This window comes from Cenococcum geophilum (genome assembly GCF_001692895.1).
Source record: "Cenococcum geophilum 1.58 unplaced genomic scaffold K441scaffold_87, whole genome shotgun sequence".
NCBI lineage: Eukaryota > Fungi > Ascomycota > Dothideomycetes > Gloniales > Gloniaceae > Cenococcum > Cenococcum geophilum.
This window is the reverse complement of record NW_027137645.1, coordinates 93,378-236,308: the sequence shown is the minus strand read 5'-3', so window position 1 is coordinate 236,308 and position 142,931 is coordinate 93,378. Positions and strand designations below refer to the sequence as shown.

Sequence of the window (142,931 nt, the reverse complement as noted above, 5' to 3'; positions counted from 1 at the left end):
AGAACCTACCTAACAATAATACAAAGAACAAACGCGACCCCAATTTATTAAATATTTTAGTAGGCCTAAGGGACTTACTAAGGGTATTTTTGGGCAGGAGAGTAAAAGTCTTACTATAGAACTTAGAGTACAATTATACAATTAATTTAAAAGAAGGTAAACAACCACTAAACCTTCCTATCTATAACCTCTTACGTAAAGAGCTTAAGATCCTACGGGAGTACCTTAATAGGTTACTAGAAAAGGGGTAGATTTGGCCTAATAAGTCGCCGTTAGGCGTACTAATCCTCTTTATCCTAAAACTAGATAGAACTATAAGGCTATATATAGACTATCGCAGTCTTAATAAGATTATAATTAAGAACCGTTACCTACTACTACTAGTTAGTAAAATGCTAGATTAACTATTTAGGGCGAAGATCTTCACAAAGCTAGATCTATAAGACGCCTACTATAGGCTCCATATTAAAGAAGGGGATAAGTAGAAAACCGCTTTTAAGACCTAATATGGCCACTTTAAGTATCTAGTAATGCCTCCCAGGCTAGCCAATGCGCCTATAATATTCTAATTATATATTTACAGAGCCTTAGGGGGACTAGTTAACCGTATATACATTATCTATTTAGATAACATCTTAATCTACTTAGAAGACAAGGATTAATATAAGTAATATATCCGCGAAGTGCTGGAACGTTTAGATAATTAGGGCCTTTATACTAAGGCGTTAAAGTATATCTTTAACACTAAGCAGGTCGAGTTCCTAGGTTATATTATAACGCTTATAGGTGTAGTTATAGACCTAGTACAGGTATAGACGATTTAGGAGTAGCCGGAGCCAAAGAGCTATTAGGATATTTAAGTGTTCCTAGGCTTTGCCAATTTCTATAGGCGCTTTATCTATAACTACTTAGACGTTGCCTAATACCTATTTAACTATATTATAGAAGCTTTTTAAGACCCAACCTAAGGAGCAAAAAGCTTAAAGGTAGTAAGGAAAAAAACTAAAAAGGGACTAATTAAATAGTATAAGCTATAGTTATAGCCCGGAAAGGTTTAGGAGGCCTTTTAGGAACTTTACGTAAAGTTCACGGAAGCTTTATTACTGCGGCATTTTAACCTAGATTAGCCATTAATAATAATTACTAATACATTAAATTTTACCCTTATTAGTATCCTACTATAACCTAATAGGCATCTAGACACTACCTAGCTCCATTAGAGACTAGTAGCATTTTATAATAGAAAATTCTAGGGACCTAAAGTTAGGTATTATACCCACGATAAGAAACTACTAGCTATAGTTAACTACTTTAAATAGTGGCGACACTACCTTAAGCACGCGAGCTATACCACTTATATACTCTTAGATTACTATAATCTATGCTACTTTATAACTATAAAGGAGCTTATACCTTAATAAGCCAAATAGGCAAAGGAGCTCACGCGATTTAATTTTAAGATTAAATATAAGCTAGGGGAAAACAACCCTACTAATAGACCGTTACGACGGCTAGACTATACTAAAGGCTTTAAAATAGGAGAAGGAAAACAGATAATAGATATCTTACTCCCTATATTACAGAACAAGCTCCAAGTATAGGATACTTAAGCACCCACAGCTCTATATACTAAGTCTCAGGCAGTATAAGCCCTATTGGTTTCCATTGACGTTCCGGCTAGTACCCAGTCCGTTGCCGATAAGGGTCCAAATATACCTAAATAGGACGTCCCTAATACATTCTCGGAACCTGGTAATATACTATCCCTAATTACTAAGCTATCCCCTTAAGCTAATAGTAAAGCTATAGAGCAATTGGAACTCGGAGCCCTACAATAACTAAAGAACTTTAACCTCGTAGCGGCCTTCCTAACATACGCGTATTAAAGAGTTATAAAATCTATGGTACTATCTAGTCTTATACTTAGAGTAGTATAAAATAAAATAGCTTTTACCTAGGAACTATCTAAAAGGTTAACGGATCTTATCCGTAAGGTATAACGGAGGGACACTTCCTATACTATCCTTAATGCGGAAGTAGACCGGAAACATAACGGAAAGGAAGCTACTAGGCGCCACTATTGGGAACTAAACCTGATAGGCCTACTACGTAGAGGTGGTAAGGTTTAGGTGCTATAAGAAGCAAATTTACGATAGAAGATTCTTATAAAGAATTACAATAATCCTTTAGGCGGCCACTATAGTTAAGTAAAGATAGTAGAATTACTTTAGCGTAAATACTAGTAGTAGTTCTTTAATTAACGTCTAATACGGATCCTATCTTGGCCCACGCAGACTACTCCGTCATAGGGGGGAAAACTTGTAATTTACATAAAGAAAACCCTGCAGTTAGGGGAGGAAAAACCCTATAAGCAGCCTCAGTAGGATAAAAAACCCCAATTTGCCATGTTTGCACATAGCAGCGGCCCTACGGGCCTACTGCACGTCCTCCTCCTTAGATGTTTTAAACTCCTTAGGAACCACTGCTTCCTTCTCTAGCTTATTAAAGCTAGGGTTCACTACGTCCTAGCTAGGCCTTGCTAATCAATTGCTATATCTTATTGTCTCTTTATGTCCCATATCTTGCCTATCCCCTATATGCTATCTCTTATATAGACCACTGCCATATACGCCTTACCTTCCCCCCCTTAGAGCTATCGAAGGCGTAAGGGGGATTTATCCATTCTAACTACTGTAATACTAATAAGCGAGCGGGATATTATGTATATTTGGGTATCTTTTATGCCTAGGCCCCAGCTAGGCCCTTTCTAAGGGTTACTACTCCGTTAAAAGGAGATAGGGAAAACCATAGGTCGCAATCCAAGCTGCTAGGTAGTATTTAGTAGTTAAAAACGGCGAGTGACCGCATGCTCCGCGGGCGACTGCCCTAGGGGTTAGGAGGGGCCGTATATTTACTCGTTCGTTCATTCGCTTATACGCTCGTTCGTCCATTAATATAAGGTTATTAATGCTTTTCATTGGGGGCTAGGGGATGCTTTTAAAAGCTGTTTATCCACGTTAGATTATATAGGTGCTTAGTAGGAGAACTAGTGGCTGTATTATAAAGGGGTACCGTTAGTAGTGGTTTTCGAGATCTCACCATCCCATGTGAAAACTTTTTACTACGCCCCACGACGCATACAACTACTAGGTCCTACTTGCACGCGCTATATAACGTCTCTGCGTTAGCTCTAGGTCTAAACTTCGAAGACCTAGGTTCGTAGCCGTCACCACATATAGGTGCAGAATCCGTTTTCGACGGCCTCGTAAATACTATTAGCTAAGGCTTAATTAGGAAGTAAAGGAGTATATTAGCCATTATAAGAAGTGTTAAGTATATAAGATCCGTAGGCATAAGCCTTAGGGTCTACTTAAATCAGTTCCCCCCGCTAGTAAGCTATAGCGATATTACGCTATAGACTTTATTACGGATCTCCCGCTATCTAAAGATGGCCAAGGACGAACATATAATTTAGTCCTCGTACTTATTAATAGGTTTTTAAAGCACGTCTAATACCTTCCTGTTAATAAGACGATTAATATATAAGCGCTAGCTAACCTAATTAAGGAAAAATACTTTCTTAAAGTAGATTAGCTATACTCTATTATTACTAATAGGGGCAGCGTCTTTATAAGCTAGTACTAGTTGGACCTATACTTCCATTTAAAGATAGACCACCATTATAGTATAGCTTTCCATTTATAAACGGATGGGTAAATAGAACGCCAGAACTAGGAATTAGAGTCTTACCTACGAATATATTTAAACTACTAGCAAGATAATTAGTATAAGCTACTTCCGTATATAGAGTATGCTTATAATTTAAAGGAATACATATTATATAAGTATGCACCAATCTAGATTGCCTATAGCGTTTAACTATCTAGGTTTAATAGTATACCCGATAATTACTGGCTAAGGCCGTATAATTAGTTATAGGATCCTACTAGGAAGTCTAAGGACATCTACTAAAGAGTATAAGGATACCTCTAGGAATGGGAGGAGTAATAAAAGTATACAAAGTAGAGCCTATAAGATACCTAAGAGCAGTAGAGACTTTAGTATAACCGCAAGCACTAGGACAAGCATTTTAGAGTAGGCAATGAGGTTCTATTACGTTTAACGAATATTAAAACCCGTTAATTATTAAAAAAGCTTAATACAAGATACCTAGGTCCCTTTTAAGTTAAGGAACAAATTAGTAAGCTAGCCTATTGTCTCTAGCTACCCCTATCTATGGCCCGTATATATCTAGTGTTTTATATAAACCTACTAGAGCTATAGCATAGACTACCGCCGGAAAAGAACTTCCGTCTAGGCCCAATTAAACACCCTAAGGTAGTAGGCGAGTGGTATAAGGTTAAAGCTATACTATACTATAAGTCTATTAAGAACAAGCTTCAATTTAAAGTTAAATAGCTAGGCTAGCCTACTAAGAACTCTATATAGGAACTAGAGGATTACCTTAATTATTGTAAAGATATTTTAAAAGAATATTAGGACCAAGATCCACAATCTATAAGTCATAAAAAGCGCTCTAATACTATGGTATCATCGCAACCTATAAAGAAAGCTTATAGTAAGCCGCAAAAGGCCCTAAAGAGTAAATAGGTTAAATTGGATATAGTACGGACAAGCTCCAAAAACTATAGGGATAGGGCTATAGCCCAAGGCAGAACGGGTCCTTAGCCTTTTTTTATATATAGCATAGAGTTAATAGGGCATTTTGCTAGAATTGCATTCCCATTTATTAATCTATATTAGGAATATAGTTTTTAGGGCTTCTAAGCCCTTTCTAAAAGCCTTATAAGGCCTTCCTAAGCACCTAATTAAAGTCCTTAATTACTACTATATATAAGAATAAATCCCAAATACCTAATCTAAAAAGCTACTATACCTTATCCTTAGGAGTAGAATTAGTATCTATTAGCCCTCTAAGGGATAGCTAATAAGAATAAGACCCAAAACCCTTAGTAAGGGTATAGGTAGGTATAAAAACAGGGGTAGGATAATAAGGTATAGCTAGAGCAGAGACTCTTAAACGCTTAATACTAATATTAGGTCCAAACCAATACTAATAAAGCTCTTAGGGAGTAAGCTTATAGTTAATAAAAATACACTTAAGCCCAGAATAAATAGAGACGTTAGCTAGCTAACACAGTCCAGAACTACTGAGACCTTACTATAGCAACTATTAGTTACCTATCTGCTAGGTACCTAAAGGGTAACCTACCTAATACTGTATTATATTATACTCTTTCAAAACTTAACGCGTATACGCGAACTCCTTCCTATAGTAGACGGCAATCTTCTTCTTATTACCCCTATCCTATACTCTATCCTTAGTATACTAACCTTACTCTTACATTAGGCGTTACTAGCTAGCTTACTAAAAATTATAGGCGGTGTAGATAGCTATAGTATAGTCTTAAATACAACCTAAACATTTAGCATTAGCGCTTAAATGGGAGAGAGCCTAGGCGATATAGTAATTAAGGATATTAAAGAAACGTTGCCACTTAGGCCTAGGCTATTAAAGTCAGCAATAGAAATCTATTAAGGATAGAAAAGCTTACCTTAACGCAACTGCTGCTTTTAGTACGCATACATTAATTACAAGAACTAAAGGTATTAGATCTAATGTAGTATATCTTATTATAAGCCTCTAGAATCCTATTATCAGATTTCTAGTCTTTTAAAGACGTATAGGCAAAATTATTTAGGTAGGACCAGCACCAGTTACGGGTTAGTGGGGGTTAGGGTTCTATATATAAAGGTAAGGCTAGAATACGCTATAGAATTTGCTTAAAAGAGTAGTTAGCAGGAGAATAAAGAGGCATATTAAATTGATAATAAAAAAGAAGAAAATCTTAATAATATATTAAAGATACGTCTAAATTAGACGAAGGTTAATAATAGGAAGTAAGGTATTAAGGAAAAGGATTAAGCTTAATAAGCAAAGTATCTTTATACTTTACCGTCCAATACCCTTTTAGTAAATAGCCGCAACCTTACTAATATAACTCCGTTATAATAGCGCTATTTAGAAGGAAGGAAACACGCGTATAATATTAGCGACTTAGTTAATCGAGATATAAGTACGGCAAAATGGTCGCGCAAGCCTATACGATTGGATTGTCTATAAACGAGAATCTAAAGCTAAAGAAAGGAAAGGAGAAGAAGGGGAGCGCCGCTCGAAGCTATATACGATCTTCGCGTCACGTGACCGCAATATACGGTAATCTGTGGCAACTTGCCGGTGTGTAGTTCTGCTAAGTTCTGCTAGTGCCGTAACATTACCCCCCCCTCTAAAAAAGCCTGCCCTTAGGCTTTGCCGCTAAAAGTCTTGGCAAGAGAATCTAACTAATTAGATAACTTTAACCGCCGGTTAAAGTTCCTAGATATTTTAATACCTTACGTAACTAAGAAATTTCTGGGGCGTTTTTGTTCTTATGTTCTTTTAGTAGCTTATTATCTTTATTATACTAGCACTCTATCTACTTATTTAGGTACTTTGGCGGTCCGGGTTTATTAGGGTAACGGCTATAGAACTTTTAAAGCTTATAGGGGCTATCTATAAAGTTCTATATAGGGTACTAAGTAGGGTCTAGGTTATATCCTTTCCAACTAATACGATACTTTAACGTTCCCTTTATAAGTTTATAGGCTAGTATTTCTTTAATTTCCTATTTATTATTATTATTAACTTAAATTAGCAGAGGAGGTTTATTCTTTTATCCGGGCAGTAGGTTATTTATAGCTTTCCGTAGCTTGTCCGGTAAGAAGATAGGGTGGACTTTAATTAAGTTTGGGAGCTTAACTTTGTATAAGTTGCCTACTTTATTAAAAATCTTATATAGTCCTACTATCTTATAGTCTAGCTTACGGCTAGGCCGTTCTATCTTCTAGTTCTTTATTATAACCTAGACTATATCGCCTACAGTAAAGTTAGGCTCGCGCCTATGCTTATTTACCTGCTGTTTTATTAATTTCTAGGCCTTTTCTAGGTTTATATGGGCTACTTTCTAGGCTTCTTCTAAGCGCTTAGCGTATTGCTGGGCTTCCTCATGAGATAGTTTTTCGTGTACGGTCTAGGGCCCTTTTAGTCTTTCCCAGTTAAAGCTTGTGTAGGGTAGGTAACCTATTTCTAGTTAAATAGGGGCAAATCTAGTAGAGTTATGGGGTAGGGTCGCTTAGGCGTAGTCTATTAAGGGTAATAGTTTAGCCTAGTTATCCTAGAAGTAGTTAATAAAAGGCTGGAGCTTCTGGTCTAAGTATTAATTTATAATCTCCGTTTAACCGTTTATCTAAGGGTGATATACTATAGAAAGCTTTAGCTTAATACCTAGGATCCGGGTAAACTTATTTTAAAAGGCTAATATAAACTACGGCCTGCGGTTAGATATAATAGTATCTAGTAGTCCGTAAATTTGGTAGACGTAGTAGATATATAGTTAGGCTACCTCTTTAGCATTAATATTCTTATAACAGGGAATTAAAAATAGGCGCTTGCTAAAGCGGTTAATTAGGATTATAACTATATTATATCTATTACGGTCTAGAGGTAGCTTATAAAAGTCTATAGAGATATATTGCTAGGGGCGGTTAGGTATTAGGAGGGGTTTTAATAATCCTAGGGTCTTATCTCGTAGGATTATAGACCTATAGTAGTCGTTGTAGTTCCGTACATAGCGGTTAATATCTATAACTATTCTGGGCTAGTAGTAGCAGTTATTAATAATCCTACAGGTCTTATTCTTTCTAGGGTAGGCCGTAGAGACCTAGGTATATGCTTTAGCAATAAGCCGAGTTTATAAGTTCTGTTCCTTTACCACTACCAACCGTTCCTAATGCTTAAGTAATCCATTTTTAAGGGACTATGGGCTGGTAACGTTCTTTGCCTTTTTACAGTACTCCTGTAGAGAAGGGGCCGTATAGTTTATCTACAGCAATTTATTAATTAAGTTAAGTCCTAAAGGGTTAATAGGATATATCTTAGCGCCTAAGGGGTCTGTACTTAGTTCTGCCTATATCCAGGGGTTAAGGTGCTCTAGTTATAGTAGCGTCTAGGTCTATAATAAGATCTTCATAGCCGTATAGTTACCTAGGTCTTATTTACGCCTAGTAAGAGCATCCGCACGGTTTGTAGCGCCTGGTTTATATATAATTAAGAAGTTAAACTAAGATAGGACGTCCGCCTAGCGTGCCTACCGGGCCGTAAGGGCCTTAGTTATTATAAAGTATTTTAGGGCCTTATAATCTAATACTACTTTAATAGGTTTAGGGGTCCCCTCTAGCTATATACACTAGTACTAAAAGCTAAAGATAATAGCCAGCATTTCTTTATTATAGATGTGGTAGTTTAGTTTAGCATCTATTATAGTCTTTAAATAGTATACAATAGGGTGCCATTCTCCGTCCGGTTACTTTTAGGAAAAAATACTAGCTATTATATTGTTTAAGGCATTAGTTTCTAGCATTAAGGGCCGTTCTGGGTTAAAGTGGGTAAGTAAGGGGGCCAACACTAGCCGTTTTTTAAGCTTATTAAAGGCCTGTATATATATGGCGTTAAAGTAAAAGGGCTGGTCTTTTCTAGTAAGGCGGTTAAGAGGCTGGGTAATCCTACTGTAGTTCTTAATAAAGCGTTGGTAGAAGTTATAGAAACCTAAAAACGATTACACCCCCTTTACGGTCTAAGGGGGCGTCTACTAGTTAATTGCGGTTGTTTTCTCTAGGTTGGCCTTAATTCTGTCTATGCTAATAATAAAACCTAGGTACTTTATACGCTTAACACTAAATTCCAACTTCTTAATATTGGCCTGGAGGCTAGCTTCGCGGAGCCGTTATAGGACTTTATAGACGTACTCCTTGTATTTTAGTTTATTCTCTAAATAGATTATAATATTATCTAGATAGGCTATATAGAAGTTGTTAAGGTAGTTAAAGAGTATATTGTTTATATACCGCTGGTATATAGCTAGTCTATTAGTTAGTCTAAAAGGAAGTACCTTATATTTATATATCCCGTAACGGGTCCGGAATATAGTAAGATCCTTAGACCTAGGGTCTATCCTAATTTGGTAAAAGGCCTAGCGGATATTAAGCTTTATAAAAACCTTAGCTCTACTTATTTAGGTAAAAGTCTTATTAAGTAAGGGCAGCGGGTAGCGGTCCTTGCGGGTTATATTATTTAGCTTATAGTAGTTAATACAGAAGCGTAGTCCTCTATTTAGCTTTTTAATAAAGAGAATAGGTAAGTTAAAAGGGGCTTAGCTAGGCTTAATAAAGCCCTTATTTAGGTTGTCAATAAGGTACTGCTTTATGGCCTATAATTCGGTAATAGACTATAGGTAGAAAGGGCTAAAGCTAAGGGTGCTTCCCTTGTCTTGCTTAATCTTAATCTTATAGTTATATAGTTAGTAGGGTGAAAGTATATTAGACGCTGCCTTAGAGAATACGTCCTTAAATTTCCGGTATTAATTAGGCAGTTTTTACTCCACTAGTTCTTTATCCATAAGCCCACTTTTCTATCTGCTAAGCTCACTTTCCTTTTCCTTAATTATTTGGTTAATTTTGTATAGGCTAGTTATAAAGGCAACGGTATTAGGCTAAACTAGGTTTTAGTAAAATCCTATAGCGCCAATATAGCAGATATTAACTGGTGGGAGGTTTATAGGTTTCTTTGGCGTCTATTAGGCCGTGGTTTACGGTATAGGGTTTATAGTCTTCCTTAGCTTACGTTTTATTTTCCGTAAGTTATCCTTCCTATCTATTAGTTTAGTGTGGCGTCTAATATCCCTAGCTTTCCTTTATAGCTTTATAGGGTTCTCTATAGGGAACTTAGCTAGGTTACTACTGACTTCCTAGGTCTTTAGTGCGGGTGGCGTAATATAGGTAGTCTAGGGGCGGCGTAGTATACGGATCCGTTATGGGTTAAGCTATACGTCCTTCTTAAAGGCCTAGTCTCTACGTATAGTATTAGCCTAGTAAATGGTATTAATCTGGGGCCGTATAAGGTTTTTTATTATAATGCTGATTTCTTTTATAAAGGAAGGGGTTAGGGGTAGCTAGATAAGCTGTCTACTCCGTACTTTAAGCTATAAGCCTAAATAGGCTAGCTATTTTCTTCCTAAAATCATATTGTGGCTTCCTAAGTCCGTAATAAGAAAGGGGATATTATACTACCTTTATCCGTTAACGCGGAGGTAGATCCGTAAGATAGTTATAATAGGTGGCCCTATCCGTCTATTATAACCGTAAATAGGGATTAGTTTGGGCAGTTCTTTAAGGGGTGCATTTAAAAAGTTAGCTAGTTTTGTAGCGCACTTTATATTAATTAAGGTAAAGGCATTTGCTCCTAAGTTAGCTAAAGTAAAGGTTAAAACTTAATATTTATTGCGAAATAAAGTATAAGGGATAGTATAGCTTCTTCTACTAATTAGCCGACCTAGATTAATATATGACATATTAATCCCTTTTAACCCTAGAGAGGAGTCTTCCTCTAGGGTTCCTCTTTTTCTAGCTCTATACTATCCTCCTAAATTAACAGGACCTTATTTATCCTTACCTTTATTAGATAGTTCCTTATAGGGTAGCCTATTTAACCACATAAGAAGCAAGCTCCTTAATTACTAAGGGCCTATATATAGGGGTCGCTATATATAGGCCGGGTGTATACTAGGCCCGCAGTAGGGGTAGCTGCGCGGCTAGCTGCCGGGTTAGCTATAGGAGTTGCCGATCGTGCTAGGGCACTACGGGCCGTACTTATAGTACTTGCGGCCTAGTTTATAAGGTTTCTAGTTTTTAGCCAGTTGGCGCGTGCCTTAATTTAATAAAGGCCTTGGTTAATAGCTAGGCAATAGTCTATAAGTTCCTTTAACGTTTATACCGTAGTATAAGCTGGCAATATGGCCCGCTGTAGGTCTAGGGTAAGCTTATCGAAGAGGTTTGGCAGTAGGTCTTTCTAGGGGATCTAGGCCTATCCGGCTAGGTGTAGAAAGCGGGTTTAGAAGGCNNAAAAGGTCTCNNTTNTTTTNATGTTTAGGCTTTTATAGCTAAGGCGGGCGTTTTATACTTTAAAAGGGTCCTTATAAATAGAAGACAAGTATTTAATTATTTCTTCTTTAGAGATAAAGGGGTCTGTTAAGTCTTTAGTGTATCGCGGGCGTAAATGCGTCTAGGCGTCTCCGCTAGTACGGCTGAAGACGTAGGCCATTCTGGCTTAGGCGTTAGGGAAGTAGTCTATATTAACTTTAAGCTTGTCCTATAATTGGAGCTTCTAATTATTAAATATAGGGTTAGTTTCGTGTAACGAAGCCTTATAGTAGGGACTACGGTGGACTTGTTAATGGGCTAGGTATATAGGTATTATAAGTAAGTCAACAACGTAATAACAACTGGTGGAGTGGTTGCCTAATAGATTAACTCTAATTGTATTCTAAGAATCACTATAAGAAAGGAACTGCCTAGGTAGGGACTAAGGGTCCTTAAATACACAACCGTACTCCTATAAAATCCTTCTTATACGTAATATACGTCTTATACGTAAGGTATATAAGTTCTCTCCGTTCCTTACATTCCTCTTATAGCACCTTATATAACCTTGGCTACTATTCTTCGTTATATAGTTCCATGGGTTCTATCCTAAACCGTGCTTATATTAACTAACTAGCTTCTTCCAACTCTTCTCTAAGTAGTCGTAATATTGTACTTAAAGCGTCCGTAACACCATCTCCCTCCTCTTTATCTTCGTCCTTAAAGATACCTAGTATCTCTAAGTTGTTTACTAGAGGTATAATATCCGTCTAATTAATTTAGTTAATATCGTTACTTATAATACCTAAAGCTTCTTCTTCTTCACACGCATAACGTCGTACTCGCACTATTGCTATAATATTATTGCTTAGTAAAATAATACCATCTCCGTATTCTTATTGCTTAAAAGAGGGGCTAGTATATATCGCGTTGGCGAGTCCTTTGTCTCGGCAACCCTTCTCTTATTTAGAGTGCACTAAAGCAAACATTTAATCGTCTTGCGATATTCGCTTTACTTCTAACGCTAAGTATACGCGTCCTATAACTCTTAATAGTCTTTAAGTTCCCTAAGTAATTTATTATAGGGTCTCATGTTTAATCTGCTGCTATAAAGCTTAATAGTGACCTGGCGTAGGCCCTTATTAAGCTTAAGTGTTCTTAGGATACGGAACAGAAGGCCCTAGATACTCGCATTGCGGCATTTACCCGTCTACTTTATCTTAAGAAGGTGCGTAAAAAGGTTCGTTTTAAGGAGTAGAAACTTATAGAATAAGGTCTGTAGGAACTTAGTAATAAAAGAACGGATTCTCTTCTAATAGAGAAAGAAACAGCTCTAAGTAGTTTGGTAGTTGCTCTTTTTAGGTCCCCCTTAGGTGGCTTATTCTTTGGTGATTCCTCTTTATTAATATTACCTAACCTTTTCTCTTCTAATACTCCTGTACCTTTTCTATAGCGTTCTTTAGATTCTCTAGTAGCTCCCAGGTAGTCTTATCGTAGCCTATCCACTTTACTTTATACTATATTTTATCGTCTACGTTCTTATAATTAACGATTTTTAAAACTTACTATTTGTCTTCTTCTTGTCCTCTATACGTGTCTACTTTATAAATTAGTAGCTTAATATTTCCGTGTGCTGGCTCTAGCATTATAATATGCTGTATAGGGTAGATCTTTATCCTAGCTAGTAGGTTTAACTTAAATGTAACTAGTGAAATTCTTTATATAATTTTAAAAGGTCCTAGTCTAACATGGTCTAACTTCTTACTTAGTTATTAACTTTTGAAATTTTTATATAGTAGCTATACTTTATCTCCCTCCTTAAGATCTGGTCCCTTAGATCTCTTAGCATTATAGTACCTTTTTATTCTTTGCTATACTGCCTTAGCTGTTTCCGTAAGGTTTATATAAAGATTTATTAAAGTCTCTATTCTTTACTTAGCTTTACTACTTATTTTCTTTACTTAATATAGTAATAATAATATTCTTAGCTTATATCTATAATTCGCCTTAAATAGTAACGTACCTATTCCTTTTATAGTGTTATATTATATACAAATTGTGTAACTGGTAATAGCGATACCTAATTGTTCTATACGTGATTAATATAATGCCTTAGATACTGTTCTAGTGTCTGGTTTAATCTTTCTATTTAACTGTCTATCTGCGGATAATATGCGGTGGAAGTTGCTACTCGAACTCCTTATTCCGCCAAGAATACCTTTTAAAATGCTGCTATGAATCTTAGATCTCTATCCGATATAATTTTGCTTAGTACTCTATGTCTTATAAATACTTCTTTAACATAAATTCTAGCGATATCTTCCGCTAAGATTTCTTCTGTATAGGCTATAAAGTATCCCTACTTTATAAGCTTGTCTACTATTACTAAGATTATATCGTGATCTTGTCCGGTAATAGGATCTCTTAACTTTAGTAACTTAATAATAAAGTCCTATAATATAACCTCCTATAGTCTCTTTGGTATTTTAATAGGTTGTAGCCCTCCATATGGCTTATGCCTTGTTAGTTTATTCCTTTAGTAATCTAAACACTCTTTAGTGACCCTTCTAGCTATCCTTTAGATTCCGTTAATAATATACTCCTCCTAGAGTCTTAATACTAAGCCCGTTGCTTTATTATGTCCTTAAGTTAGTCCCTTATAAAAGTCCTCTATAAACTGCTCTGCTATGCTTCTTAGGATATACTTTGCTTCTTAATTTTCGTATATGTCTAACTATAGGTCTTCTAGTTATATTTCTAGAATCCTTTATGCCTAAAAGCTTTCTAATATCTCGTAGACTTTTTTTTAACTCATTCTCTTATATTGCTGCGATTTTTGGATAATTATACCTAATTAGTCTATCTGTGTCTCTTTATAGTAAAGCCCCTAATGGCTTATTGTTATTTTGTAGTTTAGCTTTTTAACTTAACGCATTAGCTCGCGTGTTATCTGTACCTTTGGTATACTAAATCTCGAAATAGTATTCTGTAAGTATTTCTGCCTATCTAACCTATCTTTAGTTAAGTTCCTTTGTTATTAGGAATCCTATTAGGTTCTTATAATCCATTTTAACTATAAATAGTTTTTCTATACCTTGCAAGAATGCTCTCTATTTCTTTAGTACTATAACTATACCTAATAACTCCTTATTATAGATGTTGTAGTTTAACTCTAATGGTATCATTTTCCGACTATAGTATGCTACTGGATGCTATCTATCTGAATGCTTTTGTATAAAATATGCTCCTAGTGCAAAGTCTAATATATCTATTTCCACAACCGTCTCTAGTCCTAGTTAATAGATTTTAAGAACTAGCTCCCAGGTAAATAACTCTTTAACTTTTTTAAAGAGTTCTTGCTATTCCTCTCCCCATGCCTATAGTTCTTCTTTCTTTATTAATTGTGTAAATGGTTTAATATCCTTTAACTATTGCGCTATAAACCTTCTGTAGTAGTTGCAAAACCCTAGAAACAATCTTAACTACGTAACGTTCTTTAGTTCTTACCAATTTACTATAGCTTTAATCTTCTTTAGATCTATACTAAGTTGGCCTAATTTAATAATAAATCCTACGAAATTGGTCTTCCTGGTAAAGAACTCGCATTTCTTAATTACTACTAGCATTTGCTCTTCCTGTAGTCTCCTTAAGACCTATTTAACGTATTCTCCATGTTCTTCCTTATTTATTAAGTAGATAATAATATCGTTAAGGTATACTATAACAAATTCATCCAAATATTCTCCTAATATATTGTTAATACGCTTCTAGAACGTTGCTAGTACGTTTATAAGCCTAAATTGCATAACTAGTGGTTTGTATAGTCCTTCCTTTAACCTAAAGGCTGCCTTCTATTTATTGCCTTCCTTAATCCTAATCTAATGGTATGCCTATCTTAGATCTATCTTTATAAAGATTTACGCATTACCTATCCTATCTTAGATTTCGCTAATTAAGGGTAAAGGATACCTATCCTTTCTGGTAATACTGTTTAACTATCTATAGTTAATGCACAGCCTTAGTTTGCTATTCTTTTTTAGTATAAACAGTACTGGATAACCCGCTAATAATTACAATGGTCTAATATATTCCTTTTATAAGTTCTCTTAAACAAACTCTTTTAATACTCTACTTTCTTCTTTAGTAAGCTTATAGGTTGGAAAGAACCTTAGACTTATTCCTAGTTCTAATTCTATTTTATAGTCCTATACTGCATACTCTAATAGTTTTTCGCTCTTAGGTGACTATAGTTTCTTGCTATACTTATAGTATCTTTTTGGTATATAGCTTAGCCCTTTTTCCGTTTCTTTATAGGTTGCTCCTACTTAGTACTATACTAACTTGGCTTATTATTGCATCTTACGGCGTCGTATATCTCTAATATCGACCTAACTTATAACCCAATCGATCTTTAGATTATATTCCTATAACTAAGGCATTCCTAATACTGCCTTGTTATTTCCTAATAGTAATATATTAAAAGACATCTCGATTTATCTTCCTTTAATAGTTAACTAAATTGGTCCTGTTTTAAGATTAATAATGCCTCCTCCGTAGGCTATTAGATCCCCTAAAATTATTATTAATAGGTAAAAATATTCCTTCTGCCTATATAGTAACCCTATTTTTTTTACTGCTATTAGCAAGATATAGTTCCTTATTACTCTACTATCTATTAACGCCTTAAACTATTAATTTTACTATTTAACTTGTAAGTTTAGGTATTGTCCTTAAATTCCCTTAAGGGTCTAAGGCTCTACCACTAGCTCCCTCTAGTCCTGTAGGCCTCTACTTTTCCCAACTATTAGCTGCTAGATCCTATTTATACTTAGTCTAACTTAGGCTAATACTTAGTTCGTTTCTTATCTTTAATGTGCTATAGATAGGTATTCTCTAAACATTCCCACCATTATTATCCGTCTAGGCATTCTTCTATAAGGAATCTTCCTGGTTAAAGTATTAAGTCCCCTTATTCTTAAACTTCTACTAGGTGCCAACTATATATATACTTAGCGTTTCGATACTTCGCCTCGTCCATTATCTAATATATCCTTATTAAATACTTCCGATTTTTATTCTTTAGTGTCTTATGCATATTATACGCATCGTCTATATATGCTATCTATAATAGTATATAATATGCTTAGTGTTTTAGGTCAACTCTTGGCTTATCTTTATCCTTAAGTTTAAACCTCTCTTATATTAATCTAAGCGTTATAACTTTATTCGCGGGTATTAAGATTTATCTTTTACTTCTCTAGTTCTCTAATTACTCCTCTAGATCCTTTAATGTTATAATTAAGGCCCCCTTAATATAAGTTATAATCGGGTAGTCTTAGATAACTTTTTCGTCTAACTATATATAGAAATCTTCCTACTCCTTATTATGTCGTTGTCTATACCACTTTTAGTATAGCTGCTTAAGTATATACGGCTTATCCGTAAGGAAATATCTCTTTATTACTACGTTATAACAGCCTTTAGTATATCGTTTTTTAAACCTAGTAGGAATCCCTAGATCCTCTTCTTATTCTAGTTTAGTAAGCCACTTTACTCTTAGTATGCCTATTCTAGGCCTATTAGTAATCCTTTATACTAGCGCTCTATCCCTTATACGTCCTAATATGCTAGATCTCTTATCTAGTTTCTGTTCTTACCATAAGGTAATTCTTGCCCTAAATTCCTCTATGGTTTCTTTTACGTCACGTCTCGCGAGTAGATCCTTAAAGTCTTCGTACTTCTTAATCTTAGTATTAACTATTTAATCTTTAGGCTAAATACTGCGTTCCCCTAGTAAGTCTTCTAGGTTTATATATCTGTCTCCTAGTCTAATTGCTGTTTACGCTGCAGATTCTCTAATTTATAAAGAAGCTCCTTGCCTCTTACTTATGGGTGTTCTAATTCGTGCTCCAAATTCTTAACCCCTTAGATTCTTTAATCCTGAGCTTGCTTCTAACTTAAGCTTGGCTCCAGCCTTAGTTTAACTAGGCTTGCTTAGTGTCCTTATCTCGTCTTAAGAGTCTTAAATCTTACTTATCTTGTCTTAAGAGTCTTGTGCCATTAGGAATTCTTATCCTAAGCTTATTTATATATCTCTAAACTAAGCTACTACTCTACTTTATCGGTTTCTATCTGTTGTGGGTCTTTAAGCTTACCTTATCTTATCTTAAGAATCTTAGTCATTTCTTATCTCTTCTTAAGAATCTTAAGCCTTTGGCCTTTTGCCTTTATCGAGTGGTAAGCTAGCACTAGCAGTTGTTTGCTTGCTTAATCGTCTCTAAATATTACTTCTTCTGTCTTATAAAGTAATGGATGCCGTATCTAATAGTGTTATAATGCCCGTTACTAAACCTTGCTCTATAGCGGTCTTAGTCTCTACTTCTATTGCGTTATTAAGGTTTAGATACCCCTAGTTGGTTCCTTTACTATCCTCGTCGCTGTTAATTAATAAGTACTCTAACTCCATTATTATTATTACTAATCTCTATTTACATATTACTTTAATATCTTAATCTAGCTTATAGAGTTAATCTTATTTTTTGTTTAACTCTTTAGTTCCTCTAAGTCCCTTAGACTCTAGCTCTTATGGCTAATAGCTTACGCCGTACTTAGCGTTTTTATAAATCCGGTATACGTTATTATAACAAAACGCAAAACTTTTAATTAAATACTCTTTTATTCCTTATAGTGCACTATTATCCCTCTGTACGTGTGTGTTATATACTGCTGGTCTAGTTCCCTTTACTATATAATAACTCTAACCACTTCTATAGTCTCTAGCGAAATAACTCTGTTTTCCGTAATTTATGCAAGCTCCTTCTTTAAACTATTGCTTCTGTTATAGAGTCTACTTAAACATCTTTTTCTGCTGAGATCCTTGGTTTGGCCTATGCTCCTTAGTCCTATAATTACTTAATCCTTAACCTCTAGGTTTCTATAGTTTTCTACTCTATCTCTTATAGGTTTCTTTAGTACTACTTAGGTCTATTAGCTCTGCGCTATACTATAGTTTTTAATTTAGCTTTAGTCGTTACGTACTCTACGTCTTATACAACTATAGAACTCTATCCTGGCCTCTCTTAGCCTGTTTCCTTTAGAAGATCCTATTGTTAATCTTAATTACTTAATCTATTAATTCCCTTAGGGTATCCACATCTTCTATTAGAATAATTGCGTTCTAGACTTTAGCCTTAAGTCCCATTTTGTACTATACCATAAGCGCCTTATTATTCCACTTAAGTTATATAGCTAGCGTTTGGAATTATATTGTATACTTAATTGCTAAAGTCCGTTATATTAGGTCCTAAAGCTTTCTTTTTACTGTAGTTATTGCTTCTAGGTCCCCGAATATTTATATAAGTCGCTCTATAAATCTATTCCAGCTTAAAAATATAAACCGTACTTCCTGGTTTGTTATTATTATTCCGTTTACTTATATCTCTATAAGGTAAGGCTTAAACTATTTAAGTGCTCTTCCTAATAAGAATAATCCTGCATATGCTACTTAATCTATAGTTATTGCTAGCTTTACTCCTTCCTACGCAACCTTAAAGTATATTTATGTAAGGAATCCCTTAAGCTTCGATCTTTCTCCTAAGAATCTTTTAATTAATGGTAACTTAACCTTTACTACTTCTATCCCATTAATCCTATTTTTAAGTGCTGCATTATTTCCTGTTAACTAATTAACTATTGTTTATAACTGTCCTACTATCACAGGTTGTTATAAGTTAGTGTCTACTATACTAGTGTCATTACCTAATCCTAACGTAGTTGCCGCCGTTAATGGCGTTGTAGTGGCTGCTTTTAGTGGCATATTGTTCAACTTATTAAAACCGTAACTATGGTAGTAATTATATAACGAAGCCTTATAGTAGGGACTACGGTGGACTTATTAATAGGCTAGGTGTGTAGGTATTACAAGTAAGTTAACAACGTAATAATAACTAGTGGAGTGGTTGCCTAATAGATTAACTCTAATTATATTCTAAGAATTACTACAAGGAAGGAACTGCCTAGGTAGGGACTAAGGGTCCTTAAATACACAACCGTACTCCTATAAAATCCTTTTTGTACGTAATGTACGTCTTATATATAAGGTACGTAAGTTCTCTCCGTTCTTTATATTCCTCTCGTAGCACCTTATATAACCTTAGCTACTATTCTTTGTCATATAGTTCTACGGGTTCTATCCTAGACCGTGCTTATATTAACCAACTAGCTTCTTCCGACTCTTCTCTAAGTAGTCGTAATATTGTACTTAAAGCGTCCGTAACATTTCGTTTGTAAGTAGTGGGGGGTCCGTAACCTTTGCTGACCGCTTTAGTGCTATATAGGCCTTAGTGGATCTACTAAGGCGCTGGGATAGGGCTTAAAGGACTGTAGTAAGTCTTTAGTTGTCTAATAATGACTTATTATTAGATATAGGGGTATCTCTAGCTTTAAGTAGCTCTTGTAATTGTTTAATTTCGGCATTGGTAGCCGCAAGCTCCGCCTAGGGGGTTGAAACGTTAATTATTTCTTTGTCTAAAGTATTTAAGGGTCCTGCAGCTACTTTATCTACTGCTGTAGTTCGTGGCATAGTGGTAGGGGTGTTGGGTAATTTTGGGTAATTTCTTTAGGGGTTCTGGTCTGTGTGTGTCTTATAGGTCCTTTCCTTAGGGTTCTGTTCTTTTCTTTTAGGTCCTGTCCTTGTGGTTCTAGTAATGTCCTTAGGGTCCTATTCTATGTTCTTGTAGATATATTTAAGTTCCTTCTCAAAAAGAAAGAGTAGAGTGAGCTTTAGATAATGTTAGCGACTNANTTAATNNAGACATAAGNACGGNAAAANGGTCGCGCAAGCCTNTACGATTGGATTGTCTATAAACGAGAATCTAAAGCTAAAGAAAGGAAAGGAGAAGAAGGGGAGCGCCGCTCGAAGCTATATACGATCTTCGCGTCACGTGACCGCAATATGCGGCAATCTGTGGCAACTTGCCGGTGCGTAGTTCTGCTAAGTTCTGCCAGTGCCGTAACATATAAGTCATTTAACTATTACTTCCTTATAAAAACTGACTATATAGCTAGGGGAAGGCAATTAAGACGTTAAATTAAAGACGTATATAGGTTAAATTAGACCTAAAACAATACTATAGTATTAAAGAATAACGTTATAGACGTTCTTGACAATTATATAGTAGCTATAATTACTATCGCGAAATGTCCCTGTTTGCTAGGTAGTAGAGCTACACTAAATATATAGTATAGAACTACCAGATTTAAAACCATATGCACCAAATCTTAAAAGATAAGTCTCTTTAATTAACTAATTAATACCTTAACCGTATCTAATAGCCTAAAGGCAAATACGGGAGTAATATATTAGTAACGCAGGGGATTATAAAAAAAGGATTATAAGAAAGGATTATAGACTATATCTTAGCAGTTAAAGATAACGGCAAGCTAAGGCTCTATATATTAAATCCTATACCAAAAGGTTCTACAGAACTATACTAGAACACTAAATTGCCTATAATACTTATAATTGATTATAGACTGGCATAAAGGCTTAGAAGCAGAGTTGTATAAAAATCCCTATATTAGCCCAGGTAGTTACCAGCATACTTTTAATAAACTTCTAATAGGTCTCCTAGCAATCCTTACGTCTTTTCTTTAGTCACATTTTTTCCTTATTAAGGTTTTTTAGGAGTTTAAAGCAGGGGTTAGATAGATAGATAATATACAGCGGCATACCAACACCTCTTTAATATCTCTCCGAACCTCTTCTGGGACAAGCCCTTATAATCTTCCTACTACAAGGTAATAGCAATTAGGGGCTAACCGTAAGAAGGGGGGGGGGTAATATAAGGGATATTATTGCGGACACCTTAGGTTGCCCTTAGGACAACCCCTAAACGCCCCTCAAATAGTCGCCGGGCACGTACTAGAGGCATATACCCGTAGTATATAGTCTCTACAATCCCAAAGGCCTTACCTCCTTAAGGATTCGTCTCTCTTACTAATCTATCCTGTTCCAATTGTGTCCTTATAGCCCCCTATCTACAAGATCCCCTTATAATACCTAAATAACAAGTTTATTTAAGAGACGCTTAAGCTAATATAAGATAGTATTAGACGCTTTAAAAGGATTTCTCTAAGTAAATATAAAGCCTATAGAGACCGCTTATACTACTAAAACCGTCTAGTTATCCCTAATTACAATAAGCTTAAGCTTAAGCTCCTTAAATATATATATAACCTACTAGTAGCTAGTTATCTAGGCTAAAGAAAGACCCTAAAGCTACTCTAATAGGAGTACTATTGGCCGAATATATATAATATAACACGAAGGTATATCTCTAGCTGCTATATCTACTAATAAGCCAAAGCTTTATATAAGACGTATAACGGCCTTTTAAAGCTACTACCTATTCTAGACTAAAGATAGAAGGATATCTTAATTGACTTTATTGTTAATCTCCCTATAAGTAAAGGTTATATAAATATTATAGTAGTTATAGACCAACTATCTAAGATAAGATATTTAATCGCCTGCCCTAATATATTAACACCTACTATCTCCTAACTATTTCTAGATTATATATAAAAACTCTACAGACTCCCTAAAACAATTATCTCCAATAAAGGCAGCTAGTTTATCTCTATATTTTAGAAAGAACTAACTACCTAACTCCATATTAGAGTACTGCTATTTACTATATATTACCTAGAAACGGACGGTTAAGCGGAATGTGTAAATACTATAATAGAATAGTATATTTAGATATATACGTTATATTTATAGAATAACTAAAGTAACTAGCTTATATTTACTAAGTTTACTATAAATAATTCCGTCTTAGAAACTATAAAGGTCTCCCCATTCCTAGCTAACTACGGCTAGTATCTATAAATAGGTTTTAAACCCTTTAGTAGTCCGTCGCCTCCCCTTTGCTCCTCCGTCCGTCGTCGCAAGGGCACCGCAGGTTGTATACCCCCTAAAGACACGTCACCACAACGCTAGCCACCACAACCAGTCTGCCACAGAGTAGACGACCTCCTTCACTACAACCAGTCTGTCGCAGGGCAGACGACCTCCTCCTCTACAACTAGTCTGCTGCAGGGCAGACGACCCCCTCTACAACCAGTCTGCTGCAGGGCAGACGACCCCCTCTACAACCAGTTTACTGCAGGGCAGACAACCCCCTCTACAACCAGTCTGCCGTAGGGCAGACGACGACCTCTTCAACCAGTCTGCTGCAGGGCAGACGACCCCCTCTACAACCAGTCTGCTGCAGGGCAGACGACCCCCTCTACAACCAGTCTGCCGCAGGGCAGACGACAACCTCCTCAACCAGTCTACCGCAGGGCAGACGACGACCTCCTCAACCAGTCTGCCGCAGGGCAGACGACCTCCTCCTTAACCAGTCCGCCGCGGGGCAGACGACCTCCTCCTCAACCAGTCTACCGTAGGGTAGACGACCTCCTCTATAACCAGTCTGCTGTAGAGCAGACGACCTCTACTACAACCGGTCCACGGCTGTCGCGCTACAAGCGGAAGACCGTAGGCGTACCGTAGGCGCACTGCAGGCGCACCGTGGGCGATGCACTGCTAGGGTAGCTGCAGTAGGGGAAGGGGGCTGGCCCGTGTTACCATTAGCACGTTAAATATAAGGTGTATAGGCGAATTGGTGTTTATACCCTATACAGACAACCTTGTGAAAATTTTTCCTACTAGGGTGGGTTTTATATAGCAAGGTTCGCCCTTATAAAATACCATTAGTAGCCTACTTTTGGGGAGAGTAGCTATTAATTACTAATTCCCTACCTATTCTTAAGCAAGGAGAAGAATAGGTTACATCACCGAAAAAAAGTCGTATAGGAATAACTGGTAGTTGTCTCCAAGCTGGCAAACTATATAGAGCCCTTTGTTTTTATATGCAAACGTTACTAAATCTATCTTTTAGAGCGCTTTTTCTACTCTAGGAACGGCAGAATACGGCAGAAATAGATAAAAGAGCCAGGATTTCTTTATTTCCTTGGTGCAAACTAAATATTAGAGAGCAAAATACCAGGATAAAACTCCCCTAGCATTTAAAATGGGCCAGAGTGCCTACTTAGTTACTAGTGCATGTTAAGCTGCCCTAAGGGATTCATGTATATAGGACTATAGCGCCATAGCCTAGAGGCTGCATGCGCAGTATTGTACGTAGTATAATACAATGGACAAAAAGAAAAAAAGAAAAAAAAAACCCCTTTAGTAATATTCCTTACTCCGCTTATTACGCCTTATAAGTTATAAAAATAAATAAATTTATAAAGAAGATAGAGGAACTATAATAGCTCCTTACTAATAAAATAATATAGGCTTAATCTATCTATAAAGCCGTAGCAAATAAGAAATAAACCCTAGCACCGGCCTATTGAGGGCGCGTTCAGTTACAATCTGGAGGCCTTAGAATCAGTTTAAAATGGAGTTAATCTAGAGCTCCAATCTAATTCTAAGGCGACTGTTCGGTTAAATTCCAGTTTAACTTAACTTCAGCCACAAATTTTTGATATTCCTCTAACCGCCCAAAAAACGCGCTAAAAGTTACTAAAAAGTTGGCAACTTTACTGTATACGGCTTCTAAACTAAAGGTCTTAGCGTCAGTTTAATATAGAGGTCTAAGTTCCAGTTTCAATCTAAAGCCTCTAAATTGCATACGCCTGTGCTTTTAACAAAGCCACAAACGCGTACCAAATTAGGAAGGAACGCGTCCTTTTTTACCGGACTTTCAGTTCAGATCTAATCTAAGGTTTTGCAACCAAATACAGCCTAAATTAGTAACTTTATCTAGTTAGATATAAGAAATCTAAATATAAAACAACCTGCTAAGAAACTTAATTAGAAAAACGCTGGCTCGTATAAGATTAAGAAGGTTGTCTTCTCTTACGCCTACTAACTAAAGCTCCCTAATACGGTTAAAATCTACCCCGTATTCTATACGTTAGTCCTCCACCCTACTACCCTAGTATTAGACGCCCTGCCTAGACAGATATAGGACCCTCCCCTACTAGTTAAAGTAGATAGTAAAAACGAGTACTTTATTAAAAGAATTAACGACATTAAGTATAATAAGCGAAAACGCTAATATATATACCTTACAAAATGGAGAGGCTTTATTAAGCCCTTATGGGAACCTATTAACTCTATAGGACTTATATAAGCCGCAGAAAACTTTTATAAACTCTATCTAGAACTACTATAACCCTATCTTGTAGAAGCTTAAGTTTAAAGGGGGGGTACTATTACGGGATACCCTCGTAACACCTTATATACGTCTACCTATTTTTACTAACTTAGCAACTAGAGACTAACTACAAGACGGCAATCTAACAGTAATTCGCGGCAATCTACTATATTTTACTAAGTTCTACTAAATTCTGCCATATTCTACTAAGTTCTACTAAATCCTGCTAAGTTCTGCTAGGACTATAACCTAAATCCTATTCTACTCTGTATATGTATTAACTAAGTAACCACGTCTATAATATATACCCTTTCTTCCTATTTTCCTACCTTCTTTCTTTATATAACGTCTTAACCTCCTTATACAGTTTATATATATAGCTTAATAATATCTACCTTGCTATATATTATCGCCACTTATACTTACTCTATAACACTCTTTACTAGCGCAGAACTTTACTTTATCTTTTATTTCTCTACTCTTCTACCCTAGCTCTTTATAGTACTTTTATAATGGAATTTTAATAATAATAATAGAAATTTAGTAGGATTTACCTTTCTAATTCTGGGAGTTTATTATAAATAGATCTAGAGATTATTTAGTATAACGCATTAACTAACTACTATCCCTATTTATCTGGAATAGGTTTTAATAATAACGTCTTTATTTTAATTTCTTCTTATTTATAAGCCGTTATCTTTTACTCGTCCTTCCATTAATAACACTATTCGTCTCGTCTTTTAACAGACTGTTTTTATTATATCTTAACTTTTAGCTTCTATATCTCTAACCACTTTTTTACTACTACTTTAACATCTTCTTATAACGCGTCTATAAGTAATAAAATCCGTACCTTATCTCTTATAATAATACTAACTTCTTAAAGTATTCTCTTATAATAGCTTATAGTTATTCTACACGTCCCCAAACTAGCGGCAGTATTATTCCTCTTTTAATAGCGCTTTAGACAACTTCTGTTACTCCTATAGTAGTTTCCCTAAAGTACTATTGTTGCTACATCTACGCTCTTATACTAGACCCGTCCCACGCCTATAAGATACCTTACTTTAGCGAAAATAAATATAAGTACTTCTATTACCGCAGCCGGAGAAAGACCTACGTACTAGTATTTCCTATTCTATCCTATTCTAAATTTCGCTAATTATATTAAATCCCTACCGTTTATACGCGTAAGACTTATAAGCTCTAGCGCGCTATCTAGGATTTCCGCCTATATTTAAATAGTAATAGATAGGGATAGAGGGTATTATCCATTGCTTATAAACTCTTTAATTTAATAAGGGTTTCTACTACTATAGAGACGCAACGCTCTTAAATATATAGTATCTAGAAGCGTATATGCGAGCAGCTTACCCTTATAAATAATAATATTCATACTTTTACGCAGGCCTTTCTGGCTAAGTAAGTTTCTCTAGTAATACGTTTAGGAACTATATTAATTTTCTTAGCTAACGGCTTTCTAATCCCTGCTTAGATATTAATTTAGAGCCTAGGGATAATACTAAGGATAGTAATAAAAGTTAAGATAAACGTTCTCCTCGCCAGTCTCCCGCCTGTGCTAGTCCTTCTAGTTCTTTTTACTTTAAAAAGAATATTAGTAGAAGTGCTAATACTTCTAGGGATAGAAGTGCCGATAATACCGCTAATAAAGATATTAAGATAGAGGAGGAGGCTCCCGTTACTATTGCTAGTAGTTAAGTTATTATTTTATTCTTTCCTTCTTTTTATAGAATAGCTTTATATAGTACTTCTTGGGTGCCTCTAGGATGCCCTATTATTAGGAATTAACTTTATACTTTAGGGATATCTTTACTCTAAGCTTTAGTAACAATCTATATAAAGTAGTATACTACTATAATCCCTATATATAATAAACGGGTAGTATTTCTATAGATGCTTTACAATTTCTTAAAATTTCTAATTCTTTATAGGCTGTCTTTTTGCTTCTCTTTATACTATTAACTCTACTATATATCTCTAGTGCTAGACTAGATACTCTTTTTTTATCCCTAAGGGATCTTTTTAAATCCTAAAGGCCTCTTCTTATAGTGCTACTACTTATTCTTAAATAGCGTCTTCTTTAAATAGTGTCGGGAATGAGGCAAGCGGTCGTTACGTGTCGCCGCGGCACTAGCGTGGCGAGGAGTCTTAGGCTCCTCGCCCTTCCTTATTCCAATAAGAAGCATATTAACTAACATTACTATAACCTACTCGAGTAGTCGTTATTGGTAAGTCACCCTATGTAACTAATACTGACTAGTGGTTAAATACACAGTTAACTATAGAGCAGCTAGGTTTTTAAATAGAAGAGATAGTCTCGTATAGGGGTGCCATATACGCTTATATGGAATGGATCCCGGCGATATTATACTACCTTAAACTTACAGAAAACTAGTAATAGAAGTGTTACTAAGTACTAGGAGATACTAAGTTGTGTCTATTATATAGAACAACCACATTTACGAAGATTTGGTTAAGTACTTTAGGTCAGAAGTATTACTAAACCTAGGGTCCTAAGTTAACGTCCGAAACGCGTTAAAATAACCATCTTAATACCTTTGGTGTACCTTCGCAGACTATAGGATTACAATTACTACCTAACTACACGTTAAACAACCTTTATTTCCCTTAAGAATTTTTTATTAAAACGCGTTAAACAACCTTTAATAACAGCTATTATAGCATTAATCTACCTAAAGAAGTATAAGGACGATATTAACCTAGAGACATAGAAAACCAATATAATTAACCTTAAAGATATTAATTAATAAGATTTAAACGGATTCTTATTATATTATATAGCATACTATAAAGACAGCGAATATAACGACACTATGCTATAGTACTATATAAGGGAGGACTTTATTAAATAGATAAAGGGAATATAGACTCCTATAAAGAAGGATATTATATAAGACTTTTATAACTTCTTGTAAGAGTATAAAGTGTTTATACCTATAAACGGGGGTACTATTAGAGATAACATTTAGGAGTAGGTTATTAATATAAAAGAAGAGTATAAATGGACTCTATAAGAGATTAAGCACTAACTACGCACTATAAGGAAGCTTAACTTACGATGGAATCTAAGTAATATACCTTTAGAGACGAATCTACCTCCACCTTTAACTCCTCTATATTTAATTTAACCTATAACTTTAATATTGGATACTATACCCTAATAATAGCAGGCATAGGGTCCCCTTACTTTACGATTTAATAACCTTTAGACTCTACTGACTAGACTTACATCCCTACTGCAGCCTATAATATAACTCTTACCTTCTCTATCTTAATCTTAAATTAGAGGCATTTTAAAATTGCTTATAGAGCTTATAAAGCTCTATTTAGATTAGGAGAAAAAGTTTAGCGGGGAATTATATAATATTCTTAATTTAAAATTGCGTATCTTTTATAACTATTGCTAAAAGGTAGGAATAGAGTCTAATTAATACTATAACGCCTATTCTGTTATACTTAGGAGCTAAGCTAGTACCTTCTATTATAATCATTTAGTAGGAAAAGGATATAACTTTAACCGCATAATATATAAGTTAAGATACCACTTTAAAACAAAAGAGAATAAGTAGTAGTATATATTAGAATGGAGAGAGACTACCTTTCTAAGGATTATTACTATAAACCTAGGTGTTTCTTAGCTTAATTATCTTTAAAAGCTCTTTAACCGACTTTAAATAATTTAGCGTAGTCTATCCAAATTATATTAAGAGAATTTTAGCCTATATAATTAAGTTATTAGTATATACCGAGGTGTTAAAGAATATAACCTTACTCTTTTTAATCCTATAAATACTTATAAAGGTATATATACTTAGTTAAGATCTTCTATTAGCACCGCTCTACGCTTTTAAAAAGTATAGCAATTTAATACCTAACTTTAACCTACTTTAATTAACCCGCCTAACTAATACGATTATAACTAGACTAATTAAATATATAGTGGCCGTGGTAGGTAATACGGTAAAGGGTATAATTAATAACTATAAGGTAAAGGTAGAGGTCCTTATAGAGGTTTATTTTAAAGTAATCGCTAAAAGAAGTGCTATGTTTATAAGAAACCGAATTACTAGTTAACTAGGCATTCTCTTAATAAGCGAAAGGAGGCATATAATAAGTTTTACTAAAGTATAAAAAACGTTGGAAATTATAAGGTTACTACGGCCTACTTTTAAAGCTTTCTGGTTTAATATAAAGGTGTAGAAGATCTTAAGGGTAAGGTTAATAAGGCCGAATAGCTCCTTATGGATATAGAAATTAAGGACTACTTACCTAACTAATATTTCACTAAGTATAATAAGGTAGATGGCATATAAACTGTTGCTATTCTTAATAACTAATTTACGCTCTATTCTATTATAAAGTTAGATATCTTTAACGAGCTAAAGAAGAGCTCTGCGTTCTTTTTTAATAATAGATACTTAGCAAATATCTTCTATAGTATTATACTAGATACTAAAGCCGTAGGAGTATCTATAGTAGGAGAACCTTAAGTTTAAGCTCTTTAATAACTTAATACCTTTATCCATATTAACTAATTAATGGCAGGCCAATATATAATACGTTTTGGCAAGGGTACCGCAATCTCTTTTAGCACAATTAGGGTCTAAACCCCCTTAGGGTGCATCACTTTCTATATTATTTCTATAAATGCTCCGTTTCTATTTTGCATTAGAAATATAAATAAATTAAGCGTTAAGCTTAATAACCTTAAGAATATGCTTATATAGGGAGATAATTGGATACCTATTATACGCAAGTAGGGTCACCCTTAGTTGCTCCTTTATTAACTAGAAAAGAGTATTGCTTAGAGCTACCTAACTAAGTTAGAGTTACGTTAACTACACTGTCGATTTAGCCACCTATCTATTTATTAATTGCTTAGGGTTCTTTAGCGAGTAGGCTATAAAGTTAAGGTTAAGGCAATTAAGCATCTTATAAAGTACTACTATTACTACTAAATAAACTAGAAGTCCCCTAGCCGATTTAAGTTTACCCTTAAAGATAACTATGACTTTAACTTCTATATTATTGTTAACGTTATATATCTTAGCGGCAAGCTAGTACTCTAAGTTATTAACTTCTTAACCTTCTTTTAAGCCGTACGTTTTTTAAAGAATATATTAGCTAGGAATGCATAGGATACCCTTTAATTATACTAAATTAATATCTACTAAGGACCCTCTAACTAAATCGTCTATAACGTAGAAAAGAACTTCTTATCTATAGAGTTTTGATAATAGGTAAAGGCAATAGTAATTAAGGTTAAGGAAGTCCCTATTAAGGCATATAATAGTATTAGAAAAGTGGAGCGATATTATATACTATTACGCCGCGTATATAAAATTATTTCTTTAGAACTAGAGGGTGCTAGCAAAAAGCTTATCTTATAAATAGCTGTTAAGGCTATTAACAATTCTACTAGCCTAAATAGGCTCGTACCTACGTTACTAGTCTTTAGCGCCTACCCTTAAATAACTAATAATTCTCTACTATCTCCCTCCGTTATATAATAAGCTAAGGCTATTTATAAGGCAATAAAGGAGGTGTGACGCCTCTACGCTACGCGCTAGGTTAATAACGTACTAAGAATAAGAAATGGCCTAAATACCTTAACTACGCTTAATCTACTACTCTAATCTAAGGTACGCGTATAGCGTAAAAAGGGAGAATAGTTAGGCCCACATAAACTTATTATAATTAATAGTTAAACTTATACTCTTTAGATGCTTTATAGACCTACTTAATTTTATTTAACTATTATTAAACCTTACTATAAAGATAACAGTTCCGAGCCTTTGCAGGATACCCTAAAAGAGGCCCTAGAGGAGAACCACAATTAATATACTTTAGAAGGCGACTATAATTCTAATATAATTGTAATAGATATGCCGTAACTATAACGCGGTAGAGGTCGCCTAAAGGGATTATAAAATTGCTAGTATCTTATTAATTTTAAAGAGCAATTTATTACTGCCATTAAGAATAGAGTTAAGTTATTAATGGCCTTTATAACAGCCAAGGAAAAGGCTAACTTTAAGCTTGCAAAATAGCTTTAAAAGAAAGGTTATATTGTAACTTTAGGAGCTCTTTTCTAAGTATCTAATAAGCAAGAGATCGATAGTCTTATTATAAGAGAAGTCTTTAAATTTAAGAAGTATAACCCTACTAAGTTTAATAAAGTTCGTATCTTTAAGTTAAGAATAGTTAATAAGATTAAAGGCAAAGCTACTAACGCCCTATTTAAGAAATTAAGGCTTATTATCTAAGGTTANAATAATAANNGNAANNANGTAATNNTTANNNAATCNCCTANAATTTAACGAGCTANTTANNNAGTTATTNTTACGCTAGCTCCCTCCTTAATAAAGAATAGAATGGCGGTTTATTTATAAGATATTACCTAGGCCTACACCCAATTAGAGACGCACCTTTAGCGCTTAATATTAGTATACCTTTTAGAGTAAATTTGCCTCTAATATCCCGAAGATACAATTATGGTTATGCTTAAGCTATTATATAGAATTATAGAGGTAGAAACTTATTAGTAGACTACCTATAGTAGGTATTATAAAGAGAAACTTCTAATAACTACTTCTATATTTAATTTATACTTCCTTATTATAACTATAGGAACCTTATTCGGAATTATTAGTATATAAACTAATAATATAATTATCTTAGAAGACGACTAATTCTTAACTCTTAAAGAAGATAAGCTAGTAAAGGCAAATTGTATAGCAAAGCTAAAGGAAAAGCTTAATTTAATAACACTATTACTTTTTAATAGATATATCCTCTCCCTAAATAAGGATTCTATTGCTTTACGCCAGAAGGGTTAAGGTAAGAAGATTAACGTTATTAACGTTAATTCTCTAAAGTAAGGATATATAGAGTAACGCGCTTATAGAGCTTATATTACTTCTATCTATTAACCTAAGGCTTTATTTAATCTCTTTATTGCCGCCTAATACTAGGAACTAACTAAGGATAACGTTCTTGCCCTAAATAAACGTCTTTCCTAGTAAATAAACTATCTTAATTAGGGACTACTCTATATGCCTATTAATCTTCCTACCGCTAACCTCTTTGTATTTATTAATAGATTATTTATAAATAATAAAGATTTTAGCTCCTAGTTAGGATATAAGATTATTATCGCAAATAAATCTACTAGAGAGAATAACTTTATAATCTACGGCAATTTTATTTATTAGAGCTTAACTAAGAGTAAGTACGTTACTTAAAGTGTTCTAGCGTTAGAGATATATAGAATAGTTAGCGGAGTTAACATAGTAATTATAATTGGAACTACCCTAAAAATAATTATAGATCGACTCGAACTTCTTATTATCCCTATAATTATATATACTGATTTATACTCCTCTATAAGTGTTTAGTTAAGCTTAGTACTATAAAGGAGAAGCGCCTTATAATTAATATTATAGTACTTCAGCAATCCTATAAACAGTAAAAACTCTTTAAGATTTAATAGATTAATGGTTAAGATAACCTAGTAGATATAATAACGAAGGTAAACCTAAATAAGGCTTTAGAAACATTTATTAACACAAATACTCTATATATTTAAGTTAAAGGTTAGGTTAAAAGGGAGTAGGAGTATAATAATCTGCAGACCCTAATTCTAACTAGCCAATTAGGATTTTCTATCCCCGGGATAGAAAATCGCTATTAGCTTGCTTATAACTAGTGCCTTAGCGTCCTAATAGGACGTCTACCTATAACTCCTAAGTAAGAAAGCACTACGTGCTAAGAGGCAAATTTTAGGACAGCGAGACTTATATTATAATGGCAATAGTAAGTAAGGAGGATTTATATTTGTTACGCTAGTCAAGCAGTATTTATATATAGATAGCAGCTATAAAAGAAGAGTTACTAGTGTCGGGAATAAGGCAAGCGGTTGTTACGTATCGCCGCGGCACTAGCGTAGCGAGGAGTCTTAGGCTCCTCGCCCTTCCTTATTCTAATAAGAAGTATATTAACCAACATCACTATAACCTACTCGAGTAGTCGTTATTGGTAAGTCACCCTGTGTGACCAACAGATAGTATCCCTAGTAGTTCTCCTATAGATCCCTATAGGCTTCCTCTTATAGGGTTTTAGGATCCCTATTATAATAGTAAAACATTTCCGTTCTTAATGCCTATACTTAACCTTATAGTTTTAATTTATAGAGTCTTCCCTATTATCTTATTTATGGTATATCTAGAACTATTACTAAATCTTTAATTTTAATCCTTAGGAAGGTTTTGATTACTATGTTATATCCTGGCTAAAGGTACTCTTTAAGTTCCCAACTATTATACGCCTAAGAGTATTCTTCCCAATAAACCAAAAATTCGCGCTTTTTTTTAACGCCATCTTTAGTTTAGAATATATTTTACATTCTATTCTAGTTCCCTATTAATTTTGCTAGGTAGGGGCGGTTCCGCACTATTTCTTCTCTAGTATAGCTTTAGTAAGGAAATATAAAATATAGGATATATTAGATATAATTTTAGCAATTCTAATTTATAGGCTTAATTTACTTTTATTTTCCTAACTATCTTAAAGGGTTCAAGCTATTAGTAATCCAGCTTCTTTTTAATACGTTTTATTCGGATATTTTTTATAAATAGTAAGACTTCGTCTCCTATCTTAAATTCTTTTAGTATATTTTTTTGTTATAGTACCTTTTTTATACGGCCTAGGCGTCTAGTAAGTGCTTTTTAAGTTCTTCTCTATAAATTCTTATTTACTTAATTCTTTTGGACGCCGCCAGTGCCTCCCTTTTAGGAATAATGTCCTTAACGTTCTAGGGGTTATTTACTTTTTCCCTAAACAGTGCTTTATAAGGGGTCATTTTTATACTATTATAGATGCTTATATTATATATATATTGCGCTAGAGCTAACTATAATATCTAATTATCCTATTAATAATTAATATAGCAGCGGAGGTAGTGTTCTAATAACGAATTTAGACGCCCTATTAGCCCGTCTATTTATAGGTAAAAGGTAGTACTTATCCTTCGCCGTATTTTTAATAAGAGGTAGAATAAAAACTAAAATGCACTATTAAATACGGTACCTCTATTAGATATAATTCCCCTAGGCGTACCGAATAAGAGCTACCGTTCCAAAAATAGGTCTACTAATTTTACTACTATAATTATTATTATAACAGCAAAGTACCCTAAAAACTTTATATATCTATTAACGATTACTAGAATAGCGTTAATAACCTCTCTAGTTTTTATTTTAGTAGGGGGTAAGCCTATTATAAAATCTATTATTAATTTTAATATAGGTCCCTACGGAATAGGAAGCACTAATAACTCGCCGTATCGGCGATATCTAAATATCTATACCCTTTAGCACGTATTACATCTTAATATATAGTCCTTAACCTCTTTAGACATTCTATTTTAAAAATATTTTCTTTAAACAGCCTTAAGGGTTCTATTAGCACCGTAGTAACCCCTAAAAGGGTTATTATAAAAGATTTTTAAATTTTTATCTTAAACCGCTTGGTCCTTTAGAATATATACAGCACCCTTAAAGCGCAATAGACCGTTTTAGTCTTACTGCTATAGCTTCTTAGTAACTCTAGCTAAGTCGGTCTCTATTATATCTTTCTACCTCTCCCTAGAAATAAAGGCGTCCCTCTATTATACTTAAAGAAGAAGATCTAGAAACGTTTTATATAGATTACTTACTTCTATTTTACCTACCACTATTATAAATATAAGGCATAGTATAAGACGTTTTAAACTATTAGTGCTAGTAGATTTTTTTTACCGTTATATAGTATGCCACGCTACGGATAGGTATCTTACCTATCCCCTTTAGATCTAGACACTTGCAGCTAATACGCTATTAAGTTAAAGGTGCCGCGATACCCCTAGCACATTCTATAGAATTCTCGCTAATTCTAGGGTACGCTAACTTTATAATATCTGCCTAGTCTATAACCTAGTTTATAACTATATCCTACGGCTTTATTATTATAGTGCTTCGCAGCTATATTGCCAGGACCTTTACCCTACTATAAAATTCGGTAGTTTTAAGGAAAGAGTCTTCTTTCTTTTTAAGCAAATTTTGCAATATAGGGATTATTTCCCCTATACTATCCTGGATCCTCCTAGTTTTATAATTTAAACGTCTTAACAACCTATTAGCGGGATTTATCTTTCCTAGGCGGTACGTAATTTTAAAATTATACTATAATAGTGCCTCTGCCTATCTAGCTTATTAACTATTTAATACCTTTATAGTTATAAAGTATTCTAAGTTATTATAGTTTATAAGGACTTTAATAGGATAATTGCTTCCTATATAATAATGCCGCTAGTACTTTATTACTATAACTATTATAAGTAGTTTCTGGTTATATATTATATAACGCTATTTTATAGGGGTTATTTCCTTTAACTAAAACGCTATAGGATGCTATTCTCCGTCTTTTAATTAAGATATAATTGCCCCTAAGGTAAAGCCAGATATATCTGTTTTAAGGTATATATATAGCTCCTAGTAAAAGTATATTAGGATAGGCGCCGACATAAATAAATCTTTTAACTAGTTTATAGCCTACTTAGCAGCTTCCCTAAATATAAAGGGTCTTATCTTCTTACTATTCTTAGATCCCTTTAGTAGATCAGTAATTAGGAATACTACTCGCATATAGTAAATAATAAACGTTTAGTAGAAGTTTACCGTGCCTAAAAAAACCTACACTTCTCTAAATATTATAGGGTAGGGCTATTCCCTAATAGCGTCTACCCGACTTTTCTCTATTAACACTCTATTAACGCTAACGATAAAGCTTAGAAAATTAATGTTAGTAGTATAGAATGTGTATTTTCTTAGGTTTATATAGAGCTTGTATTCCCACAGTCTTTCTAGTACTATTTATATATAGTACGTATATACTTTATAGTTATTAAAGTAGACTATAATGTTATTAAGGTAGACTATATATATCGTGTTTAATAGGCCCAATGATGCCTTATTAATATAGGCCTGAAATATTACTAGTGCGTTAGCAAGCCTAAATGGTATTACTAGGTACTTAAAGTAGCCGTACTATATTTAGAACGCCATTTTCTACTTATTGCTAGCTTTAATCCGGATTTAATAGTATATATCTTTTAGATCTAATTTTATAAATATCTTTATGCCTAACAGTCTATTAATAAGCTCTCCTATTAAGGGTAGCGGGTAGTAATTCTTTATAGTAATCCTGTTAAGCGCCTAATAGTTAATATAGAGACGTAGGGTCCCATCCTTCTTGGGTATAAATATAATTAGTGCCCCTACCGGGCTTATAGAAGGCCAAATCTATCCTATTTAAAGATTATCTACTATATATTAACGTAATACCGCCAGCTTATTTTCTAATAGGTTATATAGTAGTCTAAAAGGAGGTTACTTGTCCTCTATGTCTATCTTATGCTTAACTAATAGGGGATTAGGTAAGGTTTATGCGGCCTCTTTATTAGAAACATTTTCTAAGTCCATATATTCCTATAGAATCTTTAATTCCTTAACTGCGTATAGCCGGATATCCAAAAATAAATACCCTATATCTCCATTTTTGGTGTTAAGAGTGGTATATATAGTATATGCCTACCGTTCTTCTTATATATAGCTTAAGAAAGTCTTTTAATCTTTAACTATAATACGCGGTTAAGACTTCTGGTATTAATACAAGGCTAAAGGCTAATTAATGTCTGGATTAACTTGTTAAAGCTATAGGTATCCTAAAATAAGGCTATACCCCTTAATTTCTGCGGCGTAGAAGCGCATCTTCTGCGTATTTTATTAACTATTGCGGTTTTAGCTGGCCACGGGGAAAGTCTACTCCCTATAGTACGGAATTTAGTAGCCTCTAATACTTTAAATGGTGCGTACCTACGAGCTGCTAAGGTCCAAATCCAATTCTTTTATTAGTAATTAAGAGATAACCCCTATGGTCGCGCCACTGTCCACAAAACAGTCTTATATTACCTATTTATCGTTAACTTAAAGGAAAATAGGAATAACTATGCGGTAGCTTACTCTGTTACGGACGCTTTAAGTATAATGTTACGACTACTCGGAGAGGAGTCGGAAGAAGCTAGTTGGTTAATAAGAGCACGGTCTAGGATGGAACCGATTGAACTATGTAACGAGGATTAGTAGGCGAGGTTATATAATATGATCTATATAATCTATATAATCTATATAATCTATAATAGAGTAGGCGGAGCAGACAGAGTAGATAGAGTAACAACTTTCTTAGAAGTAAGGATGTGTATTTAAAGGACCATAGTCCCTACCTAGATAGTTCTCTTCTTTGTAGTAATTCTTAGAATATAATTAGAGTTAATCTGTTAGGCAACCACTCCACCAGTTATTATTACTTGTTAACTATTATTTAATATCTATATACCTAGCCTATTAATAAGTCTACCATAGTTCCTACTATAAGGCTTCGTTATATAATTACTACTACGGTTACGGTATTAATAAGGAGTTAATAACATGCCACTAAAAGCAGCCACGACGCCGTTAACGGCAGCAACTATATTGGGATTAGGTAATAACACTAGTATATAAAACACTAACTTGCAACTAGTTACCGTTAGATAGTTATAGGAAATGGTTAATCAATTATAAGATAACAATAGGTTACTTAAGGAAAAGATTAATGGAGTAGGTATAGCTAGAGTTAAGCTACTATCTATAGAGCGATTTATAGGAGAAAGGTTAAAACTTAAAGGATTTCTTATATAGATGCACTTTAAGGTTATATAAAAGGGGGTAAAGTTAACAATACCTATAGACCAAGTGGTATACGCAGGACTGTTCTTATTAGGAAGAGCACTTAAGTAGTTTAAGCCTTACCTTACGGAGATATAGAAATATGGGATAACGACTATAAATTAGGAAGTACGGTTTATGTTTTCTAGTTAGAATGGATTTACGGAACGCTTAATATAGATATTTAGGGACCTAGAGGCGTCCACTATAGTAGAGAAAAAGCTTTAAAACTTAATATAACAGACCTTAGCAATTAAGTACATGATATAGTTTTAAACGCTAGCTATATAAGTTAAATGGAACGATAGGGCGCTTATAGTATAGTATAAATAGGGACTTAAGGCGAAAGTCTAGAACGTAATTATCCTAATAGAAGATGCGGGTACTCTTAGGGAATTAATTAATTAAGTAATTAAGATTAATAATAGGATCTACTAAAGAGAGCAGACTAAGAAGGGTTAGGATAGAGTTCTATAGTTATATAAGGCGCAGAGTATATAATAATAAAGACTAAATTAGAAACTATAGTATAGCGCAGAGCTAATAGACCTAAGTAGTATTAAAGAAAACTATAAGAGATGGAATAAATAACTATAGAAACCTAGAGGACAAGGATTAAGTAATTAAAGGTCTAAGGAGTATAGGCTAAACTAAGGATCTTAGCAGCAGAAGATGTTTAAGCGGACTCTATAGTAAAAGCAATAGTTTAAAGACGGAGCTTGTATAAATTGCGGAAAATAGGGTTATTTTACTAAAGACTATGGAAGTGGTTAAAGTAATTACGCGGTAAAGGGAACTAGACTAGTATATAACATATATATATAGAGGGACGATAGTATACTACAAGAAATAAAAGAGTGTTTAATTAGAAGTTTTGCGTTTTATTATAATAACGTATATTAAATTTATAAAGACGCTAAGTATAGTATAGGCTATTAGCTATAAGAGCTAGAGTTAAGAGAACTTAAAGGAACTAGAGAGTTAGATAAAGAATAAGATTAACTTTATAAGCTAGATTAAGATATTACAGCAATATACAGATAAAGATTAGCAATAATAATAATAGAGTTAGAGTACTTATTAATTAATAGTAATAAGAAAGAAAAAGGAACTAACTAGGGGTATTTAAACCTTAATAATATAATAGAAGTAGAGACCGAAACCGCCATAGAGTAAGGGTTGGTAATGGAAATTATAACACTATTAGATACGGCATCCATCGCTTTATAAGACGAAAGGAGAAATATCTAAGAAAAAGGATTAAGCAAGTAGATAACTACTAGTGCTAACTTACCACTTAATAAAGGCAAAAGGCTAAAGGCTTAAGATTCTTAAAATAAAATAAAGCACGCTTAAGGACCTATAGTAGATAATAACTAATAGAGCAGAGCAGCGGCTTAGTTTAGTAATATATAAATAAGCTTAGGATAAAGTTTTTTAAAGGCATAAGATTTTTAAAGTGAGATAAGTGAGATTTAAGACTTTTAAGACGAGATAAGAACGCCGTAAAAGCCTAGTTAGACTAAGGCAGGAGCTAAGCTTAAGAAAAAAGCAAGCTTAGAATTAAAGATCCTAAAGAACTAAGAATTTGGAGAACGAATAAGGTCTATAGTAATTTTAGGTAAACGTAGTGCTTAGCCTAAAGATTAAAAAATTGGTACTAAGATTAAGAAGTAAGAAAACTTTAAGGATTTAGCTACAAGACGCAGATAATAAGAAAGCATAAATAAATTTAGAGCAAGAATTATTGTATAGTAAAAATAAAAACTAGACTAGAGATCTAGTATACTAGGTTATATAAGGGACAGAGTACCTATATAAAGAATTACTAATAGGCCTAAAGCAGGTATGCTAAAAGCTAAATAGTTTACTAAACTGGAAGATAAAGAGAATCTAGGGATTCTAACTAGGTTTAAAGAACGATATACTAAAGGCTATTATAACGTAGTAATAAGAAGATACTTTCTTATAGATAAGCTGTATATACTCTAATAGCTATACTAAAAGTAATATAAACAACGATATAATGACGAGTAGGAAGATTTCTATATATAGTTAGACGAAAGAGTTATCTAGGACCACCTAATTACGGAAAAAGTAATAAATTATATTAAGGGAGCCTTAATTATAATATTAAAGGATTTAGAGGAACTATTAGAGGACTAGAGGAGCGAGAGATATATTTTAGTACCTACGAATAAAGTTATAATGTTTAGATTAATATAATAGAGGTTTAAACTTAAGGATAAAGATAAACCAAGAGTTAACCCAAAATACCTAGCATATTATATATTAGTATAGATTATATATATAGATAATATATACAGTATCTATAGGACACTAAAAGATAAAAATTAAAAGTATCTAGTAAGAATATATAGGCGCTAGATAAGTAGTAATATAGAAATGCTAAGTATATACACGGCTGGCATCTAGTAGAAGTTTAGGAGTTAGAAGACTTAACACCCTAACTAAGAAGATTCCTTATAGAAGAATGCTTAGACGGATAATAGTGGTGGAAATGCCTAGAGAATATATGTTTATAGTATATTAAGGATAAAAAATAAACTAAGTATTAGCTAAAAGTGAACTAAGTATAAATAGAATCTAGTAGAGGCCTATAGGACTAAAGGGAGCTAGTAGTAGAGCCTTAAACCCTTAAAGGAATTTAAGAACAACACCTAAATTTATAAGTTAATTAGTAAGATTAGCAGTTTAAAGTATTAATAGATAGTAGAGTAACACGGAACCACATCTTACTAGTAGTAGTAAAAAGGATAGGGCTATCGTATGGGTAAAAAGAGCACCCTTATTTACTAGTTATAATTTTAAAAGATCTAATAGCCTACGGAGGAGGTATTATTAATCTTAAAACAGGACCTATTTAGATAACTATTAATAATAATTCATTGCTTAACGTCCGATTTGGATCCCTATTGGGCCCACGCGGACTACTCCTTATATACATATAGGGAGAAAACTCTATTTAAGAAAACCCCGTAATCCATCTCCCCGCCTTTTAGGACTCGCCTATAAAGCGCCTGCGAGGCGCCTACGAGTTACCTATAGTGCTCCTACTACCTTACTTTTTGACCTCCTTAGGAACCACTACTGCCGTACTAAGTCTACGGACGCGCTAGTATTATATACTTTACTCTACCATTATAAAGTTATTAGGGGGCGCCCGTTGCTCGCCCCCCCGCCCTCTATTACTATTTCCCTTACAACCTAGAACTGGTTTAGTACATTTTGGCTAATAAGCTACTGGGTAACCGCCTTAAGGCCTTTTTATATCAAGAGCAGTATATTATAGTTCTCTGTGCTAGCTACTAAGAGCATTACTTCTTAGTTGGTGCGTAAGGGGTATAACAGTATTACGTATTTTGGTGTCTATTTTGGCCAGCTATATTTATATCTTAGGCTACCTACTAGAACACCCACCTAGTAAAGCCAGTCTTTTAGTCCTATTATTTCTGTTCTTAAGAGTGTTGCTATTATATTTTTTGCCTTTATTAGGCCTTCTTAGAGCCCTAAAGTGTTTACCCCCTATGGCGTTAACTATGCTACGGCTTGGGTTCCTCTTGCCTTAGTCAGCCTCTGTACCTTTAACTCCTATATACCTCTCCAGCGTTAGTCTAACCAGTATTATATTGCGGTAGATGGTTTCCTAGCATTCTTTTATGCTCTGCTTTGGCTCCTTTTTTTCTCTTACTATTATCTTTACTGGCCTCTTACGCGTCTCCCTTCCTCCTCTATGTGGGCCTGGGCCCTAAAGTAGCACTATTCTTCTTCTGCTTTCTTTACCTGTTTCTCTAATATATCTTCCCTACTTTGGGGTTATTGGTTTATTCTCCTACGAGGCGCCCTAAGATCCCTCTATAGTTTATTTAGGCGTGTCTTAATATACTTTATAACATTAGAGTTACGTTTATTTTGCGCCCTTTATATTGCAGTGGCTTTAATATATAGTTATAGGGGGGGAATATTAGCTTCCTTCTTAAGCAGTGCTGTGGCCGTTTGCTTATATGCGCCTATTATGCTCTAGAGGCAGGCTATTTAGACCTTTTGGAGTGGTTTAAGGAGCGACTTAGGGGGGCCTTTCTTAGATTCTCTAATGGCCCAAATACTGGACCTATACGTCATAGTTGGCCGGACGACTGCTGTGTATAGTAGGCGTGACCTCTAGAAGCATGGACCCTATGTGAAATTAACAATCCTGGATAATACGATATACTATACTTAGCCCTTACGGGCTGCTTACGCCGCATGTACGCTCCACCGGAGCTTGCTGTCTACCTATACTCCTAATACCCTTAGGCCCTAAACTGGTTGACCCCTAATAGATAACTATTAAAGGGAGACAAATTAAGATGTCTTTTAATATATTACTATTAGGAATGCCTTAGTTATAGGAATATAATCTAAAGATTAATTAGGTTACAGGTTAGGTTAATATAAGAAATACTTAATAATGTAAGATATAATAATAAACTAAAATAGTATAGTATTAAGTCGGAGCGACGTATAAAGAGACTAATTAGGGATTAAGTTACGTACTAAAGAGATACTATAAGTATGGCAAGAAGCTATAGTCGCTAGAAAGTAAAAAGCTGTTAAATTATATAGTATAGGACTATAAAATAGAGTTAGAACTAGAAATAAGTCTAAGGTTCTACCCAACTTATAAGTTAATAGAAAAAGAGTTATAGGCACTTAAAGAGTTTGTCTAGGAAATTTTTTAAAAGGGATATATTAGACTATTATAGTTATTAGCGGGTTATCTAGTACTGTTCGTACTAAAGAAGAATAGAAAATTTAGGCTATATATCGACTATAGATAGTTAAACAGTATTACTAGGAAGAATAGGTATTCTTTACCCTTAATTAGCGAAATCTAAGATAAAATAGGTAATGCGCAAATCTTTACGAAGATAGATCTAAGATAGGCGTACCATTAGATTAGAATTAAGGAAGGCAATAAATAAAAGGCAGCCTTTAGGTTAAAGGAAGGACTATATAAACTATTAGTTATATAATTCGGGCTTATAAACGTATTAGTAATATTTTAAAAGCGTATTAATAACGTATTAAGAGAGCACTTAGATAAGTTTATTATAGTATACCTTAATATTATTATTATCTACTTAATAAACGAGGAAGAATATAGAGAACACATTAAATGGGTTTTAAAGAGACTATAAAAAGAATAGATGCTAGTAGTAATTAAGAAATGCGAGTTCTTTACCAGGAAGACCAATTTTATTGGATTTATCATTAAACTAGGCTAATTTAGTATAGATTTAAAGAAGATCGAGGCTATAGTAAATTAGTAAGAACTAGAAAATATAACGCAGTTAAGATTATTTCTAGGGTTTTGCAATTACTGTAGGAGGTTTATAGCTTAATAGTTAAAGAATATTAAGCTATTTATAAGATTAATAAAGAAAGAAGAACTATGGGTATAGGGAGAGGAACAAAAGAAACTATTTAAAGAAGTTAAGTAGTTATTTACCTAAGAACTAGTTCTTAAGATTTACCAGCTATAGTTAGAGATAGTAGTTAAGACGAATGCATTAGACTATATACTAGAAGCGTACTTTCTATAGAAATATAAAGACGGATAGCACCTAGTGGCATACTATAGTCGGAAGATAATACTACTAGAATTAAACTATAATATCTATAATAAGGAGTTATTAGGTATAGTTATAGTACTTAAAAAATAGAGAGCATTCTTATAAGGTATAGAAAAACTATTTATAGTTAAGATGGATTATAAGAACCTAACGGGGTTTTTAATAATAAAAGAACTTAACCAGAGATAAGTTAGATAGGTAGAAATGCTTATAGAATACTATTTCGAGATTTAGTATACTAAGGGTACTGAAAATGCACGAGTAGATACTCTAAGCAGAAAAACAGAATTACAAAGCAATAAGTAACTATTTGGCGTAATGCTACGTAGAGACGAGGATGGATTTATTAGGTATAATTATCCAAAGTTAGTAGTAACTTAAGAAGAGTTAGAACAAATCTATAAGATATTAGAAAGCTTTTAGGTATAAAGAATTCTAGAAGCATAACTAGAAGATCTATAGATAGATATATATAAAAACCGAGAAGTAAAGTATATCCTAAAAAGCATAGTAGAGCATTTTATAGAAGACTTTTATAAGGGAATGACTTAAGGTTATAATAGAGCTATAGGCTTAGTGTTAAGACTCTAGGAAGAGTATATTATTAATAGAATCTAGGGACTAGCAAGAAAAGTTATAAAGGAATATTTAGATTACTAAAGAAATAAACTAATAAGGTATAAGCTATATAGAGAGCTACAACCTATTAAAATATCAGAGAGACTATAGGAAGTTATATTATAGGACTTTATCATAAAGTTGCTAAAGTTAAGAGATTCTATTACCGGATAAAATTATAATATAATCTTAGTAATAGTAAACAAGCTAATAAAGTGGGGCTAGTTTATAGCATATATGGAAGAAATCTTAGTGGAAGATGTTACTAGAATCTATGTTAAAGAAGTATTTATAAAACATAGAGTATTAAGTAAGATTATATCGGATAGGGATTTAAGATTTATAGTAGTATTTTAGGAAGTATTCTTAGTAGAATAAGGAGTTTAAGTAGTAACTTCTACTATATATTATCTATAGACGGATAGATAAACAAAAAGACTAAACTAGATACTAGAGCAGTATCTAAGGTATTATATTAATTATGTATAGAATAATTAGGTATCGCTATTACTAGTTATATAGTTTATATATAATATAACACTATAAGAAGAAATAGGTACGTTACTATTTAAGGCAAATTATGGATATAAGCTAAGAATATTATTATTGCTATATTAAGTAAAGAAGACAAGTAGTATAGCTAAGTAGAGAATAGAGAAATTAATAAATCTTTATGCAGACCTTATAGAAATAGCTAAAGTAGTATAGCAGAGAATAAAAAAGTACTATAACGCTAAGAGATCTAAGGGACTAGATCTTAAGGAGGGAAATAAAGTATGGCTACTATATAAAAATTTTAAGAGTTAACGACTAAGTAAGAAGTTAGACTATATTAAACTAGGACCTTTTAAAATTACGTAGAAATTTTTATTAGTTATATTTAAGTTAAATCTACTAGCTAAAATAAAGATCTACCTTATATAGTATATCGCAATACTAGAGCTAGTATATAGGAATATTAAGCCACTAGTCTATAAAGCAGATATATATAGAGGATAGGAAGAAGATAAATAGTAAGTTTTAAAAGTTATTAATTATAAGGACGTAGATAATAAAATATAGTATAAGGTAAAGTAGATAGGCTATAATAAGACTACTTAGGAGCTACTAAAGAATCTAAAAAATGCTATAGGAAAGGTATAGGAGTATTAAAAGTGTTGGTTACACAAGGTGATATTATATAGCTACGGTTCGTAGATAGTATAATGATTGTTATTCTTATTTGCTTAATGAGGGAGAGCGAGGAGCTTAAGGCTCCTCGCCACGCTAGTGCCGCGGCGACACGTGACGGCAACTTGCCGCACGTAACGGCAACTTGCTATATGTGACGGCAATATACCTTATATAGTGACTACTTGCCTTTATTCCTAACACTAGCAACCCTTCTTTTATAGTTGCCATCTATATATATATACCGCTTAACTAGTAGAATAAATATTAATCCTCCTTACTTACTATTACTATTATAATATAAGTCTCGCTGTCCTAAAATTTGCCTTTTAGCACGTGGTACTTTCTTGCTTATAAGTTATAGGTAGGTATCTTATTTAGAGGGCCGCTAAGGCACTAGTAGTAAGCGAGCTAATAGCGATTTTCTATCCCGGGGATAGAAAATCCTAATTAGCTAGGTTAAGTTAGGGTCTATAGAATGTTATACTCCCCCCTCTAAAAAAAGTCTTAGCAAGAGAATCTAACTAATTAGATAACTTTAACCGCCGGTTAAAGTTCCTAGATATCTTAAGACCTTATATAACTAAGAAATTTCTAAGGACTCCCTTTTAACCTAACCTTTAACTCGTATATATAGAGTATTTGTGTTAATAAACATCTCTAGTGCCTTATTTAGGTTCACCTTTATTATTATATCTGCTAGGTTATCTTAGCTATTAATCTATTAAATCTTAAAGAGTTTTTAACGCTTATAGGATTGCTAAAGTGCTATAATATTAATTATAAGGCGCTTTTTCTTTGTGGTACTAAGCTTAACTAAACACTTATAAAGGGAATATAAGTTGGTATATATAATTATAGGGATAATAAGAAGTTTAAGTTAATCTATAATTATCTTTAGGGTAGTTCTAATTATAATTACTATATTAACTCCGCTAACTATTTTATATATCTTTAACGCTAGAACGCTTTAAGTAATACACTTACTCTTAGTTAAGCTCTAATAGATAAGGTTGCTATAGATTATAAAGTTATTCTCTTTAGTAGATTTATTTACGATAATAATCTTATATCCTAACTAGGAGCTAAAATCTTTATTATTTATAAACGATCTATTAATAAATATAAAGAGCTTAGCGGTGGGAAGATTAATAGGCATGTAGAGTAGTCCCTAATTAAGATGGTTTATTTACTAAGAAAGACGCTTATTTAGGGCAAGAATGTTATCCTTAATTGGTTCCTAGTATTAAGTAGTAACAGAGAGATTAAATAAAGCTTTAGGTTAATAGATAGAAGCAATATAAGCTCCGCAAGCGCGTTACTCCATATATCCTTGCTTTAAAGAATTAACGTTAATAACGTCAATCTTCTTACCTTAACCCTTCTGGCGTAAAGCAATAGAATCCTCATTTAGGGAGAGGATGTATCTATTAAAGAGTAATAGTGTTATTAAATTAAGCTTTTTCTTTAGCTTTGCTATAAGATTTGCCTTTACTAGCTCGTCTTCTTTAAGAGCTAAGAATTGGTCGTCTCCTAAGATAATTATATTATTAGTTTATATGCTAATAATTCTAAATAGAGTTCCTATAGTTATAATAAGGAAGTATAGATTAAATATAGAAGTAGTTATTAAAAGCTTCTCTTTATAGTGCTTACTATAGGTAGCCTACTAGTAAGTTCCTACCTCTATAATTCTATATAATGGCTTAAGCATAACTATAATTATATCTTTAGGATACTGGTGGCGAATTTGCTCTAGAAGGTATACTAATATTAAGCGCTAAAGGTGCGTCTCTAATTAGGTGTAGGCTTAAGTAATATCTTATAAATAAACCGCCATTCTATTCTTTATTAAGGAGGGAGCTAGCGTAATAATAACTCGCTAACTAGCTCGTTAAATTATAAAAGACTATATAAAAATTACCTCCTTACTATTATTATTATAGCCTTAGATAATAAGCCTTAATTTCTTAAATAGGGCGTTAGTAGCTTTGCCCTTAATCTTATTAACCATTCTTAACTTAAAGATACGAACTCTATTAAACTTAGTAGGGTTATACTTCTTAAATTTAAAGACTCCTCTTATAATAAGACTATTAATCTCCTGCTTATTAGATGCTTAAAATGGAGCTCCTAAGGTTATAATATAACCTTCCTTTTAGAGCTATTTTATAAGCTTAAAGTCAGCCTTCTCTTTGGTTATTATAAAGGCTATTAATAACTTAACTCCATTCTTAATAGCGGCAATAAATTATTCTTTAAAATTAATAAGATATTAGCGATTTTATAATTCCTTTAGGCGACCTTTACCGCGTCGTGGTTATAGCATATCTACTATAATTATATTGGGATCGTAGTCGCCTTCTAAAGTATATTAATTATAGTTCTCCTTTAGGGCATCTTTTAGGGCATCCTATAAAGGCTTAGAATTATTATCTTTATAATAAGGCTTAATAATAGTTAAACGGAATTAAGTGGGTCCGTAAGGCATCTAAATAGTATAAGTTTAACTATTAATTATAATAAGTTGGTATAGGCCTAACTATTCTCCCTTTTTACGCTATACGCGTACTTTAGACTAGAGTGGTAGATTAAGTGTAGTTAATATATTTAGGCCATTTCTTATTCCTAGTGCGTTATTAACCTAGCGTATAGCGTAGAGACGTTATACCTTCTTTATTACCTTGCGAATAGCCTTAGCTCGTTATATAATAGAGAGAGATAGTAGAGAATTATTAGTTATTTAAGGGTAGGCGCTAAAGACTAATAATATAGGTATAAGTCCATCTGGGCTAGCGGAATTGTTAATAGCTTTAACAGCCATTTATAAGGTAAGTTCTTTGCTAGTATCCTTTAGTTTTAAAGAGATAATCTTATATACGCGGCGTAATAGCGTATAATATTACTCTACTTTTCTAATACTATTATATGCCTTAACGGGGACTTCCTTAACCTTAATTACTATTGCCTTTATCTATTGTCGGAACTCTATAGATAAGAAGTTCTTTTCTATATTATAGATAATTTAATTAGGGGGTTCTAAATAGACATTAATCTAGTATAATTAAAGGGTATCCTATACGTTTCTAGCTAATATATCTTTTAAAAAACGCGCCGCTTAAAAGGAGGTTAAGAAGTTAATAACTTAGAGTACTGGCTTACCGCTAAGATATATAACGTTAATAATAATACAGAAGTTAAAGTTATAGTTATCCTTAAGGGTGAACTTAAATCGGCTAGGGGATTTCTAGTTTATTTAGTAGTAATAGTAGTACTTTATAAGATGCTTAATTACCTTAACCTTAACTTTATAGCCTACTTACTAAAAAACCCTAAGTAATTAATAAACGGATAGGTGGCTAAAATAACAGTATAGTTGGCGTAATTCCAACTTAGTTAAGTGGCTTTAAGTAATACTCTTTTCTAGTTAATAAAGGAGCAACTAGGGGTGGCCCTACTTACGTATAATAGGCACCTAATTATCTCCCTAAATAAGTATATTTTTAAGGTTGTTAAGCCTAACGCCTAACTTATTTATATCTTTAATGTAAAATAGAAATGGAGTATTTATAGGAATAATATAGAAAGTAATATATCCTAAGGGGGTTTAGACCCTAATTATATCGAGAAAGATTATAGTACCTTTACTAAAGCAAATTATATATTAGCCTGCCGTTAATTAGTCGATCTAAATAGAGCTATTAAGCTTCTAAAGAGCTTAAACTTAAGGTTCTTCTACTATAAATACTCCTGCGGCTCCTATATCCGATATAATACTATAAAAGACGTACGCCGAGTATCTGTTATTAAAGGAAAATATAGAACTCTCCTTTAGCTTATTAAAGATATCTAATTTCGTAATAGAATGGAGCGTAGATTAATTATTAAGAATAGTAACGGTTTATATGCCATCTACCTTACTATACTTAGTAAAGTATTAGTTAGGGGAGTAGTCCTTAATTTCTATATCTATAAGGAGCTATTTAACCTTATTAACCTTACCCTTAAGATCTTCTACGCCTTTATATTAAACTAGGAAGCTTTAGAAGTAGGCTATAGTAACCTTATAATTTTTAATATTTCTTATACTCTAACGGAACTTATTATATGCCTTTTTTCGCTTATTAAGGGAGTATCTAGTTAACTAGCAATTTAGCTTCTTATAAACGTAGCACTTCTTCTAGTAATTACTTCGAAATAAACCTCTACAAGGACCTCTATAATTACCTTATAGTTAACATTAATTGTACCCTCTTCCGTATTCCTTACTACGGCCACTATATATTTAATTAGTCTAGTTATAATTATGTTAGTCAGGAATACTTAGTTAGGTAGGGTTTTCGGTATAGAACTATTAAGATTCTTATATTTATATTATAGTCAGCATAATTAGTTGCCCGACGTCTGGATCGTTAAGGTTTAGACGGCCAGATTGGCCTCTTAATTAGAGCTGCCGGATTGGCCTGATTAATAAGGCCCGATTGCAAACGTCTACAGACGGCAGACAGGGCAGCATAGCTTAGTTTTAAGCCTTTTTAGGCATAGTTTAGGGGGAATTTAGGGGGAAATAGTGAATGCACGGACCATGCACGGACCAAAAACAACGCGAACGCGTCTATCTACCCCTCTTTTACGCGTATCCAGGGGTACTAAAAGCTCTATCAGTCGGATCCAGTCCGGATTAAGACGGATAACTTCATGGACTGACTGGATTGGGCAGCTAAAATTTGGGCGATTAATCGGGTGACGGTTAGTCTACGGACTGGCCGCTTAATCGACCACGCTGATTATAGTACCTATAGCGGAGCGCAGCTTAGTATATACTCCTTTAAATATATCTATAGGTTTATATAGCGCTAAGCTGCACTTAGGAATACTATAGCATGCTAAGATAACCTAGTCCCTTAGGCTATTCTCGTTTTAGTAAGTTTTAGTAAGGCCATATTAAATTTTCTAGAGTTTATTAAAGAGTAGTTAAAGGCACTCTAAATAAGTCTTTATTAGGTTAGAAGTAATAACTCTCTACATCGGCAAAATATTGTCCCTTGTAAATGACCTCAGCTGCTAGAAGTTGGCGTCGTTGGCGGGCCATTGAGGGCATTGACCAACTTAACAAACCAGCCTATGTCGAGTTCATTTGACACGCAGCCTGCGCGTAGCCTGCGCATAGCCTGCGTAACCTGCGCAACCTACGCAACCTGCGCAACCTATATAACTTATAATTTTAGATAATAAAGGCTACTTTAAAGCCGTTTATAAAGCTAGCAAGATAAATTGTATACACTTCTTTATATAATCTATTATGTCTACATCTGCTACCTATCTACATTATCTACCTATCTACATCACCTACCTATCTGCATTACCTACCTGTCTGCATTACTTACCTATCTATATTACCTACCTGTCTGCATTATCTACCTGTCTGTATTATCTACCTGTCTACATTACCTACCTATCTGCATTACCTACCTGTCTATATCGCCTACCTATCTACATCGTCTACCTGTCTGCATCGTCTACCTATCTATATCACCTACCTATCTACATTACCTACCTGTCTGCATCACCTACCTATCTGCATCACCTACCTGTCTGCATCACCTACCTGTCTGCATCGCCTACCTGTCTGCATCGCCTACCTGTCTACATCGTCTACCTATCTACATTGTCTACCTGTCTGCATCGCCTACCAGTTTGTATCTGCCTATAGTGTCTAATTTAATTCGGGGGAGAGGTCGGCCCGATCAAAGGCTCTAATTGATTCAAATCGTTCTCCATAGCCGTTCGCTGGCTGTACATTCGAACAGTAGTTATCTAGGGTGCCTCCCTAGGAGGCCTTGATTCGATTCGATTCGGTAATAGGCTCCGGATTAATTCAATTGATCGATTGAATCGTTCGTGGTGTTTGCTGGCTGGTTGTTCGAACGGTCGTCGTCTGGTTCTGGTAACGGTCGTCTGCTAGTTCTAGCGACGGTCGTCTGGTTCTGGCGACGGTCATCTGGTTCTGGCGACGTTCGTCTAGTTCTGGCGACGGTCGTGGTTCTGGCGACGGTCGTGGTTCTGGCGACAGTCATCTAGTTCTGGCGACCGGTCGTCTAGTTCTGGCGACGGTCGTCTAGTTCTGGCAACGGTCCTACCTGCCTACCTGCCTGCCTACCTACTTGTCTGCCTACCTACTTGTTTGTCTACCTACACCTACCTGCCTGCTGCCTGCCTGCCTGCCTGCGTCAGTGTCTGGTTTAAATTCGGGGGAGAGTCGGCCTGATCGAAGGCTCTTATTGATTGAATCGTTCTCTATGGCCGTGTCTGGCTATACATTCAACGGTAGTCGTCTGGGGTGCCTCCCTAGGAAGTCTTGATTTAATTCGGTGACGGGCCAATATTAAAGCTCTGGTTCAATTCGATCGATCAATTGATTGAATCGTCGTGGTGTTTGCTGGCTGGTTGTTTGAACGGTCGTCGTCTGGTTCTGGCGACGGTCATCTGGTCCTGGCGACGGTCGTCTGGTTCTGGGACGGTCATCTGGTTCTGGCACGGTCGTCTGGTTCTGGCGACGGTGTCTGGTTCTGGCGACGGTCCTCTGCTGGCTGCCGTTCCAGTGCCTCCTAAGGTAGGGAGGATGTAAGGAAGGGTAAAAAATAAGGTGGCTGCAAAGGGGTAACTTGGCAGAGGCACGTGCGGGGACCCGATGTAGAGCTTCGTGTAGAGCCTCCGTACGCAGAGCTTCGCGCAGAGCCTCGTGCAGAGCCTCTGTACGTAGAGCTTCGTGTAGAGCTTCGTGCAGAGCTTCGTGCAGAGCTTCGTTGCAGAGCTTCGTGCAGAGCTTCGTGCAGAGCCTCTGTACGCAGAGCTTCGTGTAGAGCCTCGTGTAGAGCCTTATGCGAAGCTTCGTGCAGAGCTTTGTGCAGAGCCTCTATGCACAGAGCTTCGTGCAGAGCCTCTGTACGCAGAGCTTCGTGTAGAGCTTCGTGTAGAGCCTCTATGCGCAGAGCTTCGTGCAGAGCCTCTGTACGCAGAGCTTCGTGTAGAGCCTCGTGCAGAGCCTCCAAGTAATAAGACTATAAGATTGTATAAGATTGTATAAGATTGTATAAGATTATATATAATAGTTAAATATATTATTATTAATTCTATTTATCGCCCGATTCGGTCCCTTTTTAGGTCCATGCAGGCTTCTACCTTCTATATATAGGAAAAACCCCCCTAGGGGGGAAAACCTAGGTATATCCTTTCAGCTAGTCTTACGCGCTCCGCCTTCGCCTAGCCTGTGTACCTTTATATAATGTCTGCCTTACGTACCATGCTTCCAAGGTGTCTTGGAAGATCTAGGGGGTAGTGGGAGGGTTTGGTGATTCGCCGGCGTGCCACCTTCGACTAGGTAGGGGGTGTCCAGTCTCTAAGGGACTGGAAGGGCGCTACCCCTACGCGTGGGCGTTCGTCCTCTCCCTTCCCTAGATCGTCCTCGATGTTCTTTAGGAGGTCCACGAGTTTCTGCCAATTCTGGTCGTTGTCCTTTGGTTGTTGTGGTTGAGTCGCCCCCTGTTGGGTTTGTTGTGGTGTCGCGATTTTCTGTGCGGCGCCCACCCTTCGAGTCTGCTGCGACCCTCCTGTGTCGCGCAGGCTTTCCGGCTGTGCTGCATGCATTGGTTCTAGGGCATAAGATGCCGTAGATTTGATTGGAGGTGGTTATTTCTCTATTAGGTGATTGGTGGGCGTGTTCTGCTGCTGTAGCGGCTTGATCTTCCTTCTAATAGTTAAATATATAGCATATAACTTTACCTTAATCGCACGTTAAGAAATATACAGTTAGCTTTTAAAGTTGTTAAGTAGGTTAACTGCGTATTATTTAACTTTTAAGTAGGTTAACTGCGTGTTAAAGGATATACAGTTAGCTTTTAAAGTTGTTAAATAGGTTAACTGCATATCGAGTTAGTTAAATTATATGTCAAGTAGGTCAACTGCGTGTTAAGTTAGTTAAATTGCATATTAAGTAGGTCAACTGCGTGTTAAGTTAGTTAAATTGCATGTTAAGTAGGTTAACTGCGTGTCAAGTTGGTTAAATTGCATGTTAAGTAGGTCAACTGCGTGTCAAGTTGGTCAATTGCGTGTCGAGTTGGTCAAATTGCATGTCAATTACNCGAAACGCGAAAACCAAAGTCTACTTGAATCTCATCCTGCGAATATTTTCCCGATGTAGAATATAGTTTCCCGCTATTCAGATATATAAAGTTGGCGATTCTTATTAGTCTTAAAGTGAGCTTTAGTAAGCTAAAGTATTATATTAAAGCTATAGTTTTTACCCGTAATATAGTTATAATAGAATATTGCTACCCGTCCTTTTAATATAATAGAGAAAGCGTAGTAGTACTAGTGGTATTAAATTTTAACCTTATTGCAACAGTTATAGAAGACCTATAGTTTTACTCCAAGTATATTATATAATTCTCCTCTAAACTTCTTCTCTTTATCTAAATATACCTTCATTAGATTCGTAACTTCTCGTAGTAAAGGGTTACCGGTTAGCTGAAGTAGAGAAGCTAAAGGCGGCGGAGGTAGAGGAAAAGTACCTCTAGGTAGGAGAGCACCTCCCAGTAGGAGAGTACCTCTAGGTAGGGGATTAGCGTTTTAGGGTTTTTAATATAAATTAAAGTTGCCTTCCAAAGAATATAGGTTGGTTTTAGGTTTTTATAGTTAATATATAATTTTAGCTTCTGTCTATACTAGTTCTTCTATACTAATAATAACGGCCTAAATATTACTAGCGATTAGGTTACTATTCTTAGCAATATATACCCTATTCCTATAAAGGAAGTCTTGGAAATCCTAAACAATATTAATATTACTAAGTGCCTAAGTATCGGCGGTCCATCCTATAAAATCCTCCCTAAAATATTCCTATAGTTATAAATTAGCGTAGTATCTACTTCGGTAAAATAGGATATAGTATAGGAGAAAGCCATTAACTTATTTTATAATATAAGTTATTATATTAATAGTAAATTCGTCCTAATTCCTATTAATAAATTTCGCATACGTAGCTACCCCTAGTGGTAAGGAGTCTTCCCAGTTATTTAAAGTAGGCATAGCTTGTTACGGGACACCCCCATAACACCTTGCACACGTCCACCTGTTTCCACCGACTTAGCAATTAGAGACTAACCGCGAAATGGCAATCTAACGGCAATCTAATAGCAATCTAACGGCAATCTATGGCATTTTGCTATATTCTGCCAAGTTCTACTAAATTCTGCCAAGTTCTGCTAGGACTATAACCTAAACCCTATTCTGCCTATACACGTGTTAACTAAGCAACTAAGTTAATAATATATGCCTTTTCTTCCCGTTTTCCTACCTTCTTTCCTTACGTAATATTTTAACTTTATTACGCAGTTTATATATATAGCTTAATAATACCTACTTCGCTATATATTATTACCGCTTATGCTTACTCNNTAACACTATATTNCGTTAAAAACTTATACTACCCTCTAAAAATGCAGAACGACCCTAAAGCCCCTATAACGGCTAACGCTATTATAGCCGCACTTTAAGAACAATTAGCAGGTATACAGAAGTCCTTTATAAACGCCCTTATACAGCACTAAGCTACTTTAACTTAACAGTAAGCCGAATAAGAAGTATAATAACAACAATTAATTAAAGCACTTTAAGAAGAAGTCTGTATCCTTAAGATGCCTATATTAAGGCCCTAAGACCAAACGCTATCTCCGGAGATAAACACGCGGAACGCAAGCCCTAAATTAGTAGTAGTTACTTACCCCATAGAGCCAACTACCGCACTAAAACAATCTAAGAAACTACTAAACCCCCTAGTATTCACTGGTAAATAATAAGAGCTTTAATTATTTTTAAGCCAGCTTAAAAATAAGCTAACTAGTAATACTAACCGCTACCTAACTAAAGCTAACTAACTCTATTACGCCCTAAGTTAACTAGGAGAAGACGTAGCTAACCTTATTAAACCTCTTTAACTAAACTTAGTATAAAGCCTAGTTACACTTCTTAAAGCTATATACGGTAACCTAAACCGCCAAGCTACCGCTTAAAAAAAGATAAACCAAATAACTTAAGAAAAGAAAAGTTTCCTAGTATACTTTTCTAGATTTAACCGCTACGCAAAGAAAATAGGCTGGAATGACTCCATACTAATTAACAGCCTTATTAAATCCCTAAGCCCTAAACTAAAAACCTCCCTAATAGGCGTAGACCTTCTAGAAACTCTTAATGCCTATATAAACGTTATTAATAAACGGTATAATAATATACTACGCCTTATACTAAAGCCCGTTTATTAGTATAACATAATAACCCCGCGAATGCCTATTAAGTTATTATCTTAACCTAAGCACCCTAACGCTATAGATATTAATACTAGGACCCTAGGATACGCCCTATTAGGGTCCTTTAAATAAAAATAATATATTAAGCTAGGCCTCTACTTTAAATATAGAAGCGGCTCCCACCTTTTAAACTATTACTCCATCTTTATACCCTAAAACAATTTACAAATGGCTAGTACTAGCAGCCGTTTACTATATCGATCTTCCGGTTACCGTCCCTAATCTTTATCTAGTTCTAGCCCTACGTCTAATAAGCACCACTTATAAGGACGAAGCTCTAACCGACGTCCTATAAGAACCCCGCCCTAATTACCTCTAAAAAAAAGGTCCTAGAGCTAAGTTACTCTTTAGGACGGCTTTACTATAGGATTTCGTTAAACGCATTTAATGTTATAAACTCCAACTCTTAGGACCGTAGTATAACTATCGACTGCCGCCTTTAGCAGAATAGTTAAAAGGCTAATGCTTAAATCCTAATCGATACAGGAGCTAGCGGCATAGAATTTATTAATAGAATCTTTACGCAAGATAATAGTTTTACCTTAACCCCCCTTAACCAGCATATTAACGTATTTGGATTTAATAGCAAACACACCATTTTAGGCCGTATTACCTATGTGGTAGCCCTAAGACTCTAATACCTAAACTATAAAGAACTAATTAAGCTTTTCGTTACTACCCTAGGTCACCTAGTAATCTTTAAATAACCCTGGATAAAGCTATATAAGGTAACTATTAATTAGGATAACCTTAAGCTTCTATTTACCGCCTTCTGTTATAAGTAGAAGTGTTATATAATATACCGCCTTAACCCTAAACTAAAATCTAGGAAATCCGCTAAGATCTACTAGCCTAAGATTTCTACTAATGTCTACCCCACGCCTAAGAAACCTACTAGATTCCACCAACCTAGGAATTCCACCGAATTCCACTAGCGTAAGATTTCTACTAAACTCCACGAATTGGCCCTAAGCACTGCACCGCCCCGAGCCAAGCAAAAACTTAAGCTCTATATACGAAAATACTAGAAGAACTGGTATTCTACTATAAAAAGGATTCTTAAAGAACCCGAACCTAAATCTAACACTAACTCTATACCTAATACCAAACCTAAACCTAAATAAGAAACTATAGACAATCCAAGCGAGCTCGGCACCCTAGATATCCGCATAATTAGAGCTACCCCGCTAGCGCAACTTACTAAAAAACCCGAATATACGATCTTCGCTATTACGATGGCCGATATTAAGAAGGCCTTAGCACTAAAGAAGCACACTAACCCTACCACGAAGGTACTAATAGAGTATTATTATCGCCTAGATGCATTCTTACGAAAGGAAGCCAATAAGCTACTAAAACACTAACTATACGACCATAAGATTATACTTAAAGAAGGAAAGCAGCCCGGATTTAGACCCTTATATAGAATATTCTAAAATAAACTCCAAGTGCTATAAAAGTATTTAGACGAAAACCTAAGTAAAGGATTTATTAGAGCAAGCTCGTTGCCTATAGCCGTATTAGTGATCTTCGTTAAGAAACCTAGCAGCAGTCTACGCTTCTGTGTAGACTACTAAGCTTTTAATGCCGTTACCGTTAAGAACTAATATCCGATCCCGTTAATATAAGAGACGCTAAACTAACTAAGTAAGGCTTGTTACTACACGAAGCTTAATATTATCTTTATATTTAACCGTCTCCGTATTACAAAAGGGGATAAATAGCTTACTGTATTTCGTACCCAATATAGACTATTTAAGTACTTAGTAACACCCTTTGGCCTTACAAACGCTTCGAGCTTGTTTTAACATTATATAAATAATACCCTACGCCCCTACCTAGACATCTTCTATACTACTTATATTAACGACATCCTAATATATAGTAATAACCTAACCAAATATTGGAAATATGTTAACTTTATTCTATAAGCCCTACACGGAGCTAGTCTATAATTAGATGTAGATAAATACAAGTTCTATAAAATGGAAGTCCTATACCTTAAACTCCTTATTTTTATAAACGGTATATAAATGGACCTAAAGAAAGTTAAAGCAATTATTAACTAGTAAGAACCCGAGAACGTTAAGGACGTAAAAGCCTTTATAGGATTTACTAATTTCTACCAACGGTTTATTAATAACTTCTCCGCCCTAGTTTTACCCCTTATAGCTCTAACCTAAAAGGATAAAGTCTTTGTCTTTAATAAGGAATATAAGAAGGCCTTTACCTATTTAAAGGTTATGTTTACTACTACGCTATACTTTAACACTTTAACCTAAACTAAATAAGTGTTGTAGAAGCCAACTTATCTAACTACGTCACTAGAGGCATCCTGTCTTAGTATAACGAGGATGAAGTATTACACCCTATAGTATACTTTTTAAAACAACTAAGCCTAGCTAAATATAACTACGAGATCTATAATAAGGAATTATTAGCTATTATTAGGTGTTTTAAACAATAGCGACCTAAACTAGAAGGCGCTAGATTTCCGATTAAGGTCCTTAGCGACTATAAGAACCTACAGTACTTTACAACCACGAAACAGCTAAGTCATCATTAGGCCCGCTAGTTAGAATATCTGTCTTATTTCTAATTCTTAATTATATACCACCTAGGCGTCTAAGGTTAGAAGCCTAATGCCCTAACCTAACGCTCGTAAGACGCGCTAGCCCTAAAAAAAGCGCGCTCTTACTAAAATTAGACCCTACTTCGCCCTAAACTATTTAACCCTCCTACTAAAGATCTTACGGTACACGTCCTTGAAATAACTAGTCGATTAATTAAATAGATTATAGTTAACAAATACCCAAATAATAAGTTTATTTAAGAGACGCTTAAGCTAATATAAGATGGCATTAGACGCTCTAAAAAGATTTCTTTAAGTAAATGCGAAGCCTGCGGAAACCGCTTATATTATTAAACCCGTCTAGTTATCCCTAATCACAATAAGCTTAAGCTTAAACTCCTTAAACACGTATATAATTTACCTATCGCCGGCCACCTGGGCTAAGGAAAGACCCTAGAACTACTCTAATAGGAGTATTATTAGCCGAATATACATAATATAACATAAAGATACGTCTCTAGCTGCCACACCTACTAACGAGCTAAAGCCTCGTATAAGACGTATAACGGTCTTTTAAAGCCGCTGCCTGTTTTAGACCGAAGATAGAAGAATATCTTAATCGACTTTATTGTTAACCTTTCTAATAGTAGAGGCTGCACGAATATTATGGTAGTTATAGACCGACTATTTAAAATAAGACACTTAATCGCCTGCCCTGATATATTAACGCCTGCCGTTGCCTAACTATTCCTAGATTACGTATAGAAACTCTATAGACTCCCTAAAACAATTATCTCTAATAGAGGTAACCAGTTTATCTTAGCATTCTAGAAAAAACTAACCACTTAACTCTATATTAAAGCACTATTATCTACCGCGTATTACCCAGAAACGGATGGCTAAATAGAACGCGTAAATACTATAATAGAATAGTATATTCGGATATACACGTTGTATTTATAGGATGACTAGATTAACTGGCTTATATTCGCCGAGTTTACTACAAATAATTCCGTCTTAGAAACCACGAAAGTCTCCCCGTTCTTAGCCAATTACGGCCAGTACCTATAAATGGGTTTTAAACCCTTTAGTAATATTCCTTACCCTACTTATTACGCCTTATAAGTTATAAAAGCAAATAAATTTATAGAGAAGATAGAGGAACTATAATAGTTTCTTACTAATGAGATAATATAGGCTTAATCTATCTATAAAGCCACAGCGAATAAGAAATAAACCCTAGCACCGGCCTACTAAATTAGCGATTTTATCTGGCTAGATATAAGAAATCTAAACACAAAATGACCTACTAAGAAACTTAATTGGAAAAACGCTGGCCCTTATAAGGTTAAAAAGGTTATCTCTCCTTATGCCTACCAACTAAAGCTCCCTAATACGGTTAAAATCCACCCCGTATTCTATACGTCAGTCCTCCGCCCTACTACCCCTATATTAGACGCCCTACCTAAATAGATATAAGACCCTCCCCTACTAGTTAAAGTGGATGGTAAGAACGAGTACTTTATTAAAAGAATTAATAATATTAAGTATAATAAACGGAAACGCTAATATATATATCTTATAAAATAGAGAGGCTTTACTAAGTCCTTATAGGAACCCATTAACTCTATAGAACTTATATAAGCCGCAGAAGACTTTTATAAACTCTACTTAAAACTACCATAGCTCTATCTCGTAGAAGCTTAAGTTTAAAGGGGAGGTACTGTTACGGGATACCTCTATAACACCTTGCACACGTCTACCTATTTTCACCAACTTAGCAATTAGAGACTAACCATGAAATGGCAATTTAATGGCAATCTAATAGCAATCTAACGGCAATCTATGGCATTCTGCTATATTCTGCCAAGTTCTACCAAATTCTGCCAAGTTCTGCTAGGACTATGACCTAAACCCTATTCTACCTATATATGTATTAACTAAGCAACTAAGTTAACGATATATGCCCTTTTTTCCCGTTTTCCTACCTTCTTTCCTTATGTAACGTCTTGACTTCATTACGCAGTTTATATACATAGCTTAATAATACCTACTTCGCTACATATTATTACCGCTTATGCTTACTCTATAACATAGCTATGTTTTTAGAGGGAGGGGAGTGTTATTAGTTTAGGGATTGTTATTTAGTACGCGTTCGTAATATATATTTGCGATTATAGGGCTTAGGACTAGTTCTGGCCTTAAATCGCGAAGACTTGTAAAGCGTATTGTTCTGCGTAATGGACGCAAGAATCCGTAATCTTAGAAAGGCTTAGGACCAGTTCTAGCCTTTAAATCCTTAGATTTATGGAAGAGTTCTATTTAAGGTTTAGGACTAGTTCTAACCTTAAAAGACAGCTTCCTTTAGCACGAGTAGCACTAATATAGTAGCTCGTCTCTTCTTAATGAAATACCTAGCTGTTCTATAGTATAACAGTAAAGTTAACTACTAATTAGTGTTAGTTATATAAGGTAATATCACATAGCTACGGTTTGTAGATAGTATAATAATTATTATTCTTATTTGCTTAATAAGGGAGGGTAAGGAGCTTAAGGCTCCTCGCCACGCTAGTGCCGCGGCGACACGTGACGGCAACTTGCCGCACGTAACGGCAACTTGCCGTATGTAACGGCAATATGCCTTATATAGTGACCACTTGCCTTTATTCCCAACAAAAAGAAAATAGGTTAGGTAATATTAATAAAAAAGAATTGCTAAAGAACGAGTTACCTAAGGGGGACTTAAGAGGAGCGACTGCTAAATTACTTAGAGTTATTTTCCTTTCTATTAGAGGAGAATCTATTCTTTTATTGCTAAGTTCCTGCAAACCTTATTTTATAAGTTTCTACTTCTTAAAATAAACCTTCTTACAAACCTTCTTAAGACGAATTAACTAAGTGGATATAGCAAGACAAGAGTTAAGAGCCCGTTACTAAGTATTAGCGGCCTCTTATTTAGTATTGCGAGAATAATAGAGTTTAGCTAACGTTACTAAGAGCTTATTATTAAGCTTTATAGTAATAGATTAAACACAAAACCCTATAATAAATTACTTAGAGAACTTAAAGGCTATTAAGAGTAATAGAACGCGTATACTTAGTATTAAATATAGAACGAACATTACAGGATAATTAATAATAATTCTTTAATTAACGTCTGATATAGATACTACCTAGCCCCACGCAGACTACTCCATATATAAGGGAAAAGTAATATTAACGGGAAAAAACCCTTGCTGCTGGGGGGGGGGGGGAAACCCTATAAGCTACCTTAGTAGAATAAAAAACCCCAATTTGCTATATCCATCCATAGCGGCGGCCCTACGGGTCTACAGCTACGTCCTATCCTCCTTAGATATTTAAACTCCTTGGGAACTACTACTTCCTTCTTTAGCTTACCCTAGCTAGGGTTTACTACGTCCCAGCTAGACCTTGCCAATTAATTACCATACTACTATTTCCCATATCTTAGCTATCCCCTATATACTATTTCTTATCTAACTATTGCTATATATACCATACCTTCCCCCCCCCTAGGGCCTATTAAAGGCGTAAGGGGGATTTATCCGTTCTAACTACCGTAATACTAATAAGCGAGCGGGATATTGTATTATATTTAGGTATCTTTTATACCTAAGCCCCAGCTAGGCCCTTTTTAAGGGTCACTACTCCATCAAAAAAAGACAGGGAAAACCATAGGTCGCAATCTAGGCTGCTAGGTAGTATTTAGTAGAAAAAACGGCGAGTGACCGTATGCTCCGCGGGCGATCGCCTTGGGGGTTAGGAGGGGCCGTATATTTGCTTATTCGTCTACTTATTTATTTGCGATCGCTCGTTCGTTAATATAAGAGGTCATTAATGCTTTCTATTGGGGGTCGGGGGATACTATCGAATGCCGTATATCCACGTTGGATTGTATAGGTGCCTTAATAGGAAAATAGCGTAGCTGAATTATAGAGGGCCACAGTAGTGGTTTTCAAGATCTTACTATCTGAAAATTTTTCACTACCGCCCACAACGCTTACAATTATGACCACTAGGTCCTATCGCACGCTGTATAACGTCTTTGCGTTGGCTCTGAGTCTAAACTTCGAAGACCTAGGTTCGTAGCCGTCACCACGTACAGGTGCAGAGTCCGTTTTCGACGGCCATTACAGGATAATTAAATGTTCGCTTTAGTGCACTCTAAATAAGAGGAAGGTTGCTAAGAGGATAAACTTACTAACGTAATATAAACTAACTCCTCTTTCGCACAACGAGAATAAGGAGACGGCATTATTTTACTAAGTAATAGTATTATAGTAATAGTACGAGACCAACGAGCTGTAGACGAAAAAGAAGATGCTTTAGGTATAATAAGTAATAATATTAACCAAATTAATTAGACGGACATTATACCTCTAGTAAATAACTTAAAGATACTAGAAATCTTTAAGGACAAAAATAGAGAGGAGGGGGATAGTGTTACGGACGCTTTAAGTATAATATTATAACTACTTAGAGAGGAGTTAGAAGAAGCTAGTTGGTTAATAAGAGTATAGTTTAAGATAGAATTAATTAAACTATATAACGAGGATTGGTAGGCGAGGTTATATAATATAATTTATATAATCTATAATAAAGCAGGTAGAGTAGACAGAGTAGATAAAGTAACGACTTTCTTAGAAGTAAGGATGTATATTTAAAGGACTACAGTCCCTACCTAGATAGTTCTCTTCTTTATAGTAATTCTTAGAATATAATTGGAGTTAATCTATTAGGCAACCACTCCACCAGTTATTATTACTTGTTGACTATTATTCGATATCTATATACCCGGCCCATTAACAAGTCTACCGTAGTTCGTGCTATAAGGCTTCGTTATATACTTCCTCCTTCTCTTACTGGCCTAGTATAAGAGAGTAAAGATCTACTAGGCTCTCTCTTTTCCTAATTAAGCCAACTCTTGCTTTTTTATTGGTAGAAGCGCTTTATATAGCCCTTTTTGCCGCAGTTATAATAGACGCGTAACTTATTCGGATTGGGTTTCTGCCTATTATTATTCTAGGGTTAACTAGCGTTGCTCTAGGGCTATAAAGCCTGCTTACGTTATTCTTCTATAGAGCGGTTATGTAAGCTTTGCAGTGCGGGTATTAAACGAGCGACTTAATTGTAAATCTATGGAAATCAAGTGATATAAATACATGAGGAAGGTGTTGGTAATAAGATGAAAGGGGAGACTACTACGTAACTAAAACAGCGTGATACGTAAGTGATACGCAGGCAATACGCAGTCGATACGCAGGTGATACACAGGTGTTTTGGCATAGTACCGGTAGTCGGTTACAGGTTAGGTTAGAATCTGCCCCTATTCTTAAAGCTAGGTCTAATCCTACACTCTTTATTATTGGCATCTTATTCCTCTCGCTTGCCTAAATAGTCTTTTTTAGTATTCTCGATCCGAGTAGCTTTAGAGATAAGCTTTTCTTAAGAGGTAGGAATTTCGCCCTTCTCCTATATGGCTTATTAAATCTTAGGTTATAACTTAGTAAGTAGCTAGTAAAGTTATATAGCGTTATCCTATAGGTTTAAGTAGGGTATATTATCTTCTAGCTCTTCTAAGTAGTTTATAAACTAGACTACACTCTAGCCTTTTTACTATTTAGCGTTATAGTATTACTGGTTATAATCGATCCCTTAATTAGTAGGGTCTTAGACCTAATTAACTAACTAGGACCTAAGTTTGCTAAATTTAAGGGGTGTGGTAAGTTTCTTCTTATAGCGTGTCTATAAACTCTTGACGGTGCTATATAGGAAGGTAGAAGCAATTAGTGTCTAATTATACTTATTAAAGTAACGTTTTAGATCTAGCTAAAACTTAGTTTTGCATTAACGGATAAAACAATTATAGTTCTGGAGACTATTACTATTATACTTATTAGGTTCCTTTGTGCGGAATTTAGGTTTTTCTAATATTATAGCGTAGTATAGCGTTGCCCCTTTAAGTCCGCTTTATATCTAGGGTATTTATACTTCTCCTAATTGTTCTTACAATTGTTCTTAGTAGTCTTAATATACTTGTCTTAATTATATCTCTAACTCCTTTATTTTTTTTATAGGGTCTCGCGTAGTAACCGCTCTAATAACTTCCTAGCGGTAATTGTTTCTAAGGGTCTCGCAAAGTTAGATAGACCAGCCGTGGCTTCTTAGTCTACTCCTTTATAAGTAGAGGGGATGTGTTCCTTTAGGGAGACTCTCTAAGCCTCTTATAGTAAAGGCGTTACTTTAGGGGGTAAAGGAGTATGGCCCGTTATTGTCGATTAATAGCCATACGTTCCCTCCGTAACGGATTATAAGTAATTAGAATTATAAGAGGCCAGTTTAACCGGAATATATAATTATCTAATTAATAGTGTAGCGTAAGAGTTATAGGTAAGTAAAAGGTAAGTTAAGGGTGGAATAAGCTTTATATATTAAAGGATAAATACTTTCTAACCTCTTCTATTTAGAGACTAATTACTAGCTCTTCTTTAGAGGAGAACTAGCTCCCTATATAATACTTCTAAGACGCTAGTAAAACCCTTTGCCCCTTATCTATCTAACTATATCTTCTAGGACGTAGATAGGACATAAATAGGACATAGATAAAACCTCCTACTGTCTTATCTAATATGTACCTTCTAGGGGGTTCCGTTATATATAGATTAGTTATATCCCTATTATATATAGCAATAGTATTATTTTAGGTATAGTTTATAGTTATAGAGCCTTATATTATATATAAGGCTATTTATAATTATTCCTTTTTAGATAAGGAGTTTTTATATTTCTAGTATATATATACTAACAATAAGAAAGCCATGCGTTTATCCAGTATCTCCCTAATAAGTCTTTAGCAACCCTTATATACTTAGTTTATATTTTCCTATTAAAGCTATTAGATTTAGGTAATCTTAAGTCCTAGTATAAGGCGTTCTATTTATTTTACTATCTCTTATATAGTTACTATATTATCTACCTAGTATTCCTTTTCTACCCTAAGGCTTATAGGAATCGCTAGGACTTTAACTAGGTAATCTTTATAGAGTACTTTTATGCTAATACGTTTTCCTAGCCTATCCCCTACCTTTATAGCTTATTCTTTTACCTATTAGTCCTTTAAGGTAACTCTAATATCTCTACTCTTAAGGTATTAGACTGCAACAGTGTTATAAACCTCTTTAAAAATCTCTATAAGGACTTTTATTTCTAATTATCCCCTAAACCCCTCTACTTTTTCTATATTTAGTTATATTATAATTATATACCTAGTTATTATCTTAAGGGAGGTAGGTTCCCTATACTATAAAAGCGTAGCTATAGTGGCCTAGGTGCGGTTCGTTGGTAAGGGGGTTTTTATTTATTTTTAATTTTGCTTAACTGTTAGAGGATTTAATTAAGGGTTTGCTAGAGGGGCGCCTAAGATTCGCTAAACTAGTAGAGCCATTCTGCTAGCTGCGTTAGTTTGTTATAGCTAATAGTTACTTTCCTATAATTCTAAATACTAAACACGTCTAATAGGCTTTATATTTTGTTAAATGCCTTCTTAATAGAGGTATTTCCGCTTTATAGTGTGGTATTTGCCTATCTTTATTATAGAGGGCTATTGCTAGACATAGTTCTGGCCAGACTTGCTAATAAACAAACCCCGTTTGCTAGTTTGTTTACTTGTTTACTTTATAATCAAACAACCAATTAAGTCTAAAGGTCTAATTTTAGTAGTCAATCAAGCCTTATATCGTCCCGTTTAATTGAGTTGGTTTGCTCGTTTAATATATAAGATATAGGTATTATTTTTGGTCAAGGGGAGGTTCTTAATGGTTGAGTTTTAGACAGTTCTAAAATATACTATAATCGTGATATAATATACGCGCTGAAAATAAATATCCAAACGCGTCTTTCTAACTTAACCCTCCAAAATCTCCTCTTTTACTCACCAATTCTTATCGCTATACTGCCTATATTATGTCTTCCCAACCTACTAAGGCTAGCCCTGTTGATTTGGCAAAGAACACGCCTGTAATCGCGCCCAGTAAAGCCTACAAAGGTTCCGATACCTCATTAGAATCAACCCCCCTCCAGGACGAATACGAAGGCCTTAATTGGGACCGTGTAGAGAGATATCAACGGCCTTATTGAGACCTCCTCAGAACTCCGAGCTTTATATGGGACCATAGCTGGCGGCTCCAGCAAAGATTTGGTGAGAAAACAACCGTTTTCTTATGCAAATATTGCCATCTGCATAAGATCAAGGTGACCCTATATAAAACTAGTAGAGCTACTACTTCTGCGGCAGGACATCTTACTAAGGATATAAATGGCCACTAGGTTAATTCTCGTGGTCCTATTAATTATACAATATCTTAAAAGCAGAAGGCTTTAACTGTTCTAGAGCAGATTTAACGAACCCACTATATATCACAAGCAGTTGCTAATGAGCTTATCAAGTCCTATAACTCCGATATCTTTAAACAAGCAGTTATACTATGGATCGCCGCCGGAAACCACCCTCTACGAGAAGTCGAGCGACCTAAATTTCGAGCCCTAATTGCGGCCGCAAATAAAGACGCTGAGCTTAATCTCTACCAAAACCACAAGTTAATTCATAGTTAAGTTCTTGCTGAATATAATAGTAATAAAGGTATAGTAACGGAAGAACTGGCGCGATTAATGACAAGATTTTATATATCATTTAATAGCTAGACAGCACGCGATAAGAAGAAGGCTCTTACTGGTATCTACGTTCACTATTTGGACCATTAAGGCCAGATTTAAGACTTTATACTTGCTCTACCGGAGCAGCTTGGCCTATATAGCGGCTATAACTACCACAACGTTATTAGCAATACCATTGCTAAGTATAATCTTAGTAGTTAAATTGGCTGGTTCGTTATAGATAACGCCTACAATAATAACACCTGCATTAACTTCCTTGCGGTAAAGCTTGGATTTAATAAAGAGCAACGTTAAGTGCGGTGCGCTACTTATATATTTAATCTAGTGGCTTAATCAAGTCTATTTAGAACTGATAAAGATACATTTAAGAACGGTGATAAGAACTTAACGGTAGGTAGGCGTTCCCCTACTATTAATTTAATTAAAACTAAGGCTTCTATAGGAAGAGCAGCAGTTCCTAGAGGAGTGGCAAAAAGAAGGCCCGCTTGGAACTCTTATTAATTTTATCTATTTAATCTGTTCGCCATAAAAGTATAAATAGTTCTATGCCTTCTAGCGAGAGGAAAACGCTATGCTACCGCGCGCCAATTTTAAAGTCCTTGAGCTCGTTAAGCCTGTTAAGACTAGGTAGAACAGTTATTTAATAACATTTAAACGGGCCGTTGAGCTTTAAGGCCCTATTTCCTTAATAATGTAGCACGATATTAATAAATGGAATAGGAAGCTCGCAATAATCGAGTCTAGTTAACGATATAGAAAGAATCTAAATCCATATCAGAAGCCTCTTAATTGACCTCTCTACGTGCGAGTCGGCGGCCTTACTTCCTATAATTAGGACGTCATCAAACAATATATTTAGCTTCTTAAGCCGCTTCAGCAGGCTACACTTAAGCTTAAAGGAAGAGGCAAGGCTGGGCGCAATGGCGTAATATAGGAAGTTATCCCTTGCATAGAGTTTTTAATAAGGCACTACGAAGAAGCTAAAGCTTAATTAACTAAGGCGATGACGGAAGATTATCCTAATTAAGAGGCAATTGAGGATTACTACAAAATTAACGTCAATCGCGAGTAGGCGAAGCTTTAAAAATACTACATGGCGCTTAATTAGACGCCTATCTACTACACAGCTTGCCTACTACACCCTAACCTTAAGCAATTCTGTTAAAATAACTGGAAAGAGAGGCCTAATTGGATAACTAGCTATAACGCTTCCTTCTAGAAGCTCTGGCTTAAGTATAAAGGAAAGAAGCTACGGTCGGCAGGGCAAGCCTCTAAGAAAAATCAGCCTTTGCAATCTAATATTAATGACTTTATTAGAAGCTTTATAGGCACCGCCTTTACTACAGTACCCTCCTTATTTAACGATTAAGAAGACGAGTACAAGTAGTAGAAGAAACTCAATCCACTAATAGAAGATTACCCATTGGCTCACGATCCGTTCTTATACTAGAGGATAATAGCAATGGAGTTTCCTAACCTTAGTTAAATGGCGCTTAATATACTAAGTATACCACCGTTAAGCTGCGACTGCGAACGATCGTTTAGTGAGCTCGGTGATATACTTAAGCCTCGTCACTCACGAATGCGGCCTGATATTATCGCAGCCTTATAGTGTACACGAAGCTAGAACCGCAACGGCTTTATCAAACGCAGAAAATAACCTTTCCTAATAAGGAAATCGTACACTGGTTCGGACTTAACCGGAGATCGCGCCATTTGATTTGGTTTGCTGACTTTTAAATAGAGCGACGAGTCCTACCCAAATTTTCAATATAGCCTCCAACTTCGGTGCTATTGCGAGCCGCGATCTCCTACTTTAGGAGCTGTTTTATATACATATAATGATGTACAGGGAGGATTGGCTACATAGCCGGATCGATATTGCTGCCGTCGTGGAGGCGATCGATTTTTTGGGCATCTTTTGTATAGGAAAACTCTGCATCAAAGTCGGAGTCACGTGAACTTATCTGACTTTTAAGCATAGTACTACACCAAACGCCTATCACCAAATTGTAGTATAGAGCTCCTAGAACTTCCTACTGTCGCGTAAAAATGTATATAAATCTATCCAAACAGTCAAATCTAACCAAACCGTTTGCTAGTTTGATCAACCAAACGAAATAAACAAGCTTGAAGCTTCAAAATATCCAATCAACCAAACCAAAGATCGATGGTTTGAATTGTTTGTTTATTAGCAAGTCTGGTTCTGGCGGTCACACGCGAGTGCAAACCACCGTCGTTTAATATGTGCCTCCCCTGCGATGCATGCATCTTAGGGGGATTCTCTAGGAGTTTTTCAGGGTTCTTTTGGTTAGTTTTGGTCTTTTTAGGCCAGGTGCAGCAAGAGCTCTGTAAGTTTTTAGCTAAAATAAACTAGACTTAATAGACATATTAGACTTTATACTTAGAGTATATTTATTATAAATATATTAGGACGCATAGCACCTAATAGCATACTATAGTTAAAGATAATACTACTAGAACTAAACTATAACATCTATAATAAGGAGTTATTAGGTATAGTTATAGTACTTAAGAAATAAAGAGTATTCTTATAAGGTATAGAAAGGCTATTTATAGTTAAAATAGACTATAAGAACCTAATAGGGTTCCTAGTAATAAAAGAGCTTAACTAGAGATAAGTTAAATAGGCGGAGATGCTTACAGAATACTATTTTAAAATTTAGTATACTAAGGGTACTAAAAATACAAGAGCAGACGTACTTAATAGAAAGGCTAAATTATAAGACAAAAATAAGCTATTAGGGGCAATATTATAAAGGACAAGGATTGACTAATTAGATATAATTATCTAAAAATTATAGTAATACGAGAAGAATAAATCTATAAGGCACCTAAAAGTATATAGTTTTAAAAGATCTATAAAGTATAAGATAAGGATTTAGATATAGAGCAATATAAGTACTAAGAAGCTACGTATATCCTAAGGGTAATTATAAAAGAATTAAATAGAGCTACGGGCTTGGTATTAAGACTCTAAAAGGAGTATAACGCAATCCTAATAATAATAGACAAGTTAACTAAAAAGGGCTACTTTATAGCATATACAGAAGAAATCTCAACGGAAGATATAGCTAAAATCTATACTAAAGATGTGTTTATAAGATATAGAGCACTAATTGAAATTATATTAAATAGAGATCTAAGATTTATAGTAGTATTTTAGAAGGTATTCTTAGTAGAATAAGGAGTTTAGGTAGCAACTTCTACCGTATATTACCTATAAACAGACAGTTAAATAGAAAGACTAAACTAAATATTAAAACAGTACCTAAAGACACTATATTAATTATACGCAGAATAATAAGATATCGCTATTACTAGTTATGTAGTTTATATATAATATAATACTATAAAAAGGAATGGGAACGTCACCATTTAAGGCGAATTATAAATACGAGCTAAGAATAGTACGGAAGTCTTCGTCAGAAACATTCATCAGTTGCTGCTTTGTGGTATCAGGAAGACCAGGGGGAATAAGTCTAGCTCGCACTTGTGGGTTTAATTGATGTCCTTGAGCGGCTGCTACTCTTTCCTGAGCTTGCTGCGCAAGTTGAGATGCCATGCGAGGATCAATCTGAGGTTGATTTTGAGGAGTCATCTGAGGCACGTGAGCTGCCGGCCTCTGCTGAGGTGTGGNTCCGCCTTGTTGTCCAGGAGGTGCCATGGGCCGGGTAAGAAACGACATCGCAGGACTTTGTTGCTGCCCCTGGGGGATATTGAGTCCCCCAGCTTGGCCTCTCAGCAGCATCTGTTGTTGTGCCTGTCCTTGGGCTGCTTGGACGTGTACCTGAGCCTGAGCTTGAGCCTGAGCCTGAGCTTGCGCTTGCGCTTGTGCTTGTGCTTGAGCTGCCTGCTGCTGTGCCTGTTGTTGTGCACGGGCCTGTACCTGAGCTTGAAACTGCGCATTTCGAGCTTGGTTTTGCGCCTGCGCTTGGGCATTAGCAAAAGCTGCTTGCCGCTGGGCTGCAGCATTTTGGGGTTGGCCAAGTTGAGAGACTTGTCCAGGCTGAGGTGTGCCTACAGATCCAAAGGCGCCCATGGCCTGGTTCGCGTTGGGGTTGTTGCTCACAGGAATAATAAGCTGCCCTTGGTCTTGCACTCGTGAAGCTTCCGCTTGCTGCAAGGCAAGTTGAGCATAATCAAAGTCCTGATTGCCACCCATGACACCCATTTGGCTTTGAGTGTTGCCCATTTGTTGTGCAGGGATTTGAGGAGCTTGGCTCGTTTGAGACATCATCGACCCATTTGGCCTGGCACCAAGGCCTCCTTGCTGGCTTATTAAGGCTTGCTGTCGCTTGTTCTGAGCCATTATAAGTGCATGATGGCGAAATACAAATAACATAGGATTAACACCCCGTCTTTCGAGTTCTTGTCGCTTCTCTGGAGGCATTCGTTGTACTTCTGCCTGAGCTCTTTCTATAGTTTTCGGCTTTGCACTCTTCATGAGTTGCGCTGCGAATTGGGTAATCTTCTCGTCGCTCAATGGATTTGGCATCTGGCCAGGACGTTGGTTTCGTTGCATACCAATTTGAGGAGCGGATTGAAGTTGTTGATGCACCATCTGATTCGAAGCATCGATCCCTGTGGATGATTGGCCTTGGCTCATCGGAATGGGAGAGGCTTGCATGGGACCCATTTGGCTTTGAGTGTTGCCTATTTGTGCAGACATTTGAGGAGCTTGGCTCGTTTGAGACATCATTGACCCATTTGGCCTGGCACCAAGGCCTCCTTGCTGGCTTATTAGAGCTTGCTGTTGCCCTTCGCGGGCTTCTGCAAGGCGAATTGCGTTCTCCAGCTGGCGCATCATCTTTGCCGCGTCCTGGGGAAGGTTGACTAGGCCGGGATACTGTTGCATAAGGGTTTGCCTGTGAGCACTGTAGGTCGCGCGAAGAGTGGCAACGTCCGCGTTTTCCAAGCTACCATTAGCCTGGCCTGGTACATGGAAACCTTGTTGCGAAGCCGTAGGACGCATCTGGCCAGCGTTCTGTGGGGACGTGGAAGTCATAGGGGAATTGGAGTTCACCATCTGTTGTTGTATTTGTCGTGGCAGAGCTTGTTGATAAACTTGAGAAGTTTTTAGTTGCAGAGCGGAAACTTGATCGCGTGATAAAGCCTGCTCCACACCGGGTGGTATGCTATCAATCATCATTGAATGATCGGGCCGTGAAATATGAGCTTCCACATATTGCTCTATGCAGCGCCTTCCGAGAGGCGAGCGGAAGTGTGCGTTCAATTCATCCTGACGAGAATAGTGTTGGGCGCACCCCCAAAGATTTGGAGTTGTACCTTCTGATATGTTGCCACCACATACGAACTGGCGACGTACCACGGTTGGCTTGATGGTCATCTCCGGTGTGGCATGGAACTCGTTTGTATGCCGTTTTAGTCCTACTGAATTTTTGAAGCCAATGCGGCTGAACGAGCACGACGGTTCAGCACATTTGATGCCGCCCGTGTGACTTCCTTCATGTTCTTCTAGCAACTGTTTGGTTGAATAGCCGTCCGTCGCTCGTGAGCAACCTCGAAAACGGCAGGTATTTGCAGAACTTTCATACCGTGTCTTGAACAAATTTAGCGTTCCTGGACTGAAATCTGCGACTACTTTGGCCCTTAGGAGTTGGTTTACGATCTGCTTGTAATTGTATAATATAAGGCTAAAAAGAGTAGGGTCCTTCTTCAGCTCAATGGCCTCCGCATCTTACAAATAGATTAGTATTAAAGAAAGTTGTATGGTTTCCGCTTAAAGATAGGAAATGAAACATGATAGCCAATAAATAGCCAAACGTACCTTCGCCAGATTTGCGCTGTTCGCTCTTTAATGACGTTCGAAATCCAACCGTTGCCTGAATTAACTCCAGCACACGAGAGTGTCTGATTAAATTTGGAAGGGCCTGACCAATTTCGGCCGTCGAGAGGAATACTTGATTTGGCCTTGGATCTCGGAGCAATTTAGTTTCCATGTGATTATGGACTTCCCAGAGTGCGATAAGATGTCCCATGAGTGAGCCGGGGGCGAGAGATAGCGGCTCAGTGTCACCACGCATATTTGCGTATATGATAAGATGAGTTAGCCAATACTCGTTAGCATAGAGATGAAGCCCATGAAACCCTTTGACCAAATTGGCGTTGTTTTGCTCTTCTGGGAATTGTGGATCGATGAAGTTGAAGCTAGTGCGTAGATATGCTATACAGGCAAGAGAGATGTTGTGGTGTGCGTTTATGGGCTTGATGAGAGCATTCCTAGAGGCTCGAAGGAGGTACCTATATAATACGGGTTAGAAATTTTTAACCATAATATAAAATCTCGAAGTAGAGCTTACTCTCGCACAGTAAAATGTACGAAAACAATGGTCCCATTGGGTCCCTCTTCAATAAGCGGCTTGCATAAATCGATGACCGACTCCCAAAGCCTGGTGTCTTCATCTAATAGACCGTTCCCTTCGTGGAGGCTTACACCATCCAGCAATTCAAACTTCTTCAACCGTCTTTTAGCAACCGCAACCCATTCTAAGACACGTACTGCCTCGCCACAGTCTTGAGCGATCATCTGGCGGCGAATATTGCCAAGTATTGTGTCGTATCTTGAGCATGGATTAGCAAAAGAACTTTACAATATGCCGTGTTCTCATACACTGTCTCCAAACCCTTCGGTAAATCTCGGACCACGTCGTTCAGTTGCCGAACACTATGAACCCTCTCAAGAGTACGAAGGACTAAACGCACCCATAGAAACATGCCTTAAGCATAATGTTAGTGATTGCTATTAATATTCTTGGGTTAGCGATTACCTTCAGCCTTCTCGATTAAATTGCGTTCTACTCCATCCATTACCTCATCTCCAATCTTAGCACCGAAATTGAGACGAATCTCTCCAAGCCTATGTGACACGTAAGACCGAATTCCTTGTGTGATTGGTTCGCGCTCCTCGTTTAGGCATACAACTGTTTGCTTTGACAAATGCCCAGCTATCGTCGGAATATCTCTGCTTGCAAATAATGTCTTGCATACAGCGTTTGAGTTCTGCACGGAAGTGAAAGGGATGAGATCACTTAGGATTTGCTTCTGGTCTTTCTGTTCGAATTCATCCAATCCATCAATGACGATACGTACAGACGGAATACTGGAGAGAAGCGTCGGAATTAACTTCTTCAATTGTAGAATTGAGGACGTATACCCAGGTCGAATGTAATTATCGTACACAAACACCGCAAGATCCCGATTACTCCTCAGGATTTGGGCTGTGAGAGAACGCAAAATGTGACTACAGTTGTTGGGCTTGGATGAATCGTAGGTACAGAAGTAATATAGAATCGTCGAATGTTTATCTTGCTGTAGAAAACGGATGATCATTGAAGACAGTACACTCTTTCCTAAGAGAAAGTCAGTCGATCAGTTCTGTAGCCAGCTCGCGCACTCAAAACTTTGAAGACAGCTTACCAGCTCCGGGCTTCCCTTTGAGCCACAACACAGGCTCCTTGTTCCCCAGCCGCATCCATGAAGCAGCCTTTTTGTTCTTGAGAATCCAATTGCAAGAATCTGCATGATGAAGGCTCGATTGATGGTCGAGCTCGTCATCCTGCTGATAATCTTTGACCTCGAGCCAAGCTAAAGCGGCTTGAAACTGGATAATTGATCTTTCTTCCTCCTGTCTTGCCGCTTCCTCGATGGCTCGTTTCCTCTGTTCTCGAGCCTCATCAATGTTAATAGCATTTGCTTCCCTATCGACTAAATCACTGTGATTCGCAAGACTTTCTAGGATAGCCTTAAAGCGCCTGTCGAATCGGGCCCACGATATATCAAAAAATATCTTCCAGCCTATTGTAGTCAGTGTCTTTTTCCATAATTTTGATCTAGGCCGAATTAGGATATAATTGGGGAGATACCGGGTTTTCGGAAGACTTTGTACGCTTCCTCGTGAAATCTAAGTATATCAGCGTACACAGTAGCAAGAACGCGCTGAAAATCTGCGTTTCCCCTAAAGGCAGAACTCAACCTATCGAACCGGGGCAGGATCTCGGCGATCTTGCTGTACGCAGAGACAAGTTTTTCAAGAGCAGAGGTAAAATCAGACGCTACCTGAAATGTTGGCAGTGATGTTAGTTTTGAAAAGACGTTGTATAGCAGATGATAGCATGCGCATGGTTGAATTTAATAAGGGAAAGGATAAATAAAACATTTCACTTGAAGATTAAAGACTACATACTTGAAGTAGAAGTTTTATAGGGGCCTAGAAAACTTTAGTAAGCCCGATGTACACAATTGGTCTAGAGTAACAAAAGGCCTTTACCCAGATGAAGGGGAGATATGGAGTTCCACTGCAAAACACATCAACCGTCTTGGAATAATGTCCGAGCGCCTCCAGGAACGGGACGACACGAGCCATGTTGCGAAGACATTGTCGAGCACCAAGTTCTTGCTCCAGCTTTCGTGCTGCATCGTGCACATCTTGTAAGGTTGTGTTCTGGAGTACTCTTGCATCTTCCAGATTGCTGGCGTTTACGGTTTGCTCGAGGCTGTCAAACGCATCCTTGAAGAGGAGTCGAGCCTGTGGAGACGTTCGCGAGCCCATCTTGGTTAGTCAATTCGATCAAGAGATGATCCACGTCTTTCAGCTGTTTGAGAATTCCAGCAGCACTCGTGATAAAGAGCAGAATGACAGTAAAAATTGTTCTTCTTGCAGCCACGAAGTGTGCGAGCGATATGCCAAGGGTGCGTCGTGGCTGCTCAGCCTCGTTATCTCAGTAAGCGACTCAGCCGGCAACCAAGACAGTAAACCTCGCTAGTACTTAACTAGTATAGCTTTACCAGACCCTTACTAGTGTGATAGAATTAGGGTTAGTTAGGATTACTTAACAATGCTGTCTTGGTTGCTGTTGAACGGACGATCAGGAATGAGAACTCTGTTTTATTAAAGAGGGCTCTAGAAGCTCTCTTATATACATCAGGTAGGTCCCAAATACAATGACGACGACGTCGTCATGTAGTAGGTCATAGTTAAGAGAAACAGGTAATGAGACGTTCGATGAGACATACGAGCTCAAGATACGAGACAACTGAGACATAGTTCGTATAGACGATCTAGGTCGTCAGACAGTATTACGATGGTAGTAAGGAACTTCGATTCAGGTCGACAGTTGCCGTCTGAGGGCCTTTGGTGCGAAAATATATAAGTGCCGACTCAGCAGTCGAACGCGACGCTACTAAAGAGTAATATATCTCCACCAGTTAACCAGTTAACCACTTTAAAAGGTAATCGATTGTATTTTAAGGGCCACTTTATTTATCTATATACTTATTTATTCATTTTAGCTAAGATAAAGTTCTAAAATTACGGGTCGAAGTTTCTCGACGCGGTATTTTGCGACAACTCGCGAATCCCCCCCGATGCCCCCCGACCCCCCCAGCCTCTTCAACCCCCACTACCCCCCCCCAAGAGCTTCGATAGAGCTTCGATAGAGCTTCGAGCAGAGCTTTGGATAGAGCTTCGAGCAGAGCTTTGAGCAGAGCTTTGACAGAACTTCGAGTAGAGCTTTAAGCAGAGCGTCGTGCAGAGCTTTGAGCAGAGCTTCGAGCAGAGCTTCGAGTAGAGCTTCGAGCAGAGCTTCGAGCAGAGCTTTGATAGAGCCTTGAGTAGAGCTTTAAGCAGAGCGTCGTGCAGAGCTTCGAGCAGAGCTTTGAGCGGAGCTTTAAGCAGAGCTTCAAGCAGAGCTTCGATAGAGCCTTGAGTAGAGCTTTAAGCAGAGCGTCGTGCAGAGCTTTGTATAGAGCTTCTCTATATAGAGCTTTATGCAGGCTTTTGTGTAGACGTTCGTGCAAACGTTAATAGAGACGACGGTGGAGACGTTCGTACGGACGATTGTATGGGCGATTGTAGAGCCGTTCATAGAGCCGTTCGTAGAGCCGTTCGTAGAGCCGTTCGTAGAGCCGTTTGTAGAGCTGTTTGTAGAGCCGTTCGTAGAGACGTTCGTAGAGACGATTATAAGACTTCCTAGTATATTAGTGCTGCGTATTAGTAGAGCTTTAAGTAGAGCTTTGCGTAGGGTTTTTATAGAGCTAGGGAGGGTAAGGACGCGTCGGTGCTACCTACTATAAGGAAAAAGCTGGCCGTGCACTATTACGTGACCTATCACGTGCACGTCGCCAAGCTCGAAGAGACTCCCCCTACTAACATATTCCTATCGTAAAAAAGTAATCGATTGTGGAGGAGACTGGCCTAACTTAACTTGTCAGCTTATTAGGCTAAAAAGGTGTTATTAGGGAGTTAAATATATAGGAGGAAGTGTCTCTCATACAAAATTGCGAAAATTAGGGACCTTTAGCCATCGATTTTGACAAAATATTGACGCTATTTTGGCGTGCATAGCCACGATCTATTCCTAATCAAGGGGTCAGCTCCGAGCCGCGTCAACCTCAATATTGACGAGTTCAATATAGGGTTTGACGGTCGATTGTGGTTAGATCTTGATAAGTAAGGCGCTTAATTTAACGTCGTTGACTTTGAAGCTTTTCAAGTTCCTATACCCCAACGATCACCACCTGCTCGCATATACGCCTTGCCCTTATCCAAAGCTCATACAATCGCGCGCACGAATTCCTTACCCTTAAATTACACCTGTGAAGCTATTTAAGCCCAAATTACAATTGCGTCGCACTAAAATCCTATTATACCCCTAGGAGGAGCGAAATCGGAGGTCAATAATAAGGAAAAAAGGGAGGTAGTAGGCGTCGCGATATATCCGCCTTGGCACAATATTTAAAGGCTCCTTCTGCCATAAAGATATTTGTTAACTCTACGACTAATGGCTTTAGTAATATAATAGAGGCTTTACGGAAGTCGGAAGGCTTTATATTTAGTAATTAAAAAAGAGTAGAGCCAAAGGACAGGTTATCGCAATTGCATTAAGTGGTAACTATAAAGGAGGTAATCGCGAATATATAAGTCAAATACACCTTATATTTTATTCCTTATTAAGATACCTTCTTCTCAAATTCCTTACGAGCCTCTTATACACCCTAATTGGCAACTTCCTACTTAGTCGTTTACTTTAATTGATACAATCCTTGCATATAACCTAGATTCTAGAGCTCCTTGGTCACCTATAGAAGTCGCGACTTCTCCGCCGATTAACAAGCCAACGCCTATACCTACACGCGTGCCTACGCCTACCCCCATAGGCTTCTTTATTAATCTTACTAAGAAAGAATCCTTAATTGGCAGCCTATACAGTGAATATCAGTCGCCTCCACCAGAGACTTTAAGGGAGAGCTTATTTAGAGATAGCGGCGTTAAGTATATTAACCTAAGTACTAAGGAGAAAGAAATCGCGATTTCCTTAGGCGATCGCTCTACACTAAAATCTCCCTTACTAAATCCTCCCTCTACCGAACGGGCGTATATTAACCTTACGATTGAAGACTTAGAAGCCACCACTTATTTTTAACACCTCTTCTTTAGGGTTGGTAGATAGGTGTTTAATTAGATCTTATAACAGATAAACTATAATATCCTCGTCTATATTAATAGGATCTTATCCCTTAGCACGGTACTTCGCGTCCTACCGGTATCGATAAGAGCTAGCCAATAAAATCAATAGGATCAAGGCTCCGTGGCCATACGCGTACTTTTGATTCTGGTGTTCGCGCACAGACCACTTAATCGTAGGACGCTACCGTGCTAAGGGATAAGCCAACTTCCTTACTCAGTTCCCTTCCTTCCCCTTTATCCTTTATAGAAGTAGTAGTAAGCTAAAGAGTACGCCTCCTTAAAGTTATTTAAGCTTAGAAAATGACTCCGAGTTAGTATATACTAAGTCAGAAGGTTTTAACTATAAGGTAGGGGAGGACGATTACAAGGAGGATCCTAACTTTACCTTTACCGGATCTATTAACCTTTCCTTTAAGCCACTAGTTACCCAATCCTCTCCTAAATCACCCCTATAACTTATTCCTTCTATAGATACCATTCTTAATATATTTATAAGCTATATAACCTTTACCGAAGCTCCTACTACACCTATAGTAGGCCCTAGTACACCTGCGATTAAGCAATACCTCTTAGCAGAGTTCTCCTTACCCCCCCCTAAGAGAGCAAATTACTTAACATTATAAGCGACACTATAGCAAACCCTACAGCCATTAATATAGAAGCATATACCCGCCAAAATCGGCAGTCTATAGTACTCTCGTAGTTATAATTAAGAACTTTAACAATAGCGCCTCCTTCTCTCCCTCTAGGCGCAGAAATTTAAAATACTTAAAGCTCTTAAGGAAGCTTTATCCTAGAGGTAGGAGCCTAAGCTCCTACCGCACCAAGGGGTAGGCCTTTAAGTAATTAAGAAAAGCTTATTCTTGCCTAAATCTATATCTCTTTAGCTAATTAATATAGCGAAGGCCAGACAAAGTTCTTTACTATAGTAGCTGGCCAATTAAGTACTTAGATAGGTCGTAGTTACTCCTCCTAATCTACTACCTCTAATATAAAGACTATGGAGGCTGCTTAACGCGCCTAGCTTTATAAAGCAGGATTAAAAACCAAAATATAAAGTAACAATTAGGCGATCGCAATAGATTAATGGATTTAAATCATTAATAACCATAAGGAGAGAGCCGCTGCATATTAAGCCGCTATAAATGCCCTAAAGAAGAAGCATACTCTATCTGTCGCCTAATATAATCTACTCCGCTAAAGCTTTAGTAAAAAGCGAGCAGCAAATATAGGCCTTATTAAGAGTCTTCCTAAGTTATAAGAGTGGCCAGCAGACTCCCTTTATGCAGCTAGTAAGCCTATACCTATACGTAAAAAGCTACAGCGCCAGAGGCGCGGTAGATTTAAAGATGTAAAGGCTATCGCGAGTATTAAAGCTAGTAAGGCATTCTCGGCCTATATAGCCACCCTCACTAGGCTAAGCAATAGCGATAGTAGTAGAGGTAGAGGAAGCTCAGAGCCTTTATAAAAAAGGCTTAGAACAATAAAGGAACGTTAAGATTAACTACTTAGTATAGTAGAGGAGCTGCTTAATTAAGTACGGAAGGCTACTATCTCTCCTATGCGCCTGATTCTACTAGTATAAGATCTACCTCTATAAAGTATTAAACAGAGTCCTTCTACTGCCTCTTCTACTACCGCAACTTTAGGGCTTTAAGAGTATTGGTATTAAACTCTATAAGTTAAATATAGGCCGTATGCAACCGTAGCGTTAGTGATTTTTTAAGAAGTGTCGTAGTGGAGGAGGCATTTTGTAATATTGCGACCCTTAAGGGGGGACTTACTTTTTAATTCTTTCTACTCCTTATAGTAAAAACTTTAATTTAGGTAGTAATTCTATAGAAAAGATAGTTACTTATATATTTAAATTAAATTAAGAGACAAGAGCTCCCTTTGTATACATTTTATATATAATTATAGTCGCATACAACCGTAGGGTTAATTTTTACCTATCGCAATATTTCAATTAAAGTTAAATATTAACTAAAAGCAATATATAAATTTATACCACCTTTTAAATACACGTATTAGGTGTATATTAAGCAGCTCTAAGAGCTAGAATATAAAAAGATAAATATAGTAGAAAAAGGTATAAGATTTTAAAAAAATCTAACTCTTATTAGGCAACTCTAAATACTCCTTAATCATTAGTAGAGCAATTTAATACCGACTATTCACTACCATACGTTTCCTTATACACATATAGCAATTAGTAAGTAGAATTATAACCTTAAACATAGCAGCGACAGGCTGGAGGCCTTGCTTTAAGCCTACTCTATAGGCGTTTAACGACCAGAGATTATACGTAAGCCCAAATAGGTACTTTACCGACATTCGTATGCGAGAGAGTTGCTTATTCATATATTACTTATCGCTAGCAATTAAGGAAGAGCCTAGGTAGGGCCCAAATATATAGGCAAGTAATTTATAGGCTTAATCTCCATATAAAAAGTAAGACTATTGGCCTTTAAAGATCTATAAATATAAAGTTAGTTTTAATAAAATGCGCACCATTGCACGCATAGATATTTCATTAATTTTATACCAAAAATCAACTACTTACCTATATACGCAATGCCGCGCATTATATATAATCTTTTAATACAATTTTTGGCCAGAACTTACCTTATTAAGTCTTATTTTAACGCCAGAGTTAGTAACTATATAGAAATTATTAACCTTGCCCTTATACGGCCCTTGTAAGGCTATATATATACCATCTATAGCTACAATAGCTTAATACTTAAAGCCGTATTAATGCTTATAGCCAGAGTAGAACGCTTATTAATTTTAATCAGGTCTACAGAAGCCTCAAAATATCCCATTAAGAAAGCCCTAAATTACCTCCTCTCCCGCAGTATAGGGTGCAAGCGCTTAAGCGTATTATCAAATGCGATCGTAGGTAAGCATAGGGTGCCACTATAGAAGCTTTTAAAAGCGCTCTATAAGGAAGGTAACCACGTTATTAAATACAAGGGAGAGCCAGGTCGAAGATCGCCCAAAAAACAGCTCCATATCGGTAAGTCGCGTAGGAAAGGTAAGGCGGTAGAGCACGACGCAAAGGGCAGTAATAGGATGGGGGCGACATCGACGTTGAATTGGCAATAGGTAGAGTCCTAAAAGATCTGCCAGAAGCTTAATTTCGGCCTTAGAGAATCTATAGAAAGCATAAGAGAGCTATAGGCAGGGTAGGAAGTAGCATAGTAAGGGAGCTTACCTAAATTTTGATCGCACGCGCTTATCGTCCATTTTGTTAAGATTAAATGTAAAGGCCTTATATGTTGTACCCGGTATATAGGGACGCCGTTAAATAGCGCAAATACGACGTTTATATCGCCCCCGTTGGAGCGCATAATATTAGCCATAAAGAATAAGTGGCTGTGGGTGCATTATAAGGTGATACATCAGTAGAGTCGAGACTTTGGATGATTGTTGATATTAACAATATTGCCGATCAAGTCGTGTTTGCAGTGTTTGTATGCTTACTAAGCCCACTTTTTGGCGTATGTGGCTCGTCAATTTCTAGCGTCAATATTTGGCTAAAGGTCCCTATTGAAGTTAAGCACCATAGAGTTCCGCACTAAAGGCCCTCAGACGGTAGGGCAAACTTAAGGTCGGTAAATAGCTGATTGGTTAAAAAAAAGTGGCGTTTTTTAGGATAGAGACTAGTGATACTTTAGCATTAGTGAGCCTTGCCGTCTGAGTCGCTTACTGAGATAATAGCCTCGAGGCCTGTCAGACGTGTCTGCCTTCTATTGGCCTTACACGGCCCTGAAACGGCTCGATGAGTTCGGCCTTTCGTTCTACCTAATTGAGAATCTGCACCCTTCTCTTCCTCCGGAGATGCTCTGGAGTCGGCTTTGGTTGCGCACCCATGGTTAATCACGGTATTCGCGCTTCTCTACACCACATTTTGTTGTCTAATTGAAACCCTACTCAAGGTACCGTCCTCAGGCCAGATACAATTACTTTAATGCCATTACCTGCCTCTGCCTTATGCTGCTAGAACATGTCAATTACACGACAATATCTCCTCCAGCTGCCCAGGACATGGACAAGTATACCTGCAGCGAACGACCAACCAAGCGTCGCCGAATAGACAACACAGCATACTCAGTTGTTGGGGATAGATGTTTTGATCCTGGGACTATTAAAAGCCGACATATTCTGTATAAAGAGGCTCCGTTGACGTCAAACGAAAGCGGTATTTGGGGTTCTCAAGACACCAATGGGTTGCTACCTAAAGCGGATTGCTTGGGTCAAGCGAAGGAACGAGACTCGGGATATTCCAGCACAATCAGTGGGCTCGAGCTGGAGGACCAGATATCAGCGGAGCATACAGGAGAGGCGTATAAAGGGAGTGAAAGTGCTCCTGCAGGTGGCGTTGGTGAACGTGAGTTGGTTTGTTTTGGTATGGTAGGTTTCGGGATCATCTGCAGCTCAATTGTTGTCTCCTAACTACGTAAAGGTCAACCATCTACTGATTACGCCCAACAAAAGCTCACACTTAAATAAAATTGGAGTTCACACACCCGTTGTTCTTGATAGTGCCCGTGGCCAGGTTTTCTTAAACTCCTCCATGGCCGAAGTAGGCGCTGTCGAAGAAAGCACTCTTTCAATGCTGAGCGCTCTTTTAACAGAGCCGGACCTCCATCTACAACTTTCATGTACTACCGCTCTAGACTTATCTACCCAGCGCAATACAGGTAGAAACACAAAGAGGACAAGGCACTCCTCCAAAGTTTCAACTTACCTCTCTGCCATCGTCTACGGCCCTATGGAGCTTTTTGATGATATCGGCAAGTTTTTTGATGGATATGAACTCTATTTACAGGACCCATATGGTTGCGATCGGAATGTGAGGTATCGCAATCCTCACCGTATATCTGGCAGGGATCCGGTTGCTCCCACGACATTCGAGTTACGTCCATCAGCCTTCAGCCATGAAGAAACTGTTAGCCCTTGTGATATATTTGTGGATTTTGAGTCTGATGAGATCCTTCCTGAGAGTGAAAGTCCGCCAGCCCTGAAAACTGTATTATATCCGTATGTATATTCTTTACGTCTTTATGTCAACCGTACTTAATTTAAATTAGACACCAAAAACAGGCTCTCTCCTTCATGCTCAGGAGAGAATGCGGCTGGCGTTTGCACGATCCGCAGAGTGACCTGTGGAGTATTGATAGGAGCCCTCTCGGTTCTCATCTATACATTAATAATCTCACCGAAGACGCTCAGATTGACCCGCCACCCCAATTTCGAGGAGGAATTCTGGCGGATCATATGGGTCTGGGAAAGACGCTAAGCATGATCGCGTTGATTGCCTCCGATTATTCCCACAACATGAGTGAAACCATGCAAACGGAATCTAGAGCTCCTCCGCAGATACCTCAGAGCAAACATCTAGCTATCGCACCGCCTCCATTGCCCCAACGCCGATCTGAACATGAGAACTTCCGCCTTCTAACTTCTGCCAAAACAACCCTTCTAATCGTGCCACCTTCTCTTCTGCAATCCTGGGAGGCTCAACTTGCGGAACATCTACATTCAGGCAAGATTCTATGGACCAAACACCATGGTTCCCAAAGGCTTCGAGATCAAGAAGAGTTGCAAAGATATGGACTTGTCATTACTACTTTCCAGACAGTATCTTCAGAGTATAGGAAGCTTGCTAGTGTTCCGAGCGTACTTTTCACAGCATCATGGCATCGTGTCATATTAGACGAAGCCCATTGCATACGGAACAGGAACACTATTACCACGAAGGCTGTTTGTGCGATCGAGTCAACTTCACGATGGGCGATGACTGGAACTCCTTTACAGAACCGTTTGACCGATTTTGCCACACTGCTCCAGTTTTTAGATGTATATCCGTACTCTAAACATTCCGTTTTCGAAGCGCATATTATCGATATGTGGAAGGCTCAAGGCGAAGAAGCAGCTATCGATAGACTCAAGAAGCTGGTGAAGATACTTACTTTGCGACGTTCAAGATCTACTATTCAGCTCCCAGAGAGGGTAGACCACATTCAGCATCTCACTTTCAGTCCAACAGAACTTATAAGATACCGAGACATTGAAGCACCTATCGTAGAGATGCTTGATGCCACACTTGAACACGAGGACCAATCTGCAGGAATCTACCTCCATGCTCTTTCCAAGATCAATACGCTAAGGAAGTTTTGCAATCTCGGCCTGTCTGAACTCGCGCTTCAGGCGGAGGAAAGCAATGCATTACCAAATATCAGCGAGACACAGTGGAGTCCCAAAGTCGCGGGGCGTGCATTCGAGGCTTTGGCATCCCTTGGCGAGACTGCTTGCGCTTTGTGCTCTCTAGATCCCAGTGCTGCTTCAGAAGATGGATTAGGTTTGACTGTCGGGTCGCCACTACCGCATCTCACTGGATGTCTCCGCTTGATATGTGATTGTTGTTATCAGCAAAATCCGAGAGGGATCCTTGCATCAGTATGTATCTGTGACATGCAATCATCTTGTGCTTTGGCAGCTATTTCAATGTCTCGTCCGGTCAGTACAGCGGCCAGTCCTGAGTCGACACCCTTCACGGAGCCAGTGGAACAACCAACGAAGATACAAGCTCTCGCCGCTGAACTAGGAGCTCATGGTGGTGAGAAGAGGTGAGACTCTAACTACAAGATGATATCCGGTATTTCGTATCCAAGCTCATATCAGTAGCGTTGTTTTCTCCTCTTGGACTACGACCCTTGATCTAGTACAGTCAATGCTCGAACAAGCACAGATACCCTTCGTCCGTGTCGATGGCCGCGTCTCCTCGAAGAAAAGAGGTATTGCGTTCGATCAGTTCCGCGACGATCCTAGCATTAAAGTGCTTCTACTTTCGATCTCCTGTGGTGCTGAAGGGTAGGAGAACCACGTATTTGCTAGAGGACCGACGCTAAACTCCCTCAGGCTAAATTTAACCGCCGCAACTCATGCGTACCTGATGGAGCCCCAATGGAACCCAACACTCGAAGAACAGGCGTTAGCTCGCATTCACCGGTTGGGTCAAACGAAAAAGGTTACAACCACCCGGTTCATAATGAAGGATTCTATTGAAGAGGTATGCATAACTCCCATCTCTACATTTCAATTTGCTGAAAAAATATAAGCATGTTGTCAATGTCCAAAACCGGAAGAAAAGTTTAGCAGACCTTTTACTATCACAAGAACAACTTTCCATGTCAGACGTCAACCGTACCCGATTACAGCAGCTTCGGTCCCTTCTTAGTTGATAGACACTCACTACTCAGCTAGATACAGGCATTGCTGTCATTCAGCTTTCGGCAGTAGTGCCCTCACGGGGCTTTACCCATGGACGCTGGTGTATACCGATTTCACAAAATAATAGACAGGATTGCATAATGCAAGTAAGCAGGGGACAAAATCATGAGTAGGGTTTTTATAGTAGCCTGTACCGGTGCATTTGAGTCAATATGTCGAAGTAATATGATGTTGGTTTGCAATGTTGTCTTTCGATGTGTTTCTGCAACTGATAGAATGGCCAATCTTTCCTCGAGTAGATCCGGCTTCGTTGCTACGATGTGCTATATCCATTTCCATTATCCCTCAAGAAGATCACAACCCGCCAAAACATACTGTAATTGGTATGACAGGCTCATGCAGCAGTTCTTCTCCCAGTCGTCTCGTAAAACACTTGATATTTTGATCAGATGCGACCTTACAGCGCCGCTTGCTAAGACTACAAGGCAACACTTTAATGTCCACTGTCCAATCAGGCCAACGCCTTCGCGGTTCTCTCAACTAAAAGCGTACCACCAGCCGTTTTAAATACGAGACCAAGCCTCGAATACGGCACGTCTACGAACACAAGACCTCCGACTTTTATCTATGATGAATGTGAGTCCTTTTCCAGCTGCTGTCAAGCTCAGCAGGAATATTATTTTCCAAGTCTTCATTCTTCAATCCATTTTGATTTATAATGAAATTTCCGTCCTTGAGAAATCTTCAAACACTTCAAGGCAGCCAGCGATAGCAGACAGGCGGGAGCGCTCTGTGCATTCACTGCGGGGCATTTCGGCAGCTCTCTGATTTCAAATATCGCATCGAAGTGGACTGGCAATGAGAGGGCTAGCAAGGGCAAACCCAGAAATTTACGGAATCGCTGAGGCTGAGGCCCAAAAACGAGAAGATATACCAATACCGATGCATTCCACCGTCCGCAGGAGCATGCCTGACGATCTCGGAGGCACAGCATACTTGGAAAGTGCAACCTACACCGTCTGCATCGCGAACCTGACAAATTAACAAGCTATTTCCGAGGAATTCCTTTCCGAAAAGGACAAAAGATCCTCCCCAGGTAAAACATAATAAGCCGTATATCCCAGCCCCGATAGTTGGGCGCTCGGCATCCCAACAGTCTGCGTCACACACGGTGTCCGCACCTGGGTCTCCAGATGTGAAAGCTCTACTCTACCGGAGTGTGCCAAAAAGGGATCCTGCGGCGTCTACTCGAATATCACCATGGCCACCTTCCATACCAACGCCCCGGCTTCCAATTTTGTATTTCCCAGTTGAAGCGCATAAATCTCCCATGGTGATGTATTCCATAATAATGCTCCAGAAGTCGCAACGAAGGAAGAAGGGATCGAAGAGCAGTAGGAAGAATACATCAAAGCTAAAGCCGCTACTGAAGCCGCTACAAAGGCCGAGTAATACCCCGCATTCATTTACAAAACGTAGAATAGCCCTTAGGATATTCTCACTACCTTCCGCGTCCTTAGGAATGTCGCATCTTGCATTCTAGGCACTTAAGTTTAGGTAATTCTATTAACTTATTAAAGGTTAACAAAAAGGAAATAAAGTAATAGTATATAACTGGTAAGTTGTCTTAATACTATTATACGCTACATGCTACTCTACAAAGTAATAATCTTGGTGTTTTTAAGGTGGTATTTTGTTATATGGCAATAATAGTATTTAGTGTTTTTCATTTTATAGTTACTTAGTATGCATGACTGAAAGAACGAAATTGCTTGAGTGCACGCTTTCCTACAAATCTGGGGGAATGGTGCCTAGAGGAGTCATAATGACCCGTGATCACGCTACAATTTCGCGTAGGAATAGATACCACCTCATAGCCTCTCTTGCATCAGCCCCTCTGCTCTCTGATCATCAATCGAGCTAGATTAAACCTCTTCTTCTACTTCGCCTTCACTATGATAAGCAATCCGCAGGGGGTTAGCGTCGCGAACAAGCTCACAACGATATCACGTGATGAGGCTTGGCGCTTAATGAGGAGAAACCTCATCCACCACCTATATAAAAATAAGCAATAACAGAGCTTTAACCACATAACCTGCCAATTTCAACACCATCATCATCAAATGCTCCTACTTCTGATTCAAATTCCGATGCGTTTTCTTCTAAGGAACGCTACCACCGTGAGCCGTTTCGTGAAGGAGCTCCAGCTCCATTAAGTTATCGACCCTGTGTCATGCGAGCCATCCGTCCTTCAAATCGACTGGTAGCAGAATGGGAAATGGTGCTCCAGCCAAAAGGGTTGAGTGCGGTGGATACATACCGTATCTTTCCCCGATCCATCGTGGTCATTCACCAACGAGATGCATTCTGGCCCCTGCTCCGCCCAGACGAGACAATTCTAATCGATGCACCCAGCCAACATCATATAGATGACAACTAGTATCTCGCAGTCTCAGAGATCCGACAGTTCTGTGCGGCAGTGGGGTGGCCAGGACTAATTCTCGATATCCTCGACTGTACGGAGTTCGGCAAGTATACTTGGGCCATCAAACCGCACGAGCCCATTGTCAAACAGTGGCCTCAGGTTCGGGAGGTGCTGCTGGAGCAGCTCAAATGAGATGAAGCATCGGACCTCAGTCGATCCTAACACCAGGGAGAAGGGTGAAGAGGCTGCAATCTACGAAGGGCTCAAAGCGGCGCCGGACTTCGATTATCAGTATTTCAGGAGTGATGAACATTAGACGAAGGTATTTAAAAGCAGCTATTAGAAGGCAGTGTGCCTGGTGTAGGGGTGGAAAGAAGAGGCATGAGGTGATTTGGTGAGACTAAGGCGGTGCGTCAACTTGATTAACCTCTTGAGTACGATAGCTCCTGGGGTGACTGGACCCCTCCAAGGCACTCCGGATGACCTTTTGGAAGCATCTAAACTGCCATTCCATGTCGCTGCTTCTAGATACCTAGCTATATCGCTGTAAAAGCTTAAAATAAACCCTCGTCACTATGCTATGTAGAGGATGTATGAGTTTTGGGCAGTATGGTAAAAGATCCAGCTACCGTAACGTGGCATAGAGGCAGGTTAGGGCTTTGGCGCGCAGGTTCTGCAGTTCACGAAGGGGTTTTCAGCAAAAGCCCCCTCCGGGGGCGTCCTGGAATTTCTTGGGCATCTCTTGTCGAGGCTTGGGCGGCTGGCTCCGAAGGCTTCAGTCGCGCGAGGCATTGCTTGGTGGTGGGGCTCTCCCCCTGTGGCGCTAGCTTGCGGCAAGGTTGCGCCAGGGTGCGAGTTGGATGTCGCGTGCGCTGATTTGATTGCGGTCGTGCACCGTTTTGGGGGGGGAAGGGGGATGAGGCTAGCGGGTTGGAGTTTGAGCGAGAGAGAATGAGGAATGGATAGGGGCTGGAGCGTAGACAGTCAGGATTGGTGGATGCTACGCCTTACGAAGCTACTTTCTTCGCCGCTTGTGCAGGATATATTGGTACATGCCACAATGTGAAGCGAGCTAGGCTGCAGTGAGAAAGAAAGATGACACCAGTCGTCTATATAATTGCGGTTGAGTGGGCTGATTAAGCCCGGCATTTTCGCTCTCTCCAAATGCTCTCCCATAGATACCGGTGCTGCAGCCAAAAATTGACACTGGTGAAAACTCCTGAACAATCCTGTTCTGCCCTCAGCAGCACTTTAAACTCCAAACTCAACGTCTAACCAATTCTGGATTCCTTATGCACTAAAAAACGAAGGTCGTCCACTGTCCTCGTAAATATCTTACATGCTCACCAACGCCTTGCAAAATGCGTATAATGCTGAAATGATGAGATGATATGAGACTTTGGTTGAGGTGGTTAGTAAATGCCCAGCCTGCAAGCCGATCTGATAAGTGGATCAAGGGGCTTGATGGTTACGGTGAGGGACTGCGGAGTTTGATCGAGGAGAACCGCACTTGCGGCACGTCAAGGATCCGCAGGATAACGCTTTTTTTGGTGGAATCATGGCGGCATGAAGAGTTCTACCTTAATGCAGAAACTCTGCAAAAAGTCTAGATTCCACTTCCGGGTCCCGTTTTGGGCGTACGGAGCTTGGGTCTGATATCTCGCAACGGTCCTTTTCGGACTCTTGGATTTCTACATTTTCATATTAGTGGGTCTAGAAACGCCTTAGATAAAATGCCGATGCACTGAAGAGGAAAAAGAAGCTTACCTAAGTGGTATCCATTCCATCTTATCTTGATCGAAACGGTGGTTCTCAAAATCCGTCTGTGTCAAGGCTTTTGGACCGTATTCCTCCTCTAACAACGCAGAATATGCGAACGGAATCTTTACTGGCATATTCTCGAAAACGCTGTCCCGTAGAGGGAATACGTCTTTCTCGAGATAATGATGTTTGTCTTTGCACATCATGACCCCCTCCATGCCAAGAGCCTCTGCAGTCCTGTTTCTTCGCAATGTTGTGATGTCAATAAAAAGCCCTGTTTCTGTGTCTATCCATCGCGCGTCGATGACATTTAGCTTGTCGTCAATCGAGTCAATGACGTAGTTGGGGTTGACCTCCAGCATGTAGTCGCGGCCCTTCTCTATACCTGGAAGTTTATAATGGTGTATCGTCATGTTGTAGTAGTCGGCCAGGAACTTGATTGAATGGTAGGACATTTGGACATCGACGTCAGAGTCCCAAGGCATGATCCTGCGATTCCACCACCACCCTAATAAGGAGCCATGCATAATCCAGGTCTCGGCGCCAATGTCGCTCATGGTTGACAAGTAGGTTTGCATGAGCGCTGTAAGGTGTATTCTGCGCTCGTCGTAGGAAAGAATCTTCTCCGCGAACCGGCCATCATAATGAGGGTGGAACTAGAAAATGACTGTTAGCGATTTCAACTGCGAAAACTGCCTTGTTTACTCAGACTCACTGTCGATTCATGAAAGTATTTGCCAGAGGGGTCGCCTTTCTTGCCGCTATGGTCGCGGTTCAGGCGAGTGATGCCGTACAAACTTTCAATGTCCGCATCTCGTCTCCTTAACACTGGTAGCGCTTCTGACAGGGTTGACAGGGCAGCGAGGAGAGGCAGCAGGAAGTCTAATCGGAACTTCATGATGATGAGAAGTCGTGGCTATCGCCGCAGGAGCATGATAAGGAGGAGATCAGGCCGTGGTGTGTTCTTGCGAGGTGTCGTGTTCTAGGCTTCAGAGGGTAAACTGTCGCGTGTGGCTGAGTGCGGCGAGCGCCGATCTTGCAGTGTTTTGAGAGCGCTGGATATCGGGCTTCGGATCGTATTTGAATGGAAAGCTAGTGGCGAGGCGTAAGAGCGGGCGCGCGGCACGTTAGCAGGAGTTGAGGCCAGCCAGGGCAGAGATGCTAAGTGGGAGGTTTGCAGGCGGCGTAAGTTGAACCGGTCGGACAGTGGGCAGGGAAGCATGATAAGGAACACAATATCGCCGGCTGTGTGCCGCGGCATCAACCTGTCATGGCCACCGCTCGGACATGCTCCTTTTGCGCCGGAAGAGGCCGTGGCGTCGCCTCGGAATGGGCATACTTGACACATTCAGCGCTGCGGTCTCTAGCGTCTACCACGCCCTTTCTTTCCCTTACGTCCTGGTTTCTGTTAATTATCCGACCTACCTGCCGGCGCCCGAATGTGGAACCGATAAAGCTTGAGGCCCAACAAGCTTCATAAGCTTTGCTTGGTCACTTGGCGCCCTGGGATGCTCACTTTTTCATGCCCTTGCCGTATTAGCCGAAACCACTCAGGATGGCGACAGGCACCTAACAACCATTTAGGTTAGAGGGACACGCGGTCTGTCAATAAACACAGGCATGCAATTCCTGGTCGTGGAGACTTTCTTGCTTAGGCGCATGACTCGCTGCTTGTCCGAGCAATTTACTCCCTTACTGATCTTACTGATCCTTGCTTTGGTCGTGTGCTCGATTGTCGAAAATGTGCAGTCGCTACGGGACCCTGAGATCCTAGGTTTAGCACCGCATGTAGCTCCTAGGATAACTTCAACACGTCGCCTTTTTTTTCCCTTCGTTTCTCAATCTGAACAAGCGCCCTGAAGCTCCGAGAAAGAGGCGTCCAGTGCCGTTATTCCCGCGCATAGGCTTCAGCTCAACTGCCAACCAAACAATTTAGTGGACGCTGCGGCTTCGTCATGGATCAGTAAGACCGCCTCCTCAGGTGTTGCGTACAGCACTGACGCGCAATAGCAAATAAAATATGCAGCTTACGCACCATATCCTCCTTGCTGAGGTGCGAGCCTGGGAGTCGGATAAAATGTGGGTACAGTTTCCCGTTTCGGGCCACCTCGAACCGATTGAGTGCAATTTCCGTCTTACCAGCTCAGCTGGGAAAAGGGGACCACTGTTTCTGAACATTTTCGCCTTCCTTAACACGTCAGGGTCCTCATAGTAAGCGGTCCGTGCGGAGCACCCTTTTCAAAACAACGCGTATATCTATATAGAATTCAAGCATCAATTATACCACCACCATGCCTTCTATTGTGCTAAAATTGATATAGACCTTGTTCAGAAGACTTGATATAACGTTCCCCCAAATAAGCGGCGAAAATAGCTCCCCCCAAACCCTGGCCGTTGCTCGAATTTGAACCTCTCCATATTAACAATTAAGACGACCATGGCTCACCAAACCTCCCTTCTAACGCTGATATACACAATCTTTTCGAGTTATTTAGACTATCCTTTATAGATGAGATTATGGATAAGCTTGTAGAGTGGATAAATAAGCCCGCGGAGCTCTATCCGCTAGACAAGAAAGCAGAATACCCACGCACATGGCAGCCAATATGTACTCTACGCGTACTTCGGAATGCCTATTCATATAGGAATTACTATAGAGCCGGCTATTAGAGACTACTAGAAGGATTTAAACACACATGGCAGCCTCATATTCCTGAGTACGGGCACCGAATTTAGCTGATCTAATTGGTCGATCTTTATCGATAACCTGAGGACCCGAATTAACGTGTTAAGTGATATTGAGTATCAGCTCGCGAGAGCTTATTTAATTGCAAACGAGCAGACCAAAAATAATTTCACATCCAAACATGACTCGTCCATGAAATCATCCTCATTATCATATCTCTCGCCCTCATCGTCGTCCGAATCTTCATCTCCATCGTAACTTCTTCTATGATCGTCTCACCGATAGACTCACTTCTCCCAACCCGCCCTCGGTATTCTGTAATTCCGGTAATTCATAAACCTTCATCGGCGATTCAATATTCCTGGGCGCTGTGATAATAGCGAACTCTATTGCGGCGCAAAAGCTGTGACTCCAATCGTTCTTCCCGTAGAAGCCGATAATCCTTTCGCTCACAGCAGGCTCTCCAGACCAGTCAGTAAATGACAGAAAATGGCCTTAACAGTGAGACAATGGACATACCCAAGGTGAAGACATTCGAGTTACCGTTCGCGTTTAACTCGCCAGCAACAGTTCCATTCGATAGGTACATCCAGCCGCAGACTCAATCCCAAGCGCGGCAACGAGATCCTCGTCATCCTCATACACTACCTGGACGGTGGGAGACGCATCGCGGATGTAGACAGGTAGCACAGGATCGGTCGGGAGTCTGAAGTGCGGCAGGACCCTGAACGCCAGCGCGTCGACCAGGTTCCAGTGCGCGTTATTCGGCGTCTCGGCCGTCACGAGCACGCCCTCCGACTTCGTGTGCGCACAGTATGCCGTCCGCGGCAGGAAGTTCTTCGGCCAGCCCTGCGCGTACCCTCGCTCCATGATGCCTGGCCGGTGCGGCGACCCGAATGCGTGGCCTACCTCGTGGATGTGGGCGCCCTGGCCAATGGAACACGCTTCCCACATCGTACCGCATTCGCTGTTGTCGTTGCCGACTTTGCCACCCGGGGGTCTTGTGTCCGTGAGACAGGCTGAAACCTCTTCGAGGAAGCGCGGCCAGGAGTAGGTGAGGTGGCTGCCGAACATGCCTAGGGAGATGCCCTTGGGGTTTGAGCAGCCCAACGCAGCATGGGCCAGGATTAGGTTCTATGTGGGCGAGTAGTGCGAGTCCAGGATAAGACTAGCAACGATGGGACGTGCTGAAGGCGTGAATGGGTCACCGGCTTCCTTCAAAGCATCTAGGAAGTAATCAAACAGGTCGTTTTTGCGCCGAGCGCTCGGATTCTGCTGCGCAATCTGAGCGTCTCGTAGCTCACTGGTTGTCCGCGAGGAGCGGATGATATGGATCTTGGCCGTGGAACGCATTGCGCTTTCGCTTTCGAGGGAGTCGTCACATTTGGCCTGCAAGAAGTCCCGGCTGAGCGTGTCAACGGTCCACAAACCGGAACGAGCGTCGTCCGAGGTCTTTGGAGCGCATGTCCTCTGCGGTGAGAGCTTGCCACATGTACGCCGTCATGCGGAGCTTTGCTATAGCACCGTCCAGGTCGGCGTGGGCGGAGTAGAAGCCACCTCGCTTGCTCGGTGGACAGTCTATGAGCAGAGGGGAGTCTTTAGCGACCATGGTGGCAGGATGGAGCGGTGGAAATTGAAGAAGAGGTATGTATGTTACGATAAATTCAATGGAATCTTGGATCTCACCATTGTAGTTATGGTCCAAAATCAACTTATTAGAACCAGGAGATAGAATGATCATGGCTTTGAAGTTTCCTTGAGCCACGGGCCAATTTTGGACTGGAAAGGCTTCGGAGCCGTATGCAATGAGAGTGGATATAGAAAGTCCTCTCCATTCTCATAGGATGTGCATCGCCCAGAGATGAGGACGCAGCGCTAAGGAGATATCAGTAACGTGCACAGCAAGCATGACAGGAATTGATATATACCTGGTGAACTGTCTGGCCATCTGAGATGTTATCAAGGCAAATCAATTGGCATGAGCGAGCCATTCTTGTTATTTAGTCGTAGATGTCTTAATGGTAGATTAGGGGTAAAGAAGTATGTAGTTTCACAAAACCAGGCTCAATATCTGAATGACAAAGATAGGAGGTTTATAACATCACATCAATGGATTAGAGGAATGTTAGGAACATATAGGAACAGAGAAGAGTCCTCTTTTTTTGATGGCGAGATTGATTTATATACACGTTGATGTGCAGTAGGCAGAAGCTCGTTCCTAGTTAGTGATACCCGTTTTGGAATCCTTCCGAGGAAGCAAAAGCAGGCGATACGAAACTAGCACATAAGATCAGTAGCATCCGTGGGACTTTATTGATCCTTAACTTGTAGCAAGGACAAGTAATCCCTGAAGCACATATTTTCTCAAGCACTGTGAATGGAAGGGGTTTGGTGGAGAAGGATCTCGAAATAAATCTTGACATTGCTTGGCGCGTTTGTCAGCTTCCGAAACCTCGAAATCTCCATCGCGAAGTCAATCTTCGCATAGAACATAACTCCACAACAGCCGCGCCACCACTACATTAAGATATCATCGCAACTCGAAGTCTCGTCGCCTATATACTCACTATTCCCTCCATTCACCATGGCGAACTATCTCGCCTCCATCTTCGGAACAGAACAGGACAAGGTGCGTAAACCACCAGCCTACAAATCACATAAGCTTATAGCTAACATTCTAATCCTTAGGTTAACTGCAGTTTCTACTACAAAATCGGCGCGTGTCGACATGGCGACCGCTGTTCTCGAAAGCATGTCAAACCATCATACTCGCAAACGATTCTCCTCCCAAACCTGTATCAGAATCCTGCCTTCGATCCTAAGAACAAGATGAACCCAAGCCAGCTTCAGAACCATTTCGACGCTTTCTACGAGGACTTTTGGTGCGAGATGTGCAAGTACGGCTTGATTGAGGAAGTAGTTGTTTGCGACAACAACAATGATCGTAAGTCTCAAGTCCTGTCTCCCACACTTTGTTACGACAGGATACTAACGCCCCGGTCAGATCTCATCGGAAATGTCTACGCGCGGTTCAAGTACGAGGAAGACGCCCAGACAGCCTGCGACGCACTTAACTCGCGCTGGTATGCCGCCCGGCCTATATACTGCGAACTTTCCCCCGTTACCGACTTCCGAGAAGCCTGCTGTCGCCTCAACAGTGGCGAGGGCTGCGTGCGCGGCGGTTTTTGTAACTTCATTCATCGCAAAGAGCCGAGTCCAGAGCTGGAGCGAGAGCTAGATATGGCGACGAGAAAGTGGCTGAAGGAGAGGGGTAGGGATCAAAGGAGTGTGACTAGAAGTCCAAGTCCAGAGCCCACAAGGAAGCGGTATTAAGTCGTAGTGGACTGCGCTTCTGATTCTCTACTGTCATTCCTCATATCCCGCTTACCACTTCCCTTGCCACTTCTTGAATACGCCATGAGCTGCCGTCGCTGCTTCCTAATGGGACACTTTCTCAGGTCCACAAGCCAACGATCCGACTTGTCTATGCGGCCTCCCCAACCGAGGCATTCGAGACGCTCCCCATAGCCCATTCAACCTCTTTACCACCAAGTTTCGCGCCATAGATACGTGGAGTTCTTCTAGGTATACAATCAAGAATACAAAGGTGGCTGGGTTCTCTACCCAAGTTACCTGATTTTCAGCGTAGGATAATCAGAGTCCTATGGATTTGATTTAGCAAGGTCATCGTTTGCTTTTTTGGAAGTTTCAAAGATGTATAATGTAGCTTATATGGTTCTGTTTTCTATTTCTTATTCATAAGTCGCATTCTGCATTGGCAGTATGGCGTTGGTGGCTAAAATTATGGTACGATTAGGTAGTAAATGAGCAGAACCTCTGAGTAGACTTTCACGCCTTCTGTGCCTCCTGGATACTTCTGGGTTCAGAGTTTTGTTATTTGCATTCAGTAAATGTTACCAGCCGTTGTCTGATTGGTTAGGCATCGGTAATATCTATGGTGAATCGTGGTATCATCAACGAACTTCCCCGTCAAATCCGAATAGCGCCGCTCATACAATGAAATCCACACAGCACTCCAAATGCCTGCTCCGTTCAGCGCCCGACAACCCTATATCTCTGTTCGAATTTGTTTTGCTTTTGATTCATATCTCATGTTCCACTTCTCTTTTCTCTTCGACTCGCCTCCCTTACCCTTCCCCTATACCTTCCCCACCCTCCCTTCTTCCAGCTCAGGTACTACTCCTGCTAAATTCGTACACTGCGCCCACTCCCGGCTTCATTCAAGAGCGGTAGTGACGTGGCTCTGGACGCTTTCACTTCAGAATTCCAGTCGCCTTGAGATATAAGATGACGATAACGATGCCGGCGACCAAGCCAAAGAAGCAGAGCCAGAAGATCCAGCAAATGCAAGTGCGGCGGGAGCGCTTTGCCTGCTGGCGCGCGAGCCAGGACTGACTGTGCTTATGTTAGTCGGGCGGGCGACCTTGGGGACGGCTGCGCGGCTGAGGGATGACATACGAATGCTTTAACTCGGGCCTTGCTGTTTGTGCTTCTTCGTCAAGATGCACGGCCATGGAGAAGCGGCGCCAGAAGGCCGGATCGCGGACTACGGCCATAGCGAGTGAGTGTGTGGAGTTGGGCTTGGATTGTTTTGAGTGTCTGTGATCAAGATTGGATCCGCTTGCGTTGATCGCAGGTGGTATAAGGACGTCGTCCGATAGAGCTATGAGTAGTTCGATGATTCAAACCGGGTATAGAACGTAGTTATGGCTCCGTGGACTCTTTAGGAGTTTAGGCTTGTGGATATGATGTCCGGGTATGTAGGATTGTGTAGTATAATACTGCTTGCAGTGCTCCGCAGACTATCGAAACCCAGCGATTGAAACGAATGACTTATGGTTTAAAGACAGTTGTAGAGGAATTTGGTTAAAGGAATGCTATGGATGATGGCCGATGTGGGTGTGTAATTACGGGAGCAGCTTGAGGAATGATGATCGCAGATCTCGTGGACAACAGAGTGGCATTCACGAGGTATAGACAGAGAGGAAGTGTGAAGATAAGGAATTGGTGGAGCGTCAAGCCGGCAACTTCTCAGAGCGCGTTCTTAGTGCTTTCAAGAAGTTAAAGAAGAAGAGAGACACTAGAAATTGGCGATATAGAGAGAGAAAAAAATCTGCATTGCCTTCGGGCCTCCACTTACCTCCCCATCACGGTCCAGCTGGGTGGTACACAATGATAGCTACAAGAGACGGGGGTTATTCTCTACGCCGGGGGATCACCGAGGAATGGCTTGGCGGTAATCAATCTCGAAGCGCGCCAGTCACAGCTCGACTTTGGCAGCCAAACACGGCTGGGGCTGATTTGCCCCTGTTGCTGGCGGCGGAAGAGAGACACGAAAAAGACATGCTCCCGTTATCGATCAGGGAGTGGCTGGGCTCCCGAAATTGCTGTAGTAGACCCATCAGAAAACTTGGTCCTCGAAATTCGTTTGAAATTAATGAGTACAAGGACAGCCCATAACACTACAAGTCGCTCCCCGCAAACCTGAATGTGAGCACCGTACCATCAATTCTACATTCATGTCAAAGATGTCAAAGACAAAGCGGGCGAAGATGTTGAGAGGGCTGCGCATCACATTGCGAAGCCATGTCGCTCACAATAGAGTTCCGAATATAGTGACACCTTAGCGACACTAACCGCAGGCCACCGATCGACGCTGTTCAACTGCGGACATTGTATCTCTGTATCCCTGCTACATCACAACAAAGCTTGCCAAACGTCCCCGTCTCGAAGCACCCTCGCGATGCCTCATGAAGAGCTTCCCTTCTGGCTGGTCAACGTGCCCCGGGATCAGTGGCCGGCAGAGTGCCCTGATTTCCTACGCGATGTTGGAGAGAAGGACCGCATGATTATCGGCACCCCGGACTCGGACTACAAACAGCTCTCTTGGCAGGAGGCGCAAGAGATCATCAGTATATTGCCAATAGTTCTATTCATTCGGCTTCCTCTCTAAGTCTGCCAGGACTCAACCGGGTAGATTTGTTTCGTCGCGTTCCATCAGATCTGCGCAAATATCGACAGCACACCCACAAGCTCATCAAAGAGCACGGTGCTATTCTGAACTTCATCGTCAAAGAGCGTCTGCATTGGCCAGATCTGAAACAGAGAGGAGCACCTTTCGAGTATCCAGGTACGAAATCACTCGGCATAACGCGAGATTCTCCTCAACTGACTCAAATGCATTTTGGGCACAGAGGATATCAAAATACTATATAATGACTGGCCGTATGGCGTCGACGACAAAATAGTTCACCTCGTCATTTGGACCAAATTCGATCTTGAAGAGGATCCTGCAACTAGTGACCTAACCATCAAGGCTCGAAAAGAGATTGATGATTTCGTTAACAAGACGTTCCGCTCCCGAGTCGAGCCCGAAAATGTCCGCACACATTCCGAAATCGGCATATCATTTTCGCTAAACTTTGTTTAGGTCATATGGTTTAAGAACTGGGCATCCTTGAAGTCAGTACACGCTGTCGAGCATTTCCACGTCATGCTGTACAATCCAGACATGGCTTTCGTAGAAGAGATCACCAACGGCGATGTACCGATGGTAGCGAAAGTGGCTTAGTCATTCTACGTGTGAGAGGATAGTGAATTGGCGATAGTAGATACTGGGGAATTTAGACTCATCGTGATCGGTTCTGATGATAGACATAACTCTACTAATAGACGTTCATTCCGCTTTAGGAAATGCGGCACGAAGAGTGTTGTATTGTGAAAATCATGACTAACAAGATCTAGCAGTAGCAGAGCATCATGAGATTGAACGTTGAGGCTGGCAGCAATTCCTGGTATCTTAATGACGCTCTTAACATGCGAAACTCGATTGTAGTGCTCTCAGTGATTCGTGATGATTCAGCTTGAGTACCTAACGTGTTCTACCAGTTATCCGGCAACACCAGTCATCCGGCAGGCCCAAAAACCACCAAAAATCAGAAAAAATGCACCTTAATATCTTAATAACGGCTTAATAATAAATTCCAAAATTTTATAATTAGCCTTTTAACCCTATTTTAAACCTTTTATTAGATTTAAAAAATATTGTAATTTAGCTTAAAATTAGGGGCCAAAACCTAATATCTTAATAACAGCCAGGCTTATTACACTAGAACTTTATTAAAAGTTTTAAGATAAGCACAAAAGGCTAATTATAAAAATTAGGAATTTATTATTACACCATTATTAAGATATTAAGGTGCATTTTTTCTAATTTTTGGTGGTTTTTGGGCCTGCCGGATGACTGGTGTTGCCGGATGACTGGTAGAACACGTTATCATCAACACAGCTGCTTATCTCAGCCTTTTATCCGCACCTCCGGACGTTTTTACTGGCTAACAGGGAACTCCTTTCACATAGATGACGAGCAAAGGCCGAGCCGCCCGTATTTTGAGTTGCTATCTTGTTTTGCGGTCACTTATGCGCTCTGAAGTTTGTTACTCTGTGCTAAAGACAGTCAGGGCACTTGATTTACAGTACCGGCTCAACAATGTTACTTCCATGAAATCAAAAATGCGACCTCGGCGATCTATCCCCTATTGGGTCAAAGACCTGACTAAATTCCCCTCGTGGCTTTGGTGGCGCACATTCAACGGCTCGGTATTGAGATCAACTCGCTGGGGTTGGGGGAAATTGCCGCAAGTTAGAGCAGTTACACATCAAAAGCAGGTCACCGGCGAAGCAATTGGCCAATTCGACAAAGTCAAAACAATAGTAGGCGTCTCAGCATGCACGCTGGCTGATTTCTTTATCTCACTGCCCTATGAAAATGCAGGGGGACAAAGAGTGCAGCGGGCGGTGAGCGACTTGGCAGCTGGTAAAAAGTACGCGTACGCACGCACCACAGGGGCACAATCATGAACGGCCGTTAACTGGATCTTAGCCTCCAGAGCAAGGCAGGTCCGCCTCCCACAAACGGCCTGATTGTTGCTAATTGTGGTTTCTTTCGCATCTTTGTACGTCCACCTTCACTTACTCATTCACTCATTTCATGGGGACGGACTTCATCGTGTCAGCACCTTACAGAAACTCCGGCCCTAGATAGCTCACCCTCTGACCCCGTCGAATAAGTACAGTAATACCCGGCCCCGTCGACATTGTAAATACCATCCAACACCCACGTCCGGACTTTGATCGCTAGGACCCAGCATTACAACTACTCCAACTGCCGCGGACCCTAAATAACACTGAAAATTGGTATAGACCTGGAAAATTAGGCATCATGTTAGGGGCTTCCTTCCTGCCATCACGATGGCGGGGTACTGGAAGCGCTGAGAAACCCGCTCGACCCGGCTGGTACGATCGCCACGCTGCTCCAATCCTGCAATCTATCTCGAAGCGAGCATGTACGCACCCTATTCACACAATCGTCTTCGTGGCACTCCTCGCCAGCACCACATACATTGGAGTGCTAGACAAGGGTCTGTTTGACCGCAGTAACTCTCTCGACAACAGCAGCGGCAAAGTCGATTTCAAGACACTGCTAGCTGGGAGCAAACGGCTCAGGGTGGGTGAGGAAACAGAGTGGAAATGGCAGGTCGAAGAGGTCAACGACCGCACGAGTCTCGAGAAGGTGAGCCTGACGGGACGGGGTACGACAAATATAATGGGATCCTAACCATCTTTAGGCAACGCGCGAACTGGCACTATTGACATTCGTTTTCCCGGAATCCACTTCGTTCAACGCCGCTCAGACTGTACCATTGGGGCAGCAGGTCCTCCCCGGCAACTCTTCTGCAGAACTGCTACCTAGCTCGTCAAACTCGTTCTCTACCATAGCTCATGACACTTCACTGGCCTTCTCCATTCCATATTCTGAAGCACCAGAATTTCTAGCAGCTATGCAAGAGATTCCTGCGCCTGAAGATGCTACAGAGTCTCATGGCTCGGATGACGAGGGTACACTCGAACAGAAGAAATGGATCATGAAGGCGGTAAAAAGCGGAAACAACGGTGGAGGGCTCCGCAAGTGGACCAAGGATTCTTGGACGTCGTTCGTTGATGTGCTAAAGGTAAATATATTAGAAACTGTCAGTTAGAGAACACTGTCTAATTTTAGACCTGTAGAACGCCGAAACCCTTGATATCGTCATCATGGTCATGGGTTATCTATCTATGCACCTTACTTTCGTTTCTCTCTTTCTCTCCATGAGACGTCTAGGATCAAACTTTTGGCTCGCCGCCACTGTTTTATTTCAGTCCGCTTTTGCATTCCTTTTCGGGCTGCTCGTTACTCTCAGACTTGGCGTCCCTATCAACATGGTCCTTCTCTCCGAAGGATTACCCTTCTTGGTCGTTACCATTGGATTCGAAAAGCCCATCATCCTCACTAAAGCTGTTCTTTCTGCATCACTTGATGCACGCCGAAACGCCGAAGGGGGCAGCTCTGAGCCTTCCACTATCCAGAATGCCGTCCAAACTGTGGTCAAGGAGCATGGCTATGAAATTGTGAGAGATTATTGCATCGAAATTCTCATTCTCATCGCTGGGTCCCTCTCCGGAGTCCAAGGTGGGCTACGACAATTCTGCTTCCTCGCCGCGTGGATCCTTCTATTTGACGCCATTTTACTATTCACATTTTTCACCTCGATTCTTACCATCAAATTGGAGATCAACCGCATTAAGCGCCACGTTGCACTAAGAAGGGCCCTCGAGGATGATGGAGTCAGTCGAGCTGTAGCTGAGAATGTTGCTTCTAGCAACGACTGGCCTCGAGCGAGCCATGGCACAGATGACAAACAGGCCCAATCGGGTGAAACCACGGTCTTTGGGAAGAAGGTTCGCGACAACAGCATTCCCAAATTCAAAGTATTCATGGTCACTGGCTTCATCCTCATCAACGTTCTCAATCTCTGCACCCTTCCCTTCAGAGGGAGCAGGTATCCGGCAGCGTCAACAATGTCTCGATTTTCTAGCGTAGTTACTCAGCCTCCAATGGATCCGTTTAAGGTCGCAGGTAATGGCTTAGAATCTATCTTCACTTCTGCCAAATCTAGAATGGAATCGACAGCTGTCACGATTTTGACACCCATCAAATACGAACTGGAATATCCTTCCGTCCATTATGCCACGTCAAATAACTACGATGGTGGTTCCAATGATCAGCTACCAACAAGTATGGGCGGTCGAGTTGTCGATGGACTTCTCAAGAGCCTGGAAGACCCGGTGCTTAGCAAGTGGATAATTGCAGCTCTTGTAATGAGCTTAGTGCTTAATGGATACCTTTTCAATGCTGCTCGTTGGACCATTAAAGAGCCGCATACCCCTCTAGATCCACCAAAGGAAGAGGAGATCATGGAAGGCGCCCCACCTGAGAATCAGGCTAATGTTCACAATGGTAATCTCAACGGGAATGTTCCTCCACCGGTTGAGAGAATTATTGAAAGAGAAGCGAGGCAAGAACCTGCACCAGAGCACAATGTAGAGGTGAACACTTTTACCGAAAAAGAGCAACAATCTAAACGACCCGCGGAAGTTTGCGAGACACTTCTGAAGGAAAAGAAGGCCCATCTTCTAACCGATGCCGAATTGATTGAGCTCTCCTTGAAGGGCAAACTTCCCGGTTATGCTTTGGAGAAGACGCTTGGGGACAAAACACGAGCAGTCAGGGTCCGTCGTGCAGTAGTCTCACGAACACATGCAACACGAGAAACGTCAACTCTGCTTGAAAAATCCAAGCTGCCATACGAATGCTACAACTACGATTTGGTTCACGGAGCCTGCTGTGAAAACGTTATCGGCTACTTGCCTCTTCCTCTTGGTGTTGCTGGACCACTGATGATTGACGGTCAAAACTACTTCCTCCCAATGGCAACAACTGAGGGCGTCTTGGTCGCTAGCACAAGCAGAGGCGCCAAAGCCATTAATGCCGGAGGTGGGGCCGTTACTGTCCTCACTGGCGATGGCATGACTCGTGGTCCATGTGTAGGTTTCGAAACGCTTGCTAGAGCTGGTGCCGCTAAGATCTGGCTCGATTCCGAGGAAGGACAGAGAACGATGAAGAATGCCTTCAACTCCACGAGCCGATTCGCTCGTCTGCAACACATGAAGACCGCCCTTGCCGGAACCAATCTTTACATTCGCTTCAAGACTACTACGGGTGATGCTATGGGTATGAATATGATCTCCAAAGGTGTCGAACATGCTTTGAGTGTCATGGCTAACGAGGCTGGATTTGATGACATGAACATCATCTCCGTCTCGGGCAACTACTGCACCGACAAGAAGGCGGCTGCCATCAACTGGATTGACGGCCGCGGCAAGAGTGTTGTTGCTGAAGCTATCATTCCAGGCCATGTTGTCAAGAGCGTTTTGAAGTGCAATGTCGATGAACTTGTCGAACTTAATATCAGCAAGAACCTAATTGGCAGTGCCATGGCGGGCAGTATCGGAGGTTTCAACGCGCACGCAGGAAATATCGTTACGGCTATTTTCCTCGCCACGGGACAGGACCCTGCGCAGAACGTTGAGAGCAGTAATTGTATTACAATCATGAGGAAGTAAGTTCCGCACAATTTCCTCAATGCGTTGAATTCTTTTTGTACCACAGGACTAACCAACTATTACAGCCTCAACGGCAATCTCCAAATCTCAGTTTCCATGCCTTCGATTGAGGTCGGCACAATCGGTGGCGGCACAATTCTCGAGCCCCAATCTGCCATGCTTGATCTCCTCGGTGTGAGAGGCGCTCATCCAACGAATCCGGGTGACAATGCCCGCCAGCTTGCCCGCATTATTGCCGCAGCCGTCCTTGCTGGTGAGCTCTCGCTGAACTCCGCTCTTGCAGCCGGCCATCTAGTCAAGGCGCATATGAGCCACAACCGTAGCGCTGCGCCAAGTCGCGCTGCTACTCCAGCTCCGCAGCTCATAAATGGCGGTGTTCAGACACCAACAGGAGTAGCTGTGGGAAATATTCGAGACGCTGCGGCTCGGGCAGCAGAGGCGGCTCTACCAAAGCGGTAACCCAAAACATAATGGTGGAGGCTTTCAATCTTTTGCACATATTGCATTTTAAGGCATCTTGAGGCGTTTCTGGACACTGGGGACGGTTTGTATATTTTGAGAGTTTTAGATATCATTGTACCCCTAAACCGCAAGACGATAGATCAGGCGGATAATACAGGGCTTCTTGTGTTTTGATTGTACACTTTCTTGGTGGTATTTTCTTGACGAGAGCGACAGGTTTCATTGTTCTCACCGTGGATAGCATAGTTTAGCTTATATCTAGGGCTCGAGTGGAGATGCTAGGTGACAGCGAGTGGTGGCACTGCATACATCAAAATCTTGCGGTAGATATTTATTAAGGGCCTCATAACCTCTTCTTCAAATCATTTATTGTGCGTCCTGTATTCTCCACCCAACAATAACCATCCAGGATATACACAAGCATGGTTTTAGGACTTTCTATTCTCCTCTGCTCTTTCTGTGACTACCATAGACCGACGATTGTGCCATACGAGGGAATCATGTCTCGGTCCTGCGGTGGTTTTCATGGATCGCATCGCATGCTCCATGCTGTCGAGAAATAAACCGGCCTTGTCAGCTGTCCTTCACACGCCCCAGCGATGTCTTACAGAAAACGTCCATTCATCGAGTGTCGCAATGCAAGATGATAGAATGGGTACATTTACGTTTGTATCAAATTCACGTACTTCTCAGACATGCTTAGAGTATTCATACCTACCCAGTTTTAACCAGGCTTGCACGACGTCAATTCAAAACTGCTTATTTATAGCTCCTATCATAGCTAGGTACTGCTCGATTCTAAAGAGGGATGCGGAATTTGAAAAGGTTCTTTTTGGGGACTGTCAATTGCGCTTACTGCGTGTTGATGAACAATACAAATCTAAGAAGATATTTATACTTTAAGCATCACTGGATTGAACTTATTCTATATATATAACGTTAGGGATGTAACTACAAATTCCCCCTCTGCCACGCATCTAAGGTTCCAGAAGAACTCACTGTATGAGGGTGGTTCGGGCCTAATATCTGTTTCCGTAATTGGAGACAATCCTTCATTAGCTCTAAAGCCTCATTATCGCGGCCTTGGTTTTTCCATGTCAACGCAAGGTTACTCATACTTTGTAGCGTGTCTGGATGCTCTCGTCCCAACACCTTCTCTCTCATCTCCATTACTTGTGTTTCTAGATCTTCGGCCGCGTTCCATTGGCCTTGCCCCCACAAAGTTATTGCTAGATTACTCATGCTATCCAGTGTATTTGGATGCTCCTTCCCTAATACCTTCTCTCCCCCCTCCAGCGTGCGTCGCAGTATCGCTTCCGCCTCTTCATACTTTCCCTGGCGAGACAGCACTGATCCTAGGTTACTAGCGCTTGATAGCGTATCTGGATGCTCCTTCCCTAATACCTTCTCTCTTCCCTCAAGCGCGCGTCGCAGTATCGCTTCCACCTCTTCATACTTTCCCTGGTAAGACAGCACTGATCCTAGGTTACCAGCGCTTGATAGCGTATCTGGATGCTTCTTCCCTAATACCCTCTCTCTTCCCTCCAGCGTGCGTCGGTGTATCAATTCCGCCTCTTCATACTTTCCCTGGTAAGGCAGCACTGATCCTAGGTTACTAGCGCTTGATAGCGTATCTGGATGCTCCTTCCCTAATACCTTCTCTCTTCCCTCTAGCGCGCGTCGCAGTATCGCTTCCGCCTCTTCATACTTTCCCTGGTAAGACAGCACTGATCCTAGGTTACCAGCGCAATTTAGCGTATCTGGATGCTTCTTCCCTAATACCCTCTCTCTTCCCTCCAGCGTGCGTTGGTGTATCGCTTCCGCCTCTTTATACTTTCCTAGATTAGATAGCACTGTCCCTAGGTTATTAGCGCTTCTTAGCGTATCTGGATGCTCCTTTCCGGGCACCTTCTCACTCCTCTCTAGCACTTGTCGGCCTATTACCTCTGCCTCTTTATACTCTCCCTGGTGGAATAGCACTGTTGATAGCATTGCTAAACAGTTCATAGTGTTCAAATCTATATCACCAAGGAACTCCGCCCTTATTGCGTGTGCTGTCTTGGCTAAATTATTCGCTGTTTCGTATTGCCCCTGAGACCAGGTATACCAAGACATATTGTGGCATATATCCGCGCAAAACAGCTGGTCATCCCTTGTGGTATATCTGTGTCCTATTACCTTCCTCGCATGTGGCAGCAGGAGTTCGCATTTTTTCCAGTTATGGGGCTCGCCATCTGGGAACTCTCTTGATAATAACTCCACGGCGTCGCTCTGGCAACTTCCTATTCTGTTCTCCTTCTGAAGCCAACTGTATGTACACAGCTGTACAAGCCGGTGCATTGCAAAGACCTCACCGCCCTTTTCCGCCTCGATCAAGGAGAATGATCGTAGAATTCCCATCGCAGGAGTAAAGTCGATGCTGCGCTCGCCGTCTCTACGAAGCAGTGAGACCGGAATCCCCTGTCGGTCTAGAACGGCCATTAACCCAAGTATCTCCGCCGCTCGCGGCTTGCGTCTTCGCACAAGGTCAAACGACAATTTCCATGTCTGGACAACAGAGTTCGGTGCGTCCATATCTCGTCTTGGATCATACAGATCCTCGTTCAAAAGCTCAATCTGATCAGACTCGCTGGCTCGAAGCATTTCTATGTAATCTTGTAGTGTGCAGTAATTCTCGTTGACGAACGCCGCCGCCTGTGTGATAGCTAGTGGCAGACAGTCAAGCGTCTTTACAAGGCTAAGGGCGTCGGCATCCACCCAATCAAAGGCCTCTGAGAGTTTCGATCTGAGCAAGATTTTTGCGTCTTTCTCCGCTGGCAATGGAACCATAATACACTTCTTCCGATCCGTTAGGCGTTCTCCGACACGGGTGTCCCTTGTTGTGACCATGATCTTTCCCTTTGGACTTTTCGGGAGATATGATGATAAAAATGCATGCTCTCTCCCTGCAGCTGATGGTATTTCTGATGTGGCGGTAAAGAACGTCTCCATGTCATCGACGTTATCCAGAACCATAAGCCAAGAACCATGTTTTTCATCGCTGAGCCAATCGTAGATGATATGGAATATGTTGGCGTTAGGATTTTCTATTCCGAGTATGCCGATCTTTCTCGCGATCATTTGGTAGGCTTCTTGGAACCGACTTGATGTGCTAGCATGCACCCAAAACACGCTGCTGCCAGGGTTTCTTTCTTGGAATCTGTAGCAATATTCGATAGCGATTTGAGATTTTCTAGAATGTCAAGATACATCAGTTGTCTGCGCAAGGAGCAAAGTTATGGATGGTAGTTCTGACCCTACGCCGCCGATTCCAGCAATCGCGACGCGACTTTCAACCAGCAAACGCCTATCTATTGTGTTGAGGATTTCTTCCCGGCCAACAAAACCTTTGTCCCGGTCGAACGGGAGTATGGAGATAGAATGTTGTGTGTTGGCTTGGCCTGCAAGAAAACAGCTTTTAGTACCCATTACGCAACGGAATTCATAACTATACATAGCAAAAGCTCTTGCATACTAACCCTCTCTGCCCTCGATAGCATCGTCCATAGTACGTGCTTTAGCCACCCCAGACGCAGGTATAATTGACATAATCTCCTTTGCACATGCAGCTGCCGTCGCGGCGGCATAAGGCTGCCAAATCTTGTTCTTGTGCGAGTCCGCATAATCGCAGATGCCCCGGATTACAAGGCACGGAAAACTGTTCATTAGCCCCGCCGCTTCCATTTCAAAGCAAAGGATACCACCGAGCTCCCCGCTGAGTTGATCTCTTGTAACACCATCTTTTACGACCTGGTTACCGGAGGCTATCGTCCCGTAGTGGATTACAACCTCCTGGCTTTCGCGTGCAGCCCGCTGCACGGTGTTATCCTTGTCACATCTAGCGCATGTAGGCTCTCCTGCATGATCGTAGGTCGATTTAAATAGTATATCTAATCCTGTATTCTCGTATGCAAAACGTGGTAGGCGAGTAATCGTGGATAAGTACGTTGAAAGTTTGCTTCTGCCCCTATAGTGATTTGCTGCTAATTTAGAGACCGCGTGTAGTAGCACTGTTGGTGGCGTATTAAGGAAACCCGTCCGTGTGAACCCATTTGGTCCGGTCTTCCCAAAATCATACTGGACTACTCCCCCATGCTCCATGAACGGTTGGCTAATTACCACATCTCCAAGCCGTACGTCTGAGCTGGAGCTTGGGACCCCGCCGCCAATGCCTACCATTAGACTGAACCGGATCGCTGTGAATTTTGACTTCATCTGAACGGCTACTGCAGCCGCAGCACCGGGACCAATTTGACCTGCTGGTAGACATGCGATAACAGTATTATGTTCGCCGATACGTCCGAGTGTGTAGAGGTTGGTGTCGTTAGGGTCTTGGGGTGAGTCTCCATGCTCCTCATCTAGCAGCTCCGCCGCCGCAGCTAGCTCGATCGGCAAGGCACAAACCCATCCCACCGTATAGTCTTGGAAGCAGAGGTTTCTTTGGGCCATCTAAATGGTTCGAGTAAGCAGCATGGCTGCTTTGGACGAGCGGCTGTTTGCAGGTTGCTGCGGGGGAAGGCGATAGCTGAGCGGCCCGCCTAGCACGATTTCGACAGGCAGCATCAGCAAGTTAACTATGTACAGTTAGTTCCATCTCACGTACGCCAGAGGTTCATCGTGAATTAAACATTTGGATCCTGCAGATTGTAGGCTATTTTTTAGAGGTAGCAGGACGAATAACCGAAATAACATGGGAGCAATATTGCTGGGGCGTAGGAAAGTCCTAGGGTGCCTCTTGAAACCCGAGCTTGGATCGGGCCGAGCAACAGGGCTGGAACGTGGTGGTTTGTGTTCAGCTGAATGCTTTCAAAGCGCCAGCCACATCCTATGTATAGTGAAGTGGCGTCAATTAGGCTCAGGTAAGCATTTCATAGACTGATTCTTTCCGCGATGGCCGATGTAGTCTTCTGAGCCATCAAGTTCTTGCCATTCTTTCCGCCGAGTTTCGGAAAAACCTGCTTCCTAGAGCACAATTTTATGCTAGAGTCTAGAACAGCTACTGGGTTTGTGCAGGATCTCTTCAGGTAGCTGGTGTGACGAGGCACACAAGTGCACCAAAGTCTCACTCTCTCGACGCCGGTTTCGGGCTCAAGTCTATAGCTAAGAACCCATAACGAGAACTCTGATCAGAATTCCCGCTTCATCCAATCATGCGAAGCGTGACGTGGTGGGAGAGTCTTTCCTTGGCAATATTCAGGCCGTTTCAGCCGCAACCTCAGCGCCGCCACGAATGAAGTAAAGTATGGATAGAGACAAGCTCCGCCCCAACCAATCATTTAATGATTTTTCTACTTTTTACCTAATTTGTGGCTTAATCTGCCCAAGAGTTGTAAGACAAGCGCAGCTTGGCCTTGTTGAGCGATCCTAACTTTCTTGGTTAGATACTTGAAACATTCATCAAGGAACAAGCTTTTCTTAAACGGCTTCAGGCGCTTTGATGTCGCTTCAGCGTAGTCTAATATGTACTAGAACTTGTGGCGGCCTTCCTCACTTTCTTACTCCTCTTTCTCCTCGATCCTCTCTCTTCATCTTCACACATTTCCCTAAGCAGATATGGAGAAGACTGTCATTACAGGGGAAACTACAGTGCTACCTGCCAAGAAGAAACGTCAACCACCGTTTTTATTGCGATATAGGTCTTCAACCTGTTTCATTATCTCCGTGGTGGCTTTGGCTTGTTTCGTTGTCAGTAAAGACCTACAAAGAAAATGATCAGTCAACCTTAATGCCTGCTTAGGACGTCTTCTTATACGGACTCGTGGGTTGATCTTATTGGACCTTCTGATCACACCAAGCTCACTTTAAAAGGTCGTTCCTGTACTGCCTTTTGCGCTGCGTAAGCGTGTCAATATAGCGGCAGGTCATGGTAAGGTCCGACCATTAACACTATAAGTGTTCTGACTAACGTGGTCTAGTTCAATATTGGATATCAGTCTTACTAGGAGTCTACGGGGCTGGGATAGTTGTTGGGTCACGTATGTTCATTCTCAAATTCTGTGACAAAGAAGTCATAGTTCGCATTTTCATAAACATATATTCTAAACTGACATACCATACAGCAATCGCTGGCTGGCTTGCTGATCAACTCCCCTCACGCCGTGTACCGTTCCTTGTAGCTCTCATAACCCTCATGGGCACCACTCTCCTTCTTTGCCTCTCGAGAAACATATACCTTTTCGTCCTTGGTAGGATCATGCAAGGTTTCACTGCAGCCATCGTATGGACAGTTGGCCTTGCATTGCTTTCGGACACGGTTGGCCAGGCTCAAGTAGGAAAAGCGATGGGTTATGTCTCAATGGCTATCCCGCTTGCTTCGCTGTGTGCTCCGGTTCTTGGTGGCCTTCTATTCGATCGTGGAGGTTACTACGCAGTCTTTGCAATAGCATTCGCTACCATTGGTTTGGATATCTTTCTGCGGGTGGTAATGATTGAGAAGTCTGCTGCTGCAGAATGGTCTGAAGCCCAGGCAGAGGTGCTCAAGGCCACTCCTCGCCTTGTAGAGGAACAGTCAAGACCCATGTCTTCCGTCATGGACGAATATCTCTCTACCGGGGAAGTGCGAGCGGATTCACCACGGTCTGCTAGAATCGAGAAGGAGGATACCTCTGAGCCTCTTAGGCGAATCCCGCCCATGCTCCTATTACTTAAGTCTCCTCGTCTGCTAGCCGCATTGTGGGGAACTACGATGGAGCAAACGTTGACAGTAGCATTCGACGCGGTTCGTATCAAGCCATTCTCATGGCGCGAGGGCTCAAACTGATAGATACAGATACTCCCACTCTTCGTGAAAGAGACCTTCGGATGGAGCGCTACCAAAGCTGGCCTGATATTTCTCCCCTACATGTTTCCGTTCATTCTCCTAAGTCCTTTCATTGGTAAGAGCACTTCAACTAAACCACGCGCATATATAATATCTGCCACTGACACCCACATCAAGGCTCGCTTTCCGACAAATGGGGCTCCCGCGCCCTCGCCGCCGCCGGCTTCATCTCCGGCTGCCCATTACTCATCTGCCTCCGCTTCGTGACGCACGACTCCGGCGCGCAAATCGCCCTCCTCTGCATCCTGCTCCTCCTCAACGGCATTAGCGGCGCCCTGACGCTCCCATCCCTCATGGCGGAAGTGAGCCGCGTCGTTGAGACGAAAGAGGCGGAGGATCCCAGGTTCGTGAGCAAGACCGGCGCCTATGCGCAGGCGTATGGGCTCCTGGTGTCGTTTCAGGGCCTGGGGTGTATGCTGGGGCCGCTGATTGCTGGTGCGCTGAAGGAGGGGTATGGGTGGGGGACGATGGCGACGGTGTTGGGGGTTGTTTGTGGGGTTTCTTCTGTTCCTGTGGTAAGTTTCTTCCGTGGTTTTAATGGGCCTTGCTGATCGGTGCCTTCTAGTTACTGTTTACGGATCAGAAGGTGCGTAAAGAGGCGTCTATAGATCCACATCCCAGCCTTGTGGAGCCATGAAAGCTTTTATGAGGTATGAAGTATACGATGGCACGAACTATTGAAAAGAGAGGCTTCACTGCTTCCTTCCCTGTGCTGTGGGTTGGATAGTAGAGGTGCAAGGGCACGAGGCAACAAGCAGCGCATACTGGTGTAATGCATACAAGACCACTCGAGAGTAGTGGTGACAAAACTAAGTGACGGGTGGGTGTGAGACTCAAAAGGGTGCCTTCAAAGGACCTTTGGGTGCAAAGCCCTCTGTAATGAAAGGCCAATGGAATACCATTAGACTCTACGGAGATTGCAGGGTAAGTAGTAAAGGGAAGGGAGAGTGTTGATTATGGCAGCTAACTCAATCATAAGTATACCACTTTTTCTCCTGGTCGGGCGCGGCACAGCCCCAAATGCTACACAACGGATGCCATGCGCATCTGCGGCATAGCTGAGATATGTTAACCTCTGTTTGCCTAATATGTGTAACCACATGACCTCCATTTTTGACAACACTTAAAACCACTTGCAGGGCGAGGAGCCTGTCCAATGTTTATTTCTCTCTTCCGTCCTTTCTGCGCGTCTCTTTCACCCGCGCATCTCTTATTTAGACCGGTTAATGGCGTAATCTTTGGCTGGTACTATATACCGTGGGTCCAGCGCGTATTCGCAACTTCGCCATCAAAGACGTCTGAGTATCAGTTGTTTATTTTTAAGGCTTAACTTTAGCAAAACCAGACTACAAGATATTGATCTCAAATAGAGAAATCATTTTTAACAAGGCTTCTGCCCTAATCCGGACTGTCATCTCCGGGAGAGGTGAAATCCATCTTGGGAAGCACAACCATGAACACCGTGACTAAACGTCGACATCTTGTTCCTAGCTCTTTACTCTCGCTGAAAGCGGCAGTCTACCAACGGACATTCTCGATTTCTACCTCCAGAGCATTGTTCGGAAAGATAGGAGATAGTCTTGAGGGATTCAATGAGCACCTCCGAGAAACCAGTGGAAAAGAAGGCCTGCAGTACATTCCATTCGAGAAATGGCCGCGATCCATCCAGTCATTCCGTATGGCCCTCTCTAGAACCGGTCTACAAACCATTGTGGCTAACAGGGTCCAGCACTATTCGCATCTCCAGATCGGGCCACGCACTTCACACCCGGAGGCCGCGGCGGCTTGCACCATGCAGACAAAGGGTCAGCTATGCGCCTAATAGAATTCTATAGCATGTTCTTTCCACCTTCCCAAAGAGGAGCCTGGCCTATCTCGAGCCACTTCGTCGACGAAGATAAAGTGGGAAAGTGGAGGTATTACCTCAAATGCAAGCTGGAACCGTCGGACGAACCCAGCATATGCGACGGGATCGCAGTCGCGACGGAGCAGGTTCTGAGCCAGGTGCTGCAGTGGTGGCTCAAACCGACGACAGGCGCTATAGATGACCTGCTGACCGAGTCCGCCCGGCGGGTACTGGTGCCGAGTCATGCAGCTGTGCGGCAGGGCCGGCCCTATATCCGCGTCGCTGAAGTCCACGATCTTCGCATTTACTACCCTTTTCTCAAGTTCTGCGACGAGTTTACTTATATGAGCCGTCACGAGTCCGACGCTGCGCTTTGCCGCTGGATTTCGCGTCTCCCGGAGAAGACGTTTAAGGAATCTCTCAAATGGTAAGGTGTAGGGTTCTTATTTGCTTCATTTTTTGAGTTATGTGGGCGTAGCTGATGGGAGTTGGGTTGATTAGAATGTTTAGTAACCACACAAGTTTGATGGCTGGAGATGTTGCCCGAATATGGAAGCAGAAAGGAAAGGATCCGCGGGCCATTGATTCAATGGTCTTAAGGTTCGGTCCAAGGGGAAACGGGGTTTATTTCTATATCCACGCGAAGGCTGACGTTACTCTGGAAACCGGCCGGTACAAGGACGTTGAGATGAGCTCGCTGGTCCGACTGCCTACAGTTTGCCGCATCTTGGATTCACTTAGTATCGCAGTTGGTGGATATTATGGGATGGCTTAAACTGCCCGGGGAGAAAGGGCCTGGTAAAGTCTTGAAATGGAAGATTGCTAAGATTGCATGATCTGACTGAGGATAGCCTTTTTCGGTTTATTGACCCGAGGTACGAGTGGTCTATATTTTCGGGTCCTGGATTTCAAACTTCCGCCAAGCCAACTTCTGATTGGTTAGAAATTCGGCTTCTAATTGGTTAGAAATAAAACCGCGCGCGGTAAGGTGTGGCAGAATCCACGTGACGAACATTAAAATATCTTAGTATTGCACCTTCCTTTTTGTTTATACCTCTATTAATACTACCATATATATTATAGATATGGCAGATCCTACTGTAATTGAGTGCAGCAAGTGCTATATCTATAAGCCCCGCCTTAACTTTGTTAAAGACGGCCCTTTAAAGAAGCTTTTAAAGCTATGCCAGTTATGTTGGTTAAAGGCGCGTCTTCCCTATATATTACTTCTACTTCTGCTTACTTTTCTAGATCTCCAAATATAATTTAAATAAGCGGAGAGCTCTTATAGAGTTAGGTTCTACTACTAAGAATCGTCCCGTAAGGCGCTAGCGAACTGCTCCACCTAAAAACAATACCGAGAACACCTTCCTGCCTCGCGGCCAGAACAGTTAAGATACCCCTAAAATGGCTTAACGGCGGGGTGAAGCTTACTCGCCTACTCCTCCGCTATATACTACAGATGAAGCTCCGTGCAGTAGAAGAGGCACTCTAAATGGCCTAAATGCGTCCTTGCTGGAACTAGCTCCTATGTCTACTCTACCGCTAATACCTATACTACCTCTAATACCAACTCTACTACTAATACCACCTTCCTTGCGGCAAGCTCCCTTGCGGCAAGCTTCCTTGCGGTAGGCTCTCTCGCGGCAAGCTCCCTCGCGGCAAGCTCCCTCTTAGTAAGCTCCAACTATGGCTATACTACTACCCGTTTCGGCTGTTGATTGGGAGCGAATTAGGAAGTTTAGGAGTATACTACAGGCTGAATATATGGAGACGTGCAGTCGTTATAAGGAGCGGTGGTTCCAAATGGGCCTAGCTATAGAGGGTAATAATATAGGTATATATAAAGCCTGTATTAAGGACGCCGATAAACTTAAACATCTAACCCTTTTTCCCCTATTTGGTAAAAGTAACGGGCTTAATCTGGGGCCTGTTCCTGGCTTCCTACCTATACTTACCGCGGTAGAAGAGCTTCTAATTACGCGTATATACGTTCATCTGCAAGTTATACGTGTACGCGGCCAGCAACATCGCTATACTGGCTACGTTTACTACTTTAGCTAGAATATACTAAAGACTTAAAGGTAGCTACCACGGCTACCTACTAAACTTAATATACTGGTCGTAAGGCCTATAGTAGTAGAGGGTGGCGAATACCTAAGTCGGCGGTTTACTAAGCGGTATACTGTAAGGCGCTTTACTATAGTATAATGGCTTTACTTTCTAAAGGTTAATTATCCTAATTATCGCGACGTTAAAATATATAGCACCTAGCTTACTAGCTTACCCGAAAATGGCTCTATATTAGATTAGCTACCTTATATTAACGAGTTAGAGTCTAACTCTAGTGGCCTAACGGCTTACCCTACTACTCCTATATAACGTCCTCCTGCTATTAATCCTCTGCCTACTAAGCTTGGCAGTAATATACTAGATGGCGAATTTAATAATAATATATTGGATACTTTAGTTCCTAATCTAGTACCTAACCTTAGTAAATTAGAGCTTTTAGGTTATAAGGTTTAATACTAATAAGACCTATAAGCGGGCTTAGAGGTTTCTATTATGCGACAGATACCTCTCTCTAAGTAATTAGCTAGTTTTATTATGCGCGGCGCCTTTTTTACTCTGTTTCCTTATAGTAAAGCCGATTTTAATATGCCACGAAGCTATACGGTTACCCTAGCTGCGTACGCTAAGTATATGCTTAAGTATTAGGACGGTCGGTTTAGCCGTTACCCCTTATTTCGCTACTATATATTTAATTGGATTATAAAAGAGTAAGCCCTTAATACTACCCGTTTTCTTTACGGCCGATTAAATAAGAATAGTTTATCTTTAAATAAGCTTAGTAATCTTATAAATAGTAATATGGGTGGCTAGTTGCTAAATAAGATTATATAGTATATACGGAGCCTTAAGGGCACTAGACCTTACTAGAGGCAGAAGAGAAATAAGCTTATAGCTTATACTAAGAATATTAAAAGCGGGTTTCTATTCTTTACACTTAGCGCTACTAATCTATATTGGTATAATTTACACTTTTATATACCTCTATTTAATAAATATAAGGCTACTAATAAGGCTTAGCGCTACTAGATTGCTTCTTAAAATCTTAACAATAATCTATATATTGCTGCTTACTAGCTATATCACCGCTTTAATCTATTTAGGAAGCATGTGCTTATAGGCCTATTTAATAGCACTAACTTTTAGTCCTGATTTAAGTGGTAGGTATAAGGTAGCGGCTATATATATAGCTTCTTATGGAGTTTAATAGCCCTAAGGCTAGATCTATCAGCTGTTAAATTAAGGGCGGCTTTTGCTAAGTACTGGGCTACTTTTATATCTATAATTAATCTTAATTAATCTAGGCCTCCTAATCTCCAATATCCTTCTACTTTTAGCTATAAAGAATACCTTAACACTAGTAAGCTTCTTACTGCCTACCTTAATCGATTTTAACGGCACTGCAATTGCACCAAATCTTACTGCTTAAGATTAAAGAAAGGCTCCACCGTAGTAAAGGAGTGCCGCTTCTATTTTCCACGGTCTTTTTATAATAAGGCAGCTATATTAAAGGATTAAAATCTATATTACTAAACGTTTTGTCTATAGCGTAATAATAAGCTTCTTAATAGTTATAATGCAGCTATAATATTAGCGTAAATGGCGAATATTAATACGTCACCCGCTATAAGTATATTAGTAATAATTAACTATATAGGCAAATATTGCAGCAAGGAAGAAAAGAAGTTAACTTCCTACTAGGAGTTACTCTAATTAGTACAGCCGCACGCCAATAGCCTTTATACCTTTAGTTCGGTTGTAGCTAAGTTTATAAATTGTAACGGAACCTTATAGCAAGTACTACGGTAGGTTCTGTTAATGGGCTAGGTGTGTAGGAAATGCAAAAACAGTAGTCAACAACGTAAATAACAACTGGTGGAGTGGTTGCCTAATAGATTAACTCTAATTGTATTCTAAGAATTACTATAAGGAAGGAACTATCTAGGTAGGGACTAAGGGTCCTTAAATACACAACTATACTCCTATAAAATCCTTCTTATACGTAATATACGTCTTATATATAAGGTACGTAAGTTCCTTTCGTTCCTCTTATTTAATACGTAGTATATTATATAACCTTAGTTACTATTCCTTGTCACATAGTTTTACCGGTTCTATCCTAGACCGTGCTTAAATTAACCAACTAGCTTCTTCTAACTCCTCTCCTAGTAGTCATAATATAGTACTTAAAGCGTCCGTAATACTATCTCCCTCCTCTTTATCTTTGTCCTCGAAGATTTAAAATATCTCTAAGTTGTTTACTAGAGGTATAATATCCATCTAATTAATTTAGTTAATATTGTTGCTTATTATACCTAAAGCAATTTCTTCTTTACACGCCCAACATCGTACCCGCACTATTACTGCGATATTATCCCTTAGTAAGATTATACCGTCTCTATATTCTTATTATGCGAAAAAGGGGTTAGTTTGTATTACGTTGGCGAGTCCTTTATCTTAGCAACCGTCCTCTTATTTAGAGTGCACTAAAGCGAATATTTATTTATCCTATAACGTTTACTCTACCTCTAATACTAAGTATACGCGACCTATTACTCTTAATAGTCGTCTAGTTCCCTAGTTAATTTATTTTAGGGTCTTATATTTAATCTACTACTACGCGGCTAGATAGTAAACTATCTTAAGCCCTTACTAAGTTAGAACATTCTTATAATGCGGAACAGAAGGCTCTAAATGCTCGCATCACGGCGTTTACTCAATTACTTCGCCTTAAGAAGGTTCGTAAAAAGGTTCGTTTTAAGGAGTAGAAACTTATAGAATAAGGTCTTTAGGAACTTGGTAATAAGAGAACCGACTCTCCTTTTATAGTAAAGAAAACAACTCCAAGTAGTTCGGCAGTCGCTCTTCTTAGGTCCCCCTTAGGTGACTTATTCTTTAGCGATCCTTCTTTATTAATATTACCTAACCTATTCTCTTCTAATACTCCTATACCTTTCCTATAGCATTCTTTAAATTCTCTAGTAGCTTCTAGGTAGTCTTAGTATAGCCTATTTACTTAACCTTATACTATATTTTATTATTAATATCCTTATAACTAATAATCTTTAAAACTTGCTATTTGTCTTCTTCCTATCCTCTATACGTGTCTACTTTATAAACTAGTGGCTTAATATTTTTATATGCTGGCTTTAGTATTATAATATGCTGTATAGGGTAGATCTTTATTTTAGCTGGTAGGTTTAACTTAAACGTAACCGGTAAAATCCTTTATACAATTTTAAAAGGTCCTAGTCTAACGTGGTTTAACTTCTTACTTAGTTATTAACTTTTAAAATTTTTGTATAGTAGCCATACTTTATCCCCCTCCTTAAGATCTAGTCCCTTAGATCTCTTAGCGTTATAATACCTTTTTATTCTTTATTATACTATCTTAGCTATTTCTGTAAGGTTTATATAAAGATTTATTAAAGTCTCCATTCTTTACTTAGCTCTACTACTTATTTTCTTTACTTATTACGGTAATAATAATATTCTTAGCTTATATCCGTAATTCGCCTTAAATAATAACGTACCCATTCCTTCTTAAGGTGTTACATTGTATATAAACTATATAACTAGTAATAATAATACCCAATTATTCTGTATATAATTAATATAGTGCCTTAGATACTGCTCTAGTGTCTAGTTTAATCTTTCCGTTTAACTGTCTGTCTGCGGATAATATGCGGTAGAAGTTACTGCTTAAACCCCTTATTCCGCTAAGAATACCTTTTAGAATACTGCTATAAATCTTAGATCTCTATCTAATATAATTTTGCTTAGTGCTCTATATCTTATAAACACTTCTTTAATATAGATTTTAGCGACATCTTCCGCTAAAATTTCTTCCGTGCATACTATAAAGTAGCCCCACTTTGTAAGCTTATCTACTATTACTAAGATCGCGTTATAATCTTGTCTGGTAATAGGATCTCTTAACTTTGGTAACTTAATAATAAAGTCCTATAATATAACCTCCTATAGTCTCTTTAGTATTTTAATAGGTTATAGCCCTCTATATAGCTTATACCTTATTAGTTTATTCCTTTAGCAATCTAGATATTCCTTAATGACTTTCCTAGCTATTCTCTAGATTCCGTTAATAATATACTCCTCTTAGAGTCTTAATACTAAGCCCGTGGCTCCATTATGTCCTTAAGTTAATCCCCTATAAAATTCCTCTATAAATCGCTTAGCTATACTTCTTAGGATATACTTTACTTCTTAGTTTATATATATATCTAACTATAGATCTTCTAGCTATGCTTCTAGAATTCTTTATACCTAAAAGCTTTTTAGTGACTTATAAACTCCCTTTAGTTTATCTTCTTAAGTTACTATAATTTTCGGATAATTGTATCTAATTAATCCGTCTATATCTTTTTGTAGTAAAGCCCCTAATGGCTTTTTATTGTTTTATAGTTTAGCTTTTTAACTTAACGCATCTGCTCGTGTATTGTCTATACCCTTAGTATACTAAATCTTGAAATGGTATTCTATAAGCATCTCTGCCTATCTAACCTATCTTTAGTTAAGTTCCTTTGTTATTAGGAATCCTATTAGGTTCTTATAATCTGTCTTAACTATAAATAGTTTCTCTATACCTTATAAGAATGCTCTCTATTTCTTTAATGCTAGAACTATACCTAATAACTCTTTATTGTAGATATTATAGTTTAACTCCAGTGGTGTTATCTTTTAACTATAGTATGCTACTAGGTACTATCTATCTAAATGCTTTTATATAAAGTATACCCCTAGTATAAAGTCTAATACATCTATCTCTACAACCGTCTCTAGTCCTAGTTAATAGATCTTAAGAACTGGCTCCTGGGTAAATAACCTCTTAACTTCCTTAAATAGCTCTTATTACTTCTTTCCCCATACCTATAGTTCTTCTTTCTTTATTAACCGCGTAAATGGCTTAATGTCCTTTAACTACTACGCTATAAACCTTCTATAGTAATTGCAAAACCCTAGAAACAATCTTAATTGCGTAATATTCTTTAGTTCCTACCAATTTACTATAGCCTTAATCTTCTTTAAATCTATGCTAAGTTGGCCTAGTTTAATAATAAATCCTATAAAATTGGTCTTCCTAGTAAAGAACTTGCATTTCTTAATTACTACTAGCATTTATTCTTCCTATAGTCTCTTTAAGACCTATTTAACGTGTTCTCTATATTCTTCCTTAGTTATTAAGTAGATAATAATATCGTTAAGGTATACTATAATAAATTTATCTAAGTATTCTCCTAATATATTATTAATACGCTTCTAGAACGTTACTAGTGCGTTTGTAAGCCTAAATTATATAACTAATAGTTTATATAGTCCTTCCTTTAACCTAAAGGCTGCCTTTTATTCGTTACCTTCCTTAATTCTAATCTAATGGTATGCCTATCTTAGATCTATCTTTATAAAGATTTGCGTATTACCTATCCTGTCTTAGATTTTACTAATTAAGGGTAAAGGATACCTATCCTTTCTTGTAATGCTATTTAACTGTCTATAGTTAATATACAGTCTTAGTTTACCGTTCTTCTTTGGTATAAACAGTACTAGATAACCCGCTAATAACTATAATGGTCTAATATATCCCTTTTATAAGTTTTCTTAAATAAACTCTTTTAGTGCTCTACCTTTCTCTTTAGTAAGCTTATAAATTAGAAAGAACCTTAGACTTATTTCTAGTTCCAATTCTATCTTATAGTCCTATACTATATACTCTAACAGCTTTTTACTCTTAGGTAACTATAATTTCTTGCTATACTTATGGTATCTCTTTAGTATATAGCTTAGCCCTTTTTCTATTTCTTTATAGGTCGCTCCTACTTAGTACTATACTAACTTAGCTTATTATTACATTTTGCGGCGTTAAGTATCCCTAATATTAACTTAACCTATAATCCAATTAATTTTCGGATTGTATTCCTGTAACTAAGGCATTCCTAGTACTGCCTTATTATTTCCTAATAGTAATATATTAAAAGACATCTTAATTTATCTTCCCTTAATAGTTAGCTAAATAGGTCCTATTTTAAGGTTAATAATGCCTCCTCTATAGGCTATCGGATCTCCTAAAATTGTTACTAATAGGTAAGAACGTTCCTTCTATCTATATAGTACTCCCATTCTTTTAACTACTGCTAGTGAGATATAGTTCCTTATTGCTCCACTATCTATTAGTGCCTTAAACTATTAATTTTACTATTTAACTTATAAATTTAGGTATTGTCCTTAAATTCCTTTAAGGGTCTAAGGCTCTACTACTGGCTCCCTCTAGTCCTGTAGGCCTCCGCTTTTCCCAACTATTAGCTACTAAATCCTATTTATACTTAGTCTAACTTAGGCTAATACTTAGTTCGCTTTTTATCTTTAATATACTATAGATAAGTATTCTCTAGACATTCCCACTATTATTATCCGTTTAGGCATTCTTCTATAAGGAATCTTCCTGGTTAAAGTATTAAGTCCCTTTATTCTTAAACTTCTATAGGGTGCTAACTATATATATACTTAGCGTTTTAATATTTTGCCTCGTCCATTATCTAATACATCCTTATTAAATACTTCTAATTTTTGTCTTTTAGTGCTTTATACATATTGCACGCATTATCCATATATGCTATCTACAATAGTATATAATATGCTTAATGTCTTAGGTTAACTCTTGGCTCGTTTTTGTCCTTAAGTTTAAACCTATCTTATATTAATCTAAGCGTTATAACTTTGTTCGCAGGTATTAAGATTTGTTTTTCGCTTCTCTAGTCCTCTAATTACTCCTTTAGATCCTTTAATATTATAATTAAGGCTCCCTTAATATAAGTTATAGCCTTCTCTATAATCGGGTGGTCTTAGATAACTTTTTTGTCTAACTACATATAGAAATCTTCCCACTTATTATTGTGTCGTTACCTATACTACTTTTGGTACAGCTACTTAAGTGTATATAGCTTATCTATAAGGAAATATTTCTTTATTGCTGCATTATAATAGCCTTTAGTGTGTTATTCCTTAAACCTAGTAGGAATCCCTAGATCCTCTTCTTATTCCAGTTTAGTAAGCTACTTAGCTCTTAGTGTGCCTATTCTAGGTCTATTAGTAATCCTTTATACTAGCGCTCTATCCCTTATACGTCCTAATATACTAGATCTTTTATCTAGTTTCTGTTCTTGTTATAAGGTAATTCTTACTCTAAATTCCTCTATGGTTTCCTTTCTTTCGCGTCTTATAAGTGGATCCTTAAAGTCTTCTTGCTTCTTAATCTTGGTATTAACTTTTTAATCTTTAGGCCGAACACTATGTTCTTCTAGTAGGTCCTTTAGGTCTATATATCTATCTCCTAGTCTAACTACTGTTTATATTGTAGATTCTCTAATCTATAAAGAAGCTCCTTGCCTCTTATTTATAGGTATCCTAATTTACACTCCGAATTCTTAGTCCCTTAGATTCTTTAATTCTAAGCTTACTTCTAACTTAAGCTTAGCTCCCGCCTTAGTCTAACTAGGCGTCCGTGGTGTTCTTATCTTATCTTAAGAGTCTTAAATCTTACTTATCTTATCTTAAGAATCTTATGCCGTTAGGAATTCTTGTCCCGAGCTCGTTTGTATATCTTTAAAATAAGCTGCTGCTCTATTCTATCGGTTTTCGTCCATTATAGGTCCTTAAGCTATCCTTATCCTATCTTCGGAATCTTGGATTTCTTTTATCTTATCTTAAGAATCTTAAGCCTTTAGCCTTTTACCTTTATTAAGTGGTAAGCTAGCACTAGCAGTTGTCTACTTGCTTAATCGTCTCTAGATATTACTCCTTCCATCTTATAAAGCAATAGATGCCGTATCTAACGGTATTATAATACCCGTTATTAAACCTTACTCTATAGCGGTCTTAGTCCCTACTTCTATTACGTTATTAAGGTTTAGATACCCCTAGTTAGTTCCTTTACTATCCTTATTACTATTAATTAATAAGCACTCTAACTCCATTATTATTGTTGCTAATTATTATCTATATATTGCTATAACATCTTAATCTAGCTTATAGAGTCGATCTTATTCTTTATCTAACTCTATAGTTCCTTTAAGTCCTCTTAACTCTAGCTCTTATGGCCAATAGCTTACGCTATACTTAGCGTCTTTATAAATTTGGTATGCGTTGTTATAATAAAACGCAAAACTTCTAATTAAACACTCTTTTATTCCTTATAGTATACTATTATCCCTCTATATATATATATCTTCTACCGTTAGTTTAGTTCCCTTTATTATATAGTAACTCTAACCATCTTTACAATCCCTTATAAAGTAACCCTATTTTCCGCAATTTATATAAGCTCCGTCTCTAAACTATTAATTTTGCTATAGAGTCCGCCTAAACGTCTTCTGCTACTAAGATCCCTAGTTTAGCCTATACTCCTTAGTCCTATAATTACTAGATCCTTAACCTTTAGGTTTTTATAGCTTCTTACTCTATCTCTTATAGGCTTCTTTAATACTACTTAGGTCTATTAGCTCTGCGCTATACCATAGTTTCTAACTTAGCTTTAGTTATTGTGTACTCTGCGTCTTATATAACTATAGAACTCTATTCTAACCTCTCTTAGTCTGTTCCCTTTAGTAGATCCTATTATTAATCTTTATTGCTTAATCTATTAGTTCCCTTAGGGTATCCGCATTTTCTATTAGAATAATTACGTCCTAGACTTTAGCCTTAAGTCCCTGCTTATACTATGCCATAAGCGCCTTATTATTCCACTTAACTTATATTGCTAATGTTTAAAACTACGTTATATACTCAATTGCTAAGGTCTACTGCGTAATATCTTAGAGTTTTTTTTCCACTATGGTTACTGCCTCTAGGTCTCTAAACATTTATATAAGTCGCTCTATAAATCCGTTCTAGCTTAAAAACATAAACCGTACCTCTTAGTTTATAGTTATTATTCCGTTTGCTTGTATTTCTATAAGATAAAGCTTAAACCATTTAAGTGCTCTTCCTGTTAAGAATAACCCTATATACGCTATTTGATCCATAGGTGTTACCAGCTTTGCTCCCTCTTATGCGACCTTAAAGTGCATCTGCGTAAGGAATCCTTTAAGCTTTAATCTTTCTCCTAAGAATCTTTTAATCGATAGTAACTTAACCTTTACTGCGCCTATCCCGTTAATCCTTTATTTAAGTGCTGCATTATTCTTTATTAACTGGTTAACTATTTCTTATAATTATCCTACTATTACAGGTTATTGCGAGTTAGTGTCCGCTATATTAGTGTTACCCCCTAACCTTAACGTAGTTGCCGCCGTTAATGGCGTTATGGTGGCTGCTTTTAGTGGCATATTATTCGACTTTCTATATTTAATACTGTAACTAGGTAGTAATTATATAACGGAACCTTATAGTAAGTACTACGGTGGGTTCTGTTAATGGGCTAGGTGTATAGGAAATACAAAGATAGTAGTTAACAACGTAAATAATAACTAGTAGAGTGATTGCCCAACAGATTAACTCTAATTATATTCTAAGAATTACTATAAGGAAGGAACTATCTAGGTAGAGACCAAGGGTCCTTAAATACACAACCGTACTCCTATAAAATCCTTCTTGTACGTAATGTACGTCTTATACGTAAGGTACGTAAGTTCCTCTTATTCCTCTTATTTAATACGTAGCATATTATATAACCTTAGTTACCATTCCTCGTTATATGGTTTTACCGGTTCTATCCTGGACCGTGCTTAAATTAACCAACTAGCTTCTTCCAACTCCTCTCCTAGTAGTCGTAATATAGTACTTAAAGCGTCCGTAATATAAATAAGCTTATTACTAAACGCGATTAGTTAGTATAGGAGGTATACTATCTACTTCTTAATATTCCCCTTTACGAAGGCTCTAGGAATATAGTAACTTTAAACTACCGCTAGGAGGATAATTAAAGCGCTATATATAAGCTTAATAATAGGTAACTAAGAGGGTGCGGACTGTCTAACTATAAGAAATATAAGCGCCGCCTAGATTAGGTAGAGGATGTTACTTTCCTTAATTTTCTACTCTATTTTAATTACTCTACTTATAAGCGTCGGCTAAGAGCAAGGCCTTAAGTTATATCATACTTTCCGCGGTATAACGGTAAACGTTCCTATCCGTAGTATCCTAAGTTTTGCCATATAAAGCTTATTCTTTATTACCCGTAAAGGGAGTATAAGGAAGTGGCTACTTATACTAATAGATTTGGGGCCCCTAATTATATAGCTTCCTATTAGGCTTACGTTAACTCTTATTAGTACCCACCTAACTACTTCTGTAATTAGAAACTAGAGGAAGGTCGCGAAACTGCTAATAATATTAATAAGTTTAAGGGCGATTTCGCAGACAACTTAGAGCTATACTAGTCCTTTAAGGCCCTATATGCCCGCGTTTAAAATACTAATAGAGTTAAAATTAAGGATTTTAATAGGCTTAGTAATAGGGAGCTTAATTATAACTATGACTGGAGTATATATTAGGGTACGTACCCGTAGCTTAATAAGAGGACTTATTGGCAAAAAGTATAGCTATAGCCTCTACCGTAGAGCCGCCTATTTTAAATAGTAACTCCATCCTCCTTATAACTAGGTTAGCGTTATATCTATAATATTATAGTTAATTACTATAGGCAGATCTAAGTGGGCCTTAGCCCCCCCCTACTACGGATTAATATTAATAGAGAGGTAAAAACCGGTAAATCGTATCTTATTACTGTTTTCTCTACTACGCTCTATAATATAGTAAGGACTAATAGTAAGCCGTCGCTATTAGCTTAAGCCGCCCCTACTAGGGTAGCTGCCTTTAGTATTAATAGTAGAACTATATATAATCTATTAAGGTTGCTAGTAAACCGTTTATTTAATAAATTGCCTACTACTAGTCTTACACCTCTATAATAAGCTTTTAAGGATATTTACTATCTTATTCTTAATAAGAAATTTATAATTAGGTAAGTATATCTGGCCTAGATTAATTACTGCCTTTATTAGATCTACCCTACGTATAATAATAACTACTTTAGAGGCTTAAATATCTTGCTAGTAGGCGATTTCTATTAGCTTCCCCCTGTAGGTTAGGCGGCCTTATATAGTAATCTACCCGCTAGGCCGTTAGAGCTTGCTAGCTATAAAAAGGGAGCCTATAAGGCGATTGACTAAACAGCTATCCTAGATTAAGTTATACGGTAGGGCGGTAATAACGCTAAAAGCTTTATATTTAGGATAGCCCTTATAGAGCTATATAGTAATTCTATAAGTAATTTAACCTAAAAGCTTCTTTTAACTAGGTGTAAGTAGGGCCTATCCACTAATAGGGTTGCGGGCTTTAATAACGTAATTCGGCTATATAGTATACGTGCTGCTATAGGTAAATATAACACTATTTAGCTTCGCGACCTTTTATAGCCAGTAGTAGCTATTAAGTTAGTTAATACTGGTATAGGTGCGCGGAAAGTTACTTTTAATTAGTGCGATACTATAGAGAATCTAGCCCTATATATTAGCGTAAAAGTAATGCTAATATAGAATATCTGGATTAAACTAGGCTTAGTAAACGGTACTACTAGTATAGTTAAAGATGTTATATAAAAGGGACATGCGGATATTAAAAAGGATTAGCCTTAGTTACTACTAATTATAATAGATGGGTATAATGGACCTGCCCTATTTACTTAGCAGAATAGTAAAAAAGTTATCCCTATATTTTCCGTGCTTTATAAATAGGAGGGTATAAAAGGCTCTTATTTACGGCGTTAATTTCTAATTACTTTAGCTTTTGCTCTTACTGTATATAAAAGCTAGGGCCTAATACTTAACTAGGTAGTTCTAGATATTAAGGAAAAGGATAAGATAGCTAGGCTAACCTATATAGTAATCTTACGAGTTAAGAAGCTTTTAGGGCTTATATTTGAATATGGGTTTAATATAAAACGATTTTAGTTATCTATAAGTAAGACTAAAGAGGTATAATAAGAAGATTTTACACGGAGGTAGCAGCAACTACTTATAAACGACTTTTTCTAATTAGGAAATTATATATTGGCTTGGAGGTAAGCAGAGAATATAGAATTTATTTTAGTTTCCTAACTTTTAAATAGCTTAACCGCGAAATCTAATTTTCTAAATTTTAACCCCCCTATTTGTTTTACCTTCTTACCGCTTTTAGAGCTATTAGATATATATATAATAGTATATAAAGAGAATTAGTAGTACTGCCGGATTAATATTGCTATTATCTATAGCGTTAATCAATTTTTAGAAAATTTTAATTTTTTTAAAAGGCGGAAATATCGCTTATATAAGAAGTTATATAACCTCTAAGAATACTGTCGGAATATATGGATAGAGGTTATCTTGTCTCTGATTAGTCACCCTTATAGTAACTTATCAGCTCCCTACTTAGGCACCGCGATCCTTACGATCCTTTGCTTTCAACATTAAAATAAAAATAATTATTATTATACTATCTACAAACCGTAGCTATGTAATATCCCCTTGTGTAACCAACACTAATTAGTAGTTAACTTTACTATTATACTATAGAACAGCTAGGTATTCCACTAAGAAGAGACGAGCCACTATACTAGTGCTACTCGTGCTAGAGGAAGCTGTCTTTTAAGGTTAGAACTGGTCCTAAACCTTAAATAGAACTCTTCTATAAATCTAAGGATCTAAAGGCCAGAACTGGTCCTAAGCCTTTCTAAAATTACGGATTCTTGCGTCTATTACGCAAAACAACACACTTTATAAGTCTTTGTGATTTAAGGCTAGAACTAGTCCTAAGCCCTATAATCGCAAATATACGTCTAAACGCGTACTAAATAATAAACGCGTATAAACGACAAACGCGTACTAAATGACAACCCCTATACCAAACAACAATCCCTATACTAATAACACTTCCCTTCCTCTAAAAACATGGCTATTCCAAACGACTAGAGAGACTCCCTACTACTAGGGGTAGCTATATACGCGAAACTTATTAATAAAGATTAGGACGAATTTACTATTAATATAATAACTTATACCGCAAAATAAGTTAATAGCTTTCTCCTATATTATATTATATTCTACTAAAATAGATATTAGGCCAATTTATAGCTGTAGGAGTATTTTAGGGAAGATTTTATAGGATAGACCGCTAATACCTGGGTACTTAGTAATGCTAGTATTATTTAGGATTTTTGGGACTTCCTTTATAGGAATAGGGTATACGTTACTAAGAACGGTAACTTAATTACTAGTAATATTTAGGCCGTTATTATTAGTATAGAAAAACCAGTATAGACGGAAGCTAAGATTATACGTTAACTATAGAAGCTAAGAACCAACCAATATTCTTTAAAAGGTAACTTTAATTTATATTAAAACCCCCAGAACGCTAATCTCCCACTTAGTTCTCCTCCTGCCCAGCAGCGACGTCCGTAGCAGCCTCTACAGCAACTATAACGTCCGCAAGAACTTTTAGAAAAACCTCCGTAAGAACCTCCATAGATAACCTTAGGGTATTAAACACCTCAAGTTCCTTAGGCTGCCGTACCTTAACCCGTGCCTTAAGCTCCGTAATAAGCTCCGCATTAAGCTCCGCAATAAGCTCTAAAGCAACCTCTATAGTAAGAACCTCCGCAGCAACCTTTGTAGCAATCTCCGTAAAAACCTCCGCAAGAACTACCGTAAGAACCTCCGCAGCAACCACAGCAGCCGTAGTAACTGCAGTAGCTATATATATATACACTACCTAAACCGGCCGTAATAAGTGTGGAGTAAGGACCTAGGTAAGGACCTAGATACAGTAAGGAGGTGGCTATAATTGTAAAGATCTATATAGATAATAAGTTATTTATAGCTTACTAGGGAGTTCCCGCCTATAGAATTACCGTCTTAAATCCTAAAGAAGACTTGCCTTAGTTAATTAATAAGTTGCAGCCCTTAATCGCTACACGGGAGAAGGAATACCCCAGTTAAAGAGTATATACTACCTTCTTTACGGATTACTGCTACTATAATTAAAATTAAGCTTTGTCCCGCTAGCAAGCTTAATAATAACCCAGATCTGTAAATAATATCTTTAATTAGAAGTAATAGTTATCTATTCCTCCATAAACATTTAATAAGCTTTAGAAGATTTAGTGTAGAGGGTTTTAAGATTTCTGTAGTTCCTAAGGTAGCTATAAAGGTAGCTACTAGCGTAATCTAGATAGGAAGTTCTTATAGAGGGTACCGTAAAGAATAGGTAAAGAGAGAGTGATATAGGGGGGAAGTGGTTAGGACGGTATAGTTACGTAGGTAAAGTATAAAGAAGAATTGCTAGAAGTATTATTAGAGAGCTTACCTTACAGATAGCTATTAGGGCTATTAACGATTCCGCTAGCCTAAATAGGCTTATACCTATATTGCTATTATAGGACACCCCATAACACCTTATACGCGCCTATCTATTTCTACCGCAATATTTATAATATCTAATCTGCAATATCCGCAATATCTATAGCAATATCCGCAATATCCGTAACAATATCCGCAACGCCTACGAACTAACCCTATAATAAGACTCTGTACCAATCTGCCTACGGAACTAACCCTATACTAACACCGCACTACTATATAATAATAACTATTAGTACTACGCTGTACTGCCATATACTATTAATAAACTAATAGCGCCGCTATATCTACTATTACGATACTAATTGCGCTAATACGCCTACGATTTACTAACTAAATAATCGTGCCTATATGCCTACAATTAACCGACTAACTAATAGACAAGCTTTATGCCTAACTACTATTACTACCGCCGCTAGTACCGTACTACTACCCAAATAGACTTTTACTACTTCTACCTATAGCTAAACTAACACTTTACTGCCTTTTTGCAGCGCTATAAGTATAAAGAAAGAACTGCTAGTGTTGGAATGTATAGATAGAGGTTATCTTATCTCTGATTAGTTACCCTTATAGTAACTTATTAGCCCCCTACTTAGGCACCGCGATCCTTACAATCCTTTACTTTCAACATTAAAATAAAAATAATAATTATTATACTATCTACAAACCGTAGCTATGTGATATCCCCTTATATAACCAACACTAATTAGTAGTTAACTTTACTATTATATTATAGAATAGCTAGGTATTCCACCAAGAAGAGATGAGCCACTATACTAGTGCTACTTGTGCTAGAGGAAGCTATCTTTTAAGGTCAGAACTGGTCCTAAACCTTAAATAGAACTTTTTTATAAATCTAAGGATCTAAAGGCCAGAACTGTCACGGGACACCCCTATAACACCTTACACACGTCCACCTGTTTCTACCGACTTAGCAATTAGAGACCAACCGCGAAATAGCAATCTAACGGCAATCTAATGGCAATCTAACGGCAATCTATAGCATTCTGCTATATTCTGCTAAGTTCTACTAAATTCTGCTAAGTTCTACTAGGACTATAACCTAAACCCTATTCTGCCTATGTATATGTTAACTAAGCAACTAAGTTAATAATATATGCCCTTTCTTCCCGTTTTCCTACCTTCTTTCCTTACATAACGTCTTAACTTTATTACGCAGTTTATATACATAGCTTAATAATACCTACTTCGCTATATATTATCACCGCTTATGCTTACTCTGTAATACTACGTTATGTTAAAAACTTATACTACCCTCCAAAAATGCAGAACGACCCTAAAGCCCCTATAATGGCCGACACTATTATAGCTGCACTCTAAGAACAATTAGTAGGTATATAGAAGTCCTTTATAGACGCCCTTATATAGCACTAAGCTACTTTAACTTAATAGTAAGCCGAATAAGAAGCATAATAATAACAATTAATTAAAGCACTTTAAGAAGAAGTCCGCATCCTTAAGATGCCTATATTAAGGCCCTAAGACCAAACGCTATCTCTGGAGATAAACACGCGAAACGTAAGCCCCGAATTAGTAGTAGTTACTTACCCTATAGAACCAACTACTGCACTAAAATAATCTAAGAAACTACTAAACCCCCTAGTATTCACCAGTAAATAATAAGAGCTTTAGTTATTTTTAAGCCGGCTTAAGAATAAGCTAACTGGTAATACTAACCGCTACCTAACTAAAGCCAACTAACTCTATTACGCCCTAAGTTAACTAAAAGGAGACGCAGCTAACCTTATTAAACCTCTCTAACTAAACTTAGTACAAAGCCTAGTTATACTTCTTAAAGCTATATATAGTAACCTAAACCGCCAAGCCACTGCTTAAAGAAAGATAAACTAAATAACTTAAGAAAAGAAAAGTTTCCTAATATACTTCTCCGAATTTAACCGCTACGTAAAGGAAATAGGCTAGAATAACTCCGCACTAATTAACAGCCTTATTAAGTCCTTAAGCCCTAAACTAAAAACCTCCCTAATAGGCGTAGACCTTTTAGAAACTTTTAACGCCTACGTAAATATTATTAACAAACGGTACAATAATATACTACGCCTCACACTAAAGCCCGTTTATTGGTATAATATAATAACCCTGCGAATGTCTACTAAGTTATTATCTTAACCCAAGCACCCTAACGCTATAGATATTAACACTAGGACCCTAGGATACGCCCCATTAGGGTGCTCTAAACAAGAATAACGCATTAAGCTAGGCCTCTGCTTTAAATATAGAAGTGGCTCCTACCTCTTAAACCACTACTCTATCCCTATGCCCCAAAACAATTTACAAACGGCTAGCACTAGCAGCCGTTTACTATATCGATCTTCCGGTTACCGTCCCTAATCTTTATTTAGTTCCACCCCTACGTCTAGCAAGCACTATTTATAAGGACGAAGCTATAGCCGACGTCCTATAAGAACCCCACCCTAATTGCCTCTAAAAGGAAGGTCCTAGAGCTAAGTCGCTCTCTAGGACGGCTCTGCTATAGGATCTTATTAAACGCATTTAACGTTATAAACTCTAACTCTTAGGACCATAGTATAACTATTAACTGTTATCTTCGGCAGAATAGTTAATAGGCTAACGCTTAAATCCTAATTAATACAGGAGCTAGCGGCATAGAATTTATTAATAAGATCTTTACGTAAGATAATAGTTTTACCTTAACCCCCCTTGACTAGTATATTAACGTATTTAGATTTAATAGCAAACGCACCGTCTTAGGCCGTATTACCTATATGGTAACCCTAAAACTCTAATACCTAAACCACGAAGAACTAATTAAGCTTTTTATTACCACCCTAGGTCACTTAGTAATCCTTAAATAACCCTAGATAAAGCTATATAAGGTAACTATTAATTAGAATAACCTTAAGCTTCTATTTACCGCCTCCCGTTATAAGCAGAAGTGCTTTATAACTCATTACTTAAACCTAGAACCGAAATCTAAAGAATCTACCAGATTCCACCAACGTAAGATTTCCACTAAATTCCACTAATATAAGAATTCCACCGACACCCACTAAGGATCCGAAAATTCTACTAAGCTTTATAAGTTATTACTAAGCACTACACCGCCCCAAACTAAATAGAAACTTAAGCTTAGCACACAAAACTACCAGAAGGACTAGTATCCTATAATAAAAAGAATACTTAAAGAACCCGAACCCGAATTTAATACTAACTCTATACCTGACACTAAACCTAAACCCAAACAAGAAACTATAGACGAGCCGAACAAGCTCGGTACTCTGGATATCCGCATAATTAGAGCTACTCTGTTAGCGCAACTTGCTAAGAAACCTGAATATATAATCTTTGCTATCACTATAGCTAATATTAAGAAGGCCTTAGCACCGAAGAAGCACACCAACCCTGCTATAAAGGTACTAGTAGAGTACTATAACCGCCTAGAGGCATTCTTACGAAAGGAAGCCGATAAGCTACTGGAACACCGATCGTACGACCATAAGATTATACTTAAAGAAGGAAAGCAGCCTGGATTTAGACCCTTATATAGGATGTCCTAAAACGAACTCTAAGTACTATGAAAGTATTTAGATAAGAACCTAAGCAAAGGATTTATTAAAGTAAGCTTATTGCCTATAGCCGCACCAGTGATCTTCGTTAAGAAACCCGGCGGCGGTCTACGCTTCTATATAGACTACTAAGCTCTTAACGCCGTTACTATTAAGAACCGATATCCGATCCCGTTAATATAGGAGACACTAAACTAACTAAGCAAGGCTTGTTACTACACGAAGCTTAATATCATCTCTACACTTAACCATCTCCGCATTATAAAAGGGGATAAATGGCTTATTGTATTTTGTACCCAATATAGACTATTTAAGTACTTAGTAATACCCTTTAGCCTTATAAACGCCCTAAGCTTGTTTTAATATTATATAAATGATACCCTACGCCCCTACCTAGACATCTTCTATACTGCTTATATCGACGATATTCTAATATATAGTAATAACCTGACCGAATATTAGAAATACGTTAATCTTGTCCTATAAGCCCTATACGGAGCTAGTTTATAATTGGATGTAGATAAATGCAAGTTTTATAAAACGGAAGTTCTATACCTTAGACTCCTTATTTCTATAAACGGTATACAAATAGACCCAAAGAAAGTTAAAGTAATTGTAAACTAGCAAGAACCTAAGAATATTAAGGACGTAAAAGCCTTTATAGAATTTGCTAATTTCTACTAACAGTTTATTAATAACTTATCCGCCCTAGTTTTACCCCTTATAGCTCTAACCCAAAAGAATAAAGTCTTTATCTTTAATAAGGAATATAAGAAGGCCTTTGCCTATCTAAAGGTTATATTTACTACTACGCCTATACTCTAACACTTTAACCTAAACTAAATAAGTGTTATAGAAGCCGACTTATCTAACTACGTCACTAGAGGCATCCTATCTTAGTATAACAAGGATGGAGTATTACACCCTATAGTATACTTTTTAAAACAACTAAGCCTAGCTAAATATAACTACGAGATCTATAATAAGGAATTGTTAGCTATTATTAGGTGTTTTAAATAATAGCGACCCAAACTAGAAGGCGCTGAATTTCTAATTAAGGTCCTTAGCGACTATAAGAACCTGTAGTACTTTATAACCACAAAACAGCTAAGTTATTATTAGGCCCGCTGGTTAGAATATCTGTCTCGTTTCCAATTCTCAATTATGTACCGCCTAGGCGTCTAAGGTTAGAAGCTTAATACCCTAACCTGACGCTCGCAAGACGCGCCAGCCCTAGAAGAAGCGCGCTTTTACCGAAATTAGACCCTACTTCGCCTTAAACTATTTAACCCTCTTACTAAAGATCTTATGGTATACGCCCTTAAAATAACTAATTAATTAATTAAACAGATTATAGTTAATAAATACCCAAATAATAAGTTTATTTAAGAGACGCTTAAGCTAATATAAGATAGCATTAGACGCTTTAAAAAGATTTCTCTAAGTAAATGCGAAGCCTATGGAAATCGCTTATATTACCGGAACCGTCTAGTTGTCCCTAATTATAATAAGCTTAAGCTTAAACTCCTTAAATACATATATAATCTACCTGTCGCCGGCCACCTAGGCTAAGGAAAAACCCTAGAACTACTCTAACGGGAGTATTATTAGCCGAATATATATAATATAATACAAAGGTACGTCTCTAGCTGCTATACCTGCTAATAAGCTAAAGCCTTGCATAAGACGTATAACGGTCTTTTAAAGCCGCTACCCGTTCTAAACCGAAGATGGAAGGATATCTTAATCAACTTTATTATTGACCTTCCTGAGAGTAAAGGCTGTATAAACATTATAGTAGTTATAGACCAACTATCTAAAATAAGACACTTAATCGCCTGCCCTAATATGTTAACGCCTGCTATCGCCTAACTATTCTTAGATTATATATAGAAACTCTACAGACTCCCCGAAATGATTATCTCTAATAAAGGTAGCCAGTTTATCTTGGTATTCTAGAAAGAACTAACTACTTAACTCCGTATTAAAGCACTATTATTTACCGCGTATTATTTAGAAACGGATGGCTAAATAAAACGTGTAAATGCTATAATAGAATAGTATATTCGGATATATACGTCGTATTTATAGGATAACTAGATTAACTAGCTTATATTTACTAAGTTTACTATAAATAACTCCGTCTCGGAAACTACGAAAGTCTCCCCGTTCCTAGCTAATTACGGCTAGCACCTATAAATGGGTTTTAAACCCTTTAGTAATGTTCCTTACCCCGCTTATTACGCCTTATAAGTCGCAAAAGCAAATAAATTCGTAGAGAAGATAGAGGAACTATAACAGTTCCTTACCGATAAGATAATATGGGCTTAATTTGTTTATAAAGCCGCAGCACCGGCCTATTAAATTAGTAATTTTGTCTGGCTAGATATAAGAAATCTGAACATAAAACGACCTACTAAGAAACTTAATTAAAAGAACGCTGGCCCTTATAAGGTTAAAAAGGTTATCTCTCCTTATGCCTACCGATTAAAGCTCCCTAATACGGTTAAAATCCACCCCGTATTCTATATGTTAGTCCTCCGCCCTACTGCCTCTATATTAAACGCCCTACCTAAATAGATATAAACCCTCCCCTACTAGTTAAAGTAGATGGTAAGAACGAGTACTTTATTAAAAGAATTAATAATATTAAGTACGATAAACGGAAACGCTAATATATATATCTTACGAAATGGAAAGGCTTTACTAAGTCCTCGTGGGAACCCGTTAACTCTATAGGACTTATATAAGCCGTAGGAGACTTTTACGAACTCTACCTAGAACTACTATAGCCCCATCTCGCAGAAGCTTAAGTTTAAAGGGGGGGTACTATTATGGGACACCCCCGTAATACCTTGCATACATCTACCTATTTCTACTAACTTAGTAATTAGAAACTAACCGTGAAATAGTAATCTAACGGCAATCTAATGGCAATCTAATGGCAATCTACGGCATTCTGCTATATTCTGCTAAGTTCCACCAAATTCTGCTAAGTTCTGCCAGGACTACAACCTAAACCCTATTCTGCCTATATACGTATTAACTAAGTAACCAAGTCAACAATATATGCCCTTTCTTCCCGTTTTCCTACCTTCTTTCCTTACGCAACGTCTTAACTTTATTACGCAGTTTATGTATATAGCTTAATAATACCTACTTCGCTATATATTATCACCGCTTGTGCTCACTCCGTGACAAGAACTAGTCCTAAGCCTTTCTAAAATTATGGATTCTTGCGTCTATTACGCAAAACAACACACTTTATAAGTCTTCGCGATTTAAGGCTAGAACTAGTCCTAAGCCCTATAATCGCAAATATACGTCTAAACGCGTACTAAATAATAAACGCGTATAAATGACGAACGCGTACTAAATAATAAATATATATTACGAACGCGTACTAAATAACAATCCCTACACTAATAACACTTCCCTTTCTCTAAAAATATGGCTATTTTAAACGACTAGAGAGACTCTCTACTACTAGGGGTAGCTATATACGCGAAACTTATTAATAAAGATTAGGACGAATTTACCATTAATATAATAACTTATACCGCAAAATAAGTTAATAGCTTTCTCCTATATTATATTATATTCTACCAAAATAGATATTAGGCCAATTTATAGCTATAGGAGTATTTTAGGGAAGATTTTATAGGATAGACCGCTAATACCTAGGCACTTAGTAACGCTAGTATTATTTAGGATTTTTGGGACTTCCTCTATAGGAATAGGGTATACGTTACTAAGAACGGTAACTTAATTACTAGTAATATTTAGGCCGTTATTATTAGTATAGAAGAACCAGTATAGATAGAAGCTAAGATTATACGTTAACTATAGAAGCTAAGAACTAACCAATATTCTTTAAAAGGCAACTTTAATTTATATTAAAACCCCTAGAACGCTAATCTTCTACTTAATCCTCCTTCTGCCTAGCAGCAACGTCCGCAATAGCCTCTATAGCAACCATAACGTCCATAAGAACTTCTAGAAGAACCTCTGTAAGAACCTCTATAGATAACCTTAGGGCATTAAACACCTTAAGTTCCTTAGGCTGCCGTACCTTAACCTATGCCTTAAGCTCCGCAATAAGCTCTATATTAAGCTCCGCAATAAGCTCCAAAGCAACCTCCACAGCAAGAACCTCTGCAGTAACCTCTGCAGCAACCTCCGCAGCAACCTTTGTAGCAATCTCCGCAAGAACCTCCGCAGCAACCACAGCAGCCGTAGCAACTGCAGCAGCTATATATATATATACTACCTAAACCGGCCGTAATAAGTGTAGAGTAAGGACCTAGGTAAGGACCTAAATATAGTAAGGAGGTGGCCATAATTATAAAAATCTATATAGATAATAAGTCATTTATAGCTTGCTAGGGAGTTCCTGCCTATAGAATTACCGTCTTAAATCCTAGAGAAGACTTGCCTTAGTTAATTAATAAGTTATAGCCCTTAATCGCTACACGGGAGAAGGAACACCCTAGTTAAAGAGTATATACTACCTTCTTTACGGATTACTGCTACCACAATTAAGATTAAGCTTCGTCCCGCTAGCAAGCTTGATAATAACCTAAATCTGCAAATAATATCTTTAATTAGAAGTAATAGTCATCTATTCCTCTATAAACATTTAATAAGCTTTAAAAGATTTAGCATAGAGAATTCTAAGATTTCTATAGTTCCTAAGGTAGCTACAAAGGTAGCTACTAGCGTAATTTAGATAGGAAGTTCTTATAGAGGGTACTATAAAGAATAGGTGAAGAGAAAGTGATATAGGGGGGAAGTGGTTAGGACGGCATAGTTACGTAGGTAAAGTATAAAGAAGAATTACCAAAAGTACTATTAGAGAGCTTACCTTACAGATAGCTATTAGGGCTATTAACAATTCCGCTGGCCCAGATAGGCTTATACCTATATTGCTATTATAGGACACCCTATAACACCTTATACGCGCCTACCTATTTCTACCGCAATATTTACAATATCCAATCTGCAATATCCGCAATATCTATAGCAATATCCGCAATATCCGTAACGATATCCGCAACGCCTACGAACTAACCCTATAACAAGACTCTGTACCAATCTGCCTACAGAACTAACCCTATACTAGCACCACACTGCTATATAATAACGACTATTAGTACCACGCTATACTGCCATATACCATCAACAAACTAATAGCGCCGCTATGCCTGCTATTACGATACTAATCGCGCTAATACGCCTGCGATCTACCAACCGAATAATCGTGCCTATACGCCTATAATTAACCGACCAACTAATAGACAAGCTCTATGCCTAACCACTATTACTACCGCCGCTAGTACCGTACTACTACCCAAACAGACTTTTACTGCTTCTACCTATAGCTAAACTAACACTTCGCTGCCTTTCTGCAGCGCTATAAGTATAAAGAAAGAACTGCTAGTGTTGGAATGTATAGATAGAGGTTATCTTGTCTCTGATTAGTCATCCTTATAGTAACTCATCAGCCCCCTACTTAGGCACCGCGATCCTTACGATCCTTTGCTTTCGATATTAAAACAAGAATAACAATCATTATACTATCTACGAACCGTAGCTACGTGATATCCCCTTATGTAACTAACAAATACTTAGGACCGTATATTAGTAGCTACGACTTCTCTATACTATAGTTAAGATTTTATATATACTGCACTTGGAGCTATCTATAATAACTATTACCTATAAATCTGCCGATTTATAAATTATAAATTAGACGTAGTTAGAGCTATTAGTAGGGGTTATTAATTACGCTCCCCGTAATAAAATTTTGGATTTTAGTGATTTAAACTAATAAATTAAATTAAAAGTTCGGAACGTCTAAATAAGGTTCTGCTAAAACGCTAGCTGGACCCTAACCTAGACCCTTTTTGACCTATTAAATTCTAAAAATAACAACCTTTACCGAATTAAAAATTAACCTTATCCTTAATAAGCTATTTAATTAGATTTAATAGTTTTTTATTATCTAATACAGCTAAAACTAATAAGGTATAGTAGTATATTAACCTATTTAAGAAGAAATATAATCTTTTAAAGCTAGAACTACTAAGTCGGCCTATATTAAGGGATATACTACCTATAGCTATATTAATAGTAAAGCTAGACCTAAACTAGCTTACTGCCTATAATTAGCTCTATGTTAAATATAAGGACAATCTACGCGTATACTAGAAGTAAAAACAGGTTATAAACAATATTAACAACTATATTGCTCGCACTATATCGGTAGCCTACCTTCCACTTATTAATAGCCTTAGTAGTTAGTTATATTAAATCTTTAAGGCGTCTCTACTACTATAGTAGCTACTATAGTAATAGAGATACCCTGTATTTGGGTAAGTAATTAAGCCTATCTTGTACGAGAATCTTATGCTATTAGTACTTACTAAATTACGTACTCGTAGGGCCTCCTCTTATTTATAAATACTCCCTTTTTTATACCTTCCTCTCTTCTTTTCTTCTTCCTTATAAGAGCTGGTGGTGCTTTAATACTCCTCCTTAGTCTCCACTAAGGGATCTATTAGTTGATGTGATAATATAAATAGTATTAGACGAGGAGATAGGCAAGAGAGAAGATAGAAAGGACGGAGAAGCCTTTAGTAGGTGTTAGTTGAGTAATATTAATAGCTATATTATAGCTGTCTAATCTCCTATACTTATAGGCCTCCTTCTATTTATAAATACTCCCTTTATACCTTTCTCTTCTTTCTTCTTCCTTATAAGAGCTGGAGGTGCTCTAATACTCCTCCTTAGTCCCTACTAAGGGATCTATTAGTTAATATAGTAATATAGATAATATTAGACGAGGAGACAGGCGAAAGAAAAGATAGGAAGAATGGAGGGGCGTCTAGTAGGTATTAGTTAAGCAATGTTAATGTCTATATTATAGCTGCCTAATCTCCCGTTTATAGGCCTCCTCCCATTTATAAATACTCCCTTCTTTATACTTTCCTTTCTTCTTTTCTTCTTTCTTATAAGAGCTAGAGGTGCTCTAATACTCCTCCCTAGTTCCTACTAAGGGATCTATTAGTTAATATAGTGATATAGATAGTATCTAACGAGGAGACGGGTAAGAGAGGAGATAGAAAGGACGGAGGGGCGTTCGGTAGGTGTTAGTTAAGCAACGTTAATATCTATATTATAGCTACCTAATCTCCCGTTTATTGGCCTCCTCCCGTTTATAAATACTCCCTCCTCTATACCTTCCTTTTTTCTTCTTTCTTCTTCCTTATAAGAGCTAGAGGCGCTCTAATACCCCTCCCTAGTCCCTACTAAGGGATTTATTGGTTAATATGGTAATATAGATAGCATCTAATAAGGAGATAGGTAAGAAAGGAGATAGGAAGGACGGAGGGGCGTCTGGTAGGTGTTAGTTAAGTAACGTTAATATCTATATTATAGCTGCCTAATCTCCCGTTTATAGGCCTCCTCCTATTTATAAATACTCCCTTCTCTATACCTTTTTTTTTCTTCTTTCTTCTTTCTTATAAGAGCTAGAGGCGCTCTAATACCTCTCCCTAGTCTCTATTAAGGGATCTATTAGTTAATATAGCGATATAGATAGTATTAGATAAGGAGACGGGTAAGAAAGGAGATAGGAAGGATAGAGGAACCTCCGGTAGGTATTAGTTAAGTAATATTAACAGCGGTTTTTGTTACCTAAAAATTGCGTTATATAATGATATTTGGGAACGTAAATATATACCCCTATCCTATACTTATACCACTACTAAATATTTTAGATTTTATACTTAGAGCTACTTATAATAGGCATTCTTAAAAAATCTACTAGTTTAAAGCTCTATAATTAAATATTATTAATATTTTATATAAGGGTCGTTAATTAAGCTCCCGGGATATAATTTTTAAAGTTTAATACTACACTAATATTACGACCTTCTTGTAGTGGACAAGCCACCCCTAATCTCCTTCCCCTCCTTTTCCCTTCTATTACTTGGCGCTAAGCTATTACGTTATCGCCGAGCTATTACGTCGTTATACGTCCAAACTAGGTAGGCAATAATATAGTTACTTAATTATGTTAGATGTCTCTATATATAGTTATATCTCTTCCTATACGCGTATTTAATTAAGTTAGGGTAGTAGACTTACTTTAATTCTAGCTATACGGCGATTTAGTTATTAGGTATTAAAAATATTTAGTATATAAAGCTTTAAATTGGAATTATAATCTACTATATTAGATCCTATGTAGAGGGCTTTATATTAAAGCTCTACAGTCTAAATATATACTAGATTCGTAACCAATATAATCCTTAAGCCTAGCTTAAGTAGGGCGCCTTGGTTACTGTAGTAGATCCTTACCTAACAGTAACTAAGGCGCCTTAATCTTATTACTACTTCTAAATTAAGTAAAAGCTCTATATAGGGGGGTCTTAGGGGGTCTCTCCCTGGAAAACCTTATCTCTATATATATTAATTAAAGTCTATATAATAAAGCTCTAAAATTGATTGGCTTATTACTTATAAACTCGGGTTAAAATTTATGTTGGGGGATTAACGTTCTGCATGTTATGTATATTTGGGTAGAGAGTGGGTAAAACATTTTGGTTACTAAATAGCTTGCTAACACAGGAAGGTTATGCAACAATAACATTAATTTATTATTTAAAGCGCTACGGACGGGTGCCTATCTGCTGGTATAAGTTAGTCTTTCCTCTAATCCTATGCCATCCCGTATTTCTAGAATCTTTACTACATTCAAACCTTCTCAAATTAAATGTTGTTAGTGGGGCAGTCTTTTTAAGCTCGGCGACGTGCACGTGATAGGTGCATGGGCCATCGAGCCTCTTAGATTCTTCCTCATAATCAGTGATCTAACAAATGTTCTAACCCAGCAGAAGCCGGAAAAGCCCCAGAAAAACGAATTCAATCCCGGTATATCATACCGTGAATAGAACACCATGCAGTTCGGCTGTTCCCAGTAACCTCAGGACTTCCTCGCGCTACCTTCCACACCTTCGAATTACAGCAAAACTCTACTTTCGATGTTGGCGTCACCGGGACTTCCGGGAATAACCTCCGTTCACCCTACATGTCGGTGCTGTCTGTTGCCGCACTACAACCGGCGGCATTGCCCCAAACTGAAAGGTGCGTTCTAAGGACGGAGACCCCCCATGACGGAGGAGCTGGTCGTGGAACTATAGGCGGCGCATCTGGTGTGGGTGTAGGACGGGATCCTGTATTCAGCGCTGTTGGCTTGGGACGAGGCGAGAAAGGAGGTGTGTTCATACTTGACGCCGGTACTGTCAGTCGCGGCGTAGCAGACAGCGCCTCTACCGCATGTACAGGGCGGACTGTATCAGTGAATCTGTTCGGCCTACGAGGAAATCCTCCATCGGGCGGCGTTGTCACGGGAAGTTGGAAGGAAGACAATGCGCTCATCCTTGGCCTTGACAGGCGCAGGACGAGCCGCGTTGAAGAACCCCCCCCGCCTACGACGAAACCACCCACCCGGCGGCGGCGGCGCTGTAGGGACACATATGAAAGAACCTTCGTTCAATCCCGGGCGTTCTCGGCTCACTACAAAAATGCCCATCATTCATTTGCGGTAAGGATCCAACGAAAGGATACACATTCCCTGAGGGCGATATGAAAACCATCATACGATGGGTCTACGCACAGAGGCTCTGCACGAAGCTTTGTTTATTAACCCCCTGAAGCTATCACAAAGGCACTTACAAATTCTAATAGTTACGATTACAGCTACGTAAAGTCGTACGCAGAGCCGTACGCAGAGCCTGACGCAGAGCCTCTACTCAACGACGACGACGATGACGAATAGTACCCTCCACCATAAAGCTTCATGCAGGGCCTTCCTACAGAGCTTACAGTTGTATTTGAGTTGGTAGAGGCGCTCAGGGGGCCTTTAATGAGTTTTTAGGTAAAGATTTGTGTACAGCCTTGTTTTGGTGATGGTGACGCGGATAAAATATGGCAAAAACCACTGCTCTCCTAATAAAAATAAGAGTACCCTCTGAATCGCCTTGGTGGGCTAATAAACATAACGTCGAGCTTTTGTTGATAAATGTGTTAGTAGTGGAGTTGATGTTTGTATGATGGCGCTAACCTCCATATGAGAATTACATACAAAACCTCGCTAACTGCTAACAAAAATTCTAGATGATTGGTGGAAGTCTGGTTACGACCAAATCCAAACGAGGGTTTGCCACCAACCAATTTGTATCGCCCATTGGGCGACGGCTTCGCGCATCAAGATCTGAGCCGAGTAAGGGATGTGGCAACGCATGTACAGCTAACAAGGGATCCGTAAACCGTATTCACAATAATCGCAATCTGTACAAAGCAACACGAGCCACATGTTGTGCCGCAAAATATATTTGGCGATCTTTTCGGAGAGTTTCGAG

The 142,931-nt window shown here is 38.7% G+C and overlaps 16 protein-coding genes across 16 annotated transcripts; 8 read left to right on the top strand and 8 right to left on the bottom strand.

Moving 5' to 3' along the window:
- Positions 1 to 49,084: 49,084 nt before the first annotated feature.
- Positions 49,085 to 49,293, top strand: K441DRAFT_670933 (uncharacterized protein). The gene has a single exon (XM_067650348.1). The coding sequence runs from the start codon at positions 49,100 to 49,102 to the stop codon at positions 49,259 to 49,261; it is 162 nt and encodes a 53-aa protein (XP_067496859.1). The 5' UTR covers positions 49,085 to 49,099; the 3' UTR covers positions 49,262 to 49,293.
- Positions 49,294 to 69,553: 20,260 nt separating this feature from the next.
- K441DRAFT_670929 (uncharacterized protein) lies at positions 69,554 to 70,021 on the bottom strand (the record flags this gene model as incomplete). The annotated part of the gene is made up of 1 exon (XM_067650347.1): positions 69,554 to 70,021. A coding segment is annotated over one exon (468 nt), but the record flags the coding sequence as incomplete, so codon positions are not given.
- Positions 70,022 to 71,344: 1,323 nt separating this feature from the next.
- Positions 71,345 to 74,737, bottom strand: K441DRAFT_467155 (uncharacterized protein; the record flags this gene model as incomplete). Its single annotated transcript, XM_067641825.1, has 9 exons — positions 71,345 to 71,865; positions 71,957 to 72,429; positions 72,489 to 72,749; positions 72,800 to 72,905; positions 72,957 to 73,531; positions 73,599 to 73,983; positions 74,052 to 74,244; positions 74,372 to 74,395; positions 74,456 to 74,737. Coding segments are annotated over 9 exons (2,820 nt in total), but the record flags the coding sequence as incomplete, so codon positions are not given.
- A 5,710-nt stretch (positions 74,738 to 80,447) lies between these two features.
- K441DRAFT_670928 (uncharacterized protein) lies at positions 80,448 to 80,987 on the bottom strand. Its single transcript, XM_067650346.1, has 2 exons — positions 80,871 to 80,987; positions 80,448 to 80,810 (listed from the first exon to the last, which is right to left on the bottom strand). The coding sequence occupies exons 1-2, from the start codon at positions 80,900 to 80,902 to the stop codon at positions 80,585 to 80,587; spliced, it is 258 nt and encodes an 85-aa protein (XP_067496856.1). The 5' UTR covers positions 80,903 to 80,987; the 3' UTR covers positions 80,448 to 80,584.
- Positions 80,988 to 81,431: 444 nt separating this feature from the next.
- On the top strand, positions 81,432 to 85,286 carry K441DRAFT_670926 (uncharacterized protein; the record flags this gene model as incomplete). Its single annotated transcript, XM_067650345.1, has 6 exons — positions 81,432 to 82,069; positions 82,122 to 82,699; positions 82,750 to 84,288; positions 84,347 to 84,532; positions 84,581 to 84,731; positions 84,781 to 85,286. Coding segments are annotated over exons 1-6 (2,993 nt in total), but the record flags the coding sequence as incomplete, so codon positions are not given.
- A 253-nt stretch (positions 85,287 to 85,539) lies between these two features.
- Positions 85,540 to 85,989, bottom strand: K441DRAFT_357748 (uncharacterized protein). The gene has a single exon (XM_067641358.1). The coding sequence runs from the start codon at positions 85,884 to 85,886 to the stop codon at positions 85,584 to 85,586; it is 303 nt and encodes a 100-aa protein (XP_067496854.1). The 5' UTR covers positions 85,887 to 85,989; the 3' UTR covers positions 85,540 to 85,583.
- A 2,934-nt stretch (positions 85,990 to 88,923) lies between these two features.
- Positions 88,924 to 89,976, bottom strand: K441DRAFT_682688 (putative mannosylphosphorylation protein; the record flags this gene model as incomplete). Its single annotated transcript, XM_067651606.1, has 3 exons — positions 88,924 to 89,008; positions 89,085 to 89,734; positions 89,794 to 89,976. 3 exons carry the CDS (start codon positions 89,974 to 89,976, stop codon positions 88,924 to 88,926), a joined length of 918 nt encoding a protein of 305 aa, XP_067496853.1.
- Positions 89,977 to 92,301: 2,325 nt separating this feature from the next.
- K441DRAFT_701325 (uncharacterized protein) lies at positions 92,302 to 93,410 on the bottom strand. Its single transcript, XM_067653327.1, has 3 exons — positions 93,195 to 93,410; positions 93,069 to 93,153; positions 92,302 to 92,898 (listed from the first exon to the last, which is right to left on the bottom strand). Exons 1-3 carry the CDS (start codon positions 93,371 to 93,373, stop codon positions 92,317 to 92,319), a joined length of 846 nt encoding a protein of 281 aa, XP_067496852.1. The 5' UTR covers positions 93,374 to 93,410; the 3' UTR covers positions 92,302 to 92,316.
- Positions 93,411 to 94,348: 938 nt separating this feature from the next.
- On the top strand, positions 94,349 to 95,097 carry K441DRAFT_594380 (putative U2 auxiliary factor small subunit; the record flags this gene model as incomplete). The annotated part of the gene is made up of 3 exons (XM_067644953.1): positions 94,349 to 94,393; positions 94,453 to 94,708; positions 94,769 to 95,097. The coding sequence occupies 3 exons, from the start codon at positions 94,349 to 94,351 to the stop codon at positions 95,095 to 95,097; spliced, it is 630 nt and encodes a 209-aa protein (XP_067496851.1).
- Positions 95,098 to 96,038: 941 nt separating this feature from the next.
- Positions 96,039 to 96,341, bottom strand: K441DRAFT_691216 (uncharacterized protein; the record flags this gene model as incomplete). The annotated part of the gene is made up of 2 exons (XM_067652462.1): positions 96,039 to 96,180; positions 96,244 to 96,341. 2 exons carry the CDS (start codon positions 96,339 to 96,341, stop codon positions 96,039 to 96,041), a joined length of 240 nt encoding a protein of 79 aa, XP_067496850.1.
- A 923-nt stretch (positions 96,342 to 97,264) lies between these two features.
- Positions 97,265 to 98,487, top strand: K441DRAFT_623160 (uncharacterized protein). The gene is made up of 4 exons (XM_067646029.1): positions 97,265 to 97,697; positions 97,748 to 97,915; positions 97,980 to 98,164; positions 98,216 to 98,487. The coding sequence occupies exons 1-4, from the start codon at positions 97,529 to 97,531 to the stop codon at positions 98,354 to 98,356; spliced, it is 663 nt and encodes a 220-aa protein (XP_067496849.1). The 5' UTR covers positions 97,265 to 97,528; the 3' UTR covers positions 98,357 to 98,487.
- Positions 98,488 to 99,646: 1,159 nt separating this feature from the next.
- K441DRAFT_648660 (uncharacterized protein) lies at positions 99,647 to 104,174 on the top strand. Its single transcript, XM_067646901.1, has 4 exons — positions 99,647 to 100,357; positions 100,413 to 100,796; positions 100,852 to 103,283; positions 103,353 to 104,174. The coding sequence occupies exons 1-4, from the start codon at positions 100,007 to 100,009 to the stop codon at positions 103,744 to 103,746; spliced, it is 3,561 nt and encodes a 1,186-aa protein (XP_067496848.1). The 5' UTR covers positions 99,647 to 100,006; the 3' UTR covers positions 103,747 to 104,174.
- A 511-nt stretch (positions 104,175 to 104,685) lies between these two features.
- On the bottom strand, positions 104,686 to 108,463 carry K441DRAFT_648657 (violaceus kinesin). Its single transcript, XM_067646900.1, has 3 exons — positions 107,268 to 108,463; positions 107,045 to 107,189; positions 104,686 to 106,981 (listed from the first exon to the last, which is right to left on the bottom strand). Exons 1-3 carry the CDS (start codon positions 108,235 to 108,237, stop codon positions 104,701 to 104,703), a joined length of 3,396 nt encoding a protein of 1,131 aa, XP_067496847.1. The 5' UTR covers positions 108,238 to 108,463; the 3' UTR covers positions 104,686 to 104,700.
- Positions 108,464 to 109,341: 878 nt separating this feature from the next.
- K441DRAFT_682682 (MFS general substrate transporter) lies at positions 109,342 to 111,289 on the top strand (the record flags this gene model as incomplete). Its single annotated transcript, XM_067651605.1, has 9 exons — positions 109,342 to 109,473; positions 109,526 to 109,546; positions 109,597 to 109,654; positions 109,704 to 109,763; positions 109,848 to 110,506; positions 110,558 to 110,663; positions 110,726 to 111,123; positions 111,174 to 111,194; positions 111,230 to 111,289. The coding sequence occupies 9 exons, from the start codon at positions 109,342 to 109,344 to the stop codon at positions 111,287 to 111,289; spliced, it is 1,515 nt and encodes a 504-aa protein (XP_067496846.1).
- Positions 111,290 to 111,681: 392 nt separating this feature from the next.
- On the top strand, positions 111,682 to 113,151 carry K441DRAFT_357596 (uncharacterized protein). The gene is made up of 2 exons (XM_067641357.1): positions 111,682 to 112,284; positions 112,338 to 113,151. The coding sequence occupies exons 1-2, from the start codon at positions 112,062 to 112,064 to the stop codon at positions 112,883 to 112,885; spliced, it is 771 nt and encodes a 256-aa protein (XP_067496845.1). The 5' UTR covers positions 111,682 to 112,061; the 3' UTR covers positions 112,886 to 113,151.
- A 28,035-nt stretch (positions 113,152 to 141,186) lies between these two features.
- Positions 141,187 to 142,328, top strand: K441DRAFT_357513 (uncharacterized protein). The gene is made up of 2 exons (XM_067641356.1): positions 141,187 to 141,209; positions 141,405 to 142,328. Exon 2 carries the CDS (start codon positions 141,599 to 141,601, stop codon positions 142,157 to 142,159), a length of 561 nt encoding a protein of 186 aa, XP_067496844.1. The 5' UTR covers positions 141,187 to 141,209; positions 141,405 to 141,598; the 3' UTR covers positions 142,160 to 142,328.
- The last annotated feature ends 603 nt before the right edge of the window (positions 142,329 to 142,931 follow it).

Excerpts from the sequence above, each read along its gene's own strand:
- K441DRAFT_357513 (XM_067641356.1), top strand. The coding sequence starts at position 141,599 with ATGTCGGTGCTGTCTGTTGCCGCACTACAACCGGCGGCATTGCCCCAA.
- K441DRAFT_670933 (XM_067650348.1), top strand. The coding sequence starts at position 49,100 with ATGCACGGACCAAAAACAACGCGAACGCGTCTATCTACCCCTCTTTTA.
- K441DRAFT_357748 (XM_067641358.1), bottom strand. The coding sequence starts at position 85,886 with ATGCTGTGCCTCCGAGATCGTCAGGCATGCTCCTGCGGACGGTGGAAT.
- K441DRAFT_648657 (XM_067646900.1), bottom strand. The coding sequence starts at position 108,237 with ATGGCCCAAAGAAACCTCTGCTTCCAAGACTATACGGTGGGATGGGTT. Across the intron at positions 107,190-107,267 it reads TGCTATCGAGGGCAGAGAGG|GCCAAGCCAACACACAACAT; the intron begins GTTAGTATGCAA and ends GTTTTCTTGCAG. Across the intron at positions 106,982-107,044 it reads GCTGGAATCGGCGGCGTAGG|AAAATCTCAAATCGCTATCG; the intron begins GTCAGAACTACC and ends TTGACATTCTAG.
- K441DRAFT_623160 (XM_067646029.1), top strand. The coding sequence starts at position 97,529 with ATGCCTCATGAAGAGCTTCCCTTCTGGCTGGTCAACGTGCCCCGGGAT. Across the intron at positions 97,916-97,979 it reads AGCACCTTTCGAGTATCCAG|AGGATATCAAAATACTATAT; the intron begins GTACGAAATCAC and ends TTTTGGGCACAG. Across the intron at positions 98,165-98,215 it reads CCCGAGTCGAGCCCGAAAAT|GTCATATGGTTTAAGAACTG; the intron begins GTCCGCACACAT and ends AACTTTGTTTAG.
- K441DRAFT_701325 (XM_067653327.1), bottom strand. The coding sequence starts at position 93,373 with ATGGTCGCTAAAGACTCCCCTCTGCTCATAGACTGTCCACCGAGCAAG. Across the intron at positions 93,154-93,194 it reads CTCGGACGACGCTCGTTCCG|GCCAAATGTGACGACTCCCT; the intron begins GTTTGTGGACCG and ends GACTTCTTGCAG. Across the intron at positions 92,899-93,068 it reads CCGCTCCTCGCGGACAACCA|AACCTAATCCTGGCCCATGC; the intron begins GTGAGCTACGAG and ends TCGCCCACATAG.
- K441DRAFT_648660 (XM_067646901.1), top strand. The coding sequence starts at position 100,007 with ATGTTAGGGGCTTCCTTCCTGCCATCACGATGGCGGGGTACTGGAAGC. Across the intron at positions 100,797-100,851 it reads CGTTCGTTGATGTGCTAAAG|AACGCCGAAACCCTTGATAT; the intron begins GTAAATATATTA and ends TTAGACCTGTAG. Across the intron at positions 103,284-103,352 it reads TGTATTACAATCATGAGGAA|CCTCAACGGCAATCTCCAAA; the intron begins GTAAGTTCCGCA and ends CAACTATTACAG.
- K441DRAFT_670928 (XM_067650346.1), bottom strand. The coding sequence starts at position 80,902 with ATGGACGATAAGCGCGTGCGATCAAAATTTAG. Across the intron at positions 80,811-80,870 it reads CGCGTGCGATCAAAATTTAG|ATTCTCTAAGGCCGAAATTA; the intron begins GTAAGCTCCCTT and ends TGCTTTCTATAG.
- K441DRAFT_357596 (XM_067641357.1), top strand. The coding sequence starts at position 112,062 with ATGAACACCGTGACTAAACGTCGACATCTTGTTCCTAGCTCTTTACTC. Across the intron at positions 112,285-112,337 it reads GCGATCCATCCAGTCATTCC|CACTATTCGCATCTCCAGAT; the intron begins GTATGGCCCTCT and ends AACAGGGTCCAG.